The following is a 144,179-nucleotide window of genomic DNA, read 5'->3' on the forward strand; positions in this document are numbered from 1 at the left end:
TTTATCCACAGAAAAGAATAAGAGCCATTAAGCCCCATGTGAGTTATCTGGACATAGAATCTGGAAATGACAGATGGTTTCTGCTGATGTCTTTCTCCCTTTCTTTGCCCCAGTGGTCAAGCAGACTAAGGGAGTAAACAGGTTAACCTCTTTTCAGCAATGGTGACAGGGCAACCCAAAAAAGAGAGGTGTTTTCTTCTTTTCCTATAAGACCGTTGTTAATTATCACTTTAAAGAATACAAGGAAATTATATATATTATTACTTTTACAGTAACACAGAACCACAGAGTCAGAATTAAATATTGGCTTTTAATGTATTAAAAGCATATACATAGATAACACATCATCAACTTTTTATAAAAAGTGTTGCTAGCAGACAAACCTCTCAATGAGTTCAGCAATGGTGAATTCTGTTTTTAAGGTGGGTGAGTTGATCTGCCCAGATCTGGATACGATCCCCCAATCTATTAGATGGAAATGAATATGAACACTAGTCACTGTCTCTCAGAACGGAGATTCTATGCCCCATTCTATGGGAGATTCTACGACTCATTCTATGGAACATTCTACAGGAGATTCTACACCCCCTTCTATGGGAGATTCTATGCCCCATTCTATGGGATACTCCATGACCCATTCTATGGGAGATTCTACGCACCATTCTATGAGAGATTCTGCGGGAGATTCTACACCCCACTCATTCTACACCCCACTATAAGACGTACATATATTTTTTATCTGAAAACATATATATTTTTTTGTGGTTAAACTTATCTTTTCCCTGATGTAGATGAAGAATTAAATGAGGATGCATTGTTTTGGTATCAGTTTTAAGTTCATATGGTACTCATCTCTGTGTTTTTCAGTAATTTCCACAGATAAAATAAAAAGAGCTTTTATTCTGAGAGGAATTTGGTATAGATGCCTACAAAAGACTGAGTCAAAGCTTACTAAATGCAGTAGTAAGTTGTGTAGGACTTTAAACTGCTTTTGGATTAGAATATGAATATCAAAACCAGACTCTCACAAGGATTTGATTTTTTTTTAAAGTTATTATCATAATTTGATGATTAATTTAACTTCTCACAACAAAAGGCCAAAACACACTTCTGTCATAAAATGTTCTTCAATTTGTTTTTGTTTTCATTATAAACCAGTCGAAGACTGGAAGTCATGTAAAGAAAAGTAATTTATTCTAGCATATCACAGAATGACAGAATCATCTAGGTTGGAAAAGACCCCTGAGATCACCGAGTACAACTTATGAACTAACACTAACAAATCCTCCATAAACCATAGCACCAAGCTCTACATCTAAACGTCTTTTAAAGACCTCCAGGGATGGTGACTCCACCACTTCCTGGGCAGCCCTTTCCAATGCCTAACAACCCTTTCAGTAAAGAAGTTCTTCCTAATATCCAACCTAAACCTCCCCTGGCACAACTTTAGCCCATTCCCCCTTGTGGTATCACCAGGCATATGTGAGAATAGACCAACCCCCACCTCACTACAGCCTCCTTTAAGGTACCTGTAGAGTGTGATAAGGTTGCCCCTGAGCCTCCTCTTCTCCAGGTTGAACAATCTCAGCTCCCTCAGCTGCTCCTCATAAGACTTGGAGAATTCCAAGAACTCTGGAGAATTCCAGACCCCTCACCAGCTTCATTGCCCTTCTCTGGACTCGCTTGAGCACCTCAATGTCCTTCCTGTAGTGAGGGCCCCAAAACTGAACGCAGTACTTGAGGTGCAGCCTCACCAGAGCCAAGTACAGGGGGACAATCACTTCCCTAGCCCTACCGGCCACACTGTTTCTTATGCAAGCCAGGATGCCGTTGGCCTTCTTGGCCACCTGAGCACACTGCTGGCTCATATTCAGCTGACTATCAACCAATACTCCCAGGTCCTTCTCTGCCAGGCAGCTTTCTAACCACTCATCTCCCAGCCTGTAGTGCTGCTTGGGGTTGTTGTGCCCCAAGTGCAGGACCTGGCACTTGGTCTTGTTGAACCTCATACAGTTGGCCTCAGCCGATCAGTCTATCCAATCCAGATCCTCCTGCAGAGCCTTCCTACCCTCGAGCAGATTGACACACGCACCTAACTTGGTGTCATCTGCAAACTTACTGAGGGTGCACTCAATCCCCTCAACCAGATCATCGATAAAGATATTAAAGAGAACTGGCTCCAGTACTGAACCGTGGGGGACTCCACTAGTGATTGGCCTCCAACTGGATTTAACTCCATTCTCCACAACTCTTTGGGCCCTGCTACCCAGCCAGTTTCTAACCCAAGAAAGTGTACACCAGTCAAAGCCAAGAGCAGCCAGTTTCTTGAGGAGAATGCTATGGGAAATGGTGTCAAAAGCCTTGCTGAAGTCAAGGTAGACCACATCCATGGCCTTTCCCTCATCCACCCAGTGAGTCACTTTGTCTTAGAAGGAGATCAGGTTCGTCAAGCAGGACCTGCCTTTCATAAACCCATGCTGACTGGGCCTGATCACCTGGTTGCCCTGCAAGTGCCATGTGATGACACTCAGGATAATCTGCTCCATGAGCTTGCCTGGCACTAAGGTCAAACTAACATAATTCTCATGTTTTATTTCTACCTGGGGAAGTTAAGTTTAGCTCTTGTAAAAAGGAAGTTATAGTACAAATACTTGAAAGAAAAGTTTTTCTTCATGAATCTGAGAGAAGCTGATCTGAGACTTAGGAAAGTAAATAGATTTGTTTCACATTTCATATCAGGTTTTCCTTCTTATTTTTTACTTTCTCATTCAAAATGTAATACTTCTCAGGGGAAACAAAGCCCAGGCCATTTTGCTTATAGCTCTGTCACACACTGGTTGGTTTGTTAGCTTGATCTGGATTAAGTTTATGTGTGTTACCAATTCTTTGTTAGAGATGTTTGTATTTTCTCCGTCATGGTGACTTAAGCATCTATCACACACTGCGGCAGTACAAAGCAGCTTCTCAACAAAATTCTTTACCTGTAATAACTGAAAAGAAGACTTGGGATGGAGAAAATGAGCTGCCACTGTCTGTGGCTAGCACAAAAGCTGTGTATTTCAGTCTGAAGCAAGGTGCAGAAAGACCCTTGCAATTTTTTGAAAGTGTTATGTATGACCACAGTGTTAGGGAGATGTTTAAAACAGAGGACAGGAGGTTATACTCATGACCTCTTCTGAGATAAGAAATTCATGTTATACCTATATATAATAAATTGGGTACTGTGTGAAAGAGTGATATGAAGCAAAGGTTCATATGTAGGGTTTCAGAAACAGACCAAAAATATGTTTGCATGGCTTTGAAAGTACTTATGATGTCTAAATCTTTGAATTCAGTACCCATTCCCCTAAGTAGTCTTTGAGAATAATAATATATAAAAAAAAAGTTTCCAAAACATCTTTGAAAGTCAGATATTAGCTAGTTTGAAGAGAGTGTAATCTAGGTTTCTCGTGTCAAACAATGGTAGTAAAACTCACAAAAAAATAGAATAGAATAGAATAGAATAGAATAGAATAGAATAGAATAGAATAGAATAGAATAGAATAAAATAAAATAAAATAAAATAAAATAAAATAAAATAAAATAAAATAAAATAAAATAAAATAAAATAAAATAAAATAAAATAAAATAAAATAAATCCCTTAGCTTATCTTTCCTGGGGTCATTAAAATATAAAGATTAAAAAAAAAACAAAACAAAACATTCTTCAACCTTTTATTTATTTGAACTTCCTTTAAGTTCTCTGTGGATAATATTTTACTTCAGTAACTTCACAAACTCTCAAGAGACAAAGAATTCAAGTGCTTTGATTCAGATTTTAAATGAAGCACATCTGTGTTTATCAGTACAAAGGGAAAGGAATTTTCTCCTAACAGCAACACTGTACTTGATTGAAAAGGAACAGAGAGTAATACTCCAGAGTGAACTACATTGATGAATATTGAAAAAGCAAAAGAAATACAGATACAAGAAAGACAGAGTTTTCACAGCAGGTTAGCTACAAGAGATGTTGATTACATTCAGAAGCTATTCACACGTTTTGCATATTGTAGGAAATATTAAGGAAAAAAAAATCCCAAATGTCAAACCACACAAGAAATCCCCTTTCATTTAGGAAAAACAAACAAACAAACAAACAAACATCATTCATGCTTTTTTTTCTTCAGTATACTGCAGTAAAACAATAGGATATAACAATAAGTGATCCTGTCAACCACACCAGAAAACTAGCATACTCTTTTATCTGGAGTATGTTTTTTTTTTTTTTTTTTTTTTTTTTTTTAATAAGGTGTTTCCTTTTTTTATAAATTAAATATTTACAGCTTCTTAAAGATGTAAAGTCAGTAACAGAGGACAATCAGAGAAGCTATTATTTAGTCCAGTGACTAGAATGGCCACAGAAGCATAAAATACTGAATACATGGCTTCAAAAGTTATGGAGAAAAACATTGCTCCATTTCAACTCTAATTCTTAATCTCAACTCTGTAAAGGGTTGGCTGCAACTCACAGTGATTGTTCACTGTTTCATGGCTCTCAACGGCATTGATAGCAGTATTCATGCCTACACTAGAATTTGTTAGAGAATAAACCTGTAACAATCCAGAATAATAACATCTCTAAGAGCTACAGGAACCATGTATCCAGATCCATCTTTTTATATTGCCCAGAATGTCTCATGCTATCATCTTCTTTGTATCAAATGATTTACTCTTCTTAACAGAATGTGGATAGAGAAAGTACAAAGACTGCTAAGTAGAACCAACGCTCATCACCACCTGAGGATCACCACCTTTCTCTTTCTCAAAATGTCTGTGCTTTGTCAAGATTCCTCCTCTGGGTTTCTGCCACTTCTAAGGATTGTATTCTACCTGATTTTAACCAAGGGTGCTAAAGTTGTGTTTAATGTGCATGGAACAAGCTCTCACTTTCACGTGCTTGTTTCTCAGGTAACTGTTAACAGTGGAGAAGTCTTAGTGAGGATGTCAGAGATCCATAAGCCTGACACATCTGTAAAAGCAAATTAAAAATATACAACTAAAGCAAAGGAGAGGAATTATATAGAAAATGCAGTAAAAGTATAATAAGTACTTTGAAAGTACTTGTAAGACAGACATGAATCACCTACTAAGTTGAAAGCACATTATTTTATTTTATTTTATTTTATTTTATTTTATTTTATTTTATTTTATTTTATTTTATTTTATTTTATTTTATTTTATTCCTTTATTTCTGTGATCAAGAAGTCCTAGTAAAATACTAGGTCCCATAAAAAAACACAGTTTTTTACAGAAAACTGGGAGATTGTCCACAGAAAATATCAAGGCCAACAATTTGTAATTAAGCAGCTACATGAGAGCAGAATATTGTATATTCTCAACAATCTGAGTGAGAAAAACATATCTCACTGGTGTACAGATTGTTAACATGTAAAATAAGAAAGCACTTAAATGTACTAAGAATTAAGAAGAGAAATTTAGGCTACAATGAAATGTGTAAGGTAAAGAATATGTAAACAGTAAAAACGAGAGTTTAAAGGGAGTTTGGGGGAGTTTTTTAATCCTATAAGTTAAAGATTTCTTTGCTAAGGATGTTCAGGATGCCAAATATAGTTACAGATGCAATGAAATTTGAATCAACTGGGAAAAACTAACTAAAAGAATGTTGCTTATTTCTGAGGAGACTGGGCAGAGACTGTGAAGAGTCTTTGGAAAGGTGTGTGCAGAAAAGAAATGGAGATGTAAAGATGTAAAATCAACAAGAAATCAAAGGATAGCTGTCTCTGATGATAGGAGTGTGAACGACTATAGCAAGAAATGATGCTGATCTTCAGGCCCAAGACCACAAGGGTGACAGAGGGAGTCTCCATGGACAACCCCATGGACTCTGCATCAGGTCTGTGCCCAGAAGGCTTGCTGTCAAGGAGGGTGGACTCTAATGGAGTAGAAGTAATGAAGTAATGAAGTAGAAGTAATATGAAATAGAGTGGGGAGGAAGGTGTGGCAGAATTGCACTTTAATAGCAGCCATGTGTAATTAAAAATATTTGAGTGATAAATATCAATTTCATTGTTGTGTGTAATAGTTTGCAAAATGGTATAACAGTGAATTGATAACAGTGTTGTGTCCATTATTTAATTAGGTTACTGACTTTGATTTTTTCTTTTCTTAAAAACTTGTTGACAAATCAGTAAATATTATTTACTATTGTATTATCTATGTTTTAAGGTTATATTCTGAAGGGGGACAGTTGGACCCTTAGGTTATTGCATTATTCTCATTTGCAGAGTGGACACCTCCATTTAGTAATGGAAATTCACTGCTCTTCACATGATCTCTCAGTGCTCCTATGTTGTGGCTCCTTATTCAGGTATATTGGTTGGAAATTTTAACCACAAGGAGGGGAAATCAGATTTAAGTGCTCGATGTAATTGAAATAGACATGCTTTATTTCACTCCCTAGTAACAACTGTACACAAAAGTTTTGCAGCAACAGCTAATGCAGATCCAACCTTTTCCTAGGCTTATATGATATGTGACACTTTAGTGAACACATATTATAAGCATCTGACAGGACAAAACTTACCTGCATGGAGCCATTGAGTAATTTGGAATTAGCATATTTATTTAAATCAAAGCATATTCATAAACAGATTGTAAATTCAAAATAGCAAACGTTTAAACAAAATGTTCACAAATAAAGGTTGGCACAACTTTATTTCTACTTCCTATTTGCTCAGATATTCAATTTCATAATGACATAGCTACTACTTTAAACTTATTTTCAAAGATGTGGTTCCAGAGAAATATGTAATTTTCAACAGACCTGTATTAAAAGTTGGTAAAGAGGGAAAATACATACATATATCTTTATAGTCTTTTTACAGACATTTTCTCTTGGCATTCTGTCAATTTAAAGTATAAAAATAAGGCTGATACAATATTGTTTGTTCTAATTTTGGTAAATCTTCAATTATAGATAATAATTGTAGGAACCATCATTCAAAGCTAAGATAGGTATTTAACCATTTATTTTTGTTAATGAGAATTTTTCAAGTTATTTGTACGTGTCAGGTTGTGTTACTTAACTCAGATCTAATCAGAATTAAAAGTTTTTTCAAAGTTACTTCAAGTAAGAAGTGATGGCAAAGAATTCTGTAAATCACATGAAGAATAATATTTAGTAAACAGTGTTAATTTCTGGAGCATTCTAATATTTGTAGAGTTGTATAGCTTCTTTAAAAACAAACAAACAAACAAACAAACAATCCATAAATTACCTTTTTTGTTTGTTTGTTAACATGTAATGTTAATCTCACTTGTATTTTTTAGAAGTAGATTCATTACTCATATTGCTTGTCAAGAAAACGTGTGCCAGAAAGGACATGCTGCTTTTTTTCAAATTACCAAAATGGAAATATTAGTTTTAAAACCCTGTGAAATAATTAGCTTCAGTATTTCTTCAATTAAAATGTAAATACTTGCTTTATGCTTGTTTATTTCCATTACTCTTTTCACAGATTTATATGTCTCATGGTTTTTGAAGGACTCCTACACACTTTTTATCATTGGATATGTCAATATCTTTTTTCCTGCACAACCGACCATTCAAATCAATGTCTGCAGGGAATATAAATATACCTCTATATTATCAAAAGTGAATATCCCAAGAATATACTTTTAAGATCATACAATAATGCCACATAAATGCCCCACAGAAAATATAATTCAAACTTTTTATAATGAAGGTTTAAGACATTTTCTGCAGTTTTTCTTTGCCTCTGCACCACCACATCAGATACAGATTTACCAAACTTTTCCTCACTCCTAGCGTTAAATGAGTAAAATTACACTTCTTTGGAAGAGTAGTTCTAGCAGAAGGTTTTCTGGAGGTATCGAAACATAATGGTGCACTGACAGAAGGTTAGAGAGGCATCTCCCGGATCTTTCATGGTACTTTGAGAAAATTAAGTCACATGATAATACTAAAAGAAAAAGGCCAGTCTTTTACTACCAAACCATGATCAGGAGTATTTTTAACCCATGACAACGTGAATGGCAATCCTCTTGCTGCTTTAACTGATGTAAAAATTATGGTTCAGAGTTGTAGTTCAATGTCCTTCCTACAAAGGACCTGAAGTACAGAAGAACAAGGTGTTTCTTTTTGTTGTTCTTTCTTTTGCATGTTTTAAATTGTATATTCAAATAGTAAACCAGAACAGTGTATTTAAGCATATCCTTATCCCAGAAAATTTTTAAAGAAAAAATAAATTTAATTTTAAACTCCATTTCTTGAAACTGTTCTCTAGAAAATCTATTGAGATACACTTTCATCTCTCTGTCCATGTTTGTGATGTAAGTTCCTTCTTCATTCAAAGCCTGTCTCTTTTCATCATATTACAGGAACATTACACGTAGTTACTTTGTGCTTCATTTTTCTTTATCACAAAATCCTTTTGTCTCCTGCTTTTAAGATGCTATTTTTTTTCCTACCTGTACAAACCATAACTCTGATTTTCTTTTTCACATTTATCATGTTTTTTTGTTTGTTTGTTTGTTTGTTTGTTTTCTTCTTTTGCCTCTTTGACCTCTGCTATTGATTAAGTAGCTAAAATCTGTATTCTCAGTCTTTGATTTATCAGTTTTGGTGGAATTATTTCTGTTGAAGAAATCTGATTACTATGGTGAATTAATACCATTTCCTATTGTTCCTCTTACTGTTGCTGTGCTTCAGTGATAATGAAAAAATCACTTTTGAGACCCTTGAATCCTCACTGATCATTTGCAAATGGGCACCCCATAAACACAACTTAGAAGATTTGTCAGTGTTGGTGTACAAAAGAAAATATCTTGGTCAGGCATTTCAGATGTTCCCACAAGACCTTTTAATATTATTATTGCTAATAATAATAAGGAACCTGGTACACTTTAGAGACTTTTTATCTACTCCAGAGCTGGACTTTCCTGTCAGATGGGTTTTTGGTGATATTTATTGATCTTTGCCCTCTTCTGACCTCAAATTTACCCTAACTTTAATATCCAATTGTCAGACAATATAGTTGAACTATCTGCAAAGGGGAAGTTGGGCAAGTAACACAATATGACCTTATCTTGCTGTAAAACTTTGCCAAGAATAGCTATAGAGAGAGGCACCCTTGAAAAGCAATTCATTTCTGAAGACAGAGAAGTGCTGGACTAATGTGGAACTTCAGGAAATAACTGTTTGTTGTTGTTTGTTTGTTTTTTGTTTGTTTTTAAGAAATATTCAAGAAGTTATGTTTGTCTTTCGTTGTTGTTGTTGTTGTTGTTTTTGTTTTTAATACCAGGATTCCATGATTTATTTATTTTTTTACCCCCTCTTAAAATGTATCAGCTCATATTCTCATATTCAGATATTTCGTATTTGTTGTGTGCTTTTGTCAGAACAGCTGTTTTTCCTAGAGCAGCAAGTTAGCAATTGGCAGGTACCCAAAAGGAGAGGCATTTCTAAAGAACCACTGCCTACTGCAACATGACTTTCTCAAGAATTCTAGTGAAATCCTTGGTGCTGCTGATTAATTTCTGGGAAGATAGATCCAGACAGGATAGCTGACTAACATATTTAGATGATGACTGTCTATAGATGCATTTTAACTCCTGAAGCACCAGTAGAAATGAAGAATGCAATTCAGAACAAATAACTGCACTGCATGTTTACTTTTCAATGCCTAGTCAGTTAGTGACTTCAAGACTTACAAGGCTATAGAGAAGCCCAATGCAGATGTCTAGTCAACCAGGATATTGCAGAATAAAAATCACACGTTTACCTCAGGGTTGGGAAGGAAATGAGAGCATGGTTTGTCCTTGATATGCCTCATAAGTGAGATTTGCCTTTGAATCTTTATGAAATATCATAAAAGAGGTTTCTAAGGAAGTTATTTTGCTGTCTGTCCTGGCATTAGTGTCTTTACCTACTTGCCCTTTAAATAGCGACTATCCTCCTGTCTATATTAACTCATTTCACTTGGAAGTTGCTTTACTACATGGAGAATGATTTTTAAATGAATTTAGAACAGACACTAGAGCTTAAACTTATGGAAGTGTTCCTCTTTCTACTTCCAAATCACTTCCAAATTTTCCAGTTCATTTCATTATATTTTTTTCTCACTGCTCTGACTGAACAGCAATCTTTCCATCAAATCCTGTCCCCTGTTTAATGTCTAATGAGAAAAACATTTTAATCAGGAAATCTTCCAGTAAAACCAGTTCTTCAAAGCAATATTTATTTATTTATTTATTTATTTATTTATTTATTTTTCACCGTTACCCCTGAATATATGGTTCTTTGATCTGTGTTCAGTTCTCTAGCTTTGTCAATCTAGATTACTTACTTCCATACTCATGTTGAGATTTGCTGTTAATTTACTGGTGACATTTTTTCCTTCTCCAGTATTAGATTTCTCTAGTATTGCAGCCACAAACAACTGCTGACACACCTGCCAGCTCTTCAGCAGCTTCTATGTCTTCTCTCATTACACAAATACTGTACAAATACTTCCAATTACAAACAGCATACTGTCTCTTCCATTCATGGAAATGTAGTTCTAGACTTTCTGTAGAAAAAAAAAAAAAAAAGGTAATTGATCTGCCCAAAAGAAAAAAGAGCACCTGGCACATTACCACTGTCTCAACTATTTTTTTTCTGATCACAGCTTTGACTTCACCCTTTACAGTTAATGAATACTGTAAAAATATTTTTTAATCTCTATAAATGTATGTGAGATGGTTGGTTTTCATATGAGTCTCCTTGTCATTATGTAGATACTTGTTTCTAAGGAAGAACAAGAACTTAATTTTCTTCACATTCTTCTCTGATTCACTGTGATCATTATGCATTGTGTTTCTGCTTAAAAATTTCATAAGTACAGTAGGAAAAAGAAACAATACTTTTTGACTTATATAGTCAATCAGAAAGTGCTTATAATAAGTCATGAATAATGACTAGTAAAAGTAAACAAAAGGTGAACAATCAAAACTGAAATGCATTTACATAAACTGTTGGCTGAAAAAATACCAGTGACAAATTCTTTGTCAAAATCAAAAATAGTACAATGGATAAGTCATAGGAAGCACTAAATTCATCAGATAAATTATTCTCAGTAAATACTTCAGCCATTAAATTTATTGTTGACAAATACTTGATAATGCACATTGAAACAATTTCAACAACTCACACACTATTGGATTCTAAATTATCTGTAATAATCCTGAAAAAAAAATAAAAATTGTAGTACCACTTCATATGGCTTAGTGCAACTGCTGCTACAGCATAAGTAGCAAATAACTACATAAATGAAAGTGTTAGGATGCATAAAGGCTGAATAGGAAATGAATACTGGGAACTGCATAACATCATTGTGTAAATTGCTTATGAGGTCTCACTTCACATTTTTCATTCAACTTTATTTTCTTATCTCAGAAAAGATATAGCTAAAGCTGAAGGGTGGAGAGAGGATTGATAAAATATTATGCATCGTACATAATAGAAACACAATGATTTCCACTGTAGAGATGTAAAAGATTGTGTCAGTTCAGTTTAGTGCAGACATGACTGAAAGAGGTCATTTCAGGAACTTAGAAAAAAGCTTCTGCTGAACATACAGAAAATGTAAATCAATCAGCTACCCAGCCTACTGATAATTCATGAAGGAGAATAGAAATTCTCATTCATTCGATTCAATAAAACAAGATACAAGCTGAAGCTGATCAATGGAAATACATAGTTTAGGAATGAGGCACCAAACCTATTGACACAAAATATTTCTCAGAATAAACTTAACAGTGTTTATAAAGGGCAATTGACCTTTATATTGATATATGTAGGCTAGAAAAATAGAGACATATAACCCTCATCCTTCAGCATATACACCAAGTTTCAGCTCAGAAGAAATAGTAAAGCATTTATCAAATGGATACGTTATTTAGTCCTTAGTGATTGTATCTCTGCTGTGCACTTGTAAGAGGGGAAAAAAAAAAAAAAGGATAAAGAATTTGACTACCATTCTTACTTTGTTTCCTTAGCTCTGGGAAAAACATGGTAGAGCCAAAAAGCACCCAAGAATGAAAGGATGGGCTTAGGAAGAGATTGATTTCAATTAATATCCTTGAGACAAACTGATGAAAAACTATACATGGCATGCAGAACTTGGAAAAAAACATATTTATTTTAGCAAAAATAAAATATTTTTTAAAGTAAAATAAAATAAAATAAAATAAAATAAAAAGTATACTTACAACAACTATAAAACTGCAAAAACTATTATGTCATTTCATTCTAGCAAATACATAGGGGTTCAAAGCATTTTTAATTACCTCTGCTGTGTGGAATTACAGAAGTAAGGGACAAGACTATTTTGGTGACAGACCTTTATCTAAAGAAAAAATTCCGTAAACATACATAAACAATATATAAATACATAAAAATAATACAGAAACTTTTCAGTTTCAAATGTTAGGTCACTTCCTAAGGGCAATAAATTAGACTCCTTCAGTGAGAGAATTCTCACTGAATTCCCTGACCTAATGTCCCACAGGGCTTTTTTCAGATACAATGTCAGGTAGAGCTTTCCATTGTATTACAGATTGACACAATGCTAACTTGTCACATTGTTCAATGGAAGAAACCTCTGCGAGGCATTTGACCTCAAGATCCTCCTCCAGTTTCTGGATGTTGTTTCTAGATAAGTGAAGTATTGATATCTCAGAGGGTGAGTTCAAACAGCACCCCAATCAGGTATACAGTTAGTGAGCTCTATGCTAATCAGAAAGTACAATTTAGCATCAAGTCAAGTCAAGAATTTATTTGAGGGAGACAAACAGGAAAGAGTCCATTTAAAAGTATGTCTTAGATAGTCCAGTTAATTACTGTCTTTAATAAGTAACCTCAGACTTCATATATTCTACTTGAAAAGGCATTGATTGGATGTCTAACACTGGTAGACAGCTTTTTCAACATCTTTCATTTGCCTTTTTTTTTTTTTTAATGAGTTAATGCTTTTTTATATTATCGCTATGACAGCCTTTCCACTATATTCATTACTTTGACAGGAGGAAAATTTTGATTTTACTTTGAAGTGCAAACACTTTCTCTTCCTTTATTTCTTTACAGTTACATGCCTTCATGCCACAAATTCTTGCAAAGATCTATTGAGAACTGAACAATCTTCAAATGAGCCTGTAGTTCAGAAATGTTTAACAGATAGATTATTCTATGTAATATGAAACTAATATGCATATATTCTGCTTTCTTTTCACATATATCTAATATTTAGAAAAATAAATGTGTTAAGGATATTATTGAGCTCCTGGATCAGGACTTTCTGCCTCCATTTGCAGGTTTATTTGAGAGGGCAGCCATGACACTCCTTCAGAATAGGGCCCACAGACCATTGATGTTTGCATGAATACTTCCACTTAATACAGCAAACACTGATTGGGTCATGGCCTAGCTGCCTAGAGAAGTAATGTTTTATAGACTGAGAGGTGACACAGGCCAGATTTTATTTCGTTGTCTTCTAGGAAAGTTACTGAACCATTTCTTAGTTTAGTGACTGGTCCAGAGGGAATGGAGCCTAATTAGTACACCTTTTCTTTAGAAGATTAAAATTTCACTTTCAAATAGCAATCCTATAAAGAGATAAGGACGTTTTTCTAGATGCAATAGCCTTTGCGGTCATCTCAAAATACCAGGAAATTATGAAATTATGGAATTAAATGCTGGCCAGCTGAATGCCTGTCTACATATCTATAAAAGAAAAATTATATAGGTCTTTATGGCTACCGTCCTGTGGAGGTTTAAAAAAATCTCCTGTTTGTTTGTTTGTTTTATTTTGTTTGGTATTTTTGGTTTTGATTATGCTTTTGTTTTGTTTGTTTGTTTTAAATAAACAAAAAATGTCAGAACATTACCTCATTAATTTATTTGAAATTACATCTGACAGACCAGAGAAAATAGATATGTATCCACTGGTATACAAAATACAAATTCAGTAGTAAATAAGTATTTATGTAAAAGAATTATTTCACTTAAAAACATAAAAATATATATAGAAAACACTAGGGTAAAAAATCAGAATGAACCCTTTAGCTTCAGGATGAATACAAGGCTTTTGTATTTTTTTATTTTTATTTTTATTTTTGGAGATGGGGCTCCAGGTAAATAACACTTTGGAGATTAATTCAAAACAATTCTTTTCTCCTATTTTTTTCACAATTTCTGGAGCAATTTCTGTGATTCATCACTATTTATTCTCTGTTTCATCTTTCTTAGGAAACATATGTTTTTCTTATTTATAATATTACCAAAAAAATTATTAAGTAGCCTTGCTGTATTTGCCTTAGGAAATGCTTTGACAGCTAGAGAAACACAAAGGAGAAAAAAAAAAAAAAAAAAAAGATTCCAAATGATCAAAAGTCTTACGATTTCTTCCTTCTCATTTGAAATAATTTCCACAACAGTTTCTGATTGCATCTATGATTGCAAGTTCTGGCTGTAGCAAAATCTGCAAATTTTGAATATAGTCTTCCCCTTGTCATCCACTCACATCCACTCAGGTACAGTGGGAAGTTTTACTAGTCACATAGTCAGTGACAATCTTGTCCTTCTATATCAGTTGTGAGGAGTCACTATGGGGAACATCTCTCACAGAAGACAAAGAACGAATTAGGAGAGGTCAAGAAATATCTGGTGAAATAAATAATAATAAAAAAAATATATAGTGTTGCAGATTCCTGGACAAGTGCCTATATACTGCAAAGCCATGAAGAATATCTGTGGAAGAAGAGAAAGCCATTGACATTTACACTTTTAGCAGTAGGATGTCCTCAATGTCTTGATACTACCCATGTCAAAGTTCTTTTCATCAGAGAAAACACAGTAAAACTTGTACACAAGTTGCTGTTGCTCTGATTGATCATCATCAAAAAAGCTCAATGCATTATGAGGTTCAGTGCTCAGTTCATTGAGATTGCTCACATGGATGAAAGCACTTGCAATTGCTCTTCTTTCCTTGTCTATCTGAACGTTTCCATATGGTCTGGAACACAGAGGAGGGGAAAAGAGAAAGACAAGGGTGAATCAGAATAGCTTTTAGTTTAAAAAGAATTTCCAGTTTTTTCTTTCTGATGCGAAAAAGTGCTAAAAAGCAAGATTATATTGCATTAATATTTTAGCATGTAGCTTGGAAATAAATAATGCTCTCAATTTTAATTTAAAATACTTTTTCACTCACTTTATATATCAATTAATAAAATGATTACGTGCTTGTAAATCTGTTCTCTTGTATAGAGTGAGACCCTCCTGTCTATTTTGAGGGTGGGAGCTTGCCTTTCTTACTTGCTGTTCTAATTTATAGCTAAGGAAACTACCACATTTTCTATAGCAGAAAGATAGACACGATCCTCCCATTCCTTGACTATATGAACATTTATGGAATCTGATCTGATCGGATAACAGAAACAATGTTGAATGCACATTACATCTAATGTGATTGTTCACTCTCTAGGAACAATAATGCAGCATAGGTAGTGCGCTTCTACTGTTCTGACCCAGCAACATTTTACACACATCACAAATATAAGGGGCTGTATGGGTAGGAGGGAAGGAGGGCTGTATTGAGTGTGCTATGCAAACAGTCCAGGACCTGTGTAGCTTTCTAACACTGGGATTTGTTTTTGAGAGTAAATAAATTTGGTGATGAAATCTGGAATTCAGTACTAGCTTTGGTTCATAGGGGATACCACCATGTACCGTGCACCAGGACACATACTAGCTCAAGTATTCCTATCAGCAAGGCAAAATACATCTCCAAGAGAGTGGTGAAGGCATGTAACAAGTTACAGTGGTACAATTCCTGCATCTACAATCTTACTTCCTTAATATGAACAATATATTTCAGATTGTATATAAGGAAAAGTTCTTCACCAAGCAGGTGGTAGGGCACTGGAACAAACTCCCCAGGACAGAGGTCATGGCACCAAGCTTGCCATGTTCAAGTATTTGCACTGTGCTCTCAGGCATATAGTTTTATTTTTGGGTGGTCCTGTGTGAAGCCAGGAGTTGGACTTGATGATCCTTGTGGGCCTTTTTCAACTGGGGATATTTTAATATCCCATCTACTCAGGTGACATCCTGCCTCAGAAATTTGCCACTTAGAACTAAAAGTTTTCTCTGTGAGGTGAATCTTCACACTCATAAGAAAGGGAGTAAATCATTCTCATATCTGGATAGTATGCCTCTCCTAACATCTGCAATTGCTGAAGATAATGTCTCAACTGGCCAAAATGATGTTTCTAAGATGCTTTTTTTTTTTCAGCTGAAAACCAGGCTACCTTTGTGGATGTGACAGATGAAGACTGTGGGAAAACATGAAGAAGAGCAATAGCACCTCTTCACTTTGGGGAAGCAGGTTGAGTCTGAGAAGTGAACAGTAAAATGTTTCTTGTACAGTTGCACTTATTTCAAACCTCCTGCATTGCTGTCCCTGCTGGAGCCACAGCTTTTTCCTGTCTTTACTTCTTTTGGTTGCAATCTGCCATTCACATTATAGGAAAGTTAATACACACTATCTTGGTGCTTTTTCTCTGAGCAGCATCCAAAAGCCAAAAAGATTATTAATGTTTTCCATTTTAAACTCCATCAGCTCTTCCATGTATACCACTATGTATATGCCTTATTATCTTCTACTTCTTCAATTGTGCTTCTCTTTCACTGCAGTTACTGCCTGGATTTAGGATGGCAGGTTACACTGCATGTGTAAGACCCGACATTTACAGGTCCATCCCATGTCAGTGCCCCAAAGCTTAATGTTAACCTTGAAGACAAACTTCCTTTACCTATATACATGTTCTAACTTGTTGATCTGGTTAGTGAATAGGGAAATAAAATCATCTCTTAAAGGACTTACAGACAACTGCATGGGCATAGTGTGGAGCTGTTGACTTTACAACTGAGAAACTGATTCTTCTGAATGGAAAATCACCTCCTTTTATGCAGTCCATACCTGGGAAATAGACATTCAAGCACAGCTGCTCAATTTCTCTTTCTCTGTTAATTTGTAGCTCATGCCACAGAGGCTATTCAAAGGCATGTCAGACCATATGAGATTACGATTATGATAGAATCAAGCCATCATGGAATAGAATATTTTTGTTGGAAGGCATTAAAAGTCATTTAGTCAAACTCTCCTGTTATGGGCAGGGACTTCTTTCACTAGATTGTGTTGTTCAAAGCCTGGTCCAAAACAACTTCCAATCACTTCCAATGGCAGAACACCCACAACATCTGTGGGCAACCCATTCCAGTGTCTCACTACCCTCATCGTAATAAATAAATAGATAGATAGATAGACAGATAGATAAGTAAATAAATAAATAAATTTTCCTGAGATACAGTCTAAATCTACTCCCTTTCATATCTAAATTGTTGCCCCTTGTTCTGTCATGGCAGGCCCTGGTAAACAGTCTTCATCTTATAACCCACCCTTTGTAAGCTGAATGGTTGCAATATGACCTCCCTGGAGCCTCCTCTCCTCCTGGCTATAAAAGTCCATCTCTCTCAGTGGGTGTTCCAGCACTCTGATTATTTTCATGGCCCTTCTCTGGACCTGCCTGGGCAAGGTGCTATATAACAGCAGAATCCTATGGCTTAGCGTAGATTTGCTTGGTTCCCACTAGGCAACTTGACAGAATGAGAATTGTGTGTGACATTCAGACAGACATTTATAACAGACCCTCTGCATCCCTCTGTCTGGAGGCATCAGTCATTTCAACTAGACAACATTGTCCAAAGCCTGCAGCTCCCACAGTATAGCAATGTTGTGCACTGAGTGACAATACCCTGATCTCTGTTACTAGACCCAATGACATAATCACAGCCAGTTATCCCTCATCATTCCTTTGCTATTTGAAATATTGTGTTCATAATCCTGCTTAATTAACACAGGATGACAGCCTGGGCATTGACAACAAATTATGGACACCTGGAAAAGCTGTAGGACACAAGGCTAAAATAAAAATGGTTTTAACCACTGAGAAATCATCCTGACTCACTGCCTTGAGTAGTTTACTGTTAGAAGGAGATGGAGACTGCAGATAAAAATAAGGAAATCAATGAAATGTGAACGCTTACTGCTCGTTGTAAGAATGGCTTTTACCACAGCCATTCCTGACAGCTCATCAGACAGGTCCATTTGTGTTACTTCCCACACTGCAGAAACTAAAGTGGCTGTGGGAGGTGAAAGTCTTTCACATTGTGGCTCACCTCTGCAGATGTATATACCTATCTCTTTCAGGGGATGCAACATTTATGTCCACCTTGAGCTGTTGCAAAAATTCCACTCTCAACTATGTCCATCCCTGTCCTACTGAATCTCCCATTGTTTAATTTGGCACTTCTAAGAAAACAAGGTTTGATTCTATACTCCACATGAAGGGTGGTGTTTTGGAAATGTTACTAGTATTTTCTTAAAAGACACTTCTGCACATACAGTTTACTGAAATGTAGAAGTATTGTAAAAGCAAGATCCCAGCTGCACAGGAGCTACAGCTAAAGTCTAATAATCTGTAACTATCCAGAAGAAAAGTTGTTTATCACACATGAGCTTTTCAGCAGCTGAAATGTGGAAAATATCAATCATGCTGAAACAGAAGATATTAAAGATAATGAGAATTATTTGTGTCAAGACTGAAAAAAGCATGTTCATTATTACAGCAGGCTGTGCAACAAAATTGTTATTAGCACAAAAAGAATTCGAGCATCATTTCCTCTTTCCTTGAAAGATTTTTTCAGATCTATTTTTGCACAAACAAATGTTGGAGGATTTTCCATTCATGGTGATGCAGTCTATGAGCTCAGAATAATGTGCAAAGAGGTACCTGTATACAAAGCAAAATATATTAGTTTTACCTTTGTTTTCCTGAAAAGATACAGTATGATTATGAATGCTTAGCATGAGAAATTTTAAAGCAGGATGATTGTTATCCCTTTTTGAAAAACTGCAATATATTTTTTAAGTGAGTTCAAACTATGCCTCAGAATTAGAAGCACCTGAAAACACTCCTGACTCCTTCACAGTGTTAAGTTGCTGAACATACTGAATGAATATTTTGTTTGGCAGTACTGTAAGTGGGGATAAAGAAAAATATTTTGAATCATTGATAAAGAAAATAATTGTTAGGGCTGTTTGACTGCCTTTCTAGACCAACAGCCCCAGCAGGGAGGACACACCAGATATCAAAGTCCTGGCCAGCATCTTGGTGATGGTGTGAGTGCTTTGAGCTATGGTTTCACCCCTCCCAGACTGAAGTGCATGGTCAGTGCATGGAAATGGCTCAACAGAATTATAGGTAGTTTTTGCAGAGATTTTCTAAAGAAGCTTTTTGCTAGCCAGAAAGAAAAATTCAGCTACCAGTTAGTGTGAACGCACCATTTCCCTAGATGTAATCAGTAACCTTTATTTCTACATAACTTTTTCCATCAGAATTCCACCATGATGTATATGGAGTCTGGAAAACATGATTTTGCTATCTTATTAGCCCCTTAATTCAATTACACAATAAGGCAAACAATTTATGTTTCCTTCCATCACTTCTCCATCCTGATAGATTAATTCTCCATCTCTTCCCACCAGTTGTGATTGTGAGTTGACCTTAGACCTGACAGCTTTGTTCTCACTCACCTGTGTATTCCCCTGGGATCTCATGGGCCCCTGGATACATGTACACACTCCTTGTATCCACTTCTTTCCATTCCACTTCAGACCTTTTTTGCATCCGTCCTGTTCTTAGCAAAAAGCAAACTTGCAGCTTGAGAGCTGCTATTTAAGTGTAAACCACTTAAATAAATTAATCTGTACCCTGAGAGATGAACTTTTAGTAAATTTTCATTTAAAGTAAAGCATAAAAAATGGTGATAAAACAAAACCCAACAAAACAGTCAAAATGCAGTTTGAAGATACATCTTGACTTGTGTGCAGAGATCATCAGTTTCTCATAAAATGAGATTATATTTCATATTTTCACTGTCTCCTGTGAAAGCTTTGTTTAAATTGCAACAAAAACTTTTGAAAATGGGGTGGATTTACTGTTTCCACAACAGATAATTTGCAGCTGTTGCCATAATTGAATCCTTGTTCCATACTGTTGCTATTCTTTCACCAACCTTTGAGCTTGTGAAGCAAAATGTCTTATCCATAGAGGTATTCAACATTTCTTCAGAAGAAATGTTGTATGTTATTTTCTATTTTGTTTAATTGAGTTTGTAGTGGTTTTTGATTTGTTTTGTTTTGTTTTAATTATAAGCTTTAAGTATAATAAATGTCTTTAAATAAACATGCAGCAGAGAAATAAAAATTCTGAATTACCTTTAAAATTTAGCTCATAGCTTTATATATATAGAAAATTTCTTAGAGTTAATAAATCAATTTCAAGGATGAAATTTGATGTTCATATGCTTTTCAGTTCATGAAAAAAAAAAAAGGGGAAATTGTTTCCAAGTATAATGCAAATATTGTGAAATTTACAACATAAATGAGCTTTCCATGGAAAGTTCAAATGAGCAAATAAAAATGTTTTCTTTATTATGGAAGGAAAAAACAAACAAACAAACAAACAAACAAACAAACAAAAAACTATTCATGACATGTTTTCCTGATTCTGGTCATTTCTAGTGCATAAATATTTTACAAATGTTTTTTCTCTAAAAATATCTAAACTGTTATTACACTAACAGTAATTCATTTATAAAGATTAAGTAATTTATGAACAGTGAAAATTGGAGAAATATTTTAGTATACAAAATATCTTAAGCTCTTCACAAAAGCTCTATTTTGTGAGCTGTTCACTCTAAAATGAACAGAAAATCATATATGGAAGAATAGAGTCAAATTTAGTCTACCTAGGACAGCAATTGAAAGTTAACTCAGAGCTGAGAGCAGAACTAACACACAGCTCTCTGCAGTAGCAGCCTGCATTGAATCATGGCTTGGAAACCACATTATCCAACCTGTCCACCAGTTAGCAACTGCAGTCAGTCACCCATTAGCAGAACTTTGCTCCTCTTTTCACTGGCTGACAAATATTCTTCTGTGTGATAATTGCTTGTGCTGGTGCCAGAGTTCACCACCATCAGTGGAACTTAATTTCTCCAAAATTCAGTGTTCACTTCTTGTTTCTCTCTTTACATTTCATGCGCCCCAGGTGTTCATACTATATCTAGCTGGGTCCCTACCACTGTCCCCAGCTCAGGTCCTCCAGACCTTGAAAATGTTTGCAATCCTCTTTCTAATCCATTTTTCTTTGGTCATCACAGGGATACTTTCCCTAGAGGTTTCTTCCTGATATTTCCCTGCTCAGAGTATGATGCCTCATAGGTCAGGGTGGCCTAACAAGATTCTTGGACAGAGACATCAGATCTGTTTCTGCTACCTTTTTTGCTGTACTTTGACCATACACCTCTTTGCATTCTCTCTCTCTCCACACAGCTGTAATATTTACTGCAGACTAAGAGACATTAAACAGTGACTTATCATCTAGATAATGAATATACGGACATAACAGTATACACACACATATATATAATAAACGAGAGAGAAAAGAGACCCATGTCCAGAGGCCAAAAAGATGCATTTCAAAGGTAGATGACAGCCAGAATTTGTTCATTGAATTGCTGCATTTCACGTGATTCTTGCTTTTTGTTTCTAGACAAAATACCTTTGACTGAAGGTGTGGATTATTGAAAGCCTTGAGATTAGTGTTTGTTTTGCTTGTTTCATACAGTAAAACAGAATATTTGTCTACTGAACTTCAAGCATTCTGCTCAATAATCCACATCCTGTATTGGTCTACATAGTTTTCTTAACATTTCTGTGAGAAACAATAACTCAGAACTTGATAGAAGCAGTGCTAATATATTTATAGTCAAAAGAAAAACAACTCATATAATAAATTATTATGTGAAGTCATTTGAAGCTCTCAGTAACGTTAATTTCCATCCTGAATAGGTATTTGGACTTTGTTTCTCACTTATTGTTCTATTATTGTATTATTATTCTCACTTTGTTTCTCACTTTTTATGGCATTGCCTGTCTGATGGGAACGCCCCATATATTAAAAAAGTTTTGGGTGAATACAGCTGATATTTCAGACGATTAAACCAGAATGTTCATTCCCTTTTCTTATGTTTGTACATTTTTAGTTCAGTTCTCTCCCACATTCATCTAAAATGTGAAAAGTTGTTCTTTTCACATGGGGAAAGAAGAGGAGTAAAGATCTCTTGGGAATCAGTAAGCAGCAAATAACTAAGTATTCAGCAGTCTGATATAGGAGATATCTTTTGTGCATGTCAAATTGCAGACACTGGAAGATCAGATGTGTACTGCTTTTCTCTGTATGAATATTTCCACCCCATGCGGACATCTGATATGGCACAACAAACTATATTTAAATATCAAAGTGACCTGATTTAATATCCTCTTTCTTCTTCCCCTTCTCAACAGCACACCTGTAGTGAAATTATCAGTGGGTTTTCCTTAGATTTGTCCTACTACTATATTTACTCTGTTGCAGCTGCAAACAGAAATTGAAGAGTGTTGGAGCATTGCATATTATTTCTTGATTTCTTAGTGCAATTCCAGGGATGAGATATAGATCCAGATCTTGGAATCCAAAATTTGCATATCCATGATGGAAAGTTTCCTCAAAATCTATGAAAGGACTATGACTGCTGTAAAAGTTTGACTTCATAGAGTGAAGATTTGGCTATGCAGGTGAACAGGTCCCACCCAAAGTCTGTGCCCCAGGTTATGTCATTCAGAGTGGTCAATGTCCACACTTCGAGTGTCCATATTCATGCAACAAAATACCTGACCTTTGGCTTATCTACACACTAAGCAAAAGTCTTGTGACTCTGAGATACAATTATTTTCTGTGATATTTGAAGATGAAAGAGGCAAAAGTGACTTCAAGATTATTCTGTCACCTGACAGGTGTTGCTTCACAAAACAACAGCAGTTACATGTTGCACAAGTGTTGGCATGACAGGAAGGGTATGTAAGGATATTTGTTAGTGCAACATCTGTTGAGATAGAGTCAGAGGTCTAAGTAAGACAGAGGGAGATAGATTTTATGCAGATTTATTCCCACTGCACTCTGGGAATGGGTCCTTGAGAAAATCATCTCTTGTATTTCACCATAGAAAACTTCGTTGACTCCATAAAGATCCTGAGAACAGACTAGTACACACATAACAAGCATAAAAGACCAGGGAAACAGGATTGGAAGTGAACTGAATCTAAACTATCAAACATGGTAGACACACATTAAGTGTCATGACACAAATAAAGACCAAGCAACAACTAAAAGTGAGACAATTTTGAGGGGATGATATATCCTAGAGATTGGTGGAAGATTTATAATCTGAATCAATTCCTAAATGTAATGGGTTTAAAAGCTTGATGAAAGAAGATCATGTTATCCAAATTCATAGACAGAAAAATGCACTGTACAGAACCACCAGCTATCACAGAGATGAATGTGGACAGGTTGATAAGCTACTGCCTTATTTTGATGAAAGTGGTCATCACAAAATTGTACTACCATTGACACAGTGAAATAACTCAGTACATGCAGCCATTGTACTTTTCATTTTATATACATTAACCACTCACATTCAGCAGGAAATAAAGCTGTCCAACATAACCTGCATCCATGCTGCATTAACAAGAATCTCAACAAGTGTTCTGTTCCCACTATGTGCTGTAAATGATGCTGCTTGCTAGTGAGACTTTTAAAAGCAGGTTGCAGGATGACAGCCACCCTGCCCAGAGTTTGCTAATGATCCAGTCTAAGATGCAGCGTTACATGTTAGGAATGGCAATGCAGTGCACTTAGATTAAATAAATAAATAAATAAATAAATAAATAAATAAATAAATAGAATCAGAAGTAATAACATGGCGATAATTCCATTGCAATGTAGTTGTGTTTAACAAGGAATATTGATTACTGGGGTGTTTCACATTTGTCATGCACTAATGCACAGAGCACATATAGAAAAGTGACAGCTCTAAAGTAATTACATAGGCATTGACAGTGCTTTTATTTGTGTTTTGGTTTATTTCACTGCATTAGCATTTTTATAAATTATAGCATGTCACCTTAGACGTATACAAAATTTATATCATTTATCCTTCAACTAACTATTAACAGAAAAGGACCCTTTTCAAGAATTGGGACAAAGGCATTGGGATAAGTTTGTGATTCAGTGAATATTTGTTGCTGATTTTTTTAAAAGTGAATTAAAAGATTAATTGTTCTCTAGAGTAGTCAAAGATGAAGAGAATGAAACTGCATCCTTTCTCAGTGCTCACATTTTTGAGATGTAGGAACTCAGAACTAAATTAAAATGAGCTCAATTATTTTACATAGACCATTAGATAGCCAACTGATACTTGCAGCTTTCATTCGTGAAGTTAACTACACTGTCTCAGATTGAAACAGGTGACCTATAAGAGAAAGATTTATTAGATCCATCAAGTATCTGAGTTAAGACCGCTTGATTCATCTAGTAACAAGTCACAGTCTAAAGGACACATTTTATTCAAAGGGTATTATGAGATAGCAAGACACAGCTGAAAAACTTGTCTGTTAAAAGAACGATAATAAACCTGAAATTTATGAGTATATTCAAAGTTAAAACAATCTATTCAGATAATAAGTATTAGGTCAATGCATTTTTAGAGAAGTATCAGGTTAATGTATTTTTAGAGAAGAAATTGAAAGTTCTGGAAAAAAATAAAAATATATATATATATTTTGTTTTGGTTCACTGTCTGGATAGAGAAAAAAAAAAAAAGAAAGATAAAAAAAGAAAGGAAAAAGGGAAAAGATTGAGATAAGAACAAGGACGAAGACAAGTTACTTGATTCCAGTAGTCTGCAACATAAATATTTCTGATTTCTAAAGCCTAAAATATTAAGTTGAACTATGCAATTTATTTATTTATTTATTTATGTTTGTTTGTTTGTTTGTTTTTATCTAGCTCAGAATGTATTTTTTTTGTAATATTTTGTCAATCATCTTACATTATCTTGCATCATCTGACATATTTCTTAACCTGTTTCAAGTGAAGAATAGAAGAGTCTAGAGAGGAAGAGATGAAGTTTGTGATGTCTGTGATTCATTGGTTTAAAATAAGTTCCTCAGTAATGTGAAATCTGCCAAATTTGGGCATATTAACCTAGCTGACATTTTCTGTGATTATCACTTTTTCGTAATTCAAGTTAGGGAAGAGTTTTCCTACAAATTCTCCTCAGGAAATTTAAGTCCAGTAGTCAAAATATGTTTCCAAACACTAAGCTCACAGATGACATAGATGTTTACTTCATATTCTAATCAAATTATTATAGACTAAATGTATGAGAAAACAGAAGCAATGTTGCAGAAAACCTATATGACAGCTTGTCACAAAAAGTCACAGTTTGTTCATAATTTGAAAATAAAAGGACAGTTTTCTCTTTACAATTTGGTCTTCATGATCTTTCACAATTAAGCTGATGTGCTAAAAAATAGTACACAATAAAAACCACAATTGTTACTGAATCTTACGTAGGATTTTAATTCAGCAATAGATAAATTGTCACATGGAGCTACATTTTTAATTTGCTTCAAGGTTGAGGAGTTTACATGATTATGCATACTCCCTTTAGATCTCTACCATTTGAAAAATGAGGCTTAAATTAACATTTACACAGTAAATGTTAACAGTTAAATTAACAGTTACACAGTACAGTAAGCGCTTATTTTCCATGACAGACAATGTACATTTTATACGTTCAACTGGAGGTGTATATGGATTTCTTGATTAGTGACCATTTGAGGAGATGTTTCCAGTTCTTTTCTGTTCCAGGTAGGCCTAGCAGCACTGATAGCATTTTGTCATGTTTTGGCCTCTCTGACGAATAATGCAAAAGAAAATGAGCTATTAGAAGACAGATAAACTTTTGTGGATATCAGAACCAGAGTTCAGTTTTAGCTTTGAACAATGGTTCAGACAGGTTTGTTGCTCATTCTTTTCCAGTCAATTCTTCACATGGCCCCGTTTACAGCAACTAAAGTGAGCAGATTTTAAGACATCAGTCGCCAGACAGTTGTGTATAACTTCAGTGATTTCACCAGAAGCACCAAAATAAATTTTGCACCGAGAAGGAGATGTTCTAAATGCCAATAACAAATTAAATAGTATGATCCAGTGCAATGAAGGGTGGTAATTATTTTTGAAAAGATAAGAAAAGACTCTGATTTGTGTTTTGTTATTTATGAAATACTTTTAATAAGTTCTTTCCCCGATGGCCACTACTCCTGATATGTCATTCTCAGTGATCCCTGGGGTACATTTCTGTAACAGTCAATTCTCTCTAAAGGTCATTTATTTATTTATTTATTTGTTTTTTCTGTTGAGTGAATTTGATAGTCAATTTTGAGAATAGTTTAACTCCCCATTAACTGTTGTTAATTTACAAGAGAACTCCTGTGGAAAACAAACAAGCACATAATTTGATGCAACATCAACTTGGAATACCAAACAAAGCCATTAGGAAGAGCACAACTATTCAGAATAACAACACAGGTGATTTGGGAGAAGGGACAATAAAGCAAAAGACAGAGATATGTCAATCTGAGAGAGTTAACATTTCCTCCATTAATAAATCTTCCTGCAAGGTTCAGAAAAGTATTGTATAAAAAAAAAAAATAAATGCACAAAGACAAACTTAAAGCCAAAGTGTAAAAACTTAGGAATTTTGATGTGTAGTCAATAAGCAGACACAGTTCATACTTTTTCTCAGCTCACCTATAGAGACAACACTTGAGAGCTTAATGTTTTTTAATGTAAAGGAATTACACATTGCAAAGCTAGTCACAATCCTGTAAGTGCCCTTTTCCATACTTACCATCCTGTACTACATGTCAAATCTTCCTGCTGTAAATTCTCCTGCTTCAGTCTATGAAAGCTGGTGAATAACAGGTTTGTATCAGGTCTGTTTTGACTTTTGAGATCCAGCTCCAAATGTCTTTTTTTTTGTGGCCAGAAATGGTAATACAAATCTCCCGCACTAGTCATGAAGTCTTCTTTTCCCTCCTGTTTTACTTATAAATTTATGTATTTGTTTATTCATTCATTCATTTATTATTATTTCTAAAGTCCATTTTTAGGTATAGCTCTATGTGAACACTTAATTAATGCTCATGTACTCTGTGTAAAATAAAAATGTCTTCTATGCCATCAACTGTTGGATTTAATGTAAATACTAAGTAACTAACACCTCATAGTATTAGACCTCATTGTAAAACAAGGATGACTTATTTTCAATGAATATATACTCTAAGTAAAATACTATTTATAAAATTTATAAAATTAGAGCAATATAATTTCAAGTGTGCTTGTGAAAAATAATCAAGCCTTATAGCTAATGCTGTGCAAGAAAGGAGAATGTCAACATGTTGCACACTGCTTAGGTGAAATCTGGATTGGATGGAAGCTGGTAGGACACATTTTATGACCTGGGAAGTCCCTGCCCCTGTCTATTTCCAACCCTTCCAACCTCTCCCTATCCCCACCCCCCCCCCCCCCAAAAAAAAAAAAAGAGAAGAAGTCAAAGAAATCATCTAAACAAACAAAAAAGATATGAAGGCAGAAAGAAATAGGTTATGTTACCTATAGAAGTATGCGATTTGTTTGTTATGGTGCAAAGGACTGAAAAGGTAGGGAAGAGGTTTCAGTGCAAAATATGAAGAAAATAAAAAAAAAAATCTTGTCAGCTTGGAGAATTTAATCATCTGGTATAGTCGAATTTGTTTAAAAATCAACACCCTGCCAATAGGGTGTTGATTTTTAAACGTCCTTGTAAGGACGAGAAAGGAGAAGAACTAAGGCTCTGGACATTATTATTATTTTTTTTTTTTCATTTTATTGGCAGAAACAAACTTATCAGATCGCAATACTTCAAGTCAAGCTCTAATATATCTATCAACTCCAAGCAATGTATTTTTTTTTTCCTGGTTTAATGTCTTTTTATCAACTTTACCTTTGAAAGAACCACTATTTTGAAATGAAGATTCAGTATACTTCATTCTCAGTTTTCAACAGAAAAGAAAAATAGTGTCTTTCTTTAAATATTTCATTCTTTCTATCTAAATCTATCTGATAAATTTCTCAGGAATTAATAATAAAATCCACTTCCATGGAGTAAGCAATTATTATACCACAGTATCACCAGACGAACCATACCCAGCAGAACCAAAGAAGAGGTTTTCAGCCCAGAAAGGCAAAAGCTAGATCTTCCTGTGTTTATTTTGAACCATTCCGGAAGCAGGATGAGAGCAATCAAATGGACTCCCTGAGAATCCTTTCTACACTCTCTGGGGAACAGGGTGGAGGTAATGTCAGAGACAAGTCTGTTTTTGTCAGATCAGCCCTCAAGGGTCATGAGTCGACAAGAATGAGTTAAAGAATGCTTTAAACTGTCCTAAACAATATTTATCAACAGGAAAAAATAAAAAGAAAACTAAAGCATAAAAGAGGTTGAAATTCATCTTTGTTCTCAGTCTTTAGTGATAAGTTGAACACAAATGGGCCAAACTATACAGCCCAGACTTCAGTTGTCTTCCAGACAAATCCCTCTCCTAGTGTGCTTCCTTTCTCAAGGGATCCCATGTGCTGCATCTGTTGTACCTGGAGCGCAGTCCTGTGGTTTTGATATGACATTTGTTTCCACAGCAACCAACTGGGAGAGAACTACAGGTAATATAAACTTACAGAATCAGGATTGCTTCTAAATGAAATGTGTGTTTTTTTTTTGTTGTTGTTTGATTGTTTATAGAAGCAGAATTGCTTCTAAATAAAATGTATGTGGTTTTGTTGTTGTTTGTTTGCTTGTTTGTTTTAAAGTTTCCTTAAGGCTGTCAGTAAGTTCTAATCATTTTAATGGTTTTGATTTCCTAAATGGAGGAGTGACATACAATTCCAGCCAATAGATCAAAATATAAAAGAGAATGAAAAATAGATTGAATACCATCAATCCACCAAATTGTCAGTTACAAGACAGAATTCAAAGTCTCCAATAAGTTTCAGTTGCTTAATTCCCAGCTATTATATTATAAAAGGTTATCATATCACCTGAGGAATTACTTTCATGTTCAAACTATAAATGAAGCCATCATGGTTCACTATAGGATATGGAATATCTAGAGCAAACAGACTAGCAGTAACAATAACCAGAATGACATTTATTCTCAAGTATATTGGTAAGACCTGATATTTCAGTCATGAAGATATTTCAGGAAAAAAAATATTGTCTGCTTATTTATCATAGTAACATCTTAAGAATTTTCATAGATTAGGATAACCAGTTCTCTCCTGGAGAAAGAAAAATTAAAAGTCTAAACTGCATGTAAGATTCCCTTTGATAAAATTCTTAAGTCTACATTTAAATTTCCACTTTCTGGAAAATACATTAATTTGAGTTCTGTCTTAGAGGGGATACTTTCTTGACTGGTAATATTATGTATTTCAAATGATTAAGAATCTCTTAGTGTAAACTTTTCCAGAAGTTTTTTGTTCACATTGTAGACTCAATGTATCATTAGATGCTGTGCAAAAAAGCATAGTTCCTGACAGGAAGAAAGAGTGCTCTGATATAAAATAAACAATAGTAAAGGAGAGAAAGGTGGATAAAAGTAATTGCAATAACACTTGTTTAATTATTTTGGCTATTTCAGTTATGCAGTTCCATAGGACTTTATTAAAATGATGAGAAATTTAAAATAAATAAAATAAAATAAAATAAAATAAAAATACAACAACAACAACAAAAATGGAACACCTTTTGTCATCCTAGACATTAGCACTGTTTATTTCTGAAAATATCAAGTTCTGATGAGGAATCAGCAAACAGAGATCATAAAGGTTTACCATCATGACACTATTTTTCTGTACATTTCACAGGTCAATAAACTTCACAGACAAGATAAATCTCAAAAGCTCACTATGAAGTATGGTAGCACTGCTCTTCTAATTTGATGAAGGGAAAATGAGATACAATCAGTCTGTAAACAACAACAAGTCAACAGGAAAGAGTCTGAATTCACACTAAAACACTGTGAACACTGTGGCCCATCTTCAGAACGAAGACCATCCAGGTCCTGCTCCTTTCCTGTAACAGTATGATTATGCTTGCTTTCTAAAGAGCCCTGAATGTACTAAAGATCAGGCAAAATTAAATATGTGCAGAAGAACAGCTGAGTGAGGCTTTAATTTTTCTGATCTTCACCACTTACTTTTCTGTTTATCACTGTTATAATTATGAGAACTGAACTTGTGAGACTATAGGAGAAACATTTTACAATATAAAATCAGTCTGAACAGCTTTAAGACTGAAAATTGTAACAGAAATGAATGACACATTTGAAAAAAAAAAAAAAAGAGCTGATGGATACTCTGAAGCTACTAGGTTACTTCTGCCATTCCTAAGGCAAGAGACTTACAAAACATGCCACACCTCTTTTATTTATTTATTTATTTTATTATTTTATTTTTTTTTTTAATGTAAAAGAAGGTTTATTTACCTCTTGGACAAAAAATCTAAGGATCGGTAGTTTTCCTTTGAAATATAAAAACTATACATTTATCTCCTGTTTCAAAAAAAAAAAATAAAATAGTATGAATTAGATTTGTCATGTGACTCCAAGGAACAAATTGTCAGCTCATTTGTATGGCAGATGAAAATTTACCATTAGGGAATCCTGCCACAAGATGCTGAGATTCACAATTTCACCAGCAGAGATAACCAATACCTGTTTTCTTTTTAGTCAAATGACTGCAATCAGTTGGCTTTTCATGCAATCAGCTAACCTTATTCACCTCCCTGCCCTGTCCAAGCTGTTAGTTGACCTGAATATTCTCTCTTCTTCTGTCTCAAATTTTACCAAGATGCTGTTGTAAATTCCTTTTATCCACTTCACGTCATATATAAGAGACCACAAAGACAAGTTCATTTGCTCTCTGCCTCTACGTCAGCAAATTTCACAGGTTAAATAACAGCAAAATTGAAGAGGAAAGGAAAGCACAGAAAATGAAACAACTTCCTGGGGCAACTTAACGCTACTTTTCTGGAGCAGAACTGTACTGTACATGATGCCCTGTCCATGCAGAGAAAATGCAATGCAAAGTGGTGAAGTCTTTACATTTTGGCTCTGGAGCTGTGTGCTATCAAGGTACACATACTAATTGAAACTAGAGCTCTTTCTGGTGCTCCCAAACAGCATAGGTTATCTGTAGCCTTCATTCACCATTTAGCTTCAACTCTGATGGATGTCTCAAGGTTTTCTTGTGACCTCAAATGTTTAATGGACATATGGATCCTTAAATTACCATACCATCAACTTTTTCCACATTGCAGAGACAGGTCAACCTTTTCTTCCTCTAGTTAAAAGAAACTTGCTCAAAGCATTTTAAAATTTTTGTTACATTAGAAGAGCTTTGTCAGGAGTGGGGAGCTGATACCCAATACCGTCTTTAAGTTGGTCAACAAGGAGTTTAATCCATCCTTGATGCTTCAGATTCAGTGAATCCTATACTTTTATCCTTGGGGCAGTAAAATGCATTGGGAACCTTTCTGAAGTGGAAACTTCCCAGGTCATTTGCAGGCCCTTGTGGCAGTGCTGAAATACTATATAAGAGCTATTTACTCAGCTACCTTAATTCTCAGCTCTCAACATAAACTGCTCTTCAGAAAAGTTGGAAGGATCAAAACGATGTAGTAGATTTTCAACACCATGTTACTTATTTCATAAATGCTTATAATTATGTATTTTTAAAAGGAGGGAGAGAAAGAAAGGAATAATTAGAATATGACAAATTATTCATCAGTAACTCCCTACACTAATGAGACATTTCACCAGGCAGTTAATTATACCAGAATGATTAGTGCATCCATACTTATGCTGACACATCTGTAACACGAAAACCGGGTTGCTCAGAAAAATTTGATGCTGCTACTAGATTTCACCAAATTATTTTAGTGTCTCAAATGCATTTCAATCTCTCATTTAAAGGATTTCCACATCTTAAGTTAATAGGTAATAAGTTTATTCATCAAAACTTATTTAATTTTACACTTCTAGCTTCTAAATTTTTTATCATTACTATTTTTGATAAATGCTACAATACTGAAAAGTAGTCACTTACCCTTTAATCAGAGCAGAAGGTAAGTTGCTGTTCTGCACCCCAGAAGACACAAGAAAAACACCATTTTTATTTATTTATTTATTTATTTTTATATTTGGTTCAATGACAGTTTGATAGATTATTAGAGTTAGATTCTATATTAGGTCTTCCAAAATATGTTGCAACAGCTGGGGTAGAGATTAATAACTGGGTGCCTTGGGTCAAACTAATACTTTTTTTTTTTTTTTTCCCAGTATCATTCATCATTAATATATCTTATAAATATAATATAAAAATATCTATCTATATATACATATATATATATATACATATATATATATATTTTCCCAGAGCCTGTCTTTAGACCCATACGGAGCTCTGAGATACACAATACATTTTGCTTTTATTCTGTTCTGTCCTTATTGAAATAACCCCAGTGGTGAATACCCCTGGGTATTCATTCCTGCTGCAGGTCTAGGAAAAATAGTTAATCTGTCAATGCCCTCTTTCTGCAGTGACACTTGCTGCCAGTGTCTTGACCTTCAATTTTACTTCCCTCTCTGAAGGTAGCGGAGGTCATAAACAGTGTCTTTGGAGTGACCTTGACACGAGCAACATACCAGAACCACCCTGCGGCCTCTCCCCTACTCCAAGCCCCTGTTTACATTCATAATACTCCAGGGACTGTTCTGGGCATGAACTTTTTCATGAAAAAATCCTATAGTACATATAATTTGGCACTGAGTTCACTTAGTAATAAGAAATCAAATCATTCTCTTCCCTTGACCAAAACTCAGGTGTGTATCAGCAACAACAACAAAAACTGAGACTTGTCCTGTTTTGTAGGTTGTAAAATTTGCAAACATATACAAAGGTGCATGGGAGTGAGTGTCTGCAGAGTAGCTATACAGCTGCAGTGAAGCATGGGAAACCCTTGCATTGAAATCAAGAGATATTTTGAGAATTAACTTACAGCTCTTTTATAAATCTCTTCAGACTGTTATAATTCACCCAGGTCCATAATTCATGGATTAAAGGTGAAGTGAACAAAACACTATTGTTTCTTCAACTGCAGTTAATGGCTACAATTAATAGGTCATGATATTTTGTTGGTGGAAGGGATAGGAACTGCAATTGGTTTTAAATTGGTTTTATGGAAGGGAGAAAAAGATTGAGGTTAACAGAAGTTGCTAGTACTAGTGCTGATTAATTCCAGATAATTAAATGGTGGTGTTATTATAGAACTGTCATTCAAAATACAATGGATAAAATCTTAAGGGGCCTCAAAAGCTTTTCCTCCATTTTTGTACTTGTTTTCTTTTTTCTTTTTTCTTTTTTTTTTTTTTTTTTTTTTTTTTTTCCACTATTTTACTCGGAGAGCTTGGACTTGAGTGCAAGGCTGGGCTCTAAACTGCAAGCAAAGCATATCTCCTCTCCTCTCCTCTCCTCTCCTCTCCTCTCCTCTCCTCTCCTCTCCTCTCCTCTCCTCTCCTCTCCTCTCCTCTCCTCTCCTCTCCTCTCCTCTCCTCTCCTCTCCTCTCCTCTCCTCTCCTCTCCTCTCCTCTCCTCTCCTCTCCTCTCCTCTCCTCTCCTCTCCTCTCCTCTCCTCTCCTCTCCTCTCCTCTCCTCTCCTCTCCTCTCCTCTCCTCTCCTCTCCTCTCCTCTCCTCTCCTCTCCTCTCCTCTCCTCTCCTCTCCTCTCCTCTCCTCTCCTCTCCTCTCCTCTCCTCTCCTCTCCTCTCCTCTCCTCTCCTCTCCTCTCCTCTCCTCTCCTCTCCTCTCCTCTCCTCTCCTCTCCTCTCCTCTCCTCTCCTCTCCTCTCCTCTCCTCTCCTCTCCTCTCCTCTCCTCTCCTCTCCTCTCCTCTCCTCTCCATTGCAGATTGTGAGAGCTCTAAAATCATTATTTCTTTCTGCTGTAGATTACAGAGTCGTCCACACAGAGCTGGTCTCATGTCTTCAATTTTGTCACACAGTCCCACAAAGAAGGTTATTCATTTCATCATCTTAGCAAAGAGATACTGCACAAAGATGGCAGTGCTTGGCTCCGAAAGATCTTTTCCATCTTTATTTGGGCTGGGGTGAGAACATCTGTAGGTTGGGTTGTGTAGCATGGGGCAAAGCAATGTACTTACTACATGACAGAACATTCAGTGCTGGGGTGGGTGAGATAAAGATCTCAGTGACTTCATGTAGCCACTTGCCATGGATTTGACATTGCAGCATGGGATAGAAGTTGTTGTATCACTGCTCAACCAAGTGAGTTGTGGATGTCCCAACAGAAAGTAAAAGGAGGGAATGACTGAGGGAGTCTCACAAGAGAGTCCAGGAGGCTTTGCTGGTCTCCACATGGGCAGTAGTGGCCCAGGGTACGGACACACTCCTTGCCATTGAGGTGACATTGGTTTCAATGGTAAAACACTCAGTCTTTCCGTAAGGATTGTGATTGCATTTTAAAACTAAGTTTTCTAATGGAATTTTGGTTTAGCTACCTTGTAATAGATAGGATTGAAACTGGCTAGAAGCCAAAAGGAAGCTGCAGAGAGATAAGACCAGAAAGAGAAATATCTTTATTTCTTTATTTTAAACCTGAGTGGCAGTTTTGCCTGCTTTATGTGAAAATATCAATCGATCTAGGTGATAGAGCTAAGGAACAGACCTGAATCAAATATGTGAGCTTTAGGACAGTTATAGGGAAAATTTAATCCCCAAACTAACCTTACTTTGTCATAAATCAGTTATAGTGCATTTTGAGTTTACAATGATCATGGATTATCCTCCAAAATAAATAATGAAATAGCATCCGATATCTATGGGTATAAGATATATTTTTAGGTATAAAGGTATAAATTGGTATAAGGTATACATTGGAAACAACAACTTTGATTTTTAAGGTATAAATTGGAAAGAGCGACCTTGATTCAAAAAAAAGGTGAAGACAATAAAGTTACTTTTAGGAACAGCCAAGTGAGAAAGAAGAGAATCAGAGCTGATGTGCTTCCTATTTCTTTCTCAGTTATTACACTAGCCTATTCTCCTTGTGTTTCCCTAGTTAGTATCCTTAATCTTCATGTTAAGTCAGCTCCTTGATAAAATCCCTCCCTCTGACACACAGAGTATATTGTTAGCTTCAGCCAGGAAAATGGATGGAAAGATTCATCAAGACCATAATATATTTAATTGCCTGCAAAAGGGAGAGAGAAAAAAATGAAACAAAACAAAACAACAAACAATAAAACAAAATAAATCATAGAATCATTAAGGTTGGAAAAGACCTTCAAGATCATCTGGTCCAACATTACCCCTACCACCTCTATCTCCCACTAGACCGTGTCCCTAAGCACCACTTCCAACCTTTCCTTTTTCATACTCGAAGTCCCATTTACATAAACCATCTCCCAGTTTTCAATTAAACTGTGGATCTGAGAGCTGCAGGAAATATTAGTTTTTCCTCTATACGATGGACTTCCACATAGTTCCTTAATTATTTAATTATCGTTGTTGTATAGGTATACTGCAAATTCCAACACATACACAGAAAAATCAACCATTTAAAGCAAAGTCTGTGTTAACAAGATGGTCTATTTCATCTCCTTAGAAAAGCTAAAGGACTATTGCAAATTTATTGCGATGGAAAGACAGTGTCTGCTTGCAATTAGACTGATGAGCAGTTATGTTAATGAGTGGATATTTTAAAGCAATTATTTTTATTCATTCTTGGGAAAGAAAGAAAGAAAGAAAGAAAGAAAGAAAGAAAGAAAGAAAGAAAGAAAGAAAGAAAGAAAGAAAGAAAGAAAGAAAGAAAGAAAGAAAGAAAGAAAGAAAGAAAGAAAGAAAGAAAGAAAGAAAGAAAGAAAGAAAGAAAGAAAGAAAGAAAGAAAATAAAAATGTCTCTATGCACAACTGAGGTTTGATTACCTGGCATCTGACAATACATTCCCAAAAGGTTGTTTCTAATTATCATCTCAGAGAAGAGAAAAAAAACAACTATTTCTTGAGAGACCTTCAAGTTTACCTTTTGGAGTTTAAAATGGGAACTCAGATTTATTTAACTGTAACAGTATATAACATTTATAGAATCACATAAATTTATCCTTAATTATGGATTTGTAAGAACAGTAAACCATATGGAATTGTTATTCCTTTCCAAAATCCACAACTCCAGGCATATTCTATTTCAGTGATCTTTCTCATGCCTATAACCACTAACATTGATTCTTTCATTTTATTCTTTTATTTGACTTCTAGCATATGTAATAGACCCTGAGCAGTTTTCCTAATGATGCTTCATAAGGCAGCAATATCAAATATCATTGGCTGTTCTAAGATCTTTCTGTATTTCCCTGACCTTCAGTTACCCTTTAAATGAAGCTTTCTGCTTAGTAATCACCATTTTGTGGACTTTAAATAACATCCTAACAGTACTTTAGTTATAGTGGTGAAGCCGTCTACAGCCAACCACCATGTAGTATGTCTGAATTATTATTATTATTTTTTTAATGGAATTTAATTTTTATATTTTGGTGATCTTAGCCCACATTTAAAGGGATCTGGATAATTTTTAAAAATCAAATGCCTGGGTATTTCTGTGTGTCCATTCTCTCCAGTGTATTTTCCCATAGATTAAGTGCTGTATGAAAAGATTTTAACATCCTTGTATACCATCAAAAAAGTCTGCTATTTTCCCATAATGTATTTGAAATACTAATCACTCCTATGATAGAACAAGGAAGAATCAAGCAAAGTATGTGACAAACACTGAACATGGCCTATACTTCTGTGGTTTTAGTGAGTGGCCTTGAGGGACCTTTGCTGATACAACCTGTTTTTCTACTTTCAATAAGTCAGCTACCTTTCTGAGAACAACTCTGCCTTACAGGAAATTAAAACTGATTCATTTTAATATATGTATTTCATTTGTTTTTACCCTTACTAAGGCAAAAGAATGCAATGCTTTTTCCCTCCAGTGAACACAGAGCTCAATATTCTTTTGCATGCCCAGAATAATTATTTTGTATATATTTTCTTTTGTTAGATTTATGAAGTCAGAAATTACCCTAAATCATGAGTTGTGGACAAGCTGGGATATCTTAATGACTTTCTGAGATTTCTTTCTTTGAACAGTTCAATTGTTTTAATTCTAAGAAAATATTTTTTCTTTTTTTTTTTTTTTTCGATGAAACTATTCTTTTAGCCCCCCTAAATAGTTGTTTTGTTTTTTTTTTTTCAATGCCCACATAAGTACTTACTGTTCTAATCCAAATTATTTTGACATTTTCATGGTTTTTATTCATCCGTATTCAAATTCTTCATGCTTTCTTCCATACTGATTAACTATGCATCATAGTCCTAAATTTGGTGTCTGTATCTCCACTGATACACAGTGAAGCATACAGAGAAGAAAGCCGCAAAGCTGTCTTCTGGTTAAGCAAATTTTGTTTTCTTATGAAGGATTAACTGTTAAAAGTCCAGAAATTTACAAGATATTTACTCTTCTCACAAAATACTGTATCTGAATAAAACCTTAGTTAAAACTGTCAAATATGCAAAATTTTAGGTGTACGTATTGCTGCTTTCAGCTTACAGTCTCAGAGACAAGTACTGTTCTAACTCTTACCATGTCTCATCCACATTATGAAAGAGTTTCAGCTCTGTTGGGAGTTTTGACAGTTTCTTTCAATGTCTTGTTCCACATCACAGCCAAGACATTTACAGACCAATAGCTAGCTACGCAGCACTGTGCACCATGACACCAAGTAACTTTATAAACCAGTTAGTTTAAAAAAGCCCATGTCAGCTCCCCTGGTCAGTGTAATTCTCTACACAGAGGAAAGGGTGATATTTTGCTGTATGTCTTAATGATTATTTCAGAATCTCAGGGAAAACATACTTAGCAATTATACAATGCCTTTTGTCTTCATAAAAAGTAGCTTAAGACTATCTCTAGAAGTGATATCTCTAGTGTATATATTATCAATATACACACTAGGCAGGCAGGTAAATAAAGGCACAGGGTTGAGAAATGCCCTGTCCAAATTCACACTGAAGTGTTATATGAGCTGACAGAAGATGGGAGAAATTGCTTTCTACCCAGAGGTAGTTATCACAAGATGTTTAAGCTGTTTTGTTTGTTTGTTTGTTTTGTTTGTTTTTGTTTTTTGTTTTAATCTCAGGGCAGTGAAAAATCCTAGTCTTTGTACTGCTCAGCTCTGCCCTCAACTAAGAAAACCAATGTCATTAAATGGTTTCATGTCAATAAAAGTTAACAAGCCAGCAGTTCTACTCTTGTAATTACCCGTAAGCACATGATTTTTCCAAATAGGTAATATTAATTGAAAACAAAAAATAAGTCCATTTTAAAATACTTTACCTCTGCAGTGTTGTCTTATATATATAAATATATATAAAATTTATAAATTAACCCACTATGTATCAAACAACATTGACATGATAACTGTCAGAACTTTCCACTGAAATCTAAGCAAAAGCAGAGGTGAAAAATCTCTTTATCCCTATGTTCCAGTCTGAAGCTAGCTTAGCAAGCTAAGTATAGCAAACATTTCCATGTGTTAAAGGAGCTATTATTTCATGCAGAGCCAGGCCTCACATTTCTCTGACTTTGATGTCTCCTGGGGAGATGTCTCCTAATGAAGGATTCCCCATGGGGGACACGGGATCTTGTTCGTATGTTGATTTGCTTCTATCAAGGCATAAGCTTCTGCTGCCACTGCTTCTGTATGTGGGATGTGTAGGTCTCTCTCTTCTGCTCAATCTCATAAGTACCATGATATGCTTAAGTACTTAATCATCCCTGAGGCCCCTATCCTTTAACAACAAATGTCACAGTTGGCTAGTAGTCCAAAAGCTACTTGAGGTAGCATGCAGAAGTATGTGCTGGCAGATGCACATAGACATAGACACTATCATTACACGAGCCTTGTTTCCATAGGAAAACAGGATGAATACCCACATAACCTTTTTCTCTGTATCTGGCATCTTAAAACAAAACATTCACTTGACTCTCTCCTCAGATTGATACTCATTTTTCTTAGCATTAATTGTCACGTCAGTTCACACTAAAAGAGGTAAAACACTAAATATTTTATTCTATTTTGACCTCTGTTCTCTATTTTCCAAAATTTCTTCATTAAAAAAAAATAAAAAAAATAAACAATTTGAATATTTATAATATTTCTATATATTCTTCAAGTTATTCCATTGTATACTAAAGAAGAAATGTTATTTAGAATACTTTTTTTTTTCCAGACCTACATTGGATCAGTATTCAGAGCTCTGTCTATCTCCTCTTATCCTAATCTCACATCTAAAAATGCAGAAATCTCACAGAATATACCTGTTTAAAAGAAACAGTATTTCTGTAATGCACTAACGTGTCAGGCATTCCAAATCTTGTTAACTACCTTCAACTCCACGAGTGCTACACCAAGACTAGCATTGTGGGAATTCTACAATTTCATAAACTAAGGATTGGAACAGGATCAGAAAGAAACATGGAAGGATGTTTGAACTTACTGAAGCATTTTTTTAAGAATTTCTAAAACACATGGGAAGTTTTCCAGCATACGTCTTGTACTGAGCCTAAAGTACTGGGTCATTTTCTGAACTAACTGGAAATTTTCAGCAAATTTAGAAGTTTATCATAAAATAGATGGTTTGGGCTTATCTTTGTGTCAAAATGAAGGACTTCTGTATTCTCTTTGGTGAAAACTTCAGACTTGAAATAATTGTAGAGAGTAGATTGTCACATGCTGGTCAAGAAAGAATTTTATTTCATCTGGTCACCAGAAAAGCTACAAAGAACAGATTAAAAAGTATTGAAAATTTCATAGAACTTATAGAGTAAAATATGTATATTTTGTACAGAATTGTGGATCCCTCATCCTGTAGAAGAAGAAAAGCTGCAAAAATAACAAGAAAAGCTACCAAAGGGTGAAAAAAAAGAAAAAAAAAAAAGGAGCAAGCAAACAAACAAACAACAATAGCAAAAGCACCACATTATTCAGAAGGAAATGGACATTACAAACAAAATGTGTTGGTAAAAGAAATGTGCTCTGTTGGTAAAAGAAATTTTCTAAACCACAGCAGCAGGTGAGAGTATGTTACTGTGGAAATTAATTACTTCTCTTGCTTCCAAAGAGTACATTAAGAAATGTAATCTACAAAATGGGCTCTCCTACACACATTACTTGTCCATTAATGTTCTGAGAGCATTTAGCAATTAGGCAACATGGGTGAGAGCATGTGCAATTCCTGTTAAGCAGCAAGACCAGGATTTCAATAACATGTTCACATTGAAGAAGAAACAGCAGAGCAACAGGTGCAGTGGCAAGCAGTAACTTTGCAGAGCATGGCCAGGAAAAGTGCACAGGAAAGGTCTGAAAAAATGAACCACTAAACCTAAAGGATTTTTTTTGTTGTTGTTTCTTTTGGTTAATTTTTATTTCTTTGACACTTTGACTTTCCATGACACTGATCTATATTCTTCCATCTCTCTTGCTTTATACTAAATTTCTGCATTCATTTCTTTTATCATTAACTCTGTCTTCTCTTAATCTTAGTGCTGTTTAATAGAACTCTTCTAATCAGCACTTTTTGACCTTGTTCATGTCTATAGTACAGTCCTCTGCCATCATTCATGTTTAGAGAATTTGTTTTTTTCCTTTCTGGGTCTGTAATCCTATATATATATTTTTTTCTCTCTGTTTTACTCAAATTTGTGTGATTTGCACTCCATGGGTAGGTTTTTCATCCTGTGAAGCATCAAGAGAATACAATAGGGCCTTTTATCAGCAGAGAAAGCTAAAATAAAGAAGAGATATATTCCTGGTAAAAATTTTTCCTTCAAAGTACTCTTTCTCTTGCACCACCCCCCTATATTTTTTGGCTCCTTCCCAACTCCTGTGCAGCATTTATAGGGTTATCTGATCTGTCCCTTTTTTTCCAGGCCTTTGGATTATGCTGGCATTTAACTTGATAGCACTTTCCTGGCACCTCTCTGGCAAAATTATACATGACAAAATGCATTAAGGATTTTCATTTTGGGCAGCTGAGTCTTCACTACTATCCAAGATTTGGCATCTTTTTTGAAGCTTGTCAACAAGGCCACCAGGTATCATGATGGTGGGATTTGTGATGTGTATATAACATCTGTCCAGAATAAAATGGAAAAACACCAGCAAATTTCTTGCAGTCTGTAGCAATCAAATTCTAAATAGGTTTTAGTCAGCAATTCCATATCATGGATTTGATTTAAAGATATCAGAATGAAAGGTCTGTACCCTGACATTAATTGTTCAGAGAGTATACCTTCCTTCAGTGCTGAAGGTGTTTAAAATGTTTGTTGTTGTTGTTGTTGTTGTTTTCCATTTTATTTTCCCTCCCTTACCTGTTTCAATTCTAATTCCATGCTCACTTAGTTTATAAAACACTCATACTCCTTTAATCTCTCTCTTTAATCCCTTTTTCTTCCTTTTCTATCCTCTGGCACCTCTGTTCACACACTGGTGATTTAATTGAAAATGAAACAAATGGAAATAGGAGGCAGAACTCACGCAGACTGGAGATATTCAGTGCTAGACTTCACAATCTATTATTGCAGATGGTTCAGAAATAATGTAGTTTATCCTACTGCAGTGTTTAGGGTGGAGGAGATGACCATTGATTCTTAGATAATTGTGTTACAGAAAGGGCAATAAGTACATGGAATAGGTTACAAGAGGGAATATTAAAGCAAGGGAAGATTAGTCACAATATAACAGTCACAGATGTTAGAGATAGAAAACACCTACACAGTTCCTCAAGCCCCTCTACCTTGTCAAGACCAGATTGTTTCCTACTAAAATACAGTTTCAAATATTTTGATCAGTCTCAATTTAAAGGTCCTGTTAAATACTCACCTCCTAATTTTCAGAGAACATTCTACACATCTAAGGAAACTTCTTCCTGTTGCCTTTGGTGAACAAAATATGGGGTCAAACAGCTGCTGCTTCTTGAACAGAAAACCGCCATTGCATCCCACTGTCAAAATTATGAGCTCCTGGAGTGGGAATACTGAAAGATGAAACAGTAAGTACGAGAGGAAAACAGGTAAGTAGCCTGTGATATCATTGATTTAATTCCCCTGGTAAAGACGTTGGAGATGAATTATCAAACCTCTCATTTACAGCCTTTAAATAGCAGATTGTGGAGTCAGCAGAAATATCTGTAAGAGTTGCTGGAGGTCATGAACAAGATACTGCAATCATTAATAGTGACACACCAATGGAAGCAAATGTAGAGGCATTTCTTGGGATCCAAATTAGCATTAAGCATACTTAATAAGGTTTTCAATTGCTTTCAAGAATTTGAGAGATGCTGAAATAGTAGAAATTCAGAAAAGAATCTGAAAGTTTTGCCTCCGGGTAAACTGGAAGAATTATCTGAAAATGAGGAGAAAATCTAGAAAGCAAAATCAGGAGCATGGGTAACACAGCATGTAAATCTTTGCCTGTAATACAGCTTGAACAGAAAACTTAGAACAGACACACATGTATATAAAATATGTTAAAACTTCTCCACCTTGAGATCAAATGAAAAAAATAAGAAAAATAATAATAATAAAAAAATGATAACATCTGATTACTATGATAAGTTACGCAATATTTTTCTTTTTAAAAGGTCCAGCAAGGCTTTTCTTATACGGAAAAATGTCACATACTTTTTTAAAAAACAGAAGAATGTGTGCTGGACTAATCTTAAAAAGAAGGAGAATAGAAGGGAGAAGGATGAATAGTGGGAGAAGCTAGTAGAAAAAGTATCTCATAAAGTGTCACGTTTTTCACTAAATGCTTTCTTCAGTCACTTTTCTTTCAGTGAATGCTTTGTATTCAAGTGGATCTTCAGCATGGAAAAAAAAAATGTAGTGTGTGAAATAAACAGATATTGACAATAAAATTCTTTACTTTTGCTTTTCTTAATAACAACTGCAGGAATGCTGCACTGATCCAACTGTTCCAGAAAATTGGTTCTCAAATTATAATACTACTAAATTGTACATGTCAGTTTCCACCTTGTGGATTAATTCTGAAAGTTGATTGCTTGAGATTAGATGGATACTTACCTGCTCTTGATGCCCACTTGAGGCACAATTGTGGAATTATGAGCAGAGATATACTGGTTTGGGAGCAGCGATCCATTTCCATGATTGACATGTGATGTTGATTTTAGTGGTGCTTTATTTCACTTAAAGAAAGTGTATAAAGTTGTCTACATCCTTGGAAATATTCAAAACCCAGCTGGATACAGCCATTAACAACCACTGTGGTTGACTGTGCTTTGGGTAGGGGTCTTGGGCTACAGACGTCCAGAATAATCCACCTCAGTGATTAACTGAAGAAGAATATTTCCTTTCACTTGATTTTATGTTTTTGAGTCATGTTCTGACACATTAATGATGGGGATTTACAATGTTAGTGGGTAAGAGTGATGGAATAAGGATGCACTGGAATGAGGCAATAATAGAGTTATTTTGTTTGTGGGGTGGGGATAATGTCTTGCAAAAAAACTCAGGATATCATAAATGAGGTTGCTGTCCAGGTTTTGTGAACCCTCAAGTTTGTTATAGAAAAGTGAGTTTTTTTGTGTTCAATTACTAGTGCAGTTTTATTTCTTTATACGTTTCTGGGGCTTTTTGCTTATGTTTTCTATCAAAACAGATTTCAGGTCAGCCCACATAATCTTGAATAGGCTGTGTAGGAAATTCCCCATAATATGCTGGGGTTTCTACTGAGATTTCTGCAATATCATACTGCTGATATATCTGACTAATAATTATTTTCAACTTCATTCATTTGCTCCTAGCTACTGTACAATGCAGAAAACAGAATAATATTTTTCCATGGAATATTTACACTCTAAAAATATTTATGCTATGATATCTGGTTAATGTTGCTTTATAAATTGAAATAGTTGTCACTCCATGGAGTTGTTTACCTTTCCCAGAAATATTTCTACAGTACAAGGAGGCTATTTACCCTTCAATTTAACCAGCAAATATTTGTAGGCCATTTTTTATGCCCACCACCTGCTCTCAAGGCATCTTGTTGCCAAATTATTTTCTCTCTGTTTCTTTTAATCTTTTATCATATGCTGTTTGAGTAAATATTTTTTTCCTCGTTTTCCTGATTTTTCTCTATCCCATTTGTCACCACATTTCTGGGAACACAGCACCAAGAAACAAGGACAAGTTTCCATGAGCATGTGGCAGGCCGACAACTTGACTTCCTGTTCTTTGACTATTTATCTCTGCATTTGCAAAGCACAAACACACAAACCAATGCTACTTTGTAGGCACAGCACACTACAGCATCAGGTACAATTTGCTGACTGATATGTCTCTTTCTGCATTATGAATCTTTATGTTTTTCTTACAACAGAACAGATCTTGGAAGTTATTTTCCTCTTCATATTTTCTTTCATTTTCTTTCATTTTCCTTTATTTTTATTTTTTTTTTTAAACTCTCATTTTGTTACGCTACTTCTCTAGAAGAGTATTTTACTGTATAAGTTGTTCTAGCTTTTTAAGAATACTTTATAAAAAATTTACCTATATTTTAAACTAATACTCTGTTAGTTCTTCCCTAATATTCTTAGAATGTACATAAAACCCCGACTATGTTTTAATACTTTTGTTGCATTAATGAAGACCTTAATATGTTTTGAGTCTGTTAGCAGAGTCTGAAAGTGCTGTTCTAGAGTATCACAACAGGTGACAAATTATAACCTGAAGATTTCCTTTTGATTTTCATCAGAAGTCATCTCTGTACTTTTTTGATTTCTGCTTCCTTAAAAGAAAGGGAAACTCTCTTCTGCTCTGCACATTGTTGATCTGAGTCACATAAAGATATTTTCATTGAACAAGCATTGTTTCCAAGTCTAGATCAATTTTATAATTTAAACAGAAAGTCTTACATCATATTCCACACTTTCTAGTGTCATCAAATGTTAAATTTGTTATGTGATTTACAATTCAGGAAATATTTGCCATTTAGACAGGGGCAAGACCACAGAAGAACTTGCATGTAAGTTATAACAACAGGAGCTACCCTTTTTCACAGTTCATCAAAAGTGCAACTCAAAGAACCAACCCAAGGTGCTGTATAACTCATACCAGTGCAGTCTGAGCACCTTGGAGATGTTGGTGAATTTATACTCCTAGTCACTTTTAAGGACTAAAGGCTGATCACAAGATATTGTGGGCCAGACCCAGAAGATTATTTGAGGCTGCCTCCTGGGAAGAAATTAATGGTGATGAATAAGGTGCTGACATGGAAAAGGGAGAGCCATGTGCCTAAACACATGTACCACAACAGCCAGTACTCTAGATGTATGGGTGCTTGTGCATATTGGCAAGGAACGGAGTGAAGAACAAAATCACAGAATCACAGAATCACAGAATTTCTAGGTTGGAACAGACGTCAAGATCATCGAGTCCAACCTCTAACCTAACACTAACAGTCCCCACTAAACCATATCCCTAAGCTCTACATTTAAACGTCTTTTAAAGACTTCCAGGGATGGTGACTCCACCACCTCCCTGGGCAGCCTGTTCCAGTGCCTAAGAACCCTAAAATCTCCTAATGCATTCAAGAGGAAACATTGAAAAGAGGTGATTAAAATCAGGCACTTGCAGCTCTGTGGTAATCTGAAAGTCCTTTCTGTTCTAAGCCACCTACAACATCTGGATGGACCTGTGTAGTAGCAGCCGGGCTACAACATTTAGCAGTTCGTGTTCACTAACACAGGAAAAAGAAGCTCACAGGAAATATTGAATTTATTTTCTTCTGGCCAAAAAAGTTTCTGTTGTTGTTGTTGTTGTTTGTCTTCATATGAGAGGTTCAAGTGATAAAAGATTATATGTTCAGGTGATGAAAAATGGAAGCAGATAGTTGGAGAAATGATGCAGTGACTGACTTGTTGGCAGATCCTTCAGACCTCACTTTTGGGGCCAGCTGTTATGTGCAAATAGTCTGTTAGCTCTCAGTTGTAACATAGTTGTACCTACTGTCAGTGGTTCCTACCCCTGTAGCTGTGCCTACAGTCCCTCCTCAAGGATCTGAAAAGTCTCAAAAATATTAACTAAAAAAAAAAAAAAGGTACAATAATTCAAACTATTTATCCTCAAATAAAGGGTGAGTGCTAACTGGTACCACGTGTATCCTGACAGTGATTCTACCTATAAGCTACTCTGTGATAGGGTATATTCAGAATGACTATGGATACCCAAAGAGCTGGAAATCCTCTTCTAATTTGCTTTATCTTGTTGATAAATAAATTAGTAATTTTAGACAGAATAAATGCAAACACCCCAAAGTAACTTTATCTAGTTGAGATGTTTCTCTTTCAGAAGTTCTCTAGACTTTTTTATTCCTTAAAAATCCTTAACAAAACTGAATCACTTGACTAAATCATTTGTACTGGAAATCTAACATCTTCTCTAGATGGAACAGAATGTATCAAAAAAAATAATATAAATAGCACACTCTAAACAGGCTGCCTGATTTTAGCAAAATACATTTGCATGGATTTCTTCCCAGAGTAGAAATTCCTATTTTTTCAATTGTGCGCAATTTATGACTATGCAGAAAATATGAGCAGGGTTCTTTTCTCTTTTATACAGCATAAGCTTCAGTGAAATCAAATTACACTGATGTAAAACCATTGTAAATGAGATCAGAATCAGAATCAACCTCACCCAAGACAAAACTGTTTTGTGGCTAAATAATTTCATTTTGTGATTAATTTAATATTAGTGATGGAGCCCAAATGTGTTCTGTAAGCTTTATGAATAGGATTTCATACTCCCTGATCAATGAAATGCAAATGAAAAACAGTCTACTGTCAAAGGTGCCACAGATTCTTGTGATTTATATTTATATAAACTTTCTGTTCTTGCTGACACTCAGATATTGAGTTTCAGAGTTTTCACTGGAGATGTTGGCTTTGATTTGATTTGGTTTTGTTTGTTTGTTTGTTTCCTTGTTTTTCTTTTTGATGGTGGTGGTTGGTTTTAGATGTTATTTGTTTTTATTTGTTTGTTTGTTTGTTTTGGGGGGAGAGGGTTGGTTCTTTTTGATTCTAGAAACTCATTATTATTTAGTTCATTATTATTGCAGAAAATATTCCCTGGTTTTGCTGTCTTTTTTACTGGTCTAGGTTTGTTTTACCAGTAAAAAATAGTTCATATGCATAACCTGATTTATTTGTTTTATAATTAGCTAGCAAAACTAACATTTTAAAAAATTGCATTGGTACAGAGAAAATCTACTTGGGTTCAGAAGGACATGATGTGCCCTTTGTTTGCAGAATATTAATCATGACTGGAATAAATATTAATTATGCACTTTGTAAAATGACCCATAAACATTTCAGTATTCTTTAAAAACAAGCTGTTTGTTCCTGAGAGATTGCCATATTTTCCCTGAGGAAAAACAGAGAAAAAATTTTGAAGAATGCTTTATTAGATGGGGGAAAATACTCAACTAATGATCTTGTTAACAGAACATTGTACAACATTTACATAATTTTAATTGGAGTCTTAATTTTATTCTTTCCTAACCTGTAGGTGTGAAAAAAGAGCTTTGCTGGAGGATTTTTCATAAACTCTAAGTTGAAGACCAGACATTGATCTACAGGAGTTACTATATCACATAAATTAGTATCAGTCTCAGATCTGGTATTGAACTGAGAAAACTTGTATTAATAATGTAACCTTTGCTGCCATAGTTCATAATACTGAAAAGAGTAAACAACTCTTTGCCTTTTGTTCTGTCCTGATACAAACGGAAGCATAATGTATCCCTAGTCTTCTCTAAAAGACTATTATTCATACAGGTTTTTCCCTCTGAAAAGCAAAAATACTGGACATTTTAAAACAGAGAGAGAGATATTCTTCCAGAAAAATTAAAAATATGATCTTTCTCTCCTCATACTCTGCTTTTATGTTAAAAAGCTTTAACCTAATCTTCATTTCTGCTGATTTAATTCCTTATAACTGAGTCATACAGATGGGAAATATTTCTTCTCTGAGTCAGTCTCTGAAAGTCTCCTCAGGTCAATGTCACCACTGAAGTTCAAAGAGGTTCTTTTCAGAGCATCCTCTTGTAAACTTATTATGGCATAAATGAATGAATAAATAAATAAATAAATAAAGTCTTCTTCATTGCCCATCTTTGAATGTTCTCATTCTATGGCTTAATCTGATTTTGAGATTGGTTAGTGACATTCCTTGCTGAGTTCTCTTAAATGATTATCATTTTCCTGTTTAGGAAACAATACTCAAATCTCAGCATCTCCTCAAGCTTATTGATTTGTATTTCCAGTTCTGAGCATCTAGATTTTACTTCTGATTGTCACTTTTCCATCTGGGCACACTTTTTCAGAAAGAGACTTCAATGTGCAACAGTATTGCACACTGATGAACTCTTCAGACCTACTCAGTCATCTGCAGGTGCCATCTCCAGAACATTGATTACAGTCTATCTTCCAAAATCATCTATTGGATAGAGGAGATATACTTTGAAAAAAAAAAAAAAAAAAGAGCTTAATAGAGTGTGCAGAGTTGATTATGTGTGTGTTTTCATATCCCAGGAATGGTAGATCAAGAAATAAATATCTCTAAATTATATATTCCTGGTCCACTAAGCTGGGGCAAACCTTACAATCTGCCAGCAGTCTGGATTGTATTGATAAGAATTGACAGAGAAACACATATATTTTTTTGCATCTTTATATGTTAAAGAATGGTACCAAATGGCAAATCTGTATTTTCTTTAGTGTTTCTACTCCTAAATGGCATTCTGTTTCAATGAGGAAGGACAGCTGTGTAGGTCTCTTAGGGTGTTCAAGATTAACAGTGTGTGTTGCTTCTAGTAAACTCACTGCCAAGGGACAGAGTCTTCCTTGAATTAACTTCTGCAGCTGAGACTGCTCCCATCTCTGGACATGATTTCTTTCTTAGTCAGATTATCTAGTAAGGATTACATTTGTTTCTGAGAATAGAGATATTTTCTTATTCAGTCATTCATAAACTAAGAGTTTGGGAATCAGATTTTCTGAACACTGGATAGATGAAACAAGGATAAGTTATTGCTGATTTAACTTCTGCTCTCTGGAACACATCCTGATTATCTAGAGAACTACCACTTTGAATGTAAACAAATGTAATAAGCACAGGAAGTACTAACTACTAACACTGTGCAAAAGTCAAAATACACCTTCTCATAGCTAGGAGGTCATTCAATACACCTTTCTACATGAGATAAAAGCTCCATCAAAATGAGAGCTCTATTTCACTTTGAAGCAGAAAATCCCATTCTCTTAGCACAAATAGACATTTCTTTCAGTTAAGCAGAACAATTCTAGTAAGGAAAAGAGTGCATTTGCTGTTTCTCCTATCATAACAGCAGAAGTAGGAGAAACAATGAGACTGAACAGCCTTTGGTGTCATAGAAAGTTCCTGGGGAAAGCAGTCTCCAAGAGAGAAGCTTGTCAAATGAAAAGGCTCATTAAGGATTTTGTTTCAAGAATTATTGTGCCTGGCTTTGAGGGCTTTACAGGCTTACATAGATAGGGGTCGCTAAGAGGTCCAGCTAGGCAAAAATGTCATATAGTCACAATTCACTCCTCTGCATTCACCTAGATACTTCAAACTAACCTGTATGAACAGATTTGTCAGTATCAAATATATTTGTCCGACTGGAGGACTGCACAAATGAACCAACTGAAGAGTTAATAAATCATGAGAAAGGGAGCATCTCTGGGGGGGAGGGGGGGGGAGGGGGGGGGGGAGGGGGCAGTGCTGCACTCAGTAGTTAAAGCAAAGTCTGACATTAATATACATTTTTTAAAAATGCATTTTTTCTTTGTCGTTGACATTTAAATGAGAAAATCTGAAATCTGTCTAGTATTCAGAGAAACAGCAAGTTTAAAAATAGCTTCAGGTAGCAGAATAGACAATTAACCTTGAATAATGTGAACTGACCAAAACACAGGAAACCTATGAATTTCCCTAGTGGAGAAAAGCAGTGGCCACCTAAGCTAGTTTACTGTCTCCAGTGACAATTAATGAGCAATATTTCAGAGGAAGCTCAAATTTTCAGGAAGCTGCTAATTACTCCATACTGGACAATTAGAACACAGCTGATACAGCTTCTGATCAGTTTATGCTTGTTATGAGAAGGACTGGAAGCCCCCTGTACTTGTTTATTGGTTAGTATTATTGCCCTTTCTATTCATACTGAAAACCTATTTTTACTATAAAATTAAATACTGCTAATGGATGTTTTTCCTCATTGGTCTTGTTACACCAACTGTGTGAAGTGGACATTCCCAGTAAATGAATGTTTCACAAAAATGAATGAATTTTACAAATCCTAACAGAGCAGTGAACAGCTCTCAAAAATATTAAACTCACAGGAAGATTGCCCATTCTTTGTTTTGCAGGAACAGTAAGTAAGTTAAAAAATGTCAGGTCATGGAAAGTTTAGGATAATAGAGGGTAGTACTCAGATTCACTCAGCTCTGCATTGCTCACTTAGGTATGGCTTAGGATAAAGCCAGCCCAGAAATTTTCCCTTCTCTGTTGTTGCTTTTAATCTGTTCTAACATGGACATTATGAAAAATAATAATGCTCCTAATTTATGTTACCTATGTCATATATTGAAAGATGGAAAAAAAAAAAGAAAATTACTTCAGTTAATCTTTTCAGAGAAAAAAATAAAACCAATAGAATCAGAAAAGGACTTTATTGCTGTCTTCAGCTTGTTGTTTATATATATATATATATATATATATATATAAATATATATTCATAAAATAAGAATATGCAAGTACTTTATCACAGATTCATTTTGGTACTATGATGAGTGGCCACCTGATTTTCCAAACAAAGGTACTGAGTGAAGAAGGAATCTTCTGACCATGGGAACTATTATTATCTCTCTGCCCATTCATACAACAAGACACAAGGATTTGAATGGTGTATTTGATCTACATGACTGTTTTAGAGAGAAAGGAAGATTATCGCTCTATAAGTTTTACCACATTCATACACCATTAATACATAACTATTTCTAAATGAGAAGGAAAGGTAAATGGATATCAACAGCTTCTTCTGCCTGATAGCCATGTTAAAAATATTAAATTGTATTTGTACAGTATGGGTACTGTATGTGTGCTCAGGTGTGATCTGAGGCTTATCAGCAGACGGTAAGAGTATAAACTTTCAAAACTTTCAGCATTGTACATATCCCAGCTCTGAAATTTTACTCTATACCCCTGTATCTGTAGGACAGGGAGAAGAGAGGAGAAGAAATGTGGAATAAAATATTAAAAATCTCTACCAAAAATGTCAAAGAAATCTTACAGATCAAGATTAATTTGGCACTCAGATTTCTGTTATTTAGTGTGTAATTGTCTTGTGAGAGAACTGTAAGAGTGGGATTTCCGTGTTTGGTTTTATTTTTGTTTATTTGCTTGTTTTTAATCATTCTTATTAATTTATTTTTATTTTTTCAGTTAAAAACAAATGTTCTTCACAAAGGTTAGAATATGTAGACCTGTTTTTTATTGTCATTGTTGTTGTTGTTTTCCTTCAGTCTCAGAATAACCAGTTTTTACCTTTTCTGCTGAGGAAATAATTCTATGATGGCTTCTTAGTACTTATTCAGAAAGTTTTCATAATGACATTGATGAAGTTTTCTTTGGAACACAAAAGTTATAAAAGGAGGTTTCATTTTCCCAGTGTCATCTAATACCTTCAAATTATTTTTATTCAAACTTTCTGAAGGATAAAAATATTTGTTGACATCAAAATAATCATGGAAATATTTCACCTCAAAATCAGTTACATTAAATTGATGAGGTGTGTTTAACAAAATGATTTGATTTGAATCTTAACTCTACAGAGACCAGAGGGAGTACTCATAAAGATATTGTACAGTATTAGAATAAATCATCTACTCTAGATGTGTTAAGCTAAATGAAGGAAATGTGGAACATGGCAATATTGATTTTTTGTTGTTGTTGTTGTTTTGTTTTAATGGTAGAAGTTGGTGGGTTATTTTTTGTGTTTTTTTTTTTTTTTTTTTGGTTGGTTGGTTGGTTTTTTTGCTTGCAAATATAATTTTCAGTCATCCCAAACCACTGAAATACTTACCACAGTTAAAGAAAATATGAAGATATAACCAGTAATAAATGAAGCAACCAAATAAACTTTATTTCAATAATGTATTGGAACTTGAGATAGTACTCAGCTCTCAGCTGTCAAATTACTAGTAAACTTTTTTTTTTTATATCTTTCTTCCTTAAAATGTAGTAATGAATCTGCATTTTCCACACAGGCTGTCAGTTTAAAAGGGAATAAAATAGTAGAAATAGACCAAGCCTGAGACAAGAAACCCAATGATATAAAAGGAAATGTGTTTCACCGAGATCTGTTAGTGGAAGGACACATATGCCTCTCATTCATATTAAATTCTATCTGAAATAAGAAACCAAAAGGTAGCTTAGAAAGGGTCTAAAGAATTTGCAGACATTTTGGAATGTTATTCAAAAGTGATGCTGGTAAAGAATAAATATTTCTGCAATCATTTGAGCTCAACACAGAGAAGAAAATAAGTAATTTCCACATACTGACCCAACATTGGTGCAAATTTATGCAATTTAAATTATTAACACTATTTTTAAATAAATGCACAGTAAAGGCATCCTGCAAATAGGATTAATGTATAAATTTGAACCTTTCATGAAGCTTAAGGAAAAGAAGAGCCTACTAGATTTTCATTTTTTAGATTTACAGAAGTTAGAGAAACAGTTTCCTCCATTCCTTCTCCTTATTGATTTAAAAAAAAAAAAAAAGACAAAGACAAAGAAGGAAGGAAGGAAGGAAGGAAGGAAGGAAGGAAGGAAGGAAGGAAGGAAGGAAGGAAGGAAGGAAGGAAGGAAGGAAGGAAGGAAGGAAGGAAGGAAGGAAGGAAGGAAGGAAGGAAGGAAGGAAGGAAGGGAGGGAGGGAGGGAGGAAGGGAGGGAGGGAGGGAGGGAGGAAGGGAGGAAGAAAAGAAGAGATGAGATGAGAGAATAAATTTTTATTAGGGAGTTAATAAAGTTTATCTTGACCACTGGAGTTAACTTCATCTCAGAGAGATGAAATAGATTACATACAGACAGCAGAGTTCTCATCACCTTATGCAATATGTAGGACTAAAGTAAGAAAATATTTGAAATTAATTCAAAGTGGAATTATTTGTTACTTCAGTCATACAGATACATATGTATATATTAGATATATATCAGAGGATGAAACAGTTAAAGGAAAGAAGCTAATATGATTCATAGCAGAATAATCTCTATTCCAAAAGGATTCTGTGTATTCAAGGCAAGGGCAGGGTGGAAATTAATGGAAATCTTATATTTAAACTGGACTAAGACAACCTTACAATTTCCAATAAACTATATTGGAGCTGATTTATGATCTGCTGAAATGGATAAATAGCAAGGCCCATCTATCTCTTTAATAAATATTGAAGATTTTTATATTTCATTTAACTGCATCCCATCTCTTTTAGATTCAGTTTCAGGATGATCCTAATTCAGTAACTCCAGAAAAATAGTCTAAAAAAGTAGTCTAAAACACAGAGAAATAAACACTCATTCTGAATATGCATGGTTTGCGTAAAGGAATTCAGTGCAGAGTGCTTAAGATAAACAAAATTTGCAAAACTATTCTGACTAGTCAAGGTCTGCTTTCCTCTAGTATGTGTGAAATAATGAAAATCAATCAAAACCCAAGACAGCAATTTTCTTCAGTAAAATAATTTTCTTCTATTTAATTATACATCTTAGGGCTAAGAAGATAGTTTAGTTTTCATGCCCCAAAGCCCTTAGTCTCTCTAGTGTTAACTCCCAGCACTGCTAGATCTGCTAAGAATTTTTGAGTTACATGGACAGCTTCTTAATGGACTGGCAAAAATATGGCTGTTCAGCAGGTGTTAAGTGGAGAAAACTTCTCACTTCTGGTAGTGAACCACACGAAAACATAAATTTGGACTTCCTGGAAAAGACTCAGGATTTCAACATTTTTACAAGATATTTTTCACCACTCAAAAAGAAAAGTAATAGAAAAGAAGCCAATAAGGAGGAATAGAAATAAAAATATATACATATTAATTCATCAGAAAATTATATTTATGCTCCATCAGCTCTCAAAAGTATCTTTACAGTCTATGTCTACTCTGAAAAGTAAAATGATGTTCAGATGCCTGACCAGTGAACTGTTTAACTTCAATGAGCAACTGTTTGGTCATTCCCTGGCTCTAGCTTATTCTCCCTGAAAAAAAAAAAAAACGATCCAACAGAACTTTAGTGAACAGTCTCCTCTAGGCATGTCTGTCTCTATGAACAGCAGAAGCAAGGTTTTACTACATTTCACCTTCTTCATTTGGCATGATCCTCTGGTACAATATCAGCAAGGCCTTGAATCCTCACATGGCACCTTAAACCAACTGCGGAGTTCCTCTGCTTCTGGCAGAGCAGCAGTAGGAATAAGGTTAAGAGTAAGACCAAGACCAAGAACAAATCTTGGAGCCTATAAATCATCCCTCTTATTAACTTGTCCCTAAGAAACTTGGTTGTTAATATGACAAAAAGGAAACATGGGAGGGAATGGTTAGATGGAAATTTCATGAGGAACACCGTAGGAAGACAAGGATCCTGCTGACAGCCCTGGTTTAGAATTGGGGTATCTGTGCTGGACAATGGTCTGCACAACCTTGGTGGGTTGTTAACATGACTTTATTTCTGGATGGTGTCAACAATGACTTTGTGCACCTCTGCCATGTTCATGCCCACTGGAAACTTAATAGAACTGTACTGGTTCTTTACTGGAAAGTCGGAGTACAAAGACTCATGATGATGATGGCAAACCTGTTTCTGCCAGTACACGATACAAAAAGAGAGCATGTTGGTGCTGGCTGGATAGTGCCAGCTCCATGCAGACACTAGTGTAATGTGGGTCATTTGGCTATAGTCCTCATGGGCCATATGTTATAATAAATTTTCCAGATCCTTGGATGCAGGATTTTCATGAGGAAGAGAGGAAAAATGTTTGGACAGGATCAAATAATAATTTCAATATGAACAGACAGCATTGTGTGGGAGACAGAATGGCTGCAGAGGGAGACTATCACAGTCTTCTAAGCTATGCAAGGCAGTCAAGCAGTGCATTGGACAGGACTAAATAATGAATGCTGTGGAATGTTTGCAGCAATAGAATTTCTGTATTGAAAAAAAAATAGAATTGGTCTGTGTGTATATCCACAGGTTGTCTGGGAATGGGAAGGAAAAATCAAGTTTTTGGAGTATTGGTAACTATGAATTATGAGTGTATATTTAATTGTTTACATTCTGGGTTGTATGCCATGGATCTAAGTTAAAAACATTCATATAGATGGCTCTTGAAGCTATATTAGACCATCTACATGACTGTCAGAGTCTGCATATGTCATTACATATCTGTTCCCAGTATATGTGTATTTAAACATATTTTAGATAAGAAGAAATAATAATAATATCCCTTGTTGTCATGGAGATACAGGTATATCTTTATATAGATATCAGTACAGTAGGTCCCAGGTCCCATTTAAGGCTTTCATAGACTATTGTGGTGTCAGTATTGAATAATAATAGGCAACATATAAATGCCAAAAGAGAGAATGAAAAACTTGATCTGCCTTAAGGGTCTGTGTTTGAAGGTGTCAGAAACATTAGAAACAAAGAAAATAGAAAAAAAATGATAAGCTAGATTCACACATCTGCATCAGTGCAAACCCAATCCCCAGCCGCCAAAGCTGTCAAGCACAACTTGCAGGAGGAAAGAAATATTATTTAATTATTTAACTATCTACCTATGTACATAAAGCTAGAGTGAAAGGTCTCTGGGGGAAACTTCTAGTGGTTGAAGAATGTTCTACTTTTTCCTTACCATACCTCACTTAATCCTTTCTTTCCTGTTTTCTGAGTCCTTTTCTATGTGGCTGTAGCAAACAATGAGTTCTTTTGGTTTCAGGTGTTTCTCAAACACAAGGGGTACAATGTGGCAGCATGTTCTCCTTAGGGACTTAGCTCCAAATTTATTCAAGACATATACAAGTGATTCAAGATCCTATAGAAGATACTTTGCTTCCCCTAATGACACAAGCTGATTTCTGAGTGTGTACCAAGGCACAGAACATGGCTGAAGTCCTATTTCCTGTAGTGGGAACCTTGCTCCAGCACACCCCAGCTCCCAGCCAGCCCAAGGTTTGGGTCTCTGATGGAGGTCTAGTCACCTTCCACAGCCCACTCTGTGGCAATGGTGTGTACACAAAAGCAGGTTCCCCGCTATGTTCTCAATCTTTACAGAGCCACATCTGCTTCCCATGCTGTGGGCAGTGGATTTGGAGCTCATATATGCAGACATCAGCAGAGCCATGTACATAACAATTAAAATATTTTCTTCAAACACTGTAAAACCATTTGGCTTAGGTGTTGCTTAGAGTGCAAGATGCACTGACTCTAAAGAGAGACAAGTCTCCTTCATTAAAACAAGGTACTTAGCACATTATGCCTCGGACACTCAGCTTCAGGGCTTTAATTTTATGTAGACTATTATGTTTCTACCTGTTTATGTTTGTATAGAGATACATTTTAATTGCCTTTGCAGAGGGAAATAAGAGGGCATAGCTTTATCCTCTGTCCTTTGCTCCCTATGACATCACATCTTCCCTTGAACTGTAGACACTTAAGCACTATTCAGTGCAGGAGTCAGAGCAAAAAGGAGCAAGAAAGCTATCAGTCCTTCCAACCTCAGCTCAGGAGGGTGGTAGTGAGAGAAAGGGCTATTTGGGGAATTTGTATTGGAGGACTGGTAGAAAATTCCCTAAATTTTTATTACATTGTATAATTTATTTACACTGCTAAGTTTCATTATATTCTTCCATAGCAAGAATTTTCATTATTAGTGAAAATATCAATTTATTACCCTCATGCTTTTTCCAGATAGTAATCAGCACTTCTGAGTGTGTAGTGAAAATTAGGATATTTTATTATTCCATTTCTATGATCATATTTATCACCTAATTTGATGACACTGCACCTTCCATTGCAATTCTCACATGACCTTCAGAGGATATGGGATATTTTTATTACCATCTATTAGGACTGGAGATGTGGTGAAAACACTGGAGTTGTTTGGATCAGGGTGCTGACTGTTTCCTTATGGCACTCTGTAACGCCAACCATCAGCAGTAGACTTAAATTTTCAGTATTCAATTCCCTATTCAAATAATAAAATGCAATTAACTTGACTTTGTGTGCTTAATAAATTTTGTTCATTATTTAATCAATATTCATTGTTATTAAATACTAAAAATCATTAAATAAACACAGTCAAGAAGCTTACATATTTTTATTACTGATGCTTCTGCCTGCTGTCCCCCTTCCAAATTCAATAAGTTATTAAATCTCTTTCTAAACTTGCTTTTTATTTTGTTCCTACAAAATGTTTTTGAATACAACTTGTTTTGTTTTCCTTCCAAGACAGAAAAAACACACAAGTTAAAACTCTGTCTTTGACATCATTCTCTGGATATTCCCACTACATTGACAAAGGATATTTTTTTTCCTATTGGTTATGATAAACTATTCATGATCATAAGGCTCTCCACACCCTTTTAACCCCACTCAGTGTACAAAGGAGCCTACCTCTGGCAATCCACATAAATCCTTGCTGAAAGTGCTTTAGAGGACTTCATATGTATGACATTCATTCCATTTTCTCCCCACAGCTATGGAGTATTTGGAAAGCAGCCATGCTGTGGGCCAATGTTTCAGTCTACCCTAACATCCTCTTTACTACTTAACTGTTCCTTCAGGCAAGGAATTGTTCCCTGTTAGGCAAGTTAAGTTGTGAGGATAAGACAATATTTCACAATAATTTGCTGATAGCTTGCAGAAAACTTTGAAGAGCATTGAAGCTGGAAACAATTGCAGATGAAATTGTCTATTTTCTGTCAATCAAAGTGAAGAAAAGAAAGGGAAGGGAAGGGAAGGGAAGGGAAGGGAAGGGAAGGGAAGGGAAGGGAAGGGAAGGGAAGGGAAGGGAAGGGAAGGGAAGGGAAGGGAAGGGAAGGGAAGGGAAGGGAAGGGAAGGGAAGGGAAGGGAAGGGAAGGGAAGGGAAGGGAAGGGAAGGGAAGGGAAGGGAAGGGAAGGGAAGGGAAGGGAAGGGAAGGGAAGGGAAGGGAAGGGAAGGGAAGGGAAGGGAAGGGAAGGGAAGGGAAGGGAAGGGAAGGGAAGGGAAGGGAAGGGAAGGGAAAATCCTCTTCCATGATTCTCTGGCCAGCACATACTCCTTGAACATCCCGATTCTTCCCATTGCAGTAACTTGAGTTTCCTTGATGTTGCACTACTTGATGTGTCCTTGGCTGAAGGTAGCTAGAAGTTGATTGAATCTGAGAGAATGACGTAAAAACAGTGTGCTACAGAAAGTATAGGGGCAGCTCTCACAGAGCACAATGTCTATTCCCTGTAAAGTTTCCAAACAAAACAAAACAAATAAACAACAAAGCAGAGATGTCCTAAGTTTCAGTTGTGAAGGCTCTTCAAAAGGAAAACTATAATGCCAGCTCTGAACTCCTTCCAGGCCAGCACCAGAGTATCCTAATAGTAGGGAGAGTAGAAAAAATGATTATTTTTTTTCCTGATCATATTAGAGAAAAGTGGGCTAGAGACACAGTCTCAATTCTGTTTCATAAATAAAAATGGCCGAAGAAGTCCCAAGGTGGAAGCAGTGCTCAGAAATGCTTCAAGAACATCTGTGCAGGGATGTGAGTATGTGCCACATCTGTTATTCAAGTACGCACAGAGGAGGTTTGTAGAGAGCTCTGTCAGAGGCTACAGAGGAAAAGTGGGAAGGAGACTCCAACAGCTGAATCCCCAGTGTGATGCAAGGACCTCAGCACAAAGCCTGTTGATCTGGAATTTGTGTGGCAGACAAAACTATACATGAGACTACATATCACTCTCTGTTGGGAAGCAGTAGTTGGTAGCTGAAGCAGAAAAAAAAAAAAAAAAAAAAGAGTTAAATGCAAGGATCCTCCTGTTTACAAATTGATCCTTTCTAGTGGTATAGAAATGCTCTGGAGGGACTGGACTCATGTGGGTGTTTCTTCAAAGACATTCTGAAGACAATGAAGTATTCAACAGGTTAACAGGTTTCCCAGGTTCTGCTCAAATTGTAATCATGTTTCAGAACATTTCCAATGGTGTCCTAATACCAGGACCTGATGGAAGCCATGGGAGGCCAGACAGGTGCTAACCTTCTGAAGTTCTTGTGATGCAAACATCTCCTCACTGAATGAAAAAAACAGAAATCAGAGCAGAAGTCCAGATATTACATTGACACACACTGGAAGGAAGTGTAGATCAACAAATGAGTGCGATGAGGTGCATCACTTAATACATAAAAAAGAAAAAAGTACCCAGTAGAATGATAGTTCTCAGATTCTTCTGGGACAAATCAATTTAAACTTTGCACATTGCTCAGGCTATAGCTAAAGAATTAATGTTCCATGTAGCAGCCAATCTACTCATTTTTAGTGACACACTGTGAAAAACATATTATTGTACCTATAATTCTTACTGGACTGTTTCTATTTATTGTTTTGATGTTTATGTCAGCAGGCAAGTATAACTTTCCATTCAGCAATGTGGGAATATTTACACCCATTTCAGAAGTTATAACTTCTCATAAGGCCCTTGTATGGGATTTGAGTTGTTTCTTTTTATTTTAACAGTTGATCAACAACAACAACAACAAAATGTCACGGTACACAGACAGATAGGGGGTAAACACAATTTTGTTGATCATTTCAGCAAAATGCAAGTTCTTAAGTGATAGACTCTGCTGGGGGTACAAAATAATGTACCTCCCTGCTCTTTCTCTTTAATATGCTATTACATTTTGTTCTTGCTTTGTTCCTACCCCGTGTTGCTTAAACTTGTGATGGCATTACCTTGAATTTTTTATTCAAGCCACCTCCAGCATGTTATGAAACCTGGCATGACTTGGACAGAAGCAGCAAACACAGAGGCTGGAGCCACTGCAGAATTTGCAGCAGCAGCAGTGTTTAATGCTGTTTTCTTGAAGTAGCTGGTGAGGCACATATCCCATGTGAGGGGTAGCATGACATAGTTGTAGTGCCAGGAGGTGTGGAACAAAGGAGTACAAAGACCAGGCAGATAGTCTAGGGATCCTCCTGAAGGCTGAGGAGGGTGCCCACATACCACTTCAGATGGATGTGTAGATGTCATTAACACCAGGGATGTAACATTTGAAAATCCTTTGTCTTGAATCTGTGGCTTTTTTGAAAGAGGTATACAAATAATGAAAAATCACTGGAATTTTAGTAGGTTTTTGTGAAAGTTATTAACTCAGAAGTGAGATTCTTAGGCTGGTGTTTGTATGTATGTATGTATGTATGTATGTATGTATGTATGTATTTATTTATTTATTTTCAACTGATACAGAACTATGCTCCTACTAGATCAACTGCATGCAATTTAATGCAAAGAACACCAACAGCTGCTGCTGCATTTCTGAAATCTCTAAGGATAGCCTGAAGTCAAGATGCTTTGTCTCTGCCACTTTTTTTTTTCCCTTGGTAAGGTATTTTAAATAAATAAATGAGGAAGTTTTGTTAGCATGTACTGGCTAAACAATTGTTAAGAAAAGATTCAAGGGCTGTGGTTTAAAATAATTTTCACTGCATCAGCCTAGAGCAAGTAATATATAAAACTTTCAAGGTAATGCAGATCACTTCCTTTGGGCATATTAAAAGATAATGCTTTCTATTTTCTTAGAGGAAAGAAAGAACAGCAACAACTCTAAAAAATAACACTAATATCAAAGCAAGTTAAGGTCTTAACAAGTTTGTTTTTTTTTTGCCAGGCCATTGTCAGTTGACCTGAAACTCTAGGTATATCCAGATTTATGCCACTGCTTCAGAGAAATGAAGCAAGAAACAAGATGATTGTTTTTCACTAATAATTATAATAATAAATAAATGCAATATTCAATGAATATTTATATAGAATACCCTGCAATGTGCCACACAGTTTGGAAAATGAAAAGCCCTGGGGGCAGGGGTGAGTTTGCATGTTACAGATTGTGGACACAATTGTAAAAGTGAATCATAAATGGAGAGATAGACCCTTTCTTAAATAGAAACAGATTATTCAAATGCCAAAACAAAACAAAACAAATAATAATAATAATAAAAAACAAACACAAATGATCAAGTCAGATTTCCCAAGAGTTTTCCTCAAATCACTCACGAGTATCTTTCCCACCCTCAAAGCTATGGAGAGATGCTTACTTATGGAAATACCTGAGCAAGAGGAAATGTACTATTACCTATTTCATGAATGCTTCATCTGATATATTTCATAAGCCCAGTTATCCTTTTGTCATGCCGCCCCCCTTCCTTTTACAACATCTGTAAGATGCTAGCCAAACATTAATAATTACTTATTAAAGATAGGAATATTTCAAAAACATAGTACTGAAATATATATATATTAATTGAAAAAAATACAATGTGACATAATATTTTATTATGGAAATATTACAAAGTTACTAGCCAATACAGGGATGCACATCTGCCAGAGAATACAAACATAAGGCCCTCAGACATTTCATTTTTTTGTTTTTGTTTTTGTTTTTTTTTTTCCAGTGACCTTGTTATCTCTTTCTCTCTACCCTGGGCACAAGGAATTTTGTTCATTCAGATGAATAAACAGAAACAGTTAAACAGGAACCATCCTCCATTCATATCTCAGTTAACTATATAACGGGTCAAGACGACACTATGTGTTTCTTTATTTCTCCACAACAACAAACTACCCTTGCAGGTGAGGTCTTGTGCTCAAATGGAAGAGCTGGTTAAAATCTAGCAGACATTCCATATTTTTATTCTGTCATATTTTTGTCTCCTCCATGCCTCCTCATTGATACTAAACATCAGATGGCATTTTCTTCTGGTTGTACTTCCTATAGAAACTCAATTCCTCTTAAAACGGAGGTACATTGACATGATCTTAGATCCCAATTCTCAACACCCCCAAGCAAAAACATGAAAGACATCAAATGCTTCTGGATCTTCTTTCATCTACTTACTTCATTGATTCCATCAAACACACTGAGCTGCTTGTGTCTTTTCTGTGACTTAGCTTGACTAAAATGACTGTTTTTCTGTGATTTTTTTTTTTTCTTTTCTGTCTTCCTATTAATTTGCCTTCAAAAGAACAAGATCTGGGAGACTGTTAATTCATCAGACACAATCCATTCACCACCATTATTATTTTTTTCCCAAAATAATTGGCCACTAAACTTTTAAGATTTTGAAACTTAAAAACACTGCCCCCCGCCCCCCCCACCCAAAAAAAAAGGTCCTTATGTGGTTGAGGGTACACAATGTTACCTACAACATGGTCCAGTTAAAATGCTATAAGGCAAACCCAAACAGAAAGAACCATAAACTTGTTTGTTACTTTCTCATTTTGTGCTCCAGAGCCACATTTTGCAGTGTGTAGCATGTTTTTGAGACAGCATAACCTCTATGGTGTATAATCCAATGTACCCATTGATAAAGGATCCTCAAAGCAGTCAGTGGAAAGCAGATGTTTAGATATACATAGAAAATTGTCTCTAGCTGAAGACTGATGTCTACTTGTCCCCTGCCCAGCCACCAGTACAATCTCTACCCTATGCGGTCTCAGTATTTCCTCATGTTTTTCCTGTCACTCCTCATGATTCCTCACCTGCTTGAACTCAAACTGTGCCTGCTTTAGACTAATTATTCTAGGATTTTCCCCAAATTTCTCTTCTACTATTTCTTCTAATTCTTTTGTTTCCAGACTCATTGTTAGACTAAACATGCATTTTATGCCAGCATGCCAGTTTTTTGTTCCTTCAGAGGAGTAACAGTGACTGTAGACCTGTCATTCACCACCTGCTATAACTACAGACACAGACATGTTTTAAGGTGCAAAGCCCCAAACACCGACACCGACTGCATGGAGGCATTCTGAGTTTGCTGTGAGGTTGTAGAGAGAGTGCTGTGATGAACCATATCCATGAACAATGCCCCCCCCACGCCCTTTTTTTATTTTCCCCTTTGGTTAGAAAAATCACATCTTTTACACACAGGTTTATATTCTGCACATCTGCTGAAAGTGGTGTGCTGCTCATATGAGTCTGCTCTATCATTTATCTTCTGTGGCTTTCAGCTGGGACTCCTATGTGTTTTCTAAGGCACAGCATGGTGCTCATTACAGAACAGAGCACAAAACTGAGGAGTTACCCTAATTTTTAAATTTGTTTCATGCAGCATTCAGACACCTCAATCTGTTAATTATTATGTCTGCAAAGCCTAGGAATACATATTCATCACCTGCAATTGTCATGTTGCCAGCTCTTGCAATTACAATCACCAGCTACATGATGTAAATCTCTCAAAGTTGTTTGGTTTTCTGGGAGTCTTGGTTTTCTTTCTCTCTCTCTCTCTTTCTTTCTTTCTTTCTTTCTTTCTTTCTTTCTTTCTTTCTTTCTTTCTTTCTTTCCTTCCTTCCTTCCTTCCTTCCTTCCTTCCTTCCTTCCTTCCTTCCTTCCTTCCTTCCTTCCTTCCTTCCTTCCTTCCTTCCTTCCTTCCTTCCTTCCTTCCTCCCTCCCTCCCTCCCTCCCTCCCTTCCTTCCTTCCTTCCTTCCTTCCTTCCTTCCTTCCTTCCTTCCTTCCTTCCTTCCTTCCTTCCTTCCTTCCTTCCTTCCTTCCTTCCTTCCTTCCTTCCCTCCTTCCCTCCCTTCCTTCCTTCCTTCCTTCCTTCCTTCCTTCCTTCCTTCCTTCCTTCCTTCCTTCCTTCCTTCCTTCCTTCCTTCCTTCCTCTTCCTTCCTTCCTTCCTTCCTTCCTCCCTTCCTTCCTTCCTTCCTTCCTTCCTCACTCCCTCCCTCCCTCCCTCCCTCCCTTCCTCCCTTTTAATTCTTTTCAGTCTTTTCTTTCTGTTCTTCTGTTCTTTCATTCTTTTGTTCTTTTTCCTTTCCTTTCCTTTCCTTTCCTTTCCTTTCCTTTCCTTTCCTTTCCTTTCCTTTCCTTTCCTTTCCTTTCCTTTCCTTTCCTTTCCTTTCCTTTCCTTTCCTTTCCTTTCCTTTCCTTTCCTTTCCTTTCCTTTCCTTTCCTTTCCTTTCCTTTCCTTTCCTTTCCTCTTCTTTAGAAAATCTAAATTTTAGGTCTTGTGGTTTCAAAGAAAAAATGAAAAATATTACCTAATAGGAAAAAAAATCAATATTTTGGAAAACAAAAATAAAAAGAAGATTTTGGAGGATTGTAGCAATAAAAAGTCTAAAATATCACTTCAGTGAAAGTTGCACTTCAGTTAAAAAAAAAAAGTAGTTTATATAGATAAGAGAGGGTGGTATGCTGGAATCAATATGATAATTAACTATATAAGTTGTAAATATAAATGGTGATCAAAGGAGCCAGCATGGCTCCTGCATGAACTCAGAATAAGAATTTATTTCCAATTGTAATAGAATGTTCATTATGAAGAACTTTCTGACTGCTAAGGCAGAGAAACATTGGAGCTGTCTGACTGCAAAAACGGTAGAATATACTTTTGCTGTCTCTTCAAATGATTAGATTAGACAAACTGCTGTGGAAGAGCTTCACAATATACTTCAACCTGCTTTATCCATCCCCTTTATGCATGAAGCATTTTCTTGTGAATTTGTTCTTGTAATTCAATATACGTTGTTGAAGCAGCATACATAGTGATGATACAAAACAATTTCTGTTAGTAGAGCACAAAACAAAACAATCCTGGAAGAAGAGGAGATCTGTTAAAACATGTAGAGACCTATGTCACATGTTAATTCCCTAGGGAACACTATTTTGTATTCTCTTTTTGCAGATGCTGGTCTCCCTTCCTAGCACATCATACTCCACAGCTACTCAGATTTGCTTTAGTCTTTGAAGAGAAAGAGTTTGAAACCTTGTATCTATCTAGTATTATAACTGATTTCAAAAATGTATCAGGTTCTAAAAGATAAGGTGATGGAAGACAACTTGGAAATGGCATTTTATTCTCTGTTCCAATACTTGCTTTGCCGATAAATATTTATTGCTCTCTTTATGCACTTGAATAAAAAGTCTTTAGAAAAAAATCTATTTCATAAGAAGAAGAAATATTGCTTTCAAAATTTTACATTGTACATGCTGAGAAAATGGTTGCTGGGAACTTTCTCAGGTAGAAAAGACTAAAAAATGTTGTGCTTGAATATGTAAATGGAACACATTTCTGTGATTTCTGAATGATATTGGTAGACAAGAATAACCGTTTCATTGATGTGAGTTGTTGAAATATTGGTGCTTCAGACTACTATAAACTTTGAAGTAAGTGTGAGTGTGGGGACAATGTACTGGGGTACCATGAACATTTCAATGGAAGAGGACATCATCCACTTACTTGTATTGGGCACCAGAATTGTCTCTTCCCTTGCAGCTTTTTTATAGTACAACAGGATTTTTATTATTATTATTTTTAAACATGCAAGTAATAAGCAATACAAGTGTGCTTACCACATCTAGGATTGTTGTTGTCGTTGTAGTTTTGTTTTGTTTTGTTTTGTTTTTGTGCCAATTTATTTCTATTATTTGGATAAGAACACAATTCTGTCTCTGTAATATATAAAATAAACTTTGTATCCATAAACAACTGGAGTAACAGCATTAAATCATAGGATCATAGAATCACAGAATGGTTTGGGTTGGAAGAGATCTTAAAGTTCATCTAATTCCATCTCCCATGCTGTGGGCAGGGACATCTTCCACTAGACCAGGATGCCCAAAGCCCCATCCATCATGGCCTTAGGCATTTCCAGGTATGGGGCATCCATCCACAACTTCTCTGGGCAACCTGTTCCAGTGCCTCACCACCCTCTGAGTAAAGATCTTTCTGATGTCTAATCTAAATCTACCTTTTTTTAGTTTAAAATTATTACTCCTTGTTCCATCATTACACTCCCTGACAAAGAGTCCCTCCACAGCTTTCCTGTAGACCCTTTATTATTGGAATACAATATCAGGAATATTAGTTACTGGAATATAATTCACACCTTCCTCTAGGACGTGTCTCTATCTTTCTGCTTTTGAGTTTGAATTAACAGAATTGTAGGACTGTTGAAGTTGTAAGGGGACTCTGAGGTCACCTGGTCCAATCCTTACCCAAGACCATGTACAGGTTGCTTCTGAATATCTCCAAGGAGGGAAACTCCACAGCCACTCTGGGCAATCTGTGCCAGTGCTCCATCACTTGAACAGTAAAGAAGTGCTTCTTAATGTTTGGACAGAAGTTTCTGTGTTTCAGTTTGTGCCCACTGCCTCTTGTCCTGTCACTGTGAACATTTGAAAAGGGCCTGTCTCTTTTTAGGTTGAGCTCTCTCTATATATATTTATATCTCACAGGGAGAGATGCTCCAATCCTTTTATCATCTTCATGGCCCTTCATTGGTTTCTCTCCAGTATGCAGATGTTTCTCTTGTACTGGGAGGTCCCAGACTGAACACTGTACTCCAGATGTGGCCTCACAAATGCTGAGTTGAGAGGAAGAATCACCTCTCTTGACCTGCTTGTAATACTTTTCCTAATTCAACCCAGAATACAATTAACATTTGAGATAAGGTCACATTGTCAGTTCATGTTCAACTTAGTGTCTATGAACACCCCTGGGGTCTTTCTCGGCAAGCAGCTTTCCAGTCAGTCAGCCCCCTGCATTTCCCATGTGTAGGACTTTGCATTTCTCTCTGTCAAACTGCATGAAGTTCTTGTAAGCCCATTTCTCAAGCCTGTCAAGGTCCCTCCAGATGGTAACACAACCACATGGTGTATCAGTCACTCCTCCTAGTTTTGGATCAGCAGCAAAATTTCTGAGGTTACACTCTGCCCCGTTGTCCAGATCATTAATAAAGATATTTAACAGTGTTAGATTCGGTATTGACAACTGGGGTACACCGCTAGTTACTGGTCTCCAACTGGACTTTATAATGTTGGTCACCATGCTCGGGCCCAGCCATTCAGCCAGTTTTTAAATGACCCCAATGTCTGTTAATCCAGCTTCTCTATGACGATCTGATGGGAAACAATGTCAAAAGTCTTACTGAAATCAAGGTAGATAATATACACTGATCTCTACCAAGGCAAGCCTTCTGTTATAAGGAGCTTATCATGCTAGTCAAACATGTTTTCCTCTCTGTGAATCTATAATGACTACTCCTGATGATTTACTCATCCTTCATGTGCCTCAAAATGGTTTACAAGGTTAATTATTTCACCACCTTCCCAGGGATCAAAGACTGACCAGTCTGCAGGTTCCTAGTTCCTTCTTCAGAACAAAATGGAAAGTTCATAAATAAATTAGGAACAAATTTTGAAACTTGTAAAATAGCAGTGATACTCATTTTCCTCATAGGAATATTGCAATAAATAAATTAACTTGTATATTTTATTTATATATGTAAAATACTATAAAACATACAGGTATTGTTCTTTAGAACTTAGACAACATCTTGAAGAGCCCTTTTTTAATTCATATTGTATTTTTAGGAAATGAAGATTAAAAAAAAATAAAAATCTCTACAGTTGCTCTATGTTCAATAGAAACTTCTGTTAAACAAGTTAAATGTGTTTAATTTCTTCAATATCTTTTCAGGTAACTGTGTGACATTGCCATAAACACCTTTATAGCAAAGCCATGTCAAAACGAACTACAGATCAGCTGTTCAGTTATTCCTTTATCCTCTTCTCTGTTATTCAGCTGCTTTACGGCAAGTTCTCCAAGGAATAACCTCTTGGCTCTCTACGACATACTCTTGCTATTCTTGTACCAGGGAGTATATATTTGAAAGCAATCCTGGTTATCAAAGCAGCAGAATTATATTTCCCACTTTGGTTCTTAAACCTTAGCAAGTAAGTCAGATTTATTCTCAGCTTTATAGTTAACAGACTGGGGAGCTGATTTCTAAATAAAAAAGGCTCTCTCTGCCATAAGTATTTGTCCACCCATCAAAATTCTGTGTCCGTGACTCTTTGAATTCAAAACCCCGAAGAGTTTCAAAAGAGTTATACAGCCTATTATTTTCCTGTCTGATAAAATTAGTTTTGAAGAGATTAGCAATAAATCTGAGACTGTTCAAGAAACTAAGAAGAGTGTTTAGGGTATTTCACTAAATAAGTTATAGATTTAAATCTAATTCAAGTAATTTTTTGCCAGAAGTAAGAAGTGTCTGAGTTCCCTTTGGCTGCTGGACAAGGTGGTTAGGACAAGTTTACCTTTATCCTCAACAAAAATATGGACACATCACACACTCTTTCACCTTTTTGACATCCTTAGGAAAGAGGATGGGAAATGAATAGTCTGGAGGCAGTTACCTTCACATTACTATGGTACTGTTTGTTTAGACAAAATGAACAGCCTGTGAAAAATCATAGTTGTTTTGGTAAGTATTGACTGCTTCAATAGAAGGACATCTTTCTCCACAAGATTATTACCCTAAAAGAAAATAAATAAATAACAAAAAAAATGTCTTTCAGCTGCAGAAGTGACTTCTTACAGTAAGGCAAGTAAAGATTTAAAGTCTTAATTTATGCCTTATTTCTTTGGAGTCTTCATTGCTCCTAGTTGCATTGTACCTGCCCAGCAGGAAGAGGACATTTATTCTCAACTAATCAGTCCAGACCTACTTCACTATCAGCAACTTCAATTTAAATTACAATTTTGTATGACCACAATTTGTAATTAGTAATCAAGAGATGATTCTACCACTTGAAATATCGCATAGAACTGCAGGAATCTTTAATGTGTTTGATTCTGTTCCATTTAGGTTAATTTGAGGTCTATTTTTGACCTCAGTGAGTTCAGTACTACCTGTGACTATAATACTACTCAGCATTAGTGCTAATAACTACAAGTCTCTCATTTGCCTAATTTCAGCAGGTTCTGTCAACCTAACTTTTCCTTCCTGGCACCCAAAACAATATATTACCATAAGTGAGCTCTGACAATGAAAGCTCTGACTTTCTTTCCACTCCTACTCATTTAGTCATTTGGTTTAAAAATAAATAAATAAATAAATAAAAAATCATAGTCACACTCACAAAGTTAAAATTGCAGAGGAATTCCTATACTCCCAGGCGGGATTACAACTCATGTTTCATGGAAAATGCATGAAGTGCAGGACTCCAATCTGTAACAAACAGACTGCAAAGGCACAAAGCCATTAGTACATAGGCTGCTGAGGGAAGGAAAAGTGGAAATGATGTTGTGTTTCACCATGTGTTCTGGTCATCTGTGTACTGCTCACACTTCATGTTTGTTTTTTTTTTTTTTTTTTACAGACACTCTTAAAAAGGTCCACTGACAGTTTATCTTTCAAATTTCAGGTTTGCTCCATTTCTTGTCTTGAAAGTATATGCTCTATCTCAGATGGAGTCTCCTGCATTCCCTCCCCCATTGTCCCACTGCCCTAAAGTTAACCCTGGAAGCATCTCAGACTGTTGTGGAGAGGAGAAACTGGAATGAGAATTTCTAAGTTCATCGTAGCAGCAACATTTTCAGTCCTTGTTTCCAAATAATTTTGCAGTGTTGGCTTTCAGACATGGCCAGACCTAGATTATATCTGAAAAAGAAAGAATGCAACAGATTGGAGGTTAGCTTCCTTTATATATCTTCTGCCTCTCTTTCTGACCAGGAAAACTCAGGTCATTGTGACTGTCCTAGAAAGACAGCAAGCAAGAATCACTGTAGAGGAAATGTCTGATCCCAACAAAAAAGAAAGAAACTCATGCCACCACTTACTGTTGACTCATGCCACCACTTACTGTTGTAGAAGATGGTGTTACTCAAGCTGTTGCTTAACTGCTTTACAGCCCTGATGAATTCAGATTTCTCAGCAGTGGGCCACTGATGGCTGAGTTGTGTTATATCCCTTTGGCCCTGCTAGAAGGTTGGAACAGTGAGCAAGGCTGTGAGGAGACTTCAGAGGCTCAGGAAACATGGCCATCAAAGCAAGAACCCTAAAGCATCAACAAGAAGATTCTCTAAACAACTTTAATAAATAGTTTACAACTAAGTTATAGGAAAAATTCATCATGGCCTTTCTTTTCCTTCTGAAGAAGAAGCAGGGACTGAAAAGTGGTTTTGTTTTGATCTGTAAGAAAATCAATCTTACTCTAACAAGAACGTTTTTTTTTGTTTGTTTGTTTGGTTGGTTGGTTGTTTTTTTCCCCATATCATATGAATATTCATTTTCTAACAAAGTTTCAGACTTCAGACTGCTATTTCTTAAAGAAAGCTAAACAATATAAAAACCATATCAGAGAGTTTGGGAAATTCCCATCTACTAGCTGATATTAAATGCTTCTTCACCATTAATCCAGAGACACAACAATGGCAACATTTGATAGTTTTAACTTGCAAGTAATTTTAGCTGTGCATGAAGTATGAATACAATTACAATATTAGAATATTGCTATTTCTATTGTACTAGAACTCTGCTCCACACACCTTCTTAAGATAAGATAGAAGCGTTTAATGTGAATACATCTTCAATTAACATTGCTGGCAGATAATGGAAGGTACTGATTGGAAAATCGTTATCAAGGTAAAAGTGTTTGAGAACTAAAGAAACAATGTGTCTGTCATACCTGACTATAATTCCAGCAATGTTCATAATCAAAATGGGATTTCATTAAAGTTCAGGTGATGGTAGAAGTTCTTTAGATGTACTTATGCAAATATATAAAAAAACAAAGAATAATTTCATGTCCATGCTCTCTTTGTAGAAATGTAAAGATGAAGTATCTAGGAGCTTTAGTTTTTTTTTTTTTTTTTTGGCCTTTTTTTTGGGCTTTTTTTTTTTTCTTTTAAAATTTCTGCATCCCAAAGGAATGGGAAGTACTATAATGAATTATTAAATTGTAATCAATAGTGCATTTTTAAATTTACAATGTATTCAATGCACAGGCTATCTTCTTCTGTATCTGGGCAACATCTAATAATTGTCTGATACTCTCCCATTAGAAAATTATTGAAGTCTTTTTTTATTTAATTTATTTATTTTTTCTTCTGGTGGTTGAAGTTTCCTGATATTGAGAAAAAACAATGTGAATTAAAAAATACATTTAAACACAGTACATCTTGCTTGATGAGGGCTGACTTAAGTCTAGCAATCTTCTGTCCAAGAACTGCATGTGAATGGTTGCAGCCTTTCTGAGACTGCACACTATTCTCATTGAAGACTAGACTGCTTCATTCTCCTGGCAGATATTAAGACTGAATGCTATATAAAAATAGCAGTAACAGCATAACTTATCTGACCTATGTTGACTTTGCAAACCTTGTTATAAAGTGTGCGTATAGGTAATTTAGCAGATGCTAAGTTACAGACAAAATTTTTTGCAGTCAAAAGGTTTTGAAGTTTTTTTTTTTCAAAAAGGAAGAGAATAGAAAACATGCAAATATCTTCTCTGCCACATCTGCAGTTAAACTAAAAAGAAAATACAAGTGGATCCCTTATGAATCCAATCAAAGTCATACACACTTCATTACTTGAGTGTTTTACCACATTCTTCCTGAAGAAGAGCAATTAGGCAATACATCACAGACAGACAAACAACTACAGACCAACACAGGATCCATGATGCAAAAAAAGAATAAACTAGTTCCTTTTCCCTGTGTGCTCTAGGCTCCTGGGTCACAGCCTCAGGACAATGTACTTCAATTTCCTAGAACACAACAGGGAATGTTTTTTGATATCTTTTTTTATTATTATTATTTTATTTTATTTTACTTTTTTCTTTCATTTATTTTATTTTATATATATATATTTTTTTTTGCATCACTCTCTGATAATACACTATTAGTCTTTCTTGAAGAAAAGAACAGAGCAAATTGTGCTACTTTAATCTGGTGCAACAACTTCCATGTCATTACAATAGCCTGTTGGGAACTTGCAGAAGATACTGTGTTTGAGGGGTTAGTGATCTCAAGCAAGCCATGTACTGGGTCTTGTACTATGGACCTGAGCAGTCCATTTGTTAGCAGGAGTGTTTGCTGTAAGGAAATCTGCTGGTGTGCCCCATGCTGGCCTGTGCTGTACACTGGTGGATGTTATGACAGATAACTTGGCAGGAGAAAATATATTATTCTGTTTGTTTCATAAAATAAAAGGCATTACTGCATGGGAGGGAGGAAGAATCTCTCCACAGACAAGTGCAACGCGGAAGTCCTTCTGAGGTTTGTCCAATGCTGCATGAATGAGAGGTTCCCAGACTCTTAAGAACTTTAAATTTACTCACTATCTGTATTCCTGTTTTTGTTTAATCTTATAAAAGAGCTATTTTATTAAGACATTTGCTGTTGGGACTCTCTTAAGATCCAGAAAAAGCCTCGCATGTTCTCTCTCTCACTCTGCTTCATTGACTGTAGAACAAATAATAAGGGAAACAGGGTATACTTTGAGGTGCTCATAATTTCCTCTGGGGATATTACACAGAATGATTGTTACTGTGGATTACCATGGAATAATTAATTTACAAACCTTGAAGCTCTGTGACATGCTCTGTCTACAATTACAACAAGCTTAAGTTACTTATGAAACCCAAAGTACAGACCAGCTTTTTGGTAGCAACAAGCCTCTTCTATTCAGTATATCATTAAGAAATCTTCAGCCAAAAGAGAGGAAGCACACAGCAAACCCATCACAGGTATTTACAAACATGATTTACAGGTAAGTGGTAAACTCTGTTTGTGATCTTCACCCCCACAGCTCTAAGCACTTGAGGCAGTAATTTCACTTGGTCTTAGTTTAAAGCAACAAAAGTGAAGTTCCATCTTCTGTTTCCCCATTTCTCCATGTCTTTCTGTTGATCTGCATGCTTTCTGTAGATCTGTTATAAACGTTAGATTTGTGATCTGATTGCAAATAAAAATAAATAAATAAAAATCTTATTGGAGAGGTATCTTGATGGCAGAGGTGGGAAAGAAGGTCTGAAGTCATATGACTACCAGTTCCATGAGAAACAGAAGTACTTCAACAAAGGTTAAAACCCATTTCCAGGGAGCTGCACATGTTTTCTCTTCATTCTCATGCTCTAGAAACTCCCAAGTTATCTAAATTGATTGAGTATTGCGTCATGTCCACCTGGTCATTCAAATCTATCTGGACGTGGACATAAATTGTGACCAGGACTAAAATCTTCAGCTTCTTGTTGAAGTTAAGCCTGGGTTATCATGATCTCGTTTTTACTAAAGATAAATATTGCATCAGTATTGAAGCCTGAGTAAGAAGTGTCTTAAGAGGCCAGGAAGATCACTGTATCAACCCTTGCTGAATTATGGGACAGGTAATACATGTATTGTTGGTTATAGGCCTTATTGGGGCTACTACACTTCACAGTCAGATATTGCAGCTTTTATTCGGATATGAGACTCACTTTTTTGCAAACTATCTCATCTGAGGATGTCTGAAATTTGGGGACCTGCAGGTTGTTGTTAATTAAAATGGAGTGCAGAAATATAAAAAACTGGGAAGGGAAGAGAAAGAAGTCTGGGTTTCTGAAAGGAAACCCATTAATACCATTTCCTGCTAGTAGCGTAAGCTGAGGAGCAAGCTGATAAAGAATCTCCATCTGCTTCAGATGGATCCCTGGGTGGTGGAAAAGTCTGGTAGTTGCATTTCTCAAGTGATATACGTCTACTTTAAACCCTGCTTCTCCCCTGTTAGGGTTGGGAGAGGGACAATGTCCTCTGATATAAGTAACATGGATTTCATGTACTCCATCCAAAACCACAGAATATCTTCTGAGATCCTCTCAGCTGGAAAAAGGTAAAGAGATGAGTGACACCAAATAATCGGTAAACCATAAGAGAGATTGTTGCAAGAAGAATCCCTACCTAATCATAACAAACTGTTCAATTTCTGCCTTGCCAGTGTATCCTACAGGAGAAAACAAATGTCCTGCAACTTGTGCTATCTCCTGGAAGACAGTGAAGTCACTCTCCTCTCTTGACAGGCAGATGGCTATTTCCTGACCCTGCTAAATTCTATTCCTTAGTCTTGTAAATAGACTGTGCTGTGACTACTTATCAAGAAGTGGTCAGAACAGTGGATGAATATTTCTTGTGTCTGAATGGTCACAAACACTAAAGGATATTTTTTAATGTGATGTCCAGTATCTGGGTTTTTCATATCTCTGAACTGTGTCATTTTTGGAAAATATTGATGACCATGCAAGGCCAAGTATGGTACTTCAGAGGGCTGTGACAAAACCAGTGATTGCACCCCTGCTGTCTGTAAGAACAGGAGTCAAGAATTTTCCAGCCTTTCTCATGTAGCTGAGCTTCTTCAGCAAAGTGGCACAACAGAAAAACAGCAGAAAGTTCTTATATATGCACCAGTATATAGGCAGTCTGGACAATCAGAGGAGTAAGATCCCTGTGCAAAACTGTGAACACTTTGAAACGAAAGCATACACTTTTTTTTTTTTTTTTTTTTTTTTTTTTTTTTTTTTTTTTTTTCCCTGAGAATGAAGTGAATTGATTTGCAGCTTCCCACTAACAATAAATAATGTCCAACTCTGGAGACATACTGTAGATCTTTTTCTGCTTCAGCAGTTTGACAGCTTCTGAAGTGGAAGCTGAGTTAATGACCCAAAAATGAGAATACCTGAAAACAAGCCATCTTTAGGCCAGCCAACTGAAGTACATTTACACTGCATAGAAAGCCAGCATGGAACAATTTTACTGTGTTGACTCAAGAAACAGAATTCAGGTTTCATATTAACTGGATTTTTCATGCTCAAGTTTAGGATTTTAATACGAAGTAAGACATTTGGGGAATTTCATCTGTTTAGAGATTAAATTTGCCAAGGAGACTAGGAGACAGGGAAGAGAATTTTTATTTATAAAGAGAAGAATGTGACAGATTCAAGGGAGGCTATATAAAACAAACATACACGTATATAAATCTAGGTGTTGAAAAGCACCTTACTTCTGGGAGATGCATAAATATGCTGTCTCACAGACTCATTTTCCCTTTAGGAGAGCTAGACTGTTCCACTGAGACCCATGAAGATAATCTCTAGGCCCCTGTCTTGTTCCACAGACACTCAGAGTGGAAAAGCAGGGTGCTATAATACAGGCATTAAAGTTGTCTCTCACTCTGAAGGTGGTGGCTCTCACATTTTGAATGTGGTAGCCAAGCACACGTGCTTTTTCTACCAGGTTATAGTTCAGAACCTGGGGAAAAAAAATGTTCATGTCCCTCTAGGACTGCAAGGCATAAATATTGTTACTAAAGGGTTGTTCTTTTGACTTCACCTGAAACGTAGTGATGAATGTCTAAATATACATGTCACATATGTACCTGTTGTAACTCAGAATGGTAGAGATAAAACTTTCCCTGTTCTTCACTAGTTTTTTTCCCAAATGAATAAGCAGTATCGTTCTTGCTCAACTTACCCAGAGGGCACATTTGTCCCTTAGCATATTTAATATATGGCCATATATGGGTTACATGGCTGGTAAATCTGTGTTGACTGGAAGGTGACAGATAGAAGGATAGGAATCCTGAAGAAGATGTGTTCTTGTTGCATAGCAAACACAAGCTTACTTGTAAAGGGTGGCCTGTCTCATCTTCAAACTCTGCAGCTACTCTCAGTCACTAAAAATTCTGAGGGCAGAGCAATCACAGTAGCGTTGTCTTTTCTCCACTGTAGCTCAGTAGAGAGAGGAAGGGAAAGAGTCACAGTACACATCTAGTCACCATTAGCTTGGGGAACATGGCAGCCAGGATACCACAGTGGGGTCATTCATGGGTTGAAGACCTGCTGTCTCAAAAGATCAGAAGCAAAAGGCTCCAAACAACTCCAAACCTGGCCTCTGCTCATGGTAATGGCCTGTAGCTATATGACCTGAGAAAGACTAGAGTGGCACATGCCAGGGAGGGAGATGCAGAGGTGTATGGACAGCTGATCAGACCAAGTTACACTCTAGACACGTGGGCTTTAGTGGACAAATTAAATGATGCTACATGCTACTTTTGTTTTAATTAGAAAACCAAGACAGAATTTGCATTTAAGCCACTGATTGACATATGCTATGAAATCAGTGGCAGTGCAAAAACATTCAGATAGCATTTAAAATAGAAGTGCTCCAGTGGTCCACACCACCACGTGGTTTGTTTTTCCTCTTTTTATTTTTATTTTTATTTATTTAATTATTTATTTATTTTTCTTTCCTTTCAAATCCAGGCTTCATAGATGCTTAGTTCACAGAAAATTCTCCAGTTCCTCAGCCTCATATGAAAAGATGACAGGAGACCATTTTCAGCACACTTACAACAGCATACTCAGCTAAGAGCCTGGATTTATGCATCTGTTTCTCATATCTCATGCATACAATATCAAGATAGCCATGTTCCACCAACAGCAGTGAAATTTGCTGTACCTTCTCCATTCTAATATACTGAATATTACTGTAGATGATGACTAGTGAGGGTCCCAGTCACTCCTAAATTGGTGACATGAAGAAAACTGAAAGAATTTGCTAATCTCTCCAATACTTATCTGGCAAAAAGCCAGTAATACTTTACTGTTTCTGAGCCACTAAACAGAAAGATGAAAATCAAGCATGATAAAGATTGCACTTTTTTGGCATCCTGGTCCTAGAACAGATTACTGTTAAATAATTAGACCATAAGCCTCCTCACAGCAGGTACTTTGGCTTTATAGCTACCTGGATTGTTTGTTAAGCACCCAGAGTGCTATTCATGCTTTAAGAACAAATTAATTATCATGAATCAATTAAAAGTGCCCTATCCATGTTAATGCGTACACTGGATCATCAAGCAAACCTATTCAGAAATTTTTATGAATAATATTCTTTCTGGAGTTAGCGCAATATTAGTTTGCAAGGTTTTCATCTTGATTTCCCTTTTCAGTTTATTTTTAACATATTATTTTAGCACAGAAAAACAGACATTCAGAGTCACTGGTCTGTGAGATATTCACTGTTTATTTTTATTTTTTTCTGCATCTATGTTAAAAATTCTGTCAGTTGTGTTTCCTCATGACATTTGTGATCCTGACATGACTGATATTTTTTAAAGCAGAACATTAATAATAAATAGAAAATAACAAATAAACACCTCTTAGCAGTATTTTTAGGGGAATAATAATGATGTTTTCTGGTATTTATGAAACCAATGTTTGGAAACACTTTCTTGCCCACCCCACAACACTCAAGATCTTGGGACTAAATTGAAAGCAAAATGGCTTGAAAGTACATAAATTTAGTACTTTCTATTCAGGTTACGTATCTGTGGAACAGGATTTTGTTTTGATACGGTTGGTTGAACAAATAATCAGTGGCTGAAATCATTCAAAACTACCTTATTAGAGAGACAAATCTGAGGAGTGCAGCACAAATAAATGTTTGTGTCATATTTCATTCTCTCCCCAAAGAAATACAAAACATTTGCTCCCTATTTTCACAGAAATTCCCGCTATTCAACTGCTAAATTGAGACAGTGAGTGGAAGCAAGCAAAAAGCAGCAGACATTCTAAAAGGAACTCACTTTAAAATTATGTCTTCATAGAGGACCAATCCCTCATTAGGGATCTAGTTAGGGGTATGATTTTGCTTTATTTTTCTTTCCTAGAGAGTATGCTGGGGAATGTTTGTTGAACTAGAGTAATAAATGCAGTAGGATCTGCACTGTGTGCATTTCCATTACTGGAGAGAGTGTTTTGCTAAATAGAAATTAAAGGTCCTTGATCACAATATAAATATATAATTAATTATGTATTTATTTATTTATTTTTCTGGTTGAAGAGTTGTGTTCCCAAACGACATGACAAACCTGGTTCCCACAAAAGGGGCCTTAGAATTGCAAGCTGCTGTTTTCTGTGAAGAAATAGGTAACAAGGAGGAAAAAATAAACAAATAAATAAAAAGTATTTACAAACAACTGTCTGATCACTGTATTATGTGGCTCAAGACAGAGTTGGTAAATCTTTGCTTGAGGAGCCCCTTCTGATGACAGAGCTTCTATAGCTTTTTTGTATTGCCTATGGGGACACATCACACATATTGCATCTCTAGAGGACAGAACGATTTCTAGTTATGAGAAAAACTGTCAGCAGGACTTTAGTATGAGAATTTGCTCTGAAAACAAAATCTTGTATGAACACTTAAAACGTGGACAAATATATTTAATTATTACACCCTTTTGCCTCCCTCTTCTCCAAACCAAAAGTCCTGCTAGGTCTTATATGCAGATAAGAATGATGTTTTTGCTTTCATTTTGGCTCCTATGCAGTTCCAAAAGTTGTCATCCTTGTGGACATTTTTATCACTTATATTGTTGCTAGTTCTGCTGCAATAAAAATATCTCTGTGAGTTCTAATGCAAAGATGCTGTAGAACTACTATTTATTTGTCCTTGTTTATGAATTCCTTGCACGGGTTTATTTGCATGATGATGGTGTAATTTCTCAGAGTCAGTATATTGGTCAAAATGTAAATCACAGGAATTTAGAAAATGTTACTCTATATTTCTAAATACTTGATGCCCACAGAAGTGAGTTTACTTTGTTTACTTTTTCCCAGAAGAATATATAATAAATTATGCAAAGAAATAGATGGATTACAATCTGTGTTGCTGTTCTTCATCTAAAAATGGTGGCTCTGTCTTGCCTGTAAACTGGTAATCTTGGAAGGGAAGGGCAAGAAACAAATCCTACTATGACTTTATTCATGTCAAGTCCCTAATATTTGCTTTTTCTCAGAATCTTGATCCTTGAGGTAGCATACAATTGTTCATTTGTAACTGCTCCTTTTCTTTATATGCTCTTTGATATTTCTTTAAAAAAAAAAAAAAAAGACACAGAACAAACAAAAGTGCAGAAAGCACAATGATATTATCACACGTGCTTTATCAACTTATACTCACTGAATTTACAACCAGGTAAAAAATGCATGGAACGAAAAATAATTAATTTAAAGACACAACATATATAGGGTATTTAGTTAATAAATTGATTAAATATGTATTTGGAGATATTTATATCCCAATACCATACTGAACTTTTATATGAGTTTATCTTGTGCTCTATTATTAATTTCTTATAGTTAAAAATGTAGGGAGGAAACACTTCTGCAATTATCTGTTGCTGCATCAACCCATTGTATAGTTAACAGCACAGTGATGGCATAGTGCTATGAATGACAGCTATGACATTTTTGTCAGTTACTTGGTCTCAGATCCTTTATTTAAATTAGAATCCTATGAAAAGGAACTAATTCCAGTTTAAAAATGGCTAAATAAAAATAATAATAATAATAATAAATTAAAAAAAAAAAAAAGAGTGAAAACAACAGTGTTGTAATATCAAATGTCTTATTGAATAAATGTTTTTAAAAGTCATTTATTATTTGTTTTTCTATGATTTCCTTCAGGTTGGGCAGCCATTATGGAAACGATGAAATCCCAGAGGCCAGAATATAGTTCATTTTACAGATAACACTTACAAACCGGCCAGTTGTCAGTTTAAACTGCCATGCTGCCTCCACAAATCCATGGAGTCTCCATGTTTCAGTGCCTCCAAGCTTCAATTGCCACAGGAAAAGGGACAATAAAACATATACCCTTGGTATTTTCTCAACTTCCAATCCTAAGCAGATGATTTACACCCAGAAGCTTGATGTTTTACCCCTCTATAAAAACACTGAGCTTTTAGAGATTTATTATGGTAATTCTGGATATTCTGGGGGTCCTGTTAAGCTCTTGGAATTAGTCCTACAGTATATCAATAAGTTTATCAAATGAATGTTAACAACTGAGGAGTACTATATTTTTTAATGTACTTTAATATTGCTTGTTGATGCTGATAACCCCAGTATGGATCATTTTCCTGAAGAATAACTTCAAAGATGTGGCAAAGTAAATTTATTTGAAAGACAAGCACAAGTCAACACAAATACAACCAGGCAGCAAAACTGGGGAATCTCAAAATGCTTGGTGTCTCTAATGACACCCATTGTAGCCCTGTTACAATGTAGTTACCTTTTTCCTGGCTTCCCTGTTGTTTCCCCCTAAATCATTAATTAATAACCATATGTCTGAAGAGAAAACATGAGCAGAAGGGATGCAACGTTTCTTTTGAAATATCTCCTCCTCCTGACTACTACTTGCCTGAAACTCCAACAACCCAAGATTCCACTGCTCGCTTCCCAATAACAGAGTCCTGAAAGACGCAGAGGTGCCTTGTACATTGCTGTTAGTGGTGCAAGACCATCTCAGAGGTTTTAGTAAGGAACATTCAAAGTTCCCTTTCCTTTTTTCAAAAAAATTTAAACTTTTTTTCTTTGCTTGACAAAGTCAAGTTTTATGTAAAATTAAAACCGTGATAGCACGTGAAAAAAATTTCCAGTTCTTATATATATATATTTGTTTTCCAAAACTAAGGCATAATAAAACCCTTTGAACTGTTTCTGTGGTTCATGGTAGATTTAAAAAAAAAAAAAAAAGCCTGAAGAATAGTCCATCACAGAGCAGGGAAGAGAGGACAGAAGGAAGGAAACTGTATTTGGAGGATGTGTGTCACCTTATCCACTACACCACCCCCCTAAAAAAAAAACAAAAAACAAAAAAAAAAAACAGGACATGCCAAAAAAATATACACTACCCTGCAAACTAAACTTATAGTACCAGCTCACAGCTTAAGCTAATTAGTGTTGGGCTGCTCAGCCCACCATGTCCCTTCAAAAGAGAATTTGCCTCTCTCTGACTCATCATGATAAGTCAGGATTCTGTGTTAGCAAAAAGATGCCTTGTTATGTATCAGGCACTATCAGTGAAGAGGGTGGAGAAAGGTATTTATTTATATAATGCAGTGTTGAATAGAGACAATTAGTTCTCAGGAGTGATATGCTAGGCCCACCATAGTTTAATTTTAGTATTTCGCTGCTGCTACTAGCATACGGTAGGAAACATTTACTCCCACGGAGTTTTAATTAGCAGACTGGAGATCACATTAGCTACATTATTCACTCACAGCTCCTGGTTTTCATTTGTTATGCCATGCCTTTTGTAAAGACACCACAATCGCCAGGTTTGTGAGTCAGATATTTTTAATTTTTCTAAAATGCTTTTCAGAAACCTCATTGAAATGCTCTGTCAAAGACTGCCAGGAATGTTCTATGAATGACAGATGAACATATACAATTAGATAGAAGGTTTGAACTTCTCTTTGATAAGTAATGGGCTGAAAATGCATTAGTTGGTGTTTTCATGTTCACCAGGTGCAGCTGCTCTGATGCAAGATTCTTATGAAAAAGAAGTAACTGCATGCAAAGTAAAAGTACCAGTCCTTGGAACATCTCAGGACTTAAAATACAAACATATTTGGGCTAACTCAATAGAATTAATGGTTTCAGGACACAGATATGAATATAGGAGAGTGTACGAGATCTCCAAATCAGCAGTGATATGAGGACTGCCACACACCTTATGACTAGGGAAAAGGTTTAGATTGTACTGTAGCACATCGAAAAATCTGCTGCTTCTTCAAGGGCCACAGCAGCCTACAACCAGACCAGCCCTTGCAATAGTTGAGGTTCTTGGTTTCAAAATTTCCCTTTGCAACTGTCTGTTACCTGCTAGAAGCTGGGGCTGGCTGTGGCTCTGATTCTTGAACACTCTTGTATTACTCACTAAGTAACAGTCAACCACCTGTATGTGTGGTTGACAGATGGTATCTGTCAAGTCCAAAAGGATTTCTGTCCAGTTTTCCAGAATCAAAAGGATGATAGCTTTTTCTTTATTTCTTAAATTTCTGAATGCAAAACACGGAGAAAGAAAACTGGTCTACAGAGCAGTAGACTGTTACACTTTGTTTTACCCCAATGGACATTTTCAAGCAGGGAAGCTGATCATTGCTTTTTTCATCATCTATTCGTTAATACAGTTTGGTTTGGTTTGGTTTGGTTTGGTTTGTTGTTGAAGACATTAATACTTTACTAAGCTAAATACAATCTGACTGTTGCTCCATTGTGAATTTGGCCTAGAGTGACTTCAGAAGATATAATCATGCTGTGGATCTGGCTAGAAAATTTTTATTATCTTGTTTTCTTGTTTTTCCAAAGGGACTCACAAGTCTTAGAATCCATCTGCTGTTTTGTAAACTCTGATACCCTTGTTAGATCTTTATGTTGTAAGTGTTCTTTTTAAGGATGTTAATTATACTAAAGCAAGTTGATGCTCTGCATCAGCTGCTGGAAAAAATAATAATAATTATATAAAAAAAAATACTCCAACAAATAAGTATTGACTTCAGTTGGATTCTGTTCAAGATTTTTGCCCCTTGATGTGGGTAACCTTCCAAGCTGTGATACAATACCTTCAGATGGTTTGAAAATCAGTATTAGGTACACCAATATTCCACAGACACTACTTTTTCTCTCCCTTTTACTTGTCTTCTAGAAGGGAAGAAGCTCAAAGGTGTCCTGGTTCATCCATTATAATTCTGTTATGAAACAAACAAACCACTTTTGTGTCAGGAGTGAACTCCAAGGACCAGTTTACTGGATAAGCTGAGCTGCAACAACCTGTCTTCTTGATACTGACCCTCCATGTTGCAGTGTGTATTGGGTTTATGTGACAAGGTTTGCATAGCAGGGTTTTCAGGGGACTGTGAGAAGAGTCAAGAAGCTGCCCTATGTTAGATAAGGGCCAGTTTCAGCTGGCTCCAAAGGGACCTGCTGCTGGGCAGAGCCAAGCCAGTTAGCAATACTATTTGCAACCCTGGGAGAGCAGATTTAAGAAAGCGAAAAAACCTGCTGTGCAACAGCAGCTGAGAGAGTAAAGAGTGAGAAACAGCCTTGCAGACCCCAAGGTCAGCACAGAAGGAGGCTGAGGAGGTGCTCCAGGCATACAACAGAAGTTTCCTGCAGCCTGTGGAGCAGCTCATGGGTCCCACATGGAGCAGATCTCCACGCTGAGGCCCATGGAGGAGCCCCCAGTGGAGCAGGTGGATGTGGCCTGGAGGAGGCTGCGGCCCATGGAGAGCCCCCACAGGAGCAGGCCCTTGGCCAGAGCTGCAGCCCGTGGAGAGGAGTCCACACTGGAGCAGGTGCTCTGGAGGGAAGTTGCTGCTGTTCTGGGACCCATGCTGGAGCAGTTTGCTCCTGACAGATGGACCCCATGGTACGGAGCCATGTGGGAGCAGTTCTTGAAGAGCTGCTGCCTGTGGGCAGCCCCCACAGGCTCAGTTCAGGAAGGATGGAATTCTCGTGGGAGGGGCCCTACATGGAGAAGGAGCAGAGTGACCTTGAAGTAGCGGCAGAGATGAAGAATTAGGGACTGACCACAACCTCCATTCCCTTTTCCCCCGCACCATTATTAATCTCCCTATGCTGTCTGTTTTGCCTGTGATTATAACTATTGAGTGATATCCCTGTCCTCATTTCAACCTTGCACCCTTTACATCGTATTTTTGCCCCCTTTTTCTTTGAGGGGTGGGAGTGAGAGAGTGGTTGTGGTGGAGCTCAGCTCCACAGCTAAGTAAAACCACCACACAGTGTTAAGAAAATATGGATCTATTTTTGAGGTAACTGGATAAGATACTGCAATAGAGATATGGAACATGATTTTAAAGGAACAAAATACTGAAGAGGAATTTGTGACAGTCTTAACACAGAGAACAAAAGGCATTTATAACCAGCTGGAGGAGGGTAGAAACTGAGATCACAAACTTTGCTAAAAGAAACATTCCTGACATTGAAAATTTCATGTACATTTCTAGAAAACAAAAAGATATCCTGATTTTATTGTCCCTCTTACTCTGGACTAATGGCAGAAGCCTACTAGATTTTTCCTATTTTAATCTCATAACAGTTGGTCTCTAAACTGTCAGATAAGGATTAATATTTTCAACATTCGTAGCACATATATGGCTTGGGGATCTTTTTATGTAGTGATTAATCTTTTCTTCTTATATACATTGCATAATTGTTAAAACATACAACACAAACAAAATGCTTCCATCTGCAAGAGCATACTTCTATAAATTTCAGTGAGTGCAAATAACTCTATTCTGGGAGATAGATCATTTGAAAAAAAAAATATAAAAAATAAAATAAAAGCTCAGTTTTGGTGTCAGATTTAGCATTGTTTTTGTAAACCCCACAATTCAAGCTCAGCTGTGATTCAAGTCCCACATCATTAACAAAGAGCTGCTTGTGGATGGACTGAACACAACAAAATGTGTTTATTTGAAGCATATTTTCTGAAAGACCATCTAAGCTCAGGCTGAAGCTATGACAGTCAAACAGTCTGTCAGTAAATCCAAGTGACTGGCTTTACAACCAAACCAAACAAAAGCCTCATTCCAGCAAACGGTTCTGGTTTAGAAAATCACGTTTACCTTAGATCAAACTTTAAGAAAATCTGCTTTCTCTAAGTAGAAAGATACAATGTTCTCCTTTCCTTTATTCATTTTGTTTTGTTTTTCCTTTTTATTTTCTTTCTGAACCAAAAATTAATTTGACAATATCCATTCACTTCTCACATCTAATTTTGGTGTATCAATGATGAGGTAGCAAGCACAAAATTGGACAGTCCGATGAGCACTCAATTCAGAAGATAATGTCCTCTTTGGCTGAAGCTAAACAGAGAACATATTTCAAAAAACAAACAAACAAACAAACAACAACAACAAACAACAACAACAAAAAAAAAACATCCATACTGTTCTGCACTTGCTGCAATAAAAACAATAAAAATAAAATAAAAATGGTATGTTTTTCTGTCCCTCCCACCATTGGAACTAGACCTACTGTCCTGAATGAAAAAATGGAGAGCATAATCGTTTTTATGGTTAATAAGAAATAGGCATCATAGTGTTAACTTCAGCAGACTATGCTTAACACATTTTGAATATATCCACATTACATTAGCAGAGAGCAACATCAATAAATTGTTTTAATACATTGATTTCTGTCATAAATTACTCTCAACAATCCTATAGTCCAATGAAAAAGGGTAGCTAATAAATAAATGCTTATAGTGAGTGTGTAAAAACAGAAGAAAATCTTCACATAAATATACTGATACATTTTCAGCAAACCTGTCAAAGAAGGAGAAAGTAATCTTTCAAATGGCATTTTGTGTTCTTTGACATGTGCCATGATCAGCCTGGGTCATGCAAAACACAGAAGGGTTGCAGGAGAGCAAGGAAGGTAAAATAATGTATTTAAAAATAATAATAATAAAAAAGAGAGAATAAGAAAGGAAAAAATACATATTTCAGCCTAACTTTCATTGTTATATTAGATGTTTTCACATCTTGCGAGATGTCCTGTGATTACTCAAATCTGTGAATGTAATGTGCTACAGCTACAGCAACATCTTAAGACACTTACTTCATTCTATTGCACGGCCATTTAAGACCATCAGTCCCGGTTTATTCTGTTTAAAATAACATCACTCACCATTTCCTGGGAATAAACAGGCTGATGCTTTAATTTGTTAGAAGAAGCTTTGATTTACTGAAGTTACATGACTGGGCTCATGGCTTCCAATCAGACAGTCTGTCTCTAAGTGATAAGAGGGCAGCACAGGCCAGCAAACCCCATCCCACATATCAGGAGGATGATGGCTGAGCTTCATTAGACTCAACTGATTTACTGTAGAGTCCAGCTCTGTTTACCTTTACCCTTACCGTAACCCTAAAGGCTTTGTGAATTCTTCCTCACAGTACTGAGTCATCAGAAAATAACAAGTAAGAGTCTGTCATGGATTAGGAACTGGATAAAAATAAGATCAAAATCAATACAAGCAGAATTTCATTTCCACCCCTCTGACAAAGGAATGCTTCCAGGTCTCTTGGCATTGCTAGTACAAATTAATCCATTACATTTCCCTGCTCATATGTAAACAGTAAGATGACAGAATGGGAATGTAGTATAAAAGCATCATTCAAAGTCTGAGAAAATTTGAAGAATTTCATAAAGACTATACAACAACAACAACAATAATAATAATAATAATAATACATTTGTGCCTGTAATAATAATAATACATTTGTGCCTTACATTGTTACAATGAAGAAAAAAACAGTCTTATCCACCAGTTGTTTTTCTCTTCAATGTATTCTTTGTGGAAAAGCAATTGCAAACCAGAGTTCTGAAACATATAATCCCTGCCATTGCTATTCAAATGCTATCCCTAATTCATACAATAAAAACTCGCTTAAGAGCCAGGTGGTCTGTGAGAAGTAGAGGCTAATGATGGAGAATGCTGCTAACAGGCTTATTTCTGAATGAAGATGGTGGCATCAAACCATTCAAATACAGCCAGTTCTCCAGGATCATCTATATTTGGGCTGTGTTTTCTTGCATGTACTTGGACTCTGTTTTTGCTCAAGGCATCATCTCTCAGATACTGGATCCCAGGGTAAGTTTATCATGCATTTGATAGTACTTTATAGTATTGTCATGTCTATAATGTCTCTCTGGCACCATTGAGGAAGTGCGTTCAGATCATTTTCCCTATACACCGACAGATAAGCAAAAGTAATTGTCTGTTCTGATGCATCTCTGATATGACAGAGGACATATAAAAGCATGAAAAATACAGATTAAACGTAACCCCAGTATGTCAGGACAGAACAGGTATATTTTGACAAGTTATTACTCACATTATTCAAACTAACAAACAGATTATATCATAGCACACCACTACCAAAATAAAATAAAATAAAATAAAATAATAAATTAATAAAATAATAAAATAATAAAATAATAAAATGTTAGAGTGCATTTCCACAATAAGGACAAGGAGATATGAGTGGCCCTATTTCCCCGACACCAACACTTCACATGAACACCACTGGCCTGGATGAAGAAATGGGAGTGTATTTGACACAATCATCAGATCTGAATGAGTTGGTCTAGACTAGTAGTACATACAGAGATGAACAGACCACTAAAGGTAAACATATTTGAGATAAACACCTTGTATTTAACCAAAATGACAAATGGGGTAATACAACTGTTGTGAGAAAAAGATAACTTCTAACCCATTCATTCCTCTTAAGAAAAAAGAGTGACAAGAAGTGTTTTAACAATACATTTGAGGATATTGACAAACAGTGGTATCTGTCTTTGGTTGTTAAGGATTCAAAAGACAGCTGTAAATCATTGTTAAAGCATCTTTATCCTCCCTGATCTGCCATTAAAAATAAAAAAATAAAAATAAAAAAATAGAGAGAGAGAGGGGGAGAGGGAGAGAGAGAGAATGAGAAAAGAAAAATAAAGAAAACCTAGAGTCCAAAGCTAACTGCATGAACAGTGCAGCTAGCAAAAGAGGATTCATGTATCTGCCCTGGGGAATTAGCCAGTCTGAAATCAAAGACCCCAGATACAGTTTAGGCATTTAACATTTAGAAAACTCTACAACATTCATAGACTGAAAGAGAGAGAATGGCTTTCAACAGATGGAAACAGTCCATTCACCTCTTGTCTGCAACAGAGAATGTTGATGCCAATTTATTTTATGACCTGTAAAACTTCTACAAAACAAAGAAAAATCAATCACTGAACTGCAGTGCCCAATTCTGGATGCAACAGAACTGGCTCCTCATGTTGAGAAACCAGCAGCTGCAACAGACACTAGATTGATGGAATGACCGACTTAAGAAAGGTAATTTGTGTTCTTGTTGCCAATCTTCCTACATTGCTTAGATGTAGGACACGGAGGACACCTCTCTACATTGCTTAGAATTACTTATTACTGGTAGTAGTATCAGATGTGATTCCAGTCTTAAGGATGAATTGTGCTGAGATTTTTTTTCTTACAATTATGGTTTTAAGTAGTGGAAATGGAAAGTTTGCTGGTTTGGCTGAGGTAGCACCAAATAAATGTTCATTCCACAGAGTACAGCGTTGTCTCTGCTTTGAAGATGCTACTGCAGCTCATGTATACTTACTATCATATTGTTCCTGAAGAATATCTAGTTCCATTGAGGTACAAGCCCTATCAGGAAGACTGAGGGAACAGAGCTTAGTAGATATGAGAAGAGAAGGCTTTGGAGAGACCTAGTAGCAGCCTAGTAGCAGTACATACAAGTAGGACATCATCTAAAATGGAAGTCAGGATCTTCACTGAGGTACACAAGAGAAGACTTAAGAGATAATGGTTATAAATTAACAGATTGTTAATTATACTTAGAATGAAAAAAGAAAAAAGAAAGTAAAAAAAAAGAAAAAAAAAAGAAAAAAAAAAGAAAAAAAAAGAAAAAGAAATACCGTGAGGATAATTAAGCCCTGGAACATGAAGATTTCATCCCCTTTCTTTTTCTAAATCACTTGTTTGCATCACTTTTTTGATTGTTTGTTTGTTTGATTTTTTCTGCTTCATAGTAATAATTTAACAAGGTCATGCAGTTTTCAACATTCTTTGTAGCTGTTTTAAGGGTGATCAACGCAGTTCATTACTCATAGAGACAAACAGTTTTCACAGCTTAGCATGATTTCCATCATGTCCTACATTTACAGTTGTTTTCTGGGGAATGGAGACCATACAGAGCAGTACACATGCAACAACAGCAACACCCTTTATAAGAAATAATCAATTAGTTTGAGTGATGTCCACATGGAAAGGTTAGGTTAAATATCTTGGAACGATGGATGAACCAGAAAAGAGAGATATTTTTTTTCTTACCACAGTTAATGTAGTGTTTCAGTACTCCCTTTATTGTGTCATTTTCTAGACTATGTGATTTATTAATCTCTCCATTTTTAAATTCAGGAGGGCTGACAGATTTTAATGGTGCTTTCAAGTGTAATTGGTTCTCTGATTATACTGCCTTATTCTTGGGTCAAATTTCCAAGTCAATGTGCTGCCCAGATTTTTCTATCCTGAATTACTTTTATCTCTGCTATTTGCTGTAAACACTTGCCAGGTGTGTCAGGCAGAATTCTTATCTATGACACTGCCAGTTTTTGTTGGCCTCTTTGTCTTTTATGTGATTGTATATTGCTGGCAAAATTGATTTGAAGTCCTACAATGTTCTAGCAAGCTGCATAGAAGTTAATGCCACATCTGTCTGTGTTTTAAGTTTGAGAAATATCTCTTTTAAAAGTGGACTAGATGCTTCTTGTCCAGTGGAGAACAAGCTGGTATCAAAGTTCTTTCCTGCTTTCTTCATTGGTAACAGTGTAGAAACAATTTTTATATACACAATGCAGGTTGTTCCATTTATTCTGAGAACACTGGTTAAGGTGAATCTTGTCTTCTATGAGTGCAAGTATTTATGTCTTCATGTAGAAGTTCTTCTCAGTGCTCAAAAACTTCTGACTCAAACTGAAAACTGAAATGATATCTTCCTTTTTTATATAAATCCTACAGGATTTATACTTTTCTGCTAAATTGAATATGATCTTAGTTAATTTATGAATCCTTGTTAATTAGTTCATTACTTTGATTTCAAGGATGGCACATCTCATTCTGATTGTCACTGGTTTTCACTTAGTGGGTGGAACTTCATAAAGGAAGTGTGACCTACTCACATTTAATGAGTCAGCTCTCCAGAATCAGAAAGACTCTTTAGGAAAATAGCACATGATGCTAGCAGAGGAGGGGCCAGTTCATATTACGAAAACTAATATGGAGAGACTTTTGGAAGAAAAATATCCCACTCACTAAACAAGTCTTGTAGACACATATGTACAGGAAGTAATGTTTTCAAGAGAGATAAAATATTGAAGCACACAGGTGAAACAGTCAGACAATGGGCAAACAATGCCATTTAGAAAGGAAGCAAAAACTGGCAGATAGAGAGCCTATGAATGATACAGAAATTAAGACCAATACTGACCAATAACATATTTCTGTAGAGTACAGCAAGGACCCTGTGTAACTATAGATAGCTGTAATAACAAAGTGGTTATCAAAAATCTTCCATATACACTACATATTCAGAACTCAGACTGTTGAAGGGTAATGTATAAGTGACTGGAATGGGTTTTCATTTCTATTGATCCCCATCATTTAGAAAAAAATAAATATGTTAGAGAAAACTATATATACTCATATATATACCCATACATATACCCATACATATACACATATATATATGTATATATATATATAAATTCTATATATAAACATTTAATATATATTATAAATATAATATTTAATATGTTATATATTAATTTATATATATATATATATATATATATATATATATATATATATATATAAAACAAAGATTCGTTATTCCAGTGAAGAAAAAGAAAGCCTTTGCTGCTATATTATATAGTATGAGCTTTGTTGCTGACATATACTGCACAGCTGACATGTACTGCACAGCTAGAGGCTCATTTAAGATACAGAAGAGCAAATGTAGCAGCACATAGCACTGCTCAACAGCTGCTCATCCTTGGGGCAGATGTAGCTAGGGGTAGAATAGCCTGAAACATCCTCCCAGGTATATCTTTTTATTTTTAGCAGTGTGAGATATTTCATTTTATCATATTAATCAAATAAAACAGTCTGATCATCAAGAGAATGCTTTCATCTCAGCCACAGATCACTTCATAAAATTGGCAGGCTTTTTTCAGCCTCACGCTCACTTAGGAATCTCCTTCTGCCCCAAACATATGGCATGAAAATAAATAAGTTCTTATCCTGGAAGAGGATAAAACTTAGTCATATCCTTGAAGTATATCATTGCTTTTAAAATATGTTAAGATTTTCATACTGTCTTTTTGTAGGTTACTGAGAATCTGTTCTAACAGTAGTATCAACTTATAACTGAGTCAAGTGCTCCCCGGTTACCATAAAAGTAAGCTATGTTGTCCTAAACTTAACAGGAGATTTTTTTTTTCCTCCAAATGGAAAAAAATGCTTATGGAAATGTTCTATGTTAATGCGTGATAAAGATTAAAAGGGACTGCAAGAAGTGTATTTTTCTAAGTGAAAGGTTTTTATATCCAGCTCAGTTGCTTAATGGAAGGAAACTCTGCTCAAATAGTTTCAGATTTGTTTGCTCTTACTAGAGCCTTTAACATGCATGCTAGACCAATGAGAGTTGAAATTCAATAGAAACATCTGATGCTTCATTGGCATATCTTGGGAAAAGATTAAAAAAAAATCCATATTTGGAATTCTTCTCTTGCAGCAAATGGAAACCCTAAAATTGAAGAGCTGCAGGTTCAAAAGAAAATGTGGAAATGAATTACCAATCAACACTCTGAGGACATTAAATAAAAGTGATAGTAATCTAAAAGAAGGCAGAGGTTTTAGAGAAATACATACAGCGCATTGGAAATTTTGCAATGCTGTGTCAGACACAAACCCTTTCCTTTCTCAAGAGGAAAGGAAACCTTCACAGGAAGGTAGGCAATGCTATCAGTCACTTCTAACACATAGCAAGAAATCAAACTTCTTACAAAAAGCAGAATTCCTGTACCAAGGCTTCTACCTAACATACATTTGAAATCATGTAATTTGACAAGATATTGTGAAATGAATACAAAGGTGAGCATTTTTAGCAGGAGCACTAGCTACAGAGATATAAGTTGGGGCAGTCTCTTCTATTGAAATATTTTTGTTGTTTTTGTCTAAAACATTTTTGCTGTCATTTATCACAGAAAAAGCCTTTCTTCTTCTTCCTAATCCTAGCTTAGCATACTGTTAATTCATTTCTAACAGAAAGCTTCTGAGGCTTCTGAAATTGCAGCACTGTTAACTTGCCTTTGGAGTGACTGGACTGCACCCAGAGCTAGATGCTTGCCTTGTGTTTCAGGGCTTTTGAGTCATCAGACAGAAATAACCTGCACATCACTCTCTTTAAATTACAGAGGACAACTGCTGAATAAATTTGCCTTCTAAGTGCTTAGTGCTTTTCCAGCACTGCCTATGAAGTAGGAACTAGAGTTGCTTGCCCACAGAACCATCCAAAAATCCTACTATACAAAGTAACTTTAAAAAAAGAACTAGAATACAGGAGTTCTTATCACCTAGTTTTGTAGCATATGGTATAATTATTTAGTTAATGACATTTAGTTAATACCCATGCTTCAGTAACTGAGTCGTGAACCTGTGATCACTGGTCTACTCCAGATGGAGAACTGTGGAAGTAGCAATGGACCTACCCTTACCTAGCTGGTTCTTTAAGAGGATTTGAACACCTGTAGATTAAAAAGACAGTACTGAGAATGGCAACGATTTCTGATAACTGAACAAAGGTTATTACTCTTCTAAATTTCTAGAAAGTAGATCACACTGTTGTAGCCCTAAGACATGATAGTGACATTGACAACTTGTGATCTGGGGGGTCTCTGAAATTGTTGCATGTTCCCAGATTTGAGTGCATAACATGCCTGCATCCTTACCTCACACTAGGGATGGATGTTGCCATTCATAAACCCTTTCTCCCTTGCCTTATACCTTGGCTTCCAATGGAGAGACCAGCAAAGATGCACAATGTGGTTCAGCCAGGTTCCCATCTAGAGAACTGGGACACCAGGCCATGCTGTAGCCTAAGTTCTGAGTAATCTAGATGTAGATGTTTTCTTGTGTTTTGAGAAAAGACAAGTATTAACCAAATTGTTAAGTTTATAGGTTCATGCTTTGCTTTGGGTAGCAATGACCCATTCCAAAATTGTCTTGCAGGTGTTTTGGTCTTTATTGAGGTCAGACAATACTGCCAAACCAAAAGCAATTGAATGTTATAGTAATAAAAACTGAGATTTATTTATTTATTTATTTATTGTATTTTATACCCCCCTCATGGCTTTGTGCAATAAGCCAAAGATTGCGATCATTGTTTATATTAACAGTTGTCAGCATAAAGTGGATAGTCTACTGGATATGAAAGTTGGGTCAGCATATGAGGCAGTAACCTACTACAAAGAACACCTGTGCCTTTGCCAAAATATCAATTTATAACAGGGTGGAAAGGTCCTATTTTAACCTGACCTGTGCTTCCAGTTTCAGTCTGTGAAATCTTGATAATACTTTCTTACTTCAAAAGAGTCTGTGGGTTTATTAACAATTAAGGATTGTCATCAAAATATGAAAAGAAACAAAAAGACCTAAAAATACAACCTGCTGAAGAGACGAATGGGTAAAACCGTTTACAACTCAGTTGCAGACAACAAGAATGCAGTAATTGCCTTCGAGAAGACAGTTCCCTGTAGTTCTTCTGTAGTCAGTTATTAAGATAAAACACATTGTTGATTATTTCTGCCTACAGAAGGGTATTGGGAGAAACTGATTTCTCTCTCTCTCTCTTTCCCCCATCTAATGATCCCTATATTCATGTTTCCCTTGTACCTCCATTTAAAAGTCCCAAGTTTACTTGTTTTACTTTCTACCCAGAGACGTGGTCATCTATTACTTGACATCAGTGTTTCTAGCTTATGGAACAAAGCATCTGGACAGTTCAACAATACAACATAATTGCACAATGTTTTTCATGTAAGGTTAAGATGTGAAGGAGGAAAGATTTCATCCATGCTGTCACTTCTCCTGCCTAGTGTCTTGACAAATAGACTGCTGAGATACACACTTCAGCTCCTTCAGTCCAGCAGAACATATTTTAGCATCAGCCCAGACTCATACACTAAGTAAAATCAAAAATACTAATGATACTTAACCACAACTCAATGAGACCCAGTCTCTGTGCTGAGACTAGTAGGAGGTGGTCCACATGCATGCAGCATTCATTTCCAGATTCCCTTGGGCTGTGGCAAGGCGGGAAGGGTCTTGAATACACTGTGCAGAGGAGACAGCAGCTTCCCTGCAAGGCGTTGCCAAACAACCAAGTAGAGGACTGAAATGATTAGCTATTTTGCATTATCCTTCTATAGCTGCCTGCAGGAACAGAGGGAGATGTTTATTTCCCTGTACAAGCAGGTATGGGGTGCACCTGAGCTCTGAGATCCATCAAGCAGCATGATAGGTGCCTTCTGTTCTGTGTGATGGCCATGTGAAATTTGTGGTGTGGCTGCCCAGAATATGAAATTGAGCAGGCCTTATGTTCTAAGAGAAAAAAATAATAATAATAAAAATAACTGAGCTTTAATCTTCAGGCTCTGAAACTGTTACTGAACAGCAATCTGAAATGGCAAACCTGAGACGTGCACACGCAAACACACAGTAAGCCTGTTTGATGTGGAAACAAAATAGAAAGGCTGAGTGGAAAAAAATAATAATAAAAAATAATAATAAAATGGAATTTTCATTGTAAGAGAAGAAGATTGTGTAGCGGTGTGATTTAAAAAAAAAAAATAAGTTCTAATTCTTCCTGGGAATTTCAGTTATTAGCTTGGAGGGGCCGGGGAAAGTTTTTTTATTCAGTGTTTATCCTGGAGTGCTCCACACCCCAGTGAAGTAAATGGGACTCTTTCCATGTCCTTTGAGGAACATGGAATCTTAGTCTGATTTTTGTGCTTCCTGAAATTAAGATATTTTAAAGACTCTGTATCGGTAACCAGAATGCAGAGATATTGCGTCACATAAATATTTATAATGTTTTGTTTTTGTCCCTGAAATGTTTTTCAAAAACATGAAGTAGTTCTGCAGAGGACTACAGGAATGTCTCTGATACCTCAGGAAGCTAAATGCTGCCTTAAGGGTTTCCTCTTCAAATCCTTATGTGCAGATCTCCCCAAGCCTGGAAGAACCAGTTTCCTGTTCAAAGTTGCCAGTAAAAAGCATAAAGATTCATACTGAAGTATGGCTAAAGAATCTGCATGCTTGGGTATGGTCAGAAACTGGGCTCTATGCTTCTCTGTCCCTTGTAAAAATTGAGGTAAGCTCCAGTACTACCATTATAATTTAAGAGTAGTAACAAATATAGTAACTTATTTCAGAGAATAATTAATACTGTGAATTGTGCATTAGCATTCAGTGCAAGCTGTTTAGAACAGATTTACCAGCCAAATCTGGTTTATTCTGTTTTAGCTGATGTCCATTTAAAGTGGCCTAGGATGAAGAAGCAAATGTACATTCAGAAAGCAGAACTACAATGGAAAATATCCAGATAAATAAATAAATAAATAAATGAAGCAGTAAGGCTTAACTAGCAATACAACCTGCAGTCTCAGATGACTTTCTTTGGAAAATAGAAGAGTCTGGATTTTACAGCAATGCTTTATGTGCAGTAGTTCTGACTAGAAATCATCATTGTTATATTTAACCACAACAGGAAGCCAATACCACTTGTGCTTTTTAAAGAGTGCATTTCTGACGTATATGGCACAGTTATTGCTGGGCTTTGGTCATCTCAGATGTTTATAGGAGGGCTCTGGAGGTTTTGGAACAGGCTGAGTTAAGCAATTAGCTATTCATTTCTCAGAATTAGGATTCAGATCTCACAGAAAAGTCACAACTTCAGGAAATTACGAGGTCCCATCTAAATCCATAATAAAGGGAAAATGCTTATCAGAGAAACACAACAACCAACACAATCTCTTCACCCACAGGGCTGTCATTTCTCCATGATTGGTCAAGGAGGATTTGCCCTTGGTAAAACTGTGTTGACTGGCTCCTGATTACTTTCTTGCTATCCATACGTTTGGAAATGAACTCCAAGAGAATCTGTTCCATGATTTCTCCAGGGACTAAGGTGAGGCTGATTGACTATTGACCTCATAACTCCTAACTGATTTTCCAATTTATAGGAAAAACCGCAGTTGAACAAACAAACAAAAAATAAACAAAAAGCATTCAGTGCTTTTCCAAGCTGGCTGAAACATAATGAACCTGGTTTCTGATCTCAATATTTTTTCAAAAAATACAATCAGTTAAATTATATCAGCCTCCACTGAACTTCCAAGCATGTAAGGTTCATAGGCACATCACATATTTAATTTGTCTCATGATGTTTTAAACTGGCAACCTCTGTATTTTTCAGTTCCATTGCTTTAATCAGTCCAACCATGTAAATTATATCTTCAATGATGTCACAATCTTGGCTGCTACTGATGGTGTCAGAGCAGTTTATACATATTTTTTTTAATCTATTTATTTTGACTCTCTAGGGGTAACAAAGGCAAATGCTATTAACAGTGGTATTATTTTATGCTCCAAGCAGTCATCTCAAGGCATAGTCATTTATTTCATTTTTACCTTTAAACAGGGGAAGGGGAAGGGGAAGGGGAAGGGGAAGGGGAAGGGGAAGGGGAAGGGGAAGGGGAAGGGGAAGGGGAAGGGGAAGGGGAAGGGGAAGGGGAAGGGGAAGGGGAAGGGGAAGGGGAAGGGGAAGGGGAAGGGGAAGGGGAAGGGGAAGGGGAAGGGGAAGGGGAAGGGGAAGGGGAAGGGGAAGGGGAAGGGGAAGGGGAGGTTGGTTTTATCTACCAATAAAAATCTATGTACGGTTAGACCTAGTCTGATTGAAAATGTCACTATTTTTATTAAAGATATTTGTTTAGATATCAGTATTTAAATTGTTCATGAAGAAAAGAGGCAATACAACTAAAAAAATAGAGGTATCATTCTATTTCATAAGGCTGAAAACAAGTTCAGAGAAAAGAATATTATGCACTGCAAACATTATTATATACTATGTAGTCTTATAAGTTTCCTAATACAAAAATTAGCTTTATAGAAATCCTTTCCAACTTAGACATGTTCTGAGAGTCTGAATCCTGGAAATACAAGTGTTCTGTTGATATAGTTGCCAAAAACACTGTAAAATTACAGTGTGAACCCAAATTTTAATTGTTTGCATGTTTCTTTGTGTTTCAATAGGTGACTGAAGTAGTGACTTTGACTCTAAAGAGCATTATCCAGAAAGCATGTTGAAAGACCAAATCAATGGAATCAAAAAGGACAAGTAATGTATTTCCACATACCAGAAGCCTGACCATCCAGAATTCCCTGCAGAGTTCATAACCCAAGTTTTGAAATCTTTTGTGAAGAATATGTGCACCATTTAACCCATTTTGTCCTGAGCTTCGGGGAAACAAAACATTTTGAAATTGATGGATAACTTCTTTGTATTTCACTGCCTCTCCAACCTATTGAAGTCAGCCCAAGAATGACATACCAGGATAATATCACACCAGAAACCTTCTCTTTCTATTTAGGTATGTAACCTGACAGCACACAGGCAAGAAATTGGATGATGGTATTGGCCTCAGAGGTCATATATATCTTGTGCCTAGGGGAAGAACCCAGAAGAGACCCCTCTGATATCCAAGTGGACAAAAAAAAAAAAAAATAAGGCTGAAAAGAACTTTCACCTAGAACTGAAGTTACACTGTTTTGTGTTCTGGTGATCAAGGAAGAAACAGCAACAGTAGTGACAAGTCACATCATTCAGATAGATTTAAAAGCAATTTTCAGTGGAAGTAGAAGAGGAAGGGGTAAGGGATTATTAAGAGAGATTAATCACAAATAGATGTTATGCTGTCCCTCATTTGGGCCCAGGACTGTATTTATATACACGTATGTGATAAACAAATCTTAAGCTGAAAATTGTAATGTGATTTCTCAGAACATCCTTTGATGTTAGATACAAGCTGAAAAATAATCTTCACTTGTAAATCCGTGTCACTGAGTTTATCAAAAATGTGCACTGAAATAAGAAGGCTTAGAGTTAAAAATAAAAATCATATAAGAGAAACAAGCAAATAAAGGGAGACGATTTCTCCATACCTTTCTGCTCTCAGTCTTCAATTATCTACAGAATTTGTTCTCACATTGGTTCGAGCTTCTCCATCAGTAGGGAGATATCAAAGTTTGAGCAAAAAAGGGAAAGGAAAAAAAGCAAAAGTATTTTTACTGCTTCTTTTGTACTCAGTAAATAATCAAAATGAAAAGTCAATCAAGAAAATTGCTACTGAAAGAAAAAGTAACAACATGACGGGCAATTAGCTATTTTCACTTCTGCAGTCTTATCTTTCACAAACCTTTGTACTTTCAAATTTTTGTTGTACTGTGAGCAGCATGAGTGATTTCAGTTGGTATATTACTATAAGGCAGGCCTATTAATGGTTCTGCAGACTTCTGTTTCTGAACTTCACAAGAATTACAGATAGTGTGTTGTTTTCTAAGCTTCTATGCACACTAAACCTGTATTTTCCCTACTGTGATACCTGAGTAACAAGGACAAACAGGTTATTACAGACCGTTCTCACACCATGACAAGTTATGGTGGCATCAGTGGGTGCAGGTGTGTGCCAAGTACAGGTACATATGTTTCTTGAGTTTGGCATTCTCTGGTGTGCACATGATGTTTAGTGTTGCTAGGATGGGATTCCTTACAATAAGCCATGTATAGATCTCTTTGCACTGACAGAAAGAACCTGTTTAGAGGTAAAACCTCATAGTCCAGTGCTGTGAAATCCCAATGTGTTTTTACTATCACATGTCACCACATGACAAAAAGGGGTAACTTATTTGCCATAGCATCTTTCCACTGTTAAGGACACTGGGTACCACATCAATTTAAGCAGCTAATGTGTCTACCCTTCTTCAGGAAGTTTTTTATACTATACATAGTATAACTGATCTGTAACATACATCTGGGTCCAAACCAGAGAAATCATTTAATCATTAAAGCTACTCTGTTAGAAAATGCATATCAAATAACAAAACAAAACAAAACAAAAACAGCGATGATTTAGGGTTTGCAAATCTTGTTTTAAGTCTGTAGGAAAGCAAACAAGCATGAATGTAGCTAATAATAAGCATTTACATATTTATGTCACCATGCTGAAATGTTCTGCCTCTTGGCATGAAAACAGGCTGGAATTCTCTTTCTCTCTCTTTGTTTGTTTGGTTTTTAAGATGCAGCTTTCAAAATTTGAAACAGAACTTCACATTCCCTTGGGAAAAACAATAATAATAATAATAATTAAAAAAAAAGGACACCTAAACTTGCGATTGAAAAGGTAAATATAAAATTCACAGTATGTACTGCACAGAACTGGTAAGACAGTGTCTTCCCAAATTTGTAGGCAACCTGAAACAACAGGCTTTGAGAGAGATAGCATTTACCATCAAATCAAATTGTCAAAGCTAACCAGTGATTGTGGAGGTATTGAATTATCAGTGTCCCAAATGGAAATGCTTCGGAAGCACTCCATTTTAATTCTGCCCTGTAAAATTGTATTCTCTTATATGTCAACAAGCAGAAGTATGAGAGCCCCAAATCACTGTCGGGATTTTGGAGATTTGTCCTCAGAAGTATAAAAAAAGTCAATTTAAAAGTCAGTGTGATTAACTGCTATGCCACCCAAGAAAGGAAAATATTATCCACTAAAGATCTGCTTTCATTTTGGTGTTGGGCTATCGGTACCAAAAATATTTTAATAGATCATTGATTTGTCTTTCCATTTTACTTTCCATTCCCATTTTACTTTCCATTCCCTTAGACAATTAAAAGACCCCACAGATTAATTGTCACCTCCGACTCAACTGCCCGTTTCCTCTTTTATTTAAAAAACATAATTTTGTTGACAGCATTTGATATGCAGCCAGCAGGCTGAAACAGCTCCAATTTTGCAGATATATTCCATTATCAACTTCTTGCATGCCAGTGGTTTTCATCCACTGTCCTTCCTCAACTACATATAGGCATAGCTCCCTATAAAGCATGGTAGATTAGATCCCCAAGAAGTACATAATTCTCATTGTAAGCCTTTCTGAATACATCATGCATTTTTATTGCCTGCCTTTTCCAAGTTATTACTGTACCACTGGCAATTTTGGATCTTACTGGCTTTTTTAGCGTATGCTGGCCTTTCTTTTCTATGCTGGCCTTTCTTTTAATTATGATAGTCAGAGATGGGAAGGCAGTAGGTTAAAATTCTTTCAGTTGAAATTAAAATTCTTTAACTGTAGCATTTAAACTATTAAATAAATTTACTGGAACATGGTTACAATAAGAATGAGCCTCTTGGAATTAGTCATAACTAGAATTTGGCAAGCAACTTATGCTAACATACAATTAGCTTTTGGGGTTTAACAACAGGTTTGTACAGGAAATATTAGTGAGTTTGTTGTATTTCTGGTTAATGCTATTAACTCTTGCTTGCATGTCCTTGTTGATCCATTTTTCTGATTCTGTTATTTTCATCTTGGAAGCATAGGAGGAAATAATTCTTTATTACTACAGCTTCATGGCCTGAAATGTGAAATTGGCACAAGTAACAAATATTTGAGTTACAAATAGAATATAACTGTATTGCCTGATTTCATACAGATGACTCCAACAAAATCTGATGTCATAATTTCTGTCTCCCCACAAGCTCTGAGCATGATGAGGCAGACATACGTATAGCCTAGAACTGCTTCCATTCATTCAGCCACTGAGTCCACTGCTTCCAAGATGTGACTTTCATAGGGCTGGTGATGAAGAGTACTAAGGCTTTGTAAGACAGCAGAATCAGCTGCATTGCTTGTGATCTGGGTGAAAAAAAAAAAAAAAAATGTTTACACAAAAGGAATAAAAGAAAATTTACGTTCACATTTCCACGTTTCCTGATACAGACTTCAGGACTCATCCACTGATAGCTTGTTCTCTTATTATAAAATCTTTGGTTGGAAATTTAAGGACCAGCAACTAATCAGCAGCAATCTATGGAGAACCTGGTTTAGGCATTTTCCACAGTCATGCCAGCAATCAGTATCTAATCTCATCTCTGCATTTACTTATTCTAGCCACCTTCTTCTCACACATACATAGAGAGTTAGAAATTGTAAATACTGACAAAAACATTAATCTCAAATTAGCAGAAAACAAAAGGCTGTATGGTTGGTCTTCTGAAAATCAGATTTATTGCTTGGTAAATTTCCTGAGTGGACATCTTTCAGTTTTAACTGAATGCTTCAGCTAGTCAGTTCCAATGTTTACTTTTTGCTTTACATAACACAAAGCAATAGAGATCATTGATTAAACAATGTGGGTATTGTCGTAGCTCCTTACTGCTAGTGTCCCTAGTGACCTGAAGAGATAAAAAAGCATATTTCCACTCCCTCTATGGAAGCCACCAGATTGCTGCAGGGAGACCTTTATATCACGCTGGAAACAACAGCCCATAAAGCTTCAAGTGGCTATCTGGAATACTGAAGTTGTCTGTTGCACCCTGTCTCTGTACTTGCAGTCAGTTTGGACATCAATGAAAGGGCAAAAAAACTTATCCAGAAATCCCTAGAAACCTCAGCTACTGTAGATATGCTCCAGTATATATATCCATTCTCTACAGTCCCCATAAATGGAAAGTCTCCTACATTGCACTCTGGGATTACAGCTCTGGCCTCACTGTCCAGTTTAGCAGAAGAAGGAGGCTCCTGTTGCTATCAGAGTAGAAAGCAAGTCCAGTTTGGTACTGACAACATACATGTACTTGAGGACCTTTACATTTACCCTACTGCATGGCAGCTGAACTCTATGTAGACAGAGAGCATCTGAATTTGAGTTTGCCTAGCTCCTTTCAGCTCAAGCAGGATATTGTCTTGGAAAAAAAAAAAAAAAAAAAAAAAAAAAGACAGAGAGGGAGAGAGAGAGAGAGAAATAAAGGCAATATGATCTAACCAAGAAACCAAGAAACTCTGAATTTGTTCTGCACTGTGTACTTGTTCACAGATATGCCACATCAACACAAAGACACTGATAAAAAGCACAGAACCAGTAAGGTTTGAAGAGAGTAAATGTTAAAGAATTCTGTTTATCTTTGCTAGCAAAATTTGCTCTGAAATGTTTCCAAGTTTGCACTTTGCAGGATATTTATTTAAAAGGAAGGAGAAGGAAAACAATAGACCTAAGTGAAAAATCCATCAAAAAGTATCATTTCTCTGCCAGGTGCAACAGAAAGGAAGATAAGACAGATAATAACACTTTTGAAGCAGAATACCATTTAGGTTGATGGAAGAGATGTGCTGACAGCATGCATAGACTGGTGGGGTGGGGACAAGCTGTTGGTATAGTGTCAAACAAAAATACATACATCCTTGTTTTGCTCAAACACAGATTTATAACAAATGAGACAGTCCATCACTGCTTCTCATGGTTTTTTAATCTTTGAATATGAAGTTACAGAACATTAAAAAATCATGTAGGGAGTGCTGCTATACACACAAAGAGAGCTGAGGTATCCATATCTGAGAAATTTCAGTTTTTTCCACTGTAACTTTTATACCACTGAGGATCCAGCTGTCAGCAGAGATTGTATTCAGCAAGATGGTAGGATATAGCACTTGGCACTCTGTTAAGTGAACACATTAAGTTCACTGGGAATAATGTTAATACGTTAAGGGATGTGGGGAAAAGGAGGCAGTTCTAAAGAACAGTCATTGCATCATGTCTTGGCACTACTGAGGAATCTGGTGAGATGAAAGGGAGGAATGTGATGTTGCAAGGTGAATATACAAAAATATAATGTTGGAAGAGTTGCACTACATTTGCATTTATATTTATCGTAAAATTCCTGTGAGAAAGGAAAGATTCACAGGTAGATCACAGGTAGATGCGGAGTTTTTTTTTTGTTTGTTTGTTTGTTTTTTAATGCATTAAACCATTTTTTTAAACCATTTAAACATTTTTTGGTTGTTTTTTTTTTTTTTTTGTTTTGTTTTGTTTTGTTTTGTTTTGTTTTGTTTTTGTAAACCAGGCCAGTAGCTGGAGCAAATGAGCAAGCTCTTGGATACACAATCCCTTAAACAAATCTTAAACTTTCCCTTAGATAATCATGGCTGTGACAACATTATTGAATGTCATAGTTCTGAGAGCCCTTTTCAGTTGTGAATCATGAAACATAGAGCAAAGGTAGAAAAAAATATGAGCAGTACATTATATAGAGTCAATGTGAGGAAAAGTAAGGTATAGCAATTTTTAAAAGTTATTCAATAAGAATAGAAACCAAGTATCCAATAATCTCTTCTCCAGCATTATATGTACTGAATCAACTTGTGACTGAGTTTTTTCTTTCCCCTTTTTAATCCTTAAAATTTTGGAATTGACAATTAAGTCATATTTATGGTATCACCTCCAAGAATGTGGTATGACCTCTTTATGTCACACAAGAGGACTTAAGTTCTTGGGAGAATAGTTGTATCTCCCCTGCTAATTTTGCTAAGAGCGTTTCAAATGGCGTAGACAGAGCTACATTAGGCAGGTTGTTATGAATACCTCTACACCCAGACTCCCTTCTAAAGAGGATTTGAAATAGGACATTGAGCTGGGTTTGTTACTTCCCAGTTAGTTCACTATAGGAAAAATAAAAACACTTATTTTTGCAGGTAGGAAACTGCTAAAAGCAGTTATTTCCTTAGATTGTTCTGTTTGGCATCTAGTGACATGCTACTAAAGACCCAGAGAGCAACTCATACATATGTTGCCACAGCATCATAGGAGAAAACAAACAATTGACTACTCAAATAAACTGTGTGAGAAAATAGTTCATTCTTACTCTTGTCATATTTAGGAGCAAAAGAGACTTTTTTTTTTTTTTTAAGGAATTTCTTAATAATTTCATTTTGACAATGTTTACATAAATTCTGGTTTTACACATGTATGCTCCTGCTACTGCATGACTTCAGAATTAAATAAAAATTGCTTTTGACTGCTCTGATTGTAGTAGAATTTTCTTTCAAATTCCTTCACTCCTCTTAAAGAAAAGTTTGCCAAGCCTTTCTGAGCTTTTCAGTAACTCTCAAACTCTGACAAAATAAAAAAAAATAATAAAAAAATAATATTTTTAAATAAATATGAATTTTCTGTATTTTTATTTTACTATCATTTAAAAATAGATTTATTTTAACAATTGAGCTCCCTATTCTTGTAAAAATCCATAAACTTTTCTGTTCATCAAAAGACATCTTAAAATATTATGCATTGATAGTAAAATTTCTAGTAAATTTTCATTAATACTCTCTCTTTTGCAGTGCAAGGTTTAAACATCGTAGGCAGTTATGCACAGCCCTGGATCAGCAAAAGAAAAAGACAGAAGTAGCTTTATCTCTTCTAGTGTTCCATGATCTTAAGCTACCATATTTTGCAATGCCCAGCTATTCAGGGCCTGAGCAGCAGTCCCCAAAAGCATAACAAAAAGTTGCCCACAGTGATGCTATTGTCAAATTCCCATATGGACTTTTGATACGTTTAATACATGTTTGCAAAGATTGAATCTTCCAGTAATTTGAACAGAAAGGTACAGCATTCAACAGTGCTGGCTATAACTTGGAACCCAATTTACACATGTTTTAGGCCACTTTGAAATCCCACCCCCAAGTTACAGGGAAATCCAAGAGCTCTGGATTTCAGGCAAGGCAAATGATCTTCCTAGGGTGTATTTGCTCCCCTAGCCTTCAGTGGCACCTAGTGGAAAAGAAGAAACTTGAAAGGAGGAACACTTTGGAGGGAAAAGTGTACTACACGGTCTTTTTCCAATTTCATCAAACAACCTTCCTCCAACCCCTCCAAAGGAATAACAATGTGGAGTGGCTATATAGCAAAAAAAAATAAAAAATAATTTTTTTTAAAAAAAGGACAAGCTTCTGGTGTAGAGCAGAGCTGGCATTTACTGGTGACATGAGCCTCTTATCTTGATTTTGGATTGCCATTCAAAATAAGCCCAAGAGTTGCCACATGTACAGGTAGAAAAAGAGCTAAACACACATTAACATAAAATAGCAATGTTAGAAGAACAGGCTGGCTGCAAAAGTGAAATGAAAGAGTAAATCTTACCTGGGGGCTACCGGAATCTCTTAACACTTCTCATTATAAGTACGTACAAGGTTTTGTACCATTTTTGTATTTATTTTTTTTTAACCAATGCAAACTCTGAGTTGCCTCTATCCATTTAAAAGCCATAGTAGGAAGTTTAAAGAAATTCTTCCCCCTTACTGATTGTACCTCTGTAATTTAGTAATTAAGGTTAGATTATGCCATTTTGTGGAAGAACATTCATCCAGTTTCCTGGCCTCTTCATGACAATTTCTCTGTGTATTATTGGAGGGTCTGCTTGCAAACTCCTTCTTGCTTCAGCTACTCTTTATGGATGAGACCTTATTTTTAAATTTCCCTTCATCTCCCTTTCCTTCTCCTCAGCCCCATCAGCTATCAATGTTCCTAAATGATAATCTCATGAATTTAGCATTTCCCATTTATAGGTGTTTTTGTTGTTGTTTTGGTGGTGTGTTTTTGTTTGTTTGTTTGTTTGCTTTTAGTTCTTGAAAAAGTCCAAAGCCTCTTTCAGAGCTGTACTTCCTTGGCTTGTAGCATTCTTGGCATTTCTTACTCAGTTCACTGAGAAATCTATGCTGTAAAGCTCAGTTATCCACATCATCAGTGGTATGCCACCTGTCTTAAGTCTGCCAGCACCTAAGTCATGGAGTTTTTAAGGGAAAAATTTCCATTTTTCCCTTAACAGAAATGTGAAGCTTCAAGGAGATAAAGCAAGGATTCAAACTAAAGGCAAAGAGAATTATGTACACTCAGTTACCCCCGAACTTCTGAATCTTAGTGTAATTTCACTGCTTTTATTTTTTTATTTCTTTTTCCTCCTAGTGAAACATTTGAGGAGTATTCACATGTTTTAACACAGAGTCTTCTGATGACTGGTCATCTCTTTATAGCCAGAATAGATCTTTCCATGTGTCACTCTATCACTGCATTTCCATGAAACATTACACTATTCCTGTAGTCCACCCTTCCTATTCTTGTACTTCTTCCTTCTGTATTCCTTGAGACTGTCATCCTTGTACAGCTGAAATAATGCCAAACAAAACAGTGCACTAGTGGGTTCTTTCTCCCTTCCTACTTCAGCTGCACAAGCATACACTGGGTTATTTCTTTCAAAAGAAAAACATACTGTTCAGTTCTGTGCTCAAATATTTTTGGCAGAGTTTTCATGCAAAGAACTCACTGAATGCTGAAAAATAGGACAGGCTTTAAAAAAAAAAAAAAAATGTTTCTTTCTTTCCTGTGTTTTTCATCTGTTCTTATGTATTTGTTTTGATTCATCTCCAAATTTCAAGAGTGGTGGCTTGAGCTTGTGGCAACTTTCCTGGGTAAGTGGTTTGTTTGTTTGTTCTAAATGTCCTCTCCTTTCATCTGTTTTGGTATGTATGCACCATACAGTACTGAGGCCAAAGGACAGAAGGAATCTAGACAGACAATTTATCAATAGCTGCAACTCCATTCTACTGGGCTACTGCATTTCCAGCAGTACAGATTAGCCCTGTCTACAGTACAGCTTGTCCTCATGGTGCCAAATATATCATTGCTAGAATCTGCTTTTAGCATTAATCCTATGGTATTGCTCATATTAACCGCCTCATTTGTTACTCAGAGTATAATAAAGGAGGGATTGTTAAGGGTTCCTTAATTGCTATGAAACTAAAATACCAGAAAACTGATGTAAAGATCTCATATTGCCCATTGTTTATTAGACAAGTTCAAACATTAGCTTGCTGGAGTGGGCTAACATTTCTAAGTCTTAGTGCTTAATAGTAGGCTTCTGTTAGGATATTTAAGCAGTTAAATATAAGCCTTCACATATATGTTTGAGTAAGAATACAAAAAGTTAATGTTTCTCAGACTCATTCTGGTTTGAGAATTCAACCTATGCCCAACATCAGTGAAAACAAGCAAGGCAGAATATAATTAATAGGACTTTACAAATTAAATGACCTCTCTTTAAACGATCACTCACGCTAGAGAAGGTTGCTTAACTGGTGATAAGAAAACACAATTTATCATCATCATTAAATACAATGGAGAAAATGAAGGAGCCACAAGAATTAGAAATTTCCATTGACTTTATTTCATACTGAAGTCAGCCAAGACTGACACCTTTATTATACTCCAAGTCATCTACTGACAGTCTCTACATTGTATTTTAAATGAAAAATCTAAATTTCCTATGATCTCAGATTTCCTAACAAATGGTCCTTCTTACACAGTGTTTTGACATGTACATGCATTATATTTACATGTGAATATTAAATAGCATTTTACAATTTTACCAAGTGATTTAATTCCTTTACCATACTCACCATTTTCCCTAACACTAATATACTCTGTGTTTGTCTTATGTCTTCCTTCCTGTTTCCTTCTGTTAAGTGTTAACACGATATAATGAAAGCTGAAAACAGATCGGTTTCATATCTGTTGATCTGTTCACCTTTAATTTTAAAATAAGGTACTGTAATTTCCTTCCTCTTCTTGGGTTCTGTTTTAGCTTCCAAAAACCATATTGCTAGTTGTTTTAGAAAACATTTTAATGCTTTGATAATATTGCTCAGGGAATACACAGTACATGAAGTACTTGGAGAGGAAGAGGATATGTCTGTTTGCAGTTCTATTTAGTGTTTTAAGGACAGAAGAAGCGTTTCATTTTTTTATTACTTTTTTTTTTTTTTTTAAGTCAAGACCTTTTCATTCCCTTAGTTTCTTGGAAAGTCACTAAAGTCATGCAAAGTCGAATAACATGTCTAAACTTACCTCTAGATTCACTACATCCAGAATTTCTGATCTTAAATCTGAGACGAGACGTAAGAAAACTTTTTAATTATTGTCAAAAAGAAGTAATGTTAAGAAAGTTATATAGGGTCTACAGGGCCCAGCTCTACACACAAACAAAACTTTTGTATTATTAAAGGTGAGACCTTCCCTGCCTAACCTCTCCCATAGAAGGGACTCTAGTGCTCTCTGCAGAATGAGGAAAAGACATTGTCTCCAGTATTGGAGCAAGGGACATGGTTTAGTGATAAACTTGGCAGTGCTAGGTAAGTGGTTGGATTTGATGATCTTGGAGGACTTTTCTATACTAAGTGCATCTCTGATTCTGGCTCTAGGGCAAACTGAAGAAAGAATCACTTTTAAATCCATGCAGCGACTATTCAGCCTTACTAGCTACATCTGCTTATTAATTTAGATGTCCAGTTTAATATGCATCTCTTAGAAAACATTCATTACAGGAATAGCTACAGAAGCCAGCATAGCACTGACACAGATGAAAGTAAAACAAAACAAAACAAAACAAAAAAACACTTTGTAACAGTAGGGTGATTGGTAGAAATGTTGCTTGCTGCCTGTCTACACTCAGCTCAGATTTAGTTACCACTATGAAACCATCCTTTCAAAACTTTAATAAATAAATAAATAAATAATAGTGGGAAAAAAAAAAAAAAAAAAAAAAAAAAAAAAAAAAAAGAAAGAAAGAAGATCATACAGAGAGGGATAAAATTGGTTGGAAAAATATAGCAATTTGGCAGATGGAGGTTCCACCTAGCAAAATAATGTACATCTGTCCAGGATTTATAAGCCTAATTCCCACAAATAGCTACAGAATAGTCAACTTCTATTTTTAGTCTTTGTGAGAAGCCAAAGGAAAAATAAAATATACAGCTGGAAAATTGCAAATGTATCATTAGCTAGAAAATCTTGTTTTCAAAGAACATTTGCATACACATTTCACAGACTTTCTTTTTGCAAAGTATTCCAACATCTATAATAGCCTTTTTGTTCTTTTCTATCTGCTAAAGAACTGGTTATTCTCCAGGAGCCTGATCTTAGTAGGAACTGGTTATTCCTCAAGCAGTATGAGCAGTTATCACTGCTGGGTAGTGTTCTTTGGAGTCACTGACAGATGTGGATGGTAAATGTCTTCCAGGGGCTCTCAGTACTTGTAAGAATCAGCCCCCACCTAAAAGTTAGCAAGAGTCAACAATGAGCATTAACATCTTTCTGTATTAACAACATATGAGAGTAAAATGAAAGGTATGAGATCATCCTGCAGTGACTATAATGTGTGTCTGTATTCATGAGTGTATGGAGGTGTGAGACAATTCTGAAATAGAAGAGATCAAAAATAAACCCTTAAAAATAGTTCCCAGTAGCAGGCACAATACTTATGTACTCAAGTTAACACCTAGGTAATATAGAATAGACATAAATAGCAAGAAACAAGCTGATATTACCTGTTTCCACAAAAATGATAGCAGGTGGATCTTCCTTGTTGTCATCACAGCAGATGGGAACATCCTGGAATCACTGGCAATTTTTTCTGTCTGATTTCCTGGTCCTGTCTCCCTAGACTTCTCCTTTTCCCCCAGCTTGTTCACACTAGACCAATGAGCCATATTTTGGCTTGTATCAGGTGACATATGTTCATTAGTTTTCAATGCTGTGTCACACTAGGTGTGGATGAAGCAAACCATGCCTAAGGGCAGTAGACATGAGCTCGCAGAGGTACAGCACTTTCGTGCCAAAATACTGCCCTCAGCCAGAGTGAGGGAACAGCAAGGGTCTGCTCTGTGCAGACAAAGAGATGGTGGACAGGTCCAGACAAGAGCCTGGATCACCAAGGAAATGCATGAGGATGAGTCAGGTCCAAGTTCAAGTCAGGAAGTCAGTCTGCAAGCTGGGATTCAGGTCACCAGATGTCATGGACAGGTACAGCTGAGTCTGGTTGCACCACTAAGGCTTGTCTGTGACCTCAGAGTCCTGGCAGCCCTGAGGAAACTGTTGACTGATGAAGGAAGAGCCTATTAAAAATTATTTTTGTCACCCTTGAAGAAATTCTGTAATAACATCCAGCTGTATTGTTGACATCTAATCATGAGGAAGGCGCTAATTGTCAACTGATTATGAGATTGTAGCACACATGTATTGAAACAAATTTACGGCATTGAAACAAATCTATGAACTGGCCCATTGGACAGCTTTTAATTGCATTGAAAAATGTAAATCCAATACCAACATAAAAGGATGCACATGGCAAAGTAAACAAGCACAAGCCAGGTGTTGACCATTCATATGTTTAATATCATGGGCAACATTAGGATTAAGAGAAAGGGTGTTTGGAGGGTTATGTGCATACATCTGGTGTTCACTCATACCTAGTCGGAGCCTCAAAGCTCCTAGGCACGTTTTGCTAGTGATTTAGAGTATGTTTTATAAAAACACGTAATCATGTAACAATGAAAAAATTTACACAGTGAAGTTTAAACAGATCATTGAGGTAAGGTTAAGAACCTGTATGCGTCTGTTCCTCAACTGGGGTCTCAGAAGCTGTAACACAGACGATGATGTGCTCTTCCTGACACATGCCTCCCACAGCCCTACTGTCTGCCTTGCTTCATCAGTGCACAGACTGTCCCTCACTGCATAAAACAGAAACAGAAATGAAGGTATATTGAAACAAAGGGAGGAGATGAGATGAACATTGTAATCTGGATGCCACGACAATGGAAACTGTAATATTATTACTATTACTTTGATACTTCTATGTATGTGTGCATATGTGTATAGACAAAATATACACACATACTGCCATTCAATCTCAAAATGCCTTGGATCTCAGTTATACATACCTTTGGAAGAGGATGGCAAAAGTTATCCCATCCATGGTGATGGAAGAAAGAGAATTTGGGCAGGACATGAAGGGTGGATTCCTACTGCTGCAATACAAGGTAAAACATCTTTGTTTTCTTGCAGACTGAAAAAATACTGAAAAAATAATCAGTATAGAAGTGATTTTTTTCCACCTAAGGAGAAAGGATTGAGTTTCTCTGCAAACATTCTGGGATCCAATCCTAACATGGAATGTTTAACCTGATCTGTAATCCAACCCTGGCATCTGACCAGTCATGTTCCAACATTTCATATCCTAATATAATACAGGTAAACTTCTAGCTGCATCAACGAACATTTTTGTGCTTTGTAGATCCCTGTATTACAGCACAGCAACACCTTGCTATAGATACCTTAAAAAAGGATTCTTCTAAAAAAGGACATATCATAATGAGCAAATATTTATGCAGACTGTAGTGACCATACGTTATTATTGTCACATTTTACCAAAATTCCTTAACCAGTATTTTTTCTCATTAGATTTTGAATGCATTTTTTTATTCCTTAAAAATAGTTCAATGTGGTTGAACATAGTAACTGTGGGACACTCACCACAGTGTGTACCTCACCTAGTGTTATAGTTCTTGGCAAGACTTCACTTCCTTTCCTTGGAAAAGTTAGTCTAAAGTGTACCACATTGAATTCTATTATGGAAGTTCATTGAGGGGCACTAGACATAGACACATAACCAAATCACAAACTGATTCATTTCTCATTCATTATTGTCACAAAAGAATGAAAATACAGTTGTCTTAAGGGGTCAAGAAACTTATCTGTATTACTGTTGAATCCACGTTATAGCATACTGCGGCATTAACCTCTAAAGTGTCTGAGATGGACAGCCTGCAAAGCTGATATCTTACATCTGTCTTTGCCATCTACTCTGCCCTGTACATAACGAAAAATAGAGGTCCTTTTATGAAAAGCTGAGCACAGCTTTTACTGGTTCCTGGAGATTGGGCACAGTGGGGGATTTGTCTGCCAGAGCTACTGCCGATGAATCATCAAAGCCCAGGAGGATTAGAAATTCAGACTGAGAAATGTGCACAGCAGCAGGTCCAGGCCCTGGATGGGAGATGCAAGCAATTACTCACTCACGCTCTATTTTCTGGACAGGACACGTGAGCAAGCAAAGCCGCAAATAAAGCACAGCCAGTGGATTAATTCAAATTCTGCTGGTGTAGAGAAGTGTTTAATAAGATGGTAGACATGGAGTAAAATGAATGTACTGCTCACTAATACTTCTTGATCATAAATCTAACTGCTAACTCAAAGATATTTTTGTTGGGAATAATAAAAAAAAATGTTCACCCAAAAAAACACCAATGCAAACAACTTCATTGTATTTGTGGTTGAGAAACCTTTTTCTAGCCCTAATTTAAATGGAATCCAAACACTTTAATCCATTCTTTATACTGCCATCAGTTTAGGTTTCTGGTGCTGTTTTCCTGGCAAGCACTAGTTTTCAGACAGAGACATATATATGATTTATTTATATGGGACTGAATTAGGAATTTTTTATGTCAAAACTAGAAAACAAGCACTGATCGCTAGGGAAATGTTGCTTTCAGAAGAATTGCAAGGTTGCAGGAGTAAGTTAATTTAAATGGTTAATTTGTATTAGACAGGCTTTGTATAATATCGAGGCAATCATCTGGATGAAAGCAAAATTACTCTTCATGGTAAAATAATATCAAACCATCATTTCAACCTCTAAAAAGGCATTTAACTATTTATTACAGTGTTATAAGCACATATTATACCACATCTGGATCTTAGGAGATTTCAGAGTACAGGCCAAAAAAAAATCAGAGCGGAGGTAAATTTTTTTAGAAGACTGCATAATTATATGATGCATAAAAATACATCTTTATCTAAGAGTAGAAGTAAGAGTATGAAAGTAAATTCAGTCTCAGACAAGAGGGAAAAGCTCTTTGTGAGTCTAGCTTGGAAGCAATTTATCTACCTTCCTACTGTAGAAGGCTTTGAACAGTTGATTGTGCTCACCATAGAAAGTGAGGAGCAGTGCCTTCTTTTGAGGAAGGGGATACTGCTCCCTGTAGCATGAGCAGGTGTTTGTCACCTGGTTATGACTTGCTCTGTATGTCTCAGGTAGAAATGTTTGGGGATGTGCCCATGCAGGGAGTGATCAGGTCCTCTCCTTGTGCAGTCCAGGTGTGGACATAACCCAAACACACACTGTTGTTGAGTGACTATACCAAGATGCTCCACTGAGAGCATCTCCCTGGAAACACAAAACTGGGAACACACAGAGCTACCCTCACTTTCCCTGATCTGACAGCCAACAGATCTTGTGGGCTGCAGAATAAAGAGAAGCTGTTCTGCTAAAAGAAAAAGTCCTTGCTGCCTGACCAAACTGCATCCAGAGACACCACACCTCATTCCCTGCTTACTACTGGGAGCAGCAGACCTCTGAAACACACACAGTCTTTAAGTCTTGGCCAATCAGCAAACCTTACCCAGTCCTCCTAAGATGCACACTTCAGAATTATTTTGTGTTCCTCTGTAGATTCATGTTTCTCATTAGCCAATAAACATTTTATTTTTTTTTCCACCTTGCATTAAGCAATGGTACTATATTTTATGTTTGTGATACAGCAGCAATTCTCCTGACTTGTCCATTTTTTGATTTTCCTTTTTTTTTTTTTTTTTTCCCTCTCACTTCTACTCACAGCTATTAGAATGTGTTGCTCTAATTTAGTGACCTGAGTAGAGATATGAAGACAGTGGAAAACAATCATTCAAAACCTCATTAAAATAACTCACCTCCAAGCAAGGTCGGTAGCCATTAAAAGAATAAAACAAAGAAGAAAATGTTGTTAAAATGGAACAAGTGAAATACATGCTACTTTCTGTTTTTCCAACATTTCTCAAAGATCATGCCCTATCTCCAGCTTCACCTATTTTGGATAATTACCACAAGCTAAAAACAAATTTTCAAATTCTTGGTGGTGTCTCCTTCACCACCTTCAGGTCAACTCTTTTTTAAATCTGTGTTTGCTGCCCCAATAGGATCACAGAGGATGACACTCAAAGACCATGGAGACTTGTTGCTCCAGCTGTTATGCAAATCAGCTATGGTTTTGTAAAACATAGCTTTCCGTGGCCAGCTCAGCAACTGATCTTCATTCATTTTTTTGGTAAATAGTCCCACTTCTTTAAAGGGTGAAATAAGAGTTCTGATCTCAGATTTGGCAGATGGAAAATATACAAAACACATAGTGGTCTTGCTTTGAGAGACTGGTCACGATAAACAGCTGCAGAGAACAACAAGCTGAAAAGAGACACAAGGCAGAGCCCCCTCCATACTACCAATGATGCAAGTATGGCTGATACCCAGGGGCTAGCCTTGTGCTCTTTGGTAATCTGTAAACACAGAGCAAGAAGGATCTTACGTTTGGAAGTCCAGCTGAGGGCTGAAGATAGAATGAAAGAAAGCCCCCGAGGGAGCACAGAGAACAAACGCACCCAGTGGAGATGACCTGTAAAGAGATGGTTCTGAGAAAATTCCTCTCTCCTAATAACATGTTTCAAAAGCTTTTATATGCAACTAAGCTCTTGAAATAATAATAATGGTAAGAACTGGCTTAAAAAATCAGGCAAGTTTTCATATATACTGGACTGTTTTGCTTGTTTTCTTCAGTGTAAATATAATTTTGGAGACCAAAACAATTTTCCTAGATAGCTTTCTTCTCGGGGTATGAAGATGTCTGTATGTAGTTTTACATTGTAGATGAAAGTCTTTGTGCCGGTAGCACAAATGAAGTTATAACTATCATCTACATTTATTTCACATTATACTCAGTATGCTTCATAATTTATTTCTTACAGTTAATCTGGATCTAGTAAGATAGCATAAAAATTCTTATTAATTTTATTAGAAGCTTTATTAAATATTTACCAAAGATTTATGAAGTTTTGACAAATCTAGTTATGTAGGAAAAAGAAAAATAAAAAATGCTCCAGCATTTATTTGGAAAAATAAAAATAAAAATGCTTATGAAATATTTAAATATATGTCTGGGAAAAAATAAATATAAAAAATGCATTTAAAAACTACTCTATGATAAAAAGTGAGGTTTCAAAATTGAAGTAAAACCCTTTTAATTACCTAATATATATATTTCTATTTCTAATGACCCTTGACTATTTTTTAGCATTTTTTTTCTGTAATATCTTCAGAACACTGGATTCCCACTTGTTTTCATAACTAGTTCTAACTGCACTTGTTTAGATGAAAGTTAAATCAGGGTAACAAAAATGTTCTCATGAAGCTACATTACTTTATTTACTAACACAGATAGATCTTCTAACCACAGACTGGAAACAATTACTGAGCCAAAATCAAATTTTCTCACATTTGCTGCCTCTCAGATGTCTTTGTGAGCATTAATAGTTCCATTTTCAAATGCAGTTTTCTTGAGATGAAAATGAATGTAAACATTGCCATCATTCCTGTTCTCAATTTTCCTCTTATTCTTGCATTATTAGAGAAATGTGATTAGTACTGAAGTTTCTGCACTGTCAAATGCGAAGAAAGAGTCAATTTTCAGATGAAAGCTACTTGCAGACAGTTTGTCTTGTATTCTGCATTTAGAGAGAACATCTAACTTTCTATGTTCCCCTATAACTGGAAATATTTTTCCTCCTGCCAAGTGGAGAAATGATCATTCTAAGGGAATAAAGTGTGTGCATGGGGTAGGGGAGCAGAGGATTGGTATTCTCCATTTCCCTTCCAGAATGGTAGCTGTTCATTTAGAATTGAATAGACTTAAAACCTTTCCTAGCACTTTGCATGCTATTAAAAGAAAAAAAAAATAATTCTTCCTACTCCATGCATTGTGCAATTGAATATTTATTCTCTTTTTACTCTAAACATGGTTGCATGAAGGCAATCTCCTTGTTCTGTAATGAGGAAATGTATCAGATTGTGTAATGATTTTTCACCAGGATGAAAGTGGTATGAATTTCCAGACTTTCTTGATTAAGGATCAAGTAATCTTGCTTTGCCATAGAGTCCCTATTTTGGGATGTTCCTGAAGTCTTTTTGATGAATAAATTGCACTCAGGAAATTCCCTGGTGTTTCTACAGGAAGAAAAAATAAAATAAAATAAAATAAAATAAAATAAAATAAAATAAAATAAAATAAAATAAAATAAAATAAAATAAAATAAAATAAAATAAAATAAAATAAAATAAAAGGTTACTTTGTCTTCAGGCCTTGTAGGTAGGAAGGTATTTTTGATTATGCAGTTTCATTTGCAGTTGTTGAAATACATTGCTAACTGGTTGGACTGTATGAAGCGGTGTGGAGCTGCAATGGTAGTCAGACATCCTACTAGTACCCTTATGTGCATCTTTTTCTGAATCTTAGTTAACTTCAGGAAAGGTGAGTATTTTTTGGAAAACATTGCAAGAAACAGCTTACCTCCTTCAGAGGACAAGAATGAAAATATACTTGTTTTTCCCATTTGAAATATGACCTAACAGCCATCTCATAGGAAGGTTCTTTGAAGATGACACTTGAAATTCAGCAGAGCTGCTTCCCTTTTTCTGCTTTTGCTCTCTCTCCTCCTTATGGCAGTGATATGCATTTTACAGTTCCCAGGAAATTTCTTTCTCATTTGATTAGACACATGGAAAAAAAAAATATGCACAGATAGAATCAAAACTTGTTAGGAGTTCAGAGTGTGCCTGCAATTAAATGCTCCTACCTGGGTCTGCAGGGACAGAGCAGCACTTTCTCTTCAGTGTCTTCTTTTTCTTTCACAGAGAAGGAGCAAATTTTAGCAATTTTGAACTGTGTGCCCTCAATCCCTTTCCCTCAACTTCTCTCTCTGCCAAAAGTGCAGAAAGACAGCAGAGGCTGAGCTCTGTGCCAGAGTACCAACTCTCCTGTATACAGGACAAGCACCTGACTGTTCCTGTGTGTGGCTTTACACTGGGGTGAACACAGACCAGAGAGCAGAAAGTCTCCTCAGAGATGCCTGGGTCATACAGAAGGTAAGTAGCACAGTGGCAAGGAAATTTGCAAGAGCAGAACAGGGCAATGATGCAGAGAAACTGAGAAGAAGTTGAGATTATAAACAGAAATAAGAGGTGGGAGGCAGCAGAAGAGAAGAGAGCAAGAACTGAGCACTGGAGATGCTGAGATGCAGGAGAAGACCATGAACGGGAGGTGAAGGAGAGAGACAGGACAGCAGCAAAAGTAGACAAGAGCAGGGTTGAACCAAAGCAGGCTATAGACACAGAGACCAAAGAACTTGCAGCCACTGAAGAACTCTGCCCTGCACAACCTGGAGCTGAACTCTAATTGCTGTAAAAAAATAATAAAAGATCTAATATAATTTTGTCTGCACATTATGTTGTTATCATTACCTGATTACACTTCATTGATTGCCTTTGAAAATGAAATGTCACTTTTATATAACTAAGGATGGTACTCAGGTACTCACACAAGAATAGTCCCTGTAGAAAGGGAGATACACAGATGAATTTGGTGAAGATACTAGTTATGAGACATTTATCAGTTGTGACTATTACAAAACTAGAGCTGATAAAAGAAGACAGGCACAAGTCAAGAAGAACAGAAACAAAAAGAAGATAGAAAACAATAGACAATGGAGGGAACAGAAATGCAGTGAAGATAAGAAGACATAATGAAATTGGGAGATGAAAAGAAAGAAGATAATGAAGAAAAGTGCTACAATAGAGTTTCTCAAACTTTTTGAAAGTGTGAGCATGTTTGGTCTCATCTGTCTCTATGACCTCCAGAGGGCCCAGACACTTGGTACAATGTTTTTAGCATAGATAATTCTTAAGCTCTTATGAACACTTTGCAAATCATCCTTGCACCCTTTTACAACCCCCTCTTCAAGAAACAAAACTTAGATGATTTTTAAAGTGCTAGCAATGGCAAAGAGTGAGTTTATTATTTTTTAGCAATACTAGTATATGCATGTACCAAAATATTAGTGATGAAAATAATAATAATAAATCTATTAAATCTCAAGCATGAAAGAATCAAGCCACTGTAGGGCTGAATAATGCAGCTCATTCAACCTCCATCTATTAAATCCAGGAGTGCACATTGAATTAACTAGAGTAAGGGCTCCTTGGTCATATTTTGGCCCTAAAGTACCACTTTACTGGCTTATCTTTGTCTCCCAGTGTAAAACCAATTTTCATTTCATCTACCCATGCTCTTGCTTCATACTATAAGATGATTTGAGGCACAGTGCACCTGGCTTTAAAATAAGCATTCTGCAATCCTTCCTCCAATACATCTGGAAATCTCCTGGAATTCTTCTATAAAAAATGACCTCTTTGTAACACAGTTTCTACATTATTTCTTTTCCTTAGAGAGACAATATTTCTGAACCGAGAAATGTTCAAATTTACATATTTGTGTCCTGCTGTCTTTGCTCTGTGGACTGTGATTATGTTTTACTTAGTAATAATAATAATAATAATATATATATATATATATATATATATATATATATATATATATATATATTTTTAATAAAACAGGAGCCAATACCTTGGGGTCAGGGTCAAAAGGAAGATCTTCCCTTTTCCCTTGTGTTAGGGAACCTCTAGGAACCGAAAAGTGTGGGCTTGAATTTTTGTCCCTGATGAAAACTATGTATGCAAATTCCTAAACATCATTAAAACTGTAAATCAACTACTTGATTTTTCAACTGACAAACTCATGGTACTATAGTTTCACAACCAATTAAAATAACAAAATTAATGAAATAGAAAGATGCTAATAGCATGTCATAAAAGTAGTTTTCTCCAAATGCATTCTACATCAGAACCATCTTGTATTTAAAAATGTAACTTTTTAGCTCTTTTCAACAGGCAAATAAGAATAAAATTAAAAGTAAGCTTACCTATGCATAAATCTTAAATCCAGATATCAGCTTTATTGGATGTAGAGATTTTTTGTTTGTTTGTTTGTTTGTTTTGTTTTGATCTCAGAGGGCTCTTAAACAAAATGACATTTAACCAAAAATCAGAAGCAGCAAAAGAATCATTGGTCAGCTAAGAAAATTGTCACCTATATTTCCTTAAATCACAATAGGAAGGAGGGGAGTAGTAGCTGGCATCTACACAGTTCCAGGAGTTCCTCAAACAGTCTTCTTCATTAGGACAGTAAGTTTTTACTGACATACAAGCACATGTGCACAGCACAGTAAAATGTGTTGTGAGTTATTGTTTATAAAAGGAGCCATGCATGCTTGTTTGAGTGTGTGCTCATTCATCCCAAGCTGCATGTTGAAAAGGCAGGGGTCTTGGCCCCACGTGCCTAAAAAGTGGATTCAGTCATTAGCAGGACAGGGAATGAAAACAGCATGCCTGGTTACACCACCTTCCTCAGGGGATGTGGCAGGAGTTGGCATACACAACCCGTCAGATTCACATTACATGAAGCAAGCTATCGCTCAGCTCTTTGGTTATGCCAAAGAAGAAGACGGCTGCTAGCTGTCTTCTCATTCACATACAATGCCATGAAGGCATCAAAGAGAGCAAGATGTAAACTGAACATCTGTTGGACATAGGGTCTGTACTGGTGTGCAAGTGTGATCATATGTGAAACCTGTCACTACCCCAACACAGTCAGAGATTCTAGCCTGTACTGGACTGTGCTGGCACTGAGTGGAAGCTTTCAGTCAGCTTTGCTGCTGGATTCAAGACGTAGCTTTACCAGTGCTTCTGTCCTCCTGAGACATATCTGAGATGCACTAATGTCTAAAGAGAACAAAGTTATCCAGGGAAATAATATCTGAGAACAGATTAGGGGGAAGAAGGCAATAATCCTTACAATACAGGTTTACCGATCTTTTTGTGTGCTGCAGTGAGGCAGGCCTTCCCCTCCATACTGCTAAGCAGAGCTGCCCAGCTGAGCTGAGCAACTCTCTTTGTAGGACGAGCATCTTTGCTCTCTGAACTTGATCCTAATATAAATACCCCCTAGGCATTTGTATATCTGGCAGCATAGCAATATGTCAAAATTCTGTTTCATTTTATTTCTATATTAGAATAAAATAAAGTAGAGGAAATGATTTTGTTGAGTTTGTTCAAGTCTTTTCAGCAGTTGATAAGAAGTACATCATGAAAAAGGTGTCTATACAAAATCAGAACAGCAAATGTTAAATGAAAAAGAAAATAAAACTTTTTAAATTCATGCCCTGTGTTTTACAGCCAATTCCAGTTACTAAAATTAAAAACTAGTCTATTGGTTTTGGCATTGTGTTTTTCCCTCTCCTCACAACTCTAATTATGGTAAGCAGAACAACTACACTGTATTTTAAGAATGGGCTCAAGACCAAGGTCCCTGACTTTCCATACAACTGAAATGCTCCTGGAGCTGGCTGCAGGTGACCCAACTAGAACAACCATGAGAGAGTCCTGGGGGAGTCCTGTGCACTTGTGGACATTTGACTGTGGCTCAGAGGTGCCATGTAGCCTGCAGTGAAAATTCTGACTTTTTATTTCTAGAAGTAAAGTAGTAGAATAGGGCCTGATCCACTGATACCTGGTTTGTGTTTTCAGTGACTGCAGTGGACAATGACTCAGGTGGAAAAAAAAAAAATCTATATCTATATATATATTTATATATATATACATATGGCACAACATTGATATCTTAAATGTATAAATTGTTCAGATGTATGGCTCCTGGGGTGAGTCAGGTTTATATCTCATATTTGATAACTAAATACTTTATTCTAAGTGCTTAACAAGGTAATTGACTCATACTAAGGAGGAAAAGTGAGATATTTGTAGCTCATTGTCATCACTGTAGCATTTAATCCTAAATGCATATCCTGTGTTATTATTTAAAAGTCTGATTTTCTTTTGCCACTTTGATTTCCCAATTCCAAATAAACCAGTTGAGAATTTATGACCCCACAGAATAACTTCCTTGCAGCACTTACCAGAAATACAACATCAGTTTATGAATACACACTACCCAGCTAAAATAGGGTCAATTTCCATTACAAAGGACCACAGAAAAGCTGTGACAAAATGACTGTAATCCAGCCCCAGGTTAACAGAGGAATTCTCTGGGATGGAGTTTGGGAACAAATAAGACATCTGCATGGTTGCTCTCATGGATGCAGAGCAAAAAATTCCCACCCAACAACCTTCCTTCCTTCCCTTCATGCAGTTGAAGTTTCCAATTCCTTCATACCTGAGTAACCCTGTTTGCTGCTGTGCACTCCACAGAGGTCATTTTTAGAAGATTAACATTCTCTGATGAGAGAGCAGGAATTAATTGAAATGTTATCACTGAGCATCACAGCCCACTCTCCCCTTGTTTTATATCAGAGCGCTGCCACCTGGTTATTGAAATACGGATTATCAAAAGGTGGCTCCAGTTGTGTATATGCACCGTTGAATCACGTTGTAGAAATGCAAAGCAGCTGCCATTGCCACTGCTGTATGAACTGCGCTCCGTAAAGTTTTCTGCATAAGGCAGAAACAGAAATTAAGTGCTAGACGTTTTCTTTGGCAAACAACTTGTTACCAAGGCAAAACACGTTTCTAATTAATATAATAAGCTGAAAAGAAAGGAAGCTTTCTCTGAATACTCTCAGAAGTTTAATTCTTCATGTTCCTAACACATTTTCCATGACTTTACTGATAATCTAGTTACTTCAAAAAATAGCTTCTGTGTGCTGATTGTGTAACAGCCAAGTGGATGTCCTTGGACCTTTTCCTAGGAAGCCTTTTATAGAGATGGAAAGGTGCAGCAACCAAGCTAGAGGAAAATGTGTACAGCACTCTAACACTGGTTACAGAAACAAGGCACTTTTCACATTAAAACAATGTGCATGTTCATCCAAATAATAATTCATTTGAGACTTACAGGACAGAGGAGAGGATACATGGCTTCAAAATTCTCTCACCCTCAAAAAATAAAACAAATAGACACTCACACAATTGTTGCTTAAATAAAGGAGCCACTAAAAGTTGTGTCTTGGCCTAGATTTTGTATACCAGGGAAAACTAATCAGAGTTTTCAGTTCTATGTAATGGTGAAAGTTCTTCAAGAAATAAAGATCTAGGGGCCTTGAATTCTGGAATTTACAGGAGGGATGGGATAAAATCTAGCTAACACTCTAACACCAGTTTTTATTTATTTATTAATAAAATGTTTACCATATATTGGAGAAGGGGAACTTGTTGATAAAATTTCCCACGTTCCCCCAAGAAGAATATCAGCTGTTCTCTTCATCTATAAAATGGGGATAAAAATATTATATTGCACAAGGGACAGCTAAAGTGAGATAACCTCTGCAAGAGCCAATATTAGTCCAATTCTGCTCTTATATCTATGAGAAGCACCACCTCTTATGAGCTACTAAATAGAATGCTGAAATATGACAAACAGCAGGCAAATGTCTTGCCCAGAAATGGCTTTTGTCTGCAGATGCATGGATCTTTTTTATTCTGTAACAGAAAACACCACAGATTGGGTTTGTTTCTACTGAACAGCTGTCAGTAGAACTGACTTATAGTCTGGAAAATAGGTCAAGTAAATAATTGCTACATTTGTACCTTTTGTATCCTAGAAGTTCTGAAAAGTAACGTGGACAGCCTTCAAGGTTTGATTTTCTAAATTCTTGGGACATAGTCCATGCAGTGAGAGATGTGCAGACGAACAGCAACACCAGGTGCAAGAGCCCCTTTAAATATTTTTGGAAGCTCACAGTGTCAATCATCCCTGGCAGAGAAAACTTACCAACACAGACAGTGACTTGATGTTTCAGCTCGGGATAGGAGACGAAAAATTAGGTGTTACAGCTCTTTTCCATAGTGTGAAAAAGAAAGCAGGTGTTGAGTTAGAAACCTTATTCAGGGTATTACACTACTGCTTCTTTGAAAATCCAGCCCAGATGGCTCCCCAAGCATTTGACCTTATAAGGCTTAAGAGGTGTTAGAAAACACAAGTGAAACGGAAGGAAAAGAAAGGGGGGGGGGAGGTGGGGGGAGATCACAAATAAAGTCAGAAACATGGCACAGATGTACTCACTAATACAGTATTACTTGGCTATATTTCAAGATTTTACACTCAGCCAGTTTGGCTCTTAAGTGACAGACATGATTCCTTTAGCACATCCATATTACTTTTCTGGAGATTTTTAGTCAATACAACTTTTTTAATTTTTACAACTGTTATTAATTATAGGTCTTTAAATTCAGCAAGTGGCATAAATCTGTAATAACGCAAAGCCTTAACTAAATATCTAATAAATCCATTTCTATTTATTGCCTTATTTTTATTTCTATGCAAAGGCCTCAGTCCTGAAGTTACCTCAACAGGTGTATTACAGTAATCTGAGGCTCTGGACACATCATAAAACTGGATATGGGGCCAGCCTTTCCCTTCTTCCTTTTTGTAGTGACTGTACTTTACACCTGTAAGGATCGTGATCAGGGCTTACCACCGCTTCCATTTGGATCAGTTGGCTTTTTTTTTTTTCTCAGCCACATGCACAGCTGAAGCCTCTTCTTATAGGAGGAATGGCAAGGCTCCCTTTCTTCTTCATAGACAGGTTTGTAGGGTCTTTTCAGGTTATCTCACTTCTGTCCTACTGCCTGAGGACAACATTTCTTTACCCATACAGTGCTGAGCTGCAACAGGAGGAAGAAAGGAACAAAACCAGTCTAGATGAGATTGGTTTCAGGCTCTCAGCTGACTCCAGTGTCACTGCAGTATGACCAGGTGAGGCACAAATCCATGTTTTTCACTCAAACCAAGACAGTTAGAAATTTGTTATTGAAAATTAAATGTCATAGGCAAATGTGTTTTCAGAAGTTTAGGATACAGGTTGGACAGTAAGGCTCAATTAGATATATGTCTGTTAAATTTGGCTATGTCAAATTCCACAATCACAGAGGGTTCCCATCAGTATCACACATCTCACACTTGTGACCTGAACCTCCAGGGCTTATCTTCCAGCATGTCTGAATTGCTACTACCCAAATCCAGTTCCTTTTAATGACAGAATGGTTATTTTCTGTGACCAGCATCAAGAACTGGCATCAATATTTGACTTCATAAATCAAGATCATAGCCTGATTTTCCTAGTTATTATCCAAACATATGCATTAAATCTTTGCCTTGAAGAATTTAGAATCAAAAGGCCAACACAGATAAAAGCTAGGAGAAAAGAAATACTGGTATTCACATTTATTGATATTAATCAAAATTGAAACCTAAGACTGGGCCTAAACTTTGGAAATTTTTTCTTTTTTTTTTTTTTTTGTTTATATATATATTTTGATAGATCTCCTCCAAAAGGGATAGCTCTGTGAACTAAGAAACAAACAAACAAGCAAAAAAAAACAGAAAGGAGGAAGTATGTTATAAAAGCAGGTAGGGCTTTATCAAGGATTTTTATCAAGGATTTTTTTTCTTTATCAAGGATTATATTATGCAATTGTGAAAAGTGGATCAAGGACCAAAATCCCCTATAAAATGTGCAAATCATCTTATTCAAAATATTTAACTGCACTTTCAAAGCTGATGTCAAACATTAACTTCCCGTTGATGGTTATTACATTTGGAAATTACCTGACATTTTGCTTGCAGGTGTAGAGTTTAGATGAATGATCCAATTATTTCCATGTTAAGTCTGTATAGTTCTTTGTGTATCCTTCAATCAGCCACTTCGTTTCTCATCTCTTTACTGAAACCAATGGGAATTTTGCTTGCACCAGAAGTTTAGGAACCAAATAGAAAGGAGAAGATTTTATTTCAACAGGACTTACAAAAGACACACTCCCCAAGACTCAAGTAAATATTAGACAGCTTAGAGAGACTTTTAAAAACACATTTTATCTGGCCTCCCTAGACAAGTGACTTTCTCTCTCTCTCTCTCTTTTTTTTTTTTTTTTTTAATGTTTGAATGACAACCAGAGATGTTTTCCTGACTATCAGAGTCCAGAATTGAGCTAACAGCCTCAGGAGTCAGATATCTGTGGCACCTTACCATTAATCTACTGAGTCATCCTGATGATATATACCTGCTAGTTTCCATGATAATCTCCAGTGTGCTTTTCAATGCCAGGACACCAAAAGACATCTCTGAGAGATCTGCCCAGCCAGAGTGTTATATCCATAGTCACTCAGTTCCTCTCCACTTCATACTAAAAAAAAAAAAGGAGCACCTAGCTTATCACACCGTTTGGCTTGCGTGCAAGGGGTTTATTTCTTACTCTTGACCATTTAGCTGCTGATTCCACAACACAGGATACTTGGTCAGGAGAAGACAACTGTATGGGAATCTACAGGAAAATCCTGAATGATAAAAGATATGCTAAGCACCTCAGGAGCATAAAAGTTAGGCAGCAATTTCAGGCCCTTTAATATACACTTCCTTCAAAACTTATCACAAATATTCCCACTGAATTCAGTTTATTCACCATTCAGTTTATTCAAGTGAATAAACATTCTCTATTGAAAAGAATGTCATAATTCATTCTGAACTCAGCACACACCTTTTTATTGTTGTTTGTTTGAGATTAGTCCTCAAGATACATTTAACTTGAATGTTCCATATTTGACTGCCAGACAGGAATTTCTGTAGATGACTCTTTATGTCTACTTTTTCATAAATCTTTTGTTGTGACTCCTTAACATTCACATTTAGAAACATATTCTTCCATATAAAGGTGAGAACTATGATTTTTCCTTTCCATGTCAAGAAGACTTCGGTATAATTTTTAGTTCTAGGATTAGGGGAATAACGCTTGCTCAGTTCTGCTTCAGAGTTCTTATTATGCATCTTTGGAATCTTCTGTCTTTAAATTTCACTATTTTTATGAAGCTGCTAGCTATTGTATAAATATTTCCAGAAATATTTCTGGAAAGCAAAAATAAAGCAATGACAAATGTGAAAGCAATATTTATATGCCTTTTTCCCAGGTTGCATTCCCTGCTAAGATATTGGGCACAGGCTCTGAGAAGTCAGGGGACATTATGCCTTTATTCTTCCCCTTAAACTGCAGTAGGTAGAAAGAGCTCACTTTTCCCATTGCATTGGTTAACAGAACGCATACCAGCAAAGTAGGGCTGCAATTTGCTGCTTCTTTTAAACTGTTAGGAAATGTTAATGTGTTTGTAGCCTCATAAAATTAAGGAAGTCTATACACACTGGACCCACTTCTATATGTAGTTCTTTTACTCATCATCCACAGATGGCAAATTTGTGATGACGAACATAGTTGCTCAGCATTTTTACTATGTTTATCTAAAATGAATTTTTAACAATATACTACATTCCACATTTCTTTACAGCTTTCACAGTCAGGAGGGAAGACCTTATTTACGCTTGACTAAAACAAGTATTTCATTTGCTTACCAATATGAGACTTGCATATCAAGTTGTGGAAATATAGAAGCAATGATTAACACAGTGAAATAATGTGCCAAAGCTTGACAAGTATAAATGTGAAGATGACACATTTATTCTTAAACACATTAATGTAGCAAAACATGTACTGCTCATGAATATCAGAAGGAACTTGTATAAAGAGTTGGGTCTTGTGCTGTTATATTTCTAATGTTTCTCCTTAATGCTGGTGAGGAAAACAGTATTGACACTTCTCTCCACACTGCTTCATGACTTTGATCTTCTCATTGTTTGCTTTTCTTTTATCATGACAATGTCTCAGAGTGAAAAGGTCCTCAAGTTTTCAACAACAAGGGTGACATTATAGATAAATCACAAACCAGAATTCCTGTGTGCTCTATGAGACTTTCCTATATCCATTTTCTTTCATTCTTTCATTTAAATGTAGCTGAAAATACCTCCCTTTCTGGAAAAAAAAAAAAAAAAAAAAAAAAAAAGTAAAAATGAAAAGTGTTAAGTTCCCATAAACACCAGACAAAATACAACCAAATACAGAATGCAGATGGGCACCATGGGCAGTAAGATAGAAACAGTGAATTTATGCCTCATCTCCCACAAACTACACCATCTACAGCACTCCCATGTTCCCAGGAGCATCTCCCTTCTACAGTCCGCACTAATCAGCTTCTGTCTGGAAACTTCTTCTTTAAGTCTTGGAAAGTCAAGGTGCATGCTGACTGTCCAGCTGATGTTGCCTCTCAGAATGGATAAGGGGCAGAGTTCTTGCTTTTCTACCAGTAATATTGTTACTGCTCTCTCTCCCCTCAGCCTGCTATTTGTACTCACATATTTCCTAGCAATTTAATATCTTTGAGATATCTCAGTCATAACAGGAATCAAATAGTTCCAAAGTGTATTGGGGGAATGAAAGATACATGGGCAAATGGGGTAGGAAACTAAAATATACGGAGGATACATTGTTTGTGGAGAGACAGTTTTAAATATCAACAATAAGACTACACATGTAGATAAACTTTCATTACAAAATGCTTTACACGTGAATAACTTAGCTCATTTCCTCCACTTTGAAAGTGTAGAACCAGTTTTAAATTTAAATACCAGTCATAATTCTATGTATGTAGAGAAGCCTCATCACAAAATATTTTACAAATGAATAACAGATCATTTCCTATACTTCTAAAGTGCAGTCAGCAGAGAAAAAGGCTTAATAAAGCACATCCTTAAACAGTTCTAGGACAGAGAAATAAAAAGTATTCTGCAGGCTACACAATCACCAGTGAGACACACACAAAAAGTTCTGTACTGAACAAATAAAATCTTTTTTAAAATGTAGTTCAGTATAGAGGTATTAAAAGGTGAGCTAACAGCTGAAGTGTAGAGATGCACAGTCTCAGAGCCTCTCTAGATTTTCCTTACTTATATAACGATCTGTAATTTGAACAGACAGCCCACTTGAAGACATTGGGAACATCCACATAACCAACCATAGCACTTTCTGTACAGTAGAAAGTGGGCTATCTGCTCTATTGAGTCTAGTCCTCATGCATAGTTTATCCTTTTCTACATGGCACTGAAGTGCCTTTCTGTAATCATCCACCAAGCCTTTATCTTTGTCCAAGTTGTTTGGCCAGATAGGCCATCTTCCTTTGAAAAAGCCAACTTTTCATTTATTTTATTTAAATAAACAGACAAGGGGGGTGTATCCCAAGATGTGGGACAGATCCACACAGATCTGAGAGAATCTTGAAGACTTCAGGGGCTACTTGATTATAGATCATATAAAACAAAATGAAGGGTAAGGGAAAGGAGCAAGGTTCAAAGAAAAAAAGCTGAAGTTAAACAGTGCCTGACTTTGAAATTTAGGAGAAGTAGGACTTTGAGGATGAAAGTGGAAAATTTATTCATGAACTTTGAGAATATTTTTCATATCTTTGAAAAATTTTCTGAAGTAGCTTTGATGAAAACAACATGGTTCCACAGAGGAACAGGACCAAGGATCAGTGTGCAGACAAAAACGATTTTCCCTGCACCCCCAGGGTTCCACACATTGGAGTGGTTTATTGATTCATTGACCCCTAAAAAGTTGATAAGGAGACATTTGCTGGAGATGGAGATTCCCATCCAACCACTGGCGCAGTCTACAGATTCCGATCTTGTGCAACTTCATTACTTTTCTTCACAGGATGAGACGGCTTGCAGGCCACATTTGTGTCTTCAATAGATCTGCATCTTTTTTTTTTTCCCCCCCCCCCCCCCCAACGTGCTGCTACAACAATCTGTGCTGTGGAAAGGGTAAAATACAATTTACCTGAAAACTCCTGTGTTCAAACTGAGAAATTTTATTAACTGCACATGCTCAGAGAGTCTGGAGATATCATCTTTTTGGTTTTAAATTGTTAATTAGTGACTGGACCAAAAGTGAGCCATTCAACAACACAAAGTTTCTTGTATTTAGTTTACAAATCGCACTCCCAACCTACACAGGGTTTAAAGTCACTACATTACTAACTGTGAATGTTTACTGCAAACAGAACCTCTGAGAAATCACTCTCAGCCTTCCAAAGCAATTTTCCAGCCTCTGGTTTTTGGTATGAAACAGTTGTATTTTGTATTATGTATTCAATAATTTAAATGGAATGTGGCTGCTGCAGGGAATTATTCAGATGTGGTGGCTGAAATTCACTTCCAAATTATTAGTTGAGATAAAGTTGGTCACAAGGGTCAGTGGGCTGAGTGGGACCACAGCTGTAAGCCATTGTAACAAGAACCTATTTTCAATTTAAAGGCTGAAAAGAGACTTGAGGTTTCAAAATATGGCTTGCTATCTAATGCCTACAGATTTTATTAGCATAATTCTTCCCTGAGCTTTATCGCTGATTATATCGTAGATGAACTCAGGAGGAAAAACCTTTCCATCCTCTGCTTATAATGGGCTGGTGGCCTGAACTGTATTTTCCCTGCATGAAAGATTCAGAGAAAAGATATATCAGCACTTTATCACCTTTCTTTCTCTTTTCTCTGAAGTACTGTGCTGCGATATACTTAGATATATATGTACACCTGCATCTATGGAAGAACATGGGAACAATTACTGGAAATAATTTTATTTTGAACTTTAATAAAATTAACTAAACTGAAATTTCAAGAGTACTCTTTAACACGCAGATTGAGCAAATATTTTGGTCCACCACTTGAGTAGGTGTTGATATGCCATCCTCTGAACACCCCCTTTACTGGAGATCATTATCTAGTGCAAATACTTTCCAAATTTTTTCAGTGACTTACATTTCTATATTGAAATTAGTATACATAGTGCAGTGATGCCAGTGGGGCTGTAAGGGCAACACTGAATACTGGAAATCTTGCTGATGGGGTGCACTTTAGCTAATTTAAACATCATTTACAAACTAAACTAAAATTCTAAAACTGAAGTCTCATCCTGTGAAAGTTAGTTTTGACATATTAAAACACTGTTAGAATCTTTATCTATTGAACTACTTCATTATGTTTTCACAATTTCAGATTTCCATAGGCTAGGTTTTCTTTAAGTATTCCCTTTCTTGGTTATTTAGTATTTGAATGTATTTCTGAGATTACTAATCTTGGTTGTACTTTTTACCATTGACTTTAAAGCAAAAGGAACACAGAAAAACCTAGATCTCCTTTCTATATATCAGAGACATCTTCAGTTGTTAATCACCACTACATTTGATTCCTATGCAAAACGACCTACTTTGAATGCTCTCTATCTTTTCCTTTTTTTTTCTTTTCTGATACAATATAATCCCTAAAGTAATAATACTTACAAAATGTGTCAAATTGTTCATCTTCAAGTAACAAATATTTATTAATTTAACATCCAATGTGTCTCTATGTTGCTTAACTAGACAATACTAAGACAATACTAAATCACCATATATACACACACCACAGATTGAAATATATACACAAAGCATGGAAAAAAAAAAAAAAAGCATGAACACGTGGAAAGATTTTTTGTTTGCTTTCCTTTTATTTTTGGTGAGAAACAGGAAAGAATTTTAGCTTTCTTTCGAAAATAACCTATAGAAGCTGCTGTTGTTCCTGTTTAGTATATTTTTTCTACAATCATGGGAAGAGCTGTACCTTTTTATTATTACTTTGGGGTACTGAAATTGACACAATGCTAGTAAAACTGATGTTAACATATCTTATTTTTTTATTAATATGACTACATAGTGACTGATTCAGTTTTTGTTAGAATCTGGATTGATTACTCACCCCAGACTTTTGAAAAAAGGCACATCCTTGTGAACAATGTAGATTTGGCTTCATGATCCTGTTACCAAAAGAAAATAGTTAAGGCCTAAGTTCTGCTTGAAGTCCCCATAAAAGCAAGGGACTTTCATTCAGCCAGGGACCAACCACAGGTAACAAGATGTATATTCCCATTAGAGTTGGATGGAAAAAATGACACATGAGGCTGTCTGGAAGAAAAAAAAAATAAAAAAAAATAAAAATTTTGAATAAAGATAAAGAATTATAGAAGTAGACTTCCTTTTAAAGAGTTTCCAGGCAGGAATGGGCAAAGTCATTAACTATACATCAGTATTCTATCAGTACTGTAGTCAGAGGCAAAATAATTCTCACAGACATACCTAGGTTGAACTTTACATACCAAGAGGAGCAGAGATACAGCAGCAGGGAACTTAGACTAGACTGCAAAAGCTGTCTGAACAGGAAAGTGGATCACGCAGCCCACACTGAGTTCCCTGCTGTTTCAGGTACATGTCTCGTAGTACAGCGCTCCAGGTTAGCTGCAGAGTATAGGCAAGACTAGTAAGAAGCAGGACTGCTTACTCTTACCTATAGCAATAGTCTGAGAGCAATGAAGCATTCTTAAACAGGCATAAGTACAAAATATTCAATATCTTCCTTCTCCTTGTTGTCTAGACAACTTTTCTTCCTCTAACTTACTGCCTACATCTTTTTTTTTTTTTTTTATCAACCTTTTCTAGAGTGCTTTTCTTCTTATGACCTGACTCATCACCTTCTAAGATTAAACTGCTATATGTGAGAGTCACAGCATATTTAAAGGGAGGTTCACAGCGCTTTCTCTAAGCACCTAAGTTCAGTTGCTTAAATTATGGCACTGAGCAGCTGGAACTTCCTCTGTGGTTAGTGAAAAGAGAAGGAGTTCTCAAGGGGGAAACTCAATACACTCAAGAGAAGGTCCTTTCACTAGCTACAGTGGTAATAAGCCTAGAAGCTGAGGCTGGATGTTGCAAATCTTTAATTTTATAATAGTTTTATTTGTGAAGCTTATGTAATTTTTATTTATTTATTTATTTATTTATTTATCTACTAAGATTCTCATAAAGGAAATTACAGCTTGTTTTCAGTTTATAGCTGAGCTATAGCAAATCAGTTTCTTCCCCTATAGAAAATGGATTTTGAAAGCAAGCTCGCTACAATTTTCTGTATCAATAGGATGTGGTCAGGTGCTGTTCCTGAGGAGTTGAAAGGTATTAAATGAAGCAGTCATCTAGTTAAACTCTTGTAATATTCCCTCAAATAATGAAATTTATTTCAGTTAAAATGGTATTACTTATGTAGCATTAGCCTGTGGTTTGTGGAATAATACTTAACTGGCATTTTGGTGAAGAATAAAGTAATGTGCAATTATAATTTTTATGTGACAATAAGGCAGACAAATAAGTTTTACTGAGGTGCTCTGAGCAGTCTGTTATAAAAAATATTCATGAAAACATTCATGAAAGTTCCTCAGATGGATTGCTGAATGTCTATGCCACTGACTTATTTATAATTAAATTATTTTGAGATAACAGGAAGGGAAGGGGTTTTCACTGTAATTTTTTAATATAGCTGATCACTAGAAGTTCTTCACATTTATTTTTTTTTATTTTCATGGTTTTTATGGTTAGCAGGAACATGATAACATCTGTGTAATATAAATGTCCAATATAATTTTTACATGTTTCAAAATAAACCTTGTAAGTTTATTTTTCCATAGATCTTCCCAGACAACTTTGAAAGTACATTCTAATTTCCAAGTGAGAGATTGCTGAATTCTTTTGAAATAAAAAAAAAAAAAAAAAAAAAAAAAAAAAAAAAGCACAGTTCATAGTGATATACAATGTGCCTGCCTGCCACTTGCATCTGACCTGGATAAAAATCTGCCTTTCACCCCATTTCAAATGTAAGACTTCTATCACCAGTCCCTCCTGAGACATGCAAAGGCTCAGAGTTAGCTTCAGAGGAATAGTTTGGAGCACAGACAGAGAAGGAAAACAGCTTGGAGTTCTCGTACCCACCCACAGGTACTTTAGTTGGTTTGATAAATAAACATTATAGATCAAAAAAAAACAGATCTTCACAACAGAAATTATATTTTTTTTCTTTTTTCAGTTTTGTGTTTTTGTAATTCCAATGCCAATTTAAAACTGTACAAGCTCAATTATTTCTTTGCAGTCATAAAATTTTAAAGGACAACAGGTGAATAAACTGGAAAGTTTACAGGTGAATAGACTGGAAAGTGAAAAGGACTGTGATTTATTCACTTGTTTATCCAAACATCTCTAAATTGTGGAGAGAAAACACCAATGTTTTGCAAACACTCAGACTACTGAAGACTTGATGCTGCTATGCTATACTCAAAGATTTTATGTAAGACAGCTCAAGCCACTACTAACTGGAAAAATATCTATCCATTCACAAATTAAAATTACAGTTACTTTTTTTACTTGTTTTCACCATGCAAGTGAACTGCAGTCTTGCAGAAGAGTAGAATCTGACTTTCCCCTTCAATTAAATTTTTACTTCTATTTAGTCGATGTGATGCTAGGAAACACTTGGGGAATGTGATTTGCTTTGCAGATCCAAGTTTATGGTTGCTTTTTTATTGCAAGGAATAACATTTACTCCCACAAAATGAGTGGCATTGATGGCAATTTGGGAAAATGCAAAAGGAAGTATTTTAGTGAGTCACTCTCCTCTCATTCTGTTGGGTTTATTGCCACTAATGTCAGCTCATACAAGTGTGGGACAACATCAGTTTGTGGTGAATATGAGACAGCTATGTTTCTCATAATAGGCAGTTCACCATTGTGTCACACTGAATGTATATTTATGTCAGAAGAGAATAGTGCCAAAAGTTTTCTAAACGGTTACATCAGCTCCTGTTTGGTACAAAAGATGACACAGGCTGCCTGGTCTTGGTAAGTCCAAATCACTGCCATAAAGATAACTTTTGAATTCTTCAATTTTTCAGTCTGGCAAGAAATCAAACCGTAGTCATTGTTCAGTATTTTTTCCCAAACCTCATATTCCTCCTTTTATCTAAATTTCCAACTTAGCTTTCTGATAAGTAGTAAGTTATAACAAGCAGGTTAACTAAAAGCATAAAGATCTTCATTCATAGTATGTCTGAAAAATGTATTCAATGTCTTAGGTTATACATTTTCACATCTCAATTTAAATGAATATTTTTAAGTCCCCAGTTAAGCTTCCATGAGCGATGTCTCTTACTTGATTAAAATACCAATAGCAAAAATATTTTGGGTTTAACATTTCCTCTTACTGAGTGAACATATTTAATAGGGAGTCCCAAAGAGGGTGAAGATTAATGGGTAATTTTTTTTCAAGAACTCTGAAGGAAGGTGATGTCTGAAAAGTAGACTTATTTCAATATAACATGCTTCCAATGTATTCTCTCATAAAGTGTCTAATACATTTAGTTAATGCCTGGGTAGTTTTTACTCCTTTGTCCTCTAAATTAACACTTACCTGTACAATATCTTCAACAAACAAGTGTTTCTGCTTGATTAAAATTTGTTTTGTTTGTTTGTTTGTTTTGTTTGTGGTTTTGGTTGTTGTTTTTTTTTTTTTTTTTTTTTTTAAAGTACTTTTCCATATTAAATCTGAGTATAGTTTGCATCTGATTATATTTCATACAGTCCTGGAGCTCAAGAATGCATTCATGTTGCCTAAGTTTAGTCAAATTATTTGGCTGGATAAATATAAAAACTAGACTTCTTAGGATTAATCTACAGCTGATTGGGAAGTGTAACATCCTTCAGAGAAGGACCCTATTTTCAGAAGTTTTGGCAGGCCAGCCAGCCAACTTAACTGGGCAAGATGTATTCCTCTGACACTTAAGGTATTTTCCAAGTAAGCTTTTTTTCCATTGAGTGCATGTATATATTCCAAATGATATCAGCAGAACTATTGCTTAACTAATTGTTAGTTAATTAAGCGCTTAACTGTTTTGCAGATTTGAGGCTGTGGATTTGAAATATCTGAGGGGAACAAAAGAGTTTAACAGAAACTGGAGTTAAGTACAGCTTCATTTTGGAAAGATGTATACTGGTTCTGAGTTCCAAGGAAAGTCTATGCAGCAAGCAAAGCAAGAGTGAAAATGTATCACTGACAACCCTGTTTTAACAATTGTTTTTCTAAAACAACATTGAAATTAGAAGTCCTTAACATAGTGGTTTGCCTGAGATTATCAACGGAATATAGAAAGAAGCCAAGATAATATGGATTTTATTTCTTATATCTTTAAATTCCAATGAAGAGACATACTGAAAATCTGTTAGCACATTTCCATGCAGCAATCGTAAGTCGTAATGGCTGATCTAAAGCCCTCTCTTTCATGATGGCCTGGAGCATGTCATATTGAGAAGTATCTTGGAATAGGAAAGTTTACTTTCCTTTCCATTTGGCTGTCCTCAGCCATAGACTAACCCACTGAAGAAATGCTGCACTTGTAGAGTTCAGGAACTTAGAGGAGCAGAAGTGAAGGATCCAGATAACTGTGCAAAGCCAGTTATTTAGACAACATAAACTTGCTCCTGGCTCCAGAGAATTCAATTACAAACAAGACAGAAGAAATGATTGCTGACAGACATGGATGCATAACAGCGTTTGAGGAAGCACCACTCAGAATGATGATCAAAAGGAATGGCATGTCAGAAGAAAAATGTTACTCTACACTTCCTGAGGCCAGGGACATTTCAGTGAGGAGACTGAGGAATTTAATGAGACACTCTGAGATGCTTACAAAGAGCTCCTCTGGAATTTTGTTTGGCTCTGCCAGCACTCTTAACGCTCTATTTTTTTTAAGCAAATGTTTAAATGTTTCCAGTTTAGAAAGAATACAAACCCTGTAACAGTCATGAACTTCAAGCACAATTCTGGAGAACCATAAACTATGGCAGTAAATGTGACATGCAGAATCATCCTTTAGAGAAAGTCACATATCTATCTTGGACTCTTTCTCAAATGACTAGTCTGAAATGGAAGCCCTCTGACATTGGCTGTTGGCTTCCCAGAGCATCCTGCCTCTATCTCTCACTGTAACTGTTTCTACCAGTCTGGGGCAGCTATTTAATAGAGTTATCCTCTTGCATCTGTGGCAAAGAGCATTTTTTTAACCCCACTGATGATGTTGATCATTAATGTCATAAATGTCACAGCCGAGGCCACATACAGCTGTCCTATCTCAGTTCATATTTTCCTGCTTCTTAAACATTTCTTAACATTTCATGCACTTCTTTCAGAAGTGCTCTGGAATTGTTTCCTCTGTTCTCATATGGTGATTTATTTCTTCATTCAACTGTCAGACTTGTTGTTCTTTCAGTTGATCCCATTATTTCATTTCTAGGCTTTTTACAACTACTTTTTCCCTGTAAGTAGTAGTGGATTTTTCAGAATTGCTTTCAGGTTCCAGGCTCAGCCTGATATTGTTATAATATTGTATCTAAAAACAAAACCTATCATTCTCTACCACATCAAGTTCTGCACAAAACTAAAAATCAAACTAAACTTTTTGTCTTCTAACCTTACCTTACCCCCACTCTCAAAAGCTTCACCGTTCAGCCTCTGTATCATACCACCTGACAGTAATATACAATTACAAGGGTGGCTTGCATGGGAAGCAACATCAGACTTGCTTAATCTTGTTTGCTGTAGCGTGGGCTCATCCCCAGGATGTGCCAAACACATTTAGATTCCACCGCAGTCATCCCGCAAATACATATGTCCTGCAGTTACTCTGTTTTTTAGGATCTGATTCTGCATGAGTTGGGTTAGCTGCTAGAGATGCCCAGCACACCATGTCTAACTCTGTAGTAATAATGCTTCCTTTATTTAAGTTTGGGGAAAGTATGTTTCCAATTCCAACCCTAAGATTTCTGGCCTTTTCCAGTGTTTGCCTATGATTTTTAATTCCCATTACTATTAATCTTTTATTCTTCCTCTATTTTCCAATTCATCTAAAACATGTAATGTTTTTAATTGAAATCACCGGGCATGGTGGATTTAGATGATTAGAAACAGTCTTCATGATGTGGTACCTTAATCTTTGAAAATAGCACTTGGGGCTCCATGCAACTATGAAATTACAAAACAAAGGAGGAATTTTTAAGCACCCAGTAGAGAATTATTTTACAGTGTAGCATGCTGTGTTTAAACTGCAATAATAAGAATGTATAAAAATGAAGACCAAGTTTTTCCTCAATCATGTAAATTCTATTAGATTTTATAAATAATTATAAATTATTGATATTTTAGTTACATTGGGGGAAGGGGGAGGAGGAGGAGGTATTTTCGTTTTTGAGACTTTCAAGAGCATTCATCTTATCATCCAGAAACTCCATAGAGCCAGATTTACACCGCCATATGGATTATATGTGTGTAGATGCAGACATTCAAAACAGTAAATCTGAGCAGATCATACTCAAAATTCTGTTTGAAAGCCCTTTCTGTATTGTATTCATAGTGGAAAACGATAGCAGAATGAATTCTCTAAATGATAGTTTCATACTGGAAAGGGAAATATATATTTAAATATATATAATGTATTAATAACACTTACAAGCTTTTAAGTATAGTGCTGTTCAGCTCCTTGCTAAACCTTTGGAGTGATCAGCAAGACCAGCGAAACATCCATCATGAGTTACAAAAAAAAGGTGAAAAAATAGTTCAGATCAACTGAACTCCTTATTACATCTAGTCCCTAAATCACTCCATACCTTTGAGCAAATTTTAAACAGTTTTATCTCTGCTTTTATAAAATTAAAGGATGATTTTATTGAGGTTACTTCCACGAGCCACACAGTCTTTTTGACTACAAGCATTCAAGGTGCCTAAAGTGCCCATTCCACCCAAGTCCTGACTGAAGTGAGCTCTGCATGACTTAAAGAATCAGCCAGGAAGGTAGCCCATTCTCCCTTTCTTTATTGTGGCTTTCTGAATTTTGTTTATTGATTTATTTTAATTTATGTAGCACTCAAGGTCTAAGACAAAATATGAGGCATGTATGTACGTTGTGTGGTTTCTGGTTTCCAAAGTCACTTTACCTGGTCTTGTCACTCAGGCTACTGCAGCTTGCTGCCAAAGACAAAGATGAAACATATGGCAAATACTGTGTTTCCAGAAGCCTTCTGGATTTTCTAGATAAACTACCAAACACAGCAGCTTGTGTAAACTGACTTGTACTGGATTCTAGCTGCAGTAAAATCTTAAGTTTCAAAACTCCTTGGACTGTAACACTTCTCTGGAATCCTCTTTTCCAAGACATACTAAAACAAAAGCCAATATCATCGTATAATCACAAAAGCTGTCCTCTCTTTCACTAAGCCACAGGCCCGTTATTTATCCTCAGAAAATCCTGAAAGCATGAATCCTAACAGTGCAATAGAGGCAACAACAAATGTACTCTCAAAAATATATTTGCCTCTTAGCAGTACTCCAGGAATATAGTAATTTAGCTATTTTTATATTCTACTGTTCTTAATCCTTCATCCTGTAAATGCAGAATTTCACTTTCTCTCACCTTTTATATCAGCCTCCTTATCACTGTGCAATGATTCAATAACTCAGCTGGGAGAGTTAGTATTATTCTGTCCCTGATACATCCATGGTCTCTGAACAAGCCCTTTAGTTTTATGTGCAAAAGGCTGTTAGACATCTGAATCTGGCTTAATTGCTTCTGTTGTACTTCTGTCTAACATGAGAATCCTTAAAAAGCTCTTTCAGCTGTTACCAAAATCGGGAATTATCTAAAATCTTATGCTTTTTAACAGTAAACTTCAAAGGTCTATGAAAAGCTTTTTATTTTTCTCGGTCTCTGGAGTGGTCTAGTGCCCAAACTCACAGCTATGCCCAGAGCCCATTTACTGGATTAGCCATCAACACATCCAAACAGCAGATGAGGAGGGAGGAAAGTGTCCTCTCCTCCCTTTTTCAGTAGCCTCACTACCTGCTTATTTAGGGTGTGTGGGTTTCTTTGCTGCTCCAAGATAAGTGCTTGATATATTATCTCTCTTATGAATAGTTCACAGGTTATGGGCAATCTAGCTACCTGAGTTTGATCTCTGTTCCTGTTGAAAACGCTCTGCATGGTAGAAGATTGGAGTATTTGTTGGCAGACAGTGAGCCAGTGACCTTGTAGCCTGCTGAGACCTCCACAGGTATCAAGTGTTTCTGTGAAAGTATTGAGGCCTTAACGTGTAACATGTTAATGTTCTAATGGCCAGAAAGGGAAGACCATTAGGGCTTCCATTGAAAGAAAATTCTTTTCTGCATTGCAACATATGCCATAACTTTAATAAGAGCATCTACTCAAAGAGCAGCTACTATACACAGAATCATTACGGTTGGAAGGGATCTCCTGAGATCTTCCAGTCTAACACCACTACTTAAGCAGCGTCACCTATAGCATGCTGCCCAGGACCACATCCAGGTGGCTTTTGAATATGTCAACGGATGAGATTACATATCTGTTCTTGGCAGTCTCTTTGAGTATTTGACCACACTCATGGTAAAAACATGCTTTCTTATGTTCATAACATAAATTCATTGAATTTCCTGATTTTTAATTTATGCTTGTTGCCTCTTGTCCTATTACTGGTCACTATGGAGGAGAATCTGTCTGTCTCCTCTTCATTCCTTCCCGTTAGATATTTCTATACACCAATGTGATTCTTCTCCTGAACTTTCTTTTCTCCAGGCTATTGCTGGGTTAATGCTTGGTCTGCTGAGCTATCAAGGAAAAATCTGTCTCTGGTTGTGCTTCATTTTTCAAGGAGTTTGGGCACTTCTATGAATCCCAGAAAAACTTTTGAAATGTCTGATAAGCAGGGCTTAAAGAAAACTATACTCAGTGTTTTTTTGGCAGCCTTTGAAAACAGCTTGCTGACATTTTGAATTCTGTTCTTGGTCAGTTCTTCTTTGAGACAAACCTGAAATTGAAGTGGTATATAGAGTCCAATAAATTTGTGTGTATTTTTATATACTTACAATCTTGACAGCAAAAGGCTCATAATTTCATTAGGAAAATAATAATAATAATAATTTTGAAGTATTCCATGAACTAATATATATATATATATATATATATATATACAGCTAAGAAATCAGAAACAGCAAGAAGTGCTGAAAGAGGGGTACTCTGTTTTATTTTAAACATCAATACATTCTGGAGCACTACCCAACAGATGTTAGATAGCAATTGAGCAAAGAAAATGTAGTATAGATTTTGTTAACTTTGTGGCAAAATCAATCACAGAAAACACAGAATTTGGTCTTGTAGTTAAAATAGGAATCAAAATCTCCTACATGTACAGTGGCAGTGCTCAGCTTAAATGTTTATGGTTTGATCCAGAACCATCAAAATGCTCTCTCTCACTTCAGTTTTCTGAGGATAATCAATTTTAGTGAGAAGTCCAGAATTCAAATAATCACTAAATATAATCTGCAACAAGTTATACTGAATTCAGAAATCTGCTCAAAAACTAAAATTGGACTGTAATAGCTTTGCTGATACTGGAAACATTTGCTTCTAGCCAGTCAGGGAAAAATATTCTCTGACTATAATAAAATGAATTTTGTTCTCAGTTAATATAATTCTGAAGGAATTGCATTGAAACCCTGTTTTGATTTTGCATCTGATACCAAAATTTTGCCAATTCTGTTTAAAAGTGGACTTCAATTAATTGTGCTGTCTGCAAGAGGTGTGATATGTTCTCTACTATTGTTCTTTGAGTCAGTAAGAAACACATTTTAACCACTTTACTCTCCAGGTATCTTACATACTCTGAGATACTGTAAATGAACACTTTGTTAATGCAAGAGCTATATTTATTTCTCAGCAAAACTGTGATTGAAGAACATCACAGTTCTAACCTCAGTGTCAACATGGGCATAACTCATGAGAGATGTTTACTGTATTTGAGTTTCTAGGAACTGACAATGGAAAGGTTAAATGACTAAAAACAGAGTGAATGGAAGGGCAGGTAGCAAAGGACAGCAGGGGATATAAGAGATAATTGAGTGTCACTATATTTTACTTTTTAACCATCTAGAGAACTGCAAAAGAGGACCTGTGCTGTGAATTAAACACAGGCTGCAGAACAGTAAAAAAGGAAAAAAAATAAAATTAAAAAAAAATGCAGGAATCAAAATATTTTTTTCCATAAAGGAGAAGCTTTTGTTGTTTTATCCAAGTGTCAAGACTTTTGTGTAGAACATTTATGTATTTAATTTCCAAATTGCTTTTCTTTTTTTATGATCAGAAAGTCCCAAATATTCTGATAGCATCAAAACAAACTTAAAACATTACTAGAGTGCATAATATGAAAAGAAGGTTCAAAACGAAATGTCAGCAAAGCTGGCAGGTTTTTAACACTTTTCAAAAAGAGTAGAAAATCACTTCCAGTATACCCACTAGATATAGAAGATAAACAATCAAACAAAAAAAAAAAACCTACCAATTAAAGATGTCATCCAATTCTTCATCTAGAAAGGATATTTTTTAACAAACACTAAGATGCTTAGAATTAGAGCAAAACAGCTCAAAACATCTAATATCTGAAGTTTCTCCATTTTTTAAGGTCAGAAATGGGTCTATATAAGAGCTCCCAAATTTTATATTCAAATTTTCATAATTGAGTAAAAAGTGTTGTAGCACTCACTGAGGGATGTGTGAGTGCTAGACCAGTAGGAAGAACTCTGAAGGCTGAGTCTCTTCTATGCAGTTGAGCAACTTTGTCCTTCATAAATGCCAAGTAACGGAGAAAACTGTTTACTAAGAATAATGTTGTTTGCTCTCAAATACGATGATAATTATAAAATTAAATAGGCAAAATGGCTAAGCGCTGCTGTATACCCCCTTCTCAGGCCTTGCTCCATAGCAGCCCTCACGACAGTGACTGTACCTACATCCTTTTGGATTATTCTTTACACCCTCATTTCCCTGCTCCTCTTTTTCTCCCCTTTTTTATTTTTTATTTTTTTTTTATTATTTTTTTTCCGCCATCCCATTTCTCTGCCTTCTATCCCCATTCCTAGGTACCACTTGTTAACTACTCCATTGCTGCCCTCTAATACACAAATACACACTTGCATTTTCTTAAGCATAGCAAAGAAAGCATACTTGCATTTTCTTAAGCATAGCAAAGAAAGCATCTCTGTTCACTAATACTGGAGAACTCCACTTACTGCTCGTCATCACAGGAGCTGTTAAAGTGTGAAGAACATACCCAACCTGAGTAAAGAGAGCAATGATGCCTCTCCTAGACCACCAAGAAAATATTTCCTCTGAGTTTGTTCTCATTTTCTTTAATCATGCCAAACTTGAATTATTCCAGTTCCTATTCTCAGAAAGGCCAAGGTTTGTGGAAAGAGATGGTATTGTGGGAAAACCCAGCATCAGGAAAGGATGAGACATATCTATGGTCATGACTGTAATTAAAGTATATCTCAGGTTGAATGTGTTTAAGGGCTTTCATAGAACTTGGGACTGAGACATGGTAGGTGCATTAAATATGTGCTTTGGTATAAACTCCTTATAGAGATGAGATCCTCTTTTAATTAAATGTAGCTAATTAAAGTAAATAGCATATTTCAGGCTGAAGAGTTCATCTCATTTGCTGCACTGAGAAGAAAAAAAAAAAAGCCTTGTCACATTAGGACTGTAGAGCAGTGTAAGGATCTCAAGTTAGCAATTCCAATATTTTTTTTTACAGACATATTACAGGGGTTAGTTTCACAAGAAAAATATAATACCAGAGAATGGGACAGAGTTGTAGCCTATTTCTTTGAAGCGGGAAGATAGTATTAAATGAAAAGGAAATCAATTCAATTCTGTTACAAATTGGCTTGTGTTTATTTTCCAGTGAGAAATGAAAAAGTGATGAATTTTGTAGTATTGTTAAAAATTGTTTCACTTAATAAACCATATATAATTGCTTTGGAGGATCAAAAATTTATCTTAATCTGATATTAGAACAATTTTATAGTTTTATGTAATTTATAGTTTTATGTATTTATTGGCAATATTTAGCAAGAAATTATGAGAAAGTCTTTGGCAGAAAGTATAAAAAGGGCTCCAAAACCACATATACCTCTTTGCTTATTTTTTGAAATCCTCCGAATATCAGAAGACATTTTAAACATGTTGCTGCCAGGACATGGAAATAGGGCTGAATAATAATAACATTCCTAACGACTGGTGGTCTAGCTTTTTTGGAAAGAGCCTTGCTTACTTCATTTCTTTCCACTGCTACTCCATAGGCCTTAGGTTGAGAACAGCTCTACAGTAGCAGCCATGACCTGAGAAAGCTCTGAAGGGAAAAGGAAAATTATGGGTCTTCAGAAATACTGTTGCCTACTCCCTGTTCCTTCCCATTCTCCTTCATGTGTTCTGTGGTTGCCTACATTCATCCCTTGCACAATTTATCCCTTGTCTCAGCCTTTAAATATTTCCCTGGTGACAGAAAGGACAGAGGCAGGGGTTTTAGACAGCCTGGGAAAGTGGTAAAGAACAGGTGGAGAAAAGCTCCAATAGGAGAAACAAGCTCTGAAAGTGCCAGAGCAGCTCACATGAGCCCTACATTAAATGAATTAATGACTGAAGGGTTTAGTCTCTCCACCTCTGTTCCAGATGTGTAAGATTTGCATTATACACCTCAACTTGTGGAGATGTTACACAGCTAAATCCATGAATGAAAATGAAGACACAAGTTAAGAGAGTGCATCATTAATGCATCATAAAAATGCCTGAAGGAACTTATGAATAATTCTGCTTACACTGGAGGAAGTCAAAGAAGAGCTCAAAGTATTCTGTCAGGCCACAAACTACAAAAAGTAAAAACTGAATTAGTATGAGATCCAGTCAATGAGTAAGGGATATTTTTTTTCTCTTCTTTAGGATTTCCCATGGAAATAAATCTTACTGCAAGTACTGAAATTGATAAAGCCTGGTTTCTTTTGGATTTATCTCTTGCTTGATTGACTTTTTAACTAAATTATAGCAACATTGTCTTTTATCTCGATATATATAACTAGATTATGAAGCTGAGGTAACTTGTTTTCCCTTCTCTTCCTCATACAACTGTCCTTCATCAAAGTACTTGGAAAACAACAAAAGAAAACATCACTTTTTTCCGGTCAAGCATGTCAAGTATCAGGCTAAAATATTGCATTTCCCCTACATTATCTACCGCTGCCTGAATTTATCTGAACAGTCAAGGGAATGAAAACTTACCCAGGAGAAAATTAACAAGTGTTTATAACTAAATGTTTCCTCTCACCTATAGTCCATCCTTTAGGATACTTAGCAGAATACAATTGCTTTTGAAACCTCTATATCTGGAAACTAACAGAAATTCCCCAATGGATATGGAATTTCTTAGGAGGTGATACCACACCCTGGTAGAGTGATTTGTAAGTTTTCTTTCCACCCAAATCAGTGTAAAAATAACATGTGCTTGCATAAGAAAGCATGAAGTAATAATGCAAGCACACAAAGAAAAAAATAATAGTAAATAAAGTTTTCTCTGTCTTTTTAGTCTTTAAAGTCTCTGCAACCTTAATATTTATTTAACATAATTCTGAATATTGTCTGCCTCCTTCTTAATATATCTAAATT

Source organism: Anas platyrhynchos, chromosome 1 (genome assembly GCF_047663525.1).
Source record: "Anas platyrhynchos isolate ZD024472 breed Pekin duck chromosome 1, IASCAAS_PekinDuck_T2T, whole genome shotgun sequence".
Classification (NCBI taxonomy): Eukaryota; Metazoa; Chordata; class Aves; order Anseriformes; family Anatidae; genus Anas; species Anas platyrhynchos.